The sequence below is a fragment of the Acomys russatus genome, chromosome 27, assembly GCF_903995435.1.
Source record: "Acomys russatus chromosome 27, mAcoRus1.1, whole genome shotgun sequence".
Taxonomy (NCBI): Eukaryota; Metazoa; Chordata; class Mammalia; order Rodentia; family Muridae; genus Acomys; species Acomys russatus.
In genome coordinates this window covers 13,307,922-13,452,100 of record NC_067163.1, presented here as the reverse complement: position 1 = coordinate 13,452,100, position 144,179 = coordinate 13,307,922, and the positions used below count along the sequence as shown (strand labels likewise).

General features: G+C 43.1%; 3 protein-coding genes and 1 long non-coding RNA gene across 4 annotated transcripts in view; 1 reads left to right on the top strand and 3 right to left on the bottom strand.

The window, feature by feature from the left end:
- Window positions 1-16,516: 16,516 nt before the first annotated feature.
- Window positions 16,517-30,029, bottom strand: Mrps31 (mitochondrial ribosomal protein S31). The gene is made up of 6 exons (XM_051169753.1): window positions 29,692-30,029; window positions 28,750-28,908; window positions 26,929-27,072; window positions 22,847-22,926; window positions 18,196-18,339; window positions 16,517-16,800 (listed from the first exon to the last, which is right to left on the bottom strand). Exons 1-6 carry the CDS (start codon window positions 30,012-30,014, stop codon window positions 16,568-16,570), a joined length of 1,083 nt encoding a protein of 360 aa, XP_051025710.1. The 5' UTR covers window positions 30,015-30,029; the 3' UTR covers window positions 16,517-16,567.
- Window positions 30,030-47,871: 17,842 nt separating this feature from the next.
- Window positions 47,872-65,473, top strand: Slc25a15 (solute carrier family 25 member 15). The gene is made up of 6 exons (XM_051169728.1): window positions 47,872-47,996; window positions 53,987-54,245; window positions 58,947-59,084; window positions 61,147-61,316; window positions 63,015-63,173; window positions 65,338-65,473. Exons 1-6 carry the CDS (start codon window positions 47,942-47,944, stop codon window positions 65,460-65,462), a joined length of 906 nt encoding a protein of 301 aa, XP_051025685.1. The 5' UTR covers window positions 47,872-47,941; the 3' UTR covers window positions 65,463-65,473.
- Window positions 65,474-71,239: 5,766 nt separating this feature from the next.
- LOC127210173 (phosphatidylinositol 3,4,5-trisphosphate 3-phosphatase TPTE2-like) lies at window positions 71,240-110,171 on the bottom strand. The gene is made up of 15 exons (XM_051169849.1): window positions 110,040-110,171; window positions 107,945-108,064; window positions 105,872-105,971; window positions 105,690-105,753; window positions 104,860-104,924; window positions 99,676-99,736; window positions 98,822-98,903; window positions 98,610-98,698; window positions 95,407-95,468; window positions 92,982-93,062; window positions 88,535-88,640; window positions 85,983-86,074; window positions 80,721-80,813; window positions 72,945-73,015; window positions 71,240-71,394 (listed from the first exon to the last, which is right to left on the bottom strand). Exons 1-15 carry the CDS (start codon window positions 110,069-110,071, stop codon window positions 71,274-71,276), a joined length of 1,239 nt encoding a protein of 412 aa, XP_051025806.1. The 5' UTR covers window positions 110,072-110,171; the 3' UTR covers window positions 71,240-71,273.
- Window positions 110,172-132,326: 22,155 nt separating this feature from the next.
- The window catches only part of LOC127210248 (uncharacterized), a 14,342-nt gene continuing 2,489 nt past the window's right edge, over window positions 132,327-144,179 (bottom strand). Inside the window, exons 2-5 of the long non-coding RNA XR_007833264.1 lie at window positions 142,470-142,565; window positions 139,686-139,739; window positions 134,491-134,529; window positions 132,327-132,380 (exon numbers count right to left, since the gene is read on the bottom strand). This is a non-coding gene — a long non-coding RNA (uncharacterized LOC127210248). The remainder of the gene's footprint in view (window positions 132,381-134,490; window positions 134,530-139,685; window positions 139,740-142,469; window positions 142,566-144,179) is intronic.

The following is a 144,179-nucleotide window of genomic DNA, read 5'->3' as shown; positions in this document are numbered from 1 at the left end:
ATAGGCAAAATGAGGGGGAAGGTCAGAGGCATAGACCAGATCGTCAACAAGATTGTAGGAGAAATTTCCCCTACACTATAGAAAGACACAGCTGGCCAGGTGTGGTGGCGCACGTCTTTAATCCCAGTACTCTGGAGGCAAAGGTGGGCAGGTTACTGTGAGTTTGAGGTTACAGGTTACAAAGTGAGTCTAGGATAGCCAAGGCTACACAGAGAAACCCTGTCTAGGAAAAAAAAAATCTATCTGCTGCCAACAAGAAACACATCTTAGTTTTAAAGATAGGGCCCTCCTTAGAGTAAAAGAACGGACGAAAGCACGCCAGTCAAACGGGATCATGAGCAAGCAAACAAAATAAACTTCAAACTAAAAATAATCAGAAGCAATAAAGAGGGTCATTTCCTTCTAATGAGTAAGCCACAAAATCTTCACTATCCTAACTACACATGTATCACACCCAGCAGTGTCCAATTTCATTAAAAAATCTACTATTGGAATTAAAGTCTCAGATTATGTGTTTTTTTTAAAGATTTTATTTATTTTATGTATATGAATGCTCTATCTGCATGTACACCTGCAGGCCAGAAGAGGGTATTTGATCACATTACAGATGGTTGTGAGGCACCGTGTGGTTGCTGGGAATTGAACTCAGGACCTCTGGAAGAGCAGACAGCGCTAACTATTGAGCCATCTCCCCAGCTCCTCAGATTATGTATTTTTCAATGTATTTTCTTTGTTTTGTATACTTACTGTTTAAATTATGATATGTCCTCGGGGGTTTTATGTGCTGGTCTTGTATGCTTGGTGTCCTGTATGCTCCCTGTATTTGTGTGAGTGAGCCTTTACTTAATTTGGGGGAAGTTTTCCTCTATGGTGTTAAAGATCTGATCTATGCCACTGACTTCAAATTCTTCTCCCCCATCTATACCCATAATTGTTTGGTCTTTTCATAGTGTCCCACATTCCTACATTCCTTTCCTGTGCTTTTAATTTTTCTGTAGATCCTTTACTTTCTCTTCTAGTCCTGAAATTCTAAATTCTATCTTCTGTTTGATTCATTCTACTTGTAAGGCTTTTTTAAAATTTTTTTTATTTTTTTGGTTGTTCAAGACAAGGTTTCTCTGTGTGTCTTGGCTGTCCTAGACTCACTTTGTAGGCCAGGCTGGCTTTTAATTTATGGGGATACTCCTGCCTCTTCCTCCCCGAGTGCTGGGATTATGGGCGTGTGCCACCACGCCCAGCTTGTAGGGTTTTCTTTTGAGTTTTCCAGGGCTATTGCACTATTCCATCTTCATTTCAGGTTGAGTTCTCTTCGATCTTGTTATCCTTTACTGATTTCTGTTTTTAAGCCCTTGGTGGTATTCACCATTACCATCGGCCTTATGTTTGTGTTTTCTTGGGAATCGCACAGATATCTGTTTTTTTTTTTTTTTTTTTCCTCTCTTTTTCTTTCTTTCTTTTTTTTTTTAATCTGTTTTCTTTAAGGTCCCAGTTTAATTTCATTGAGCTGTTTCTTTGTGTCTTCTTAAAATTCATTGGATAGTTTGATGACATTTATGACATTTAAAAGTTTTCTCTGTCCCTGAATTTACCTAGGTAGTTCTTGTGGGCAAATCTTTCTGCAGGACAGGTAGGTTTTGGAGAAAAGATAGTGGCTTGGTCTTTCATATTGTTTGTATTTTTGAGTAAGATCTGGGCTTGTGGACTGCTTTTGTTAGTTTTGTGTTGCATATGAACAGACCAGGCTGGGTCTAGAGATCGGAAGAGGGGGCTGGGGTGCTATGTAGGATGTGTATGTCCTGGTTCAAATATGTAGTCCAAAAAAACATTATTTAATATTAAAAAAGTAAACTGGTTTTTGTACTTTTTAATTTTGTAACTTTGTACTTAATTAAATTTTTTTTGTCTTTATACTTCATTGTAAAGAATATCATCTGAGAAATGTACTTAGAAAGCCATGTAATCAATCAATCAATCCATCAACCCACCAACTAATCAATCTCTCTCTCTATGCATATATATGGTTATGTATTTATGTACCCATTATAGAGACATACAGGTGTCTCCTTTTCCTCCTTTCTATCTGCTTATACTTAAATTTGACCTGTGTACTATCTCAGTTTTATACTCAATAAACTTTATACTCAATAAAGGTTTGTTTTCTTCTCACTTGTAGTGAAGTTGTTTTCTGTAGCTCAGCCAAGCATCTCGTTTAATGTGAGTGGAAGTTCCTGCTGCGAGACTCCTGTGCCTCCTCTCAGTCACTGCTATAATGCTCACGAGGACAACTTTCCCACTGCTCCTTCCTTCTTTCTCCATCTCTCTTGTGCTATTTTCTCTCCCTTCAATGCTTTCTTTTCTGAATCCCCATTTCTGCTGGTGAGCAGCAGAAATTTGACCAGGCAGTCAAGTTTTTAGCACCCAACATCCATGGATTAATCTGTATTACCAAATTATAGGATGTTAGGCATGAAGCAAGCATGCTTAACCCCACTCATTAAGATAAAGCACCCAAGCCCAGGAAGGGATTTGCGCAGAAAGAGACAGGAAAATCATAAGACTCTTGTCTTCTCAAGTCTTGGCTGAGAAAGTCCTGTCCTTATTGGTCATGAGGGGACTTTGCTGAGCCTTTTGGTTTTCCCATGTGCTCTGGGTATCTGACAGTGGGTCCAAGTTACAGCATGCCTCAGTATCTTTTTTTCCTGTGACTCCCACAGAGGGATGGTTGACAGGACTGGTCTTTCAGATCTGTAGCTTGGGCTCCACACAAGCTGCTGACCTTTCTAAAGCTGTCTGCTGTATGGAAAAATCTCACAAACTCGGCTTCCAAGACTGACTGCTTATCTAGAAACTTCTAGATGTCAGCTGGTAGCAACTTCGTGTTGTTCATCAATCTCCAGACTCACAGTTCTTTTCCTATCAGGTAGCATCTCCTTCAAAGATAAAGATGAACTTGAATAGTTGAGGGCTTTAAAAGGTCAATAATTCAGCCAGGCGCAGTGGCGCATGCGCCTCTAATCCCAGCTCTTGGGAAGGCAGAGGCAGGTGCTTCTCTTTGAAAAGCCAAGTACTTTTTCATATAAAACAATTTGCAATCATACACACACACACACACACACACACACACACACACAATAAGTACAAAGTTCTTTTGTTTTATTCTTGCTTTGTTGTTTTGTTTTGTTTTATTTTTCCAGACAAGTTTTCTCTGTGTAGCTTTGGCTGTCCTGGGCTCACTTTGTAGACCAGGCTAGCCTCGAACTCATAGAGATCCACCTGAGGCTCGAACTCATAGAGATCCGCCTGCCTCTGTCTCCCGAGTGCTGGGATTTTTGTTTTACTCTTAATAACTGAAAACTGGGAAATATTCCAGATGTCAATTGGCCAGTGAGTAGATAATTGTGCAACCCATACAATGGAATACAGCAGAGCAATAGAAAGCAGTGGAAGAGTAAAGTCCTGGCACACGCGCGCCGTTGCTGAATCTTAAACTAGTTACGCTACTAGAGACAAAGGACTGTGAACTGCACAGACCTCCTCATGTGAAAACTGAGAAAAGGTAGCACCAAGACTGACCAATGTCTGTTACAATGTACTTAAGAGAATGGTTTTCTGGCGATGAAGATGACCCTGTGTGTGCACTGCAGGGGTGATCTGAGTCAATTTCAAGTGAAAGAAAGGAGACTAACTCGTGATGTCACTTACCTGAGAGTGACTCTGGTTCTGAAGAGTTCTGATGTCACCTCTTTTGAAAAGCCATCCTCTGTGTGTGTTGATGGGCACTGCAAATATGGCATTGAAAAATAATGAGGAACTTTTAAAAAATGATTTACTTTACATCTCTATCGAAGCCTCTTCCCTTCTCTCCTCTGGGTCCCACCCTGCCACCCTCTACCCTGTTCTCCCTGCTGCCCATCAGAAGAGGGAAGCCCCGCCCACCAACCTGCCTCTGCACATCAAGTCACATCTTTTTTTGTTTTGTTTGTTTGTTTTTCAAGACAGGGTTTCTCTGTGTAGCAGAGCCGTGGCTGGACTCGCTTTGTAGACCAGGCTGGCCTTGGACTCACAGAGATCTGCCTGCCTCTGCCTCCCAAGTGCTTGGGATTGAAGGCGTGCGCCGCCACCACCCTGCCAAGTCACATCTTTTGTCCTAATCAGTCTTTTACAGCAGTCTCGCAAGGGAGGAAATCGTTTTCTGGTCTCAGTGACTTGAAACTGCACATAAAGCCATGTTCAGACGTTATCAATCTATGTCCACTTGTCACTTTCAGCACTTTTGTGTGTGTGTGTGTGTGTGTGTGTGTGTGTGTGTGTGTGTCCACATCTTGTGCACAAATTGATTCTTTGGAAGGCGAAATAAAGAATTGGTAAAAACCAAACTATGCAGTCAGCTCAGCTCATAGGGGTTAATTATATTGGGAGTACAATGCATAGTAAAATTGATTACACTGTTTTTCTTAAAGGTCTTAAAAGCCATACGTATTTTTTCTTAAAAATCTACTTAATTTTAACTAGGCTGAGTGTGCAGAATGAACTATCATAAACAATGTCAACACACACTATTAACTTGGTTACAGGTTGGATCTATGTTTAATTTGTGAAAAGCAAGCTCCAAATAGCATTTCTCAGAAAGCTCATCCCAAAAGTGTTGTATGCATTTGTCACAGCCCATTGAATTGCAACTTTTCTTTCTTAAATTTTATTTTTAAAATTAAAAATATAATTACATTTACCTTCTTCCCTTTTCTCCTTTTAACCCTTCTTGCATTCCCCTCCAACTTACTCCCTCTCAAAATCATGACCTGTTTGTCTCTGTTAAATACATATATAATTCAATCTCATTTTATGCATGCATACACACACATCATGGAGTCCATTTAGTACTGCTTGTCTGTATACGATTTCAGGGCTGAGCATTTGGCATTGGATAACCAATGAGGGGACCCTGCATGGGGGAAGCCAGCTCTCCTTCTCTCAGCAGTCCTCGGCTGCCTGTAGTTTTTGTCTAAGATTTATCCCTCCCACATTATCGTGGCAATTGGTGTTGTCTTTGTTTAGGTCTTGTTAGGGCAGCCGGATGGTTGCAGTATCACGAGGGTAGCTTCCCTCTTGTTTTCTAAGGCGCACAGCCTCACGGCGCGTTTCCTCATCCTCCTGCCCTTGGAATCTTTCCGCCCCATCATGCCAAGTGTCTGTGAGCCTCAGGTGCAGGAATTGTGTTTTAAACTTATCCACTGGGTCTAGGCATCCCATGATCAGTTGTACTCTGGTTGTGGCCAGTTGTGGTTTTCTGTAACGGTCTCTGTCTGTTGCAAAGAAAAGGTTTTCGGTGGACAAGAACCCAGGTTACCTGTAGGCGGAGCGATGAGTATTTTAAATGCAAGTAGGAAGTAGTAACTTCTCCTCGAAAGGCCCTGACCTCGTGAGCTCTCGCGAGATGACTAAGTTTCCAGTACCAGGCAGGATTTCCCTCCTATTGACTGGACCTTCAGTCCAATTAGAGAGCTGCTGGTTACCCCCAAGATGTGAGTGCCACTATTCAACCCTTAGGCATGTCTTTTGGTGTTGGTCATTTCCTAGATCTGTCATGGTTAGGTGTGTCTGTACAGGGCTCAACCACACATGCATATCCTAGAAATCTCAAAGGTGGGACAATCACACACATGTATGTCTGAGTTCTGTAATAGATGTGCGTGTGCAGGATCACACACAATGCATTTCCTAGCTCTGTCATAAGTAGATTCACACAAATGGGTTTCCAAGTTCTCTCATGGGTAGGTGCATATATGCAAGTTAGCAAACATACATCTCCTATCTCTGTCATGGCCAGGCCTATATGTGTGTGTTTATCCTCATGAGTATGTTCTAGCTTCCTTATACCTAGGCCTGTCGGGGGTAGGTCTATCCATGCATTTTCATGGGCAAATGTATGTACTAGCTCTGTCATAGGTAAGACTGCATGTGTAGGATCATCCACTTCCATTTCTAGGTTCTGTATGTTCATGTTCACACGCTCTGTGTTGGTAGGTGCATATGTGCAGTTCCTCAAACATGTGTTTCACATCTCTGCAATAATAGGTATGTATATATGTGCATATGTGTATATATGTGTATATATGTGCATATGTGTATATATGTGCATATGTGTATATATGTGTATATATGTATTCCTTACCTTTCCCATAGGTAGTTACATACATGTGGCATCACACACAGATGACGTAGCTAGGTGTATATGTGAAAGTTCTCTTACATCTGTTTCCTACCCCTGTCATGGCTGCATGTGTACAGATTAACACACTTGGAACTGCAGGAGCTGTCTTAGGTAGGTATCTGTGCGATGTTTGCACACATAATTTCTAGCTCCATCTTAAGTAGGTACAAATATGTGTGTGCACACACATACACACAGTGTGACGGCTGGTGTTGGTTGTTGGCCTTACTATATCTGGAAGCAGCTAAAACTCAAAGACCCACTCTATGTCTGGGTCACACCCTCGGGGACATGACAGGTGTGCAAACAGATGTGCCACATGGGTGTGCTTTGGCACAGGTTGGCGTAAAAGTAAGTGAGTCCTCACCAACAAGTGGTGATAGTGGGGCACGGCTCACATATAAATGGGTAAGTCCAGCATGCCACATGGGGACACTGGGACATGGCATACATGTGAACAGATGAGCCTAGGATGCCATACAGAGGGGTGGGACATGGACTACATGTGAACAGGCATGCCCAAGCCACCATCTAGCATCTCTGGGACATGACATGCATCCAAAAAGACATGTCCAAGCTTGCCCATTGGTGGCACTGGGGCACGACATGGATCCAAATAGGTGGGACCAGGCTGCTGTGTGGTGGTGCTGGGACATGGCACATGTGAGAGTAAGAGAGCTCAGGTGACACATGCTGCCTCTGGGACACAGATGACCTGTGGACTGCTGTGGCCAGGTTACCACTTACAGGTCCTGAGATACGGTAAACATGTGAACAGACAGGCCACCATGTGCCATTGTCCAGACATGGAAAACATGCAAACAATGGCATGCCCAGCCTGCCATGTGGTGGTGCTCGGGCTTGGCAAGTGTGCAAATAGGTGTGCCTGGGCCAGCCAGTGGTGGCACCGGAACATGGCAGGCATGCCAACAGGTGTGAACAGATGTTTCCAGGCAAATAAAGCAAAAAGGTATGCCCAGGCTGATAAGTGTTGGACAGGCTCTCAGGTGAACAGGCAATACTGCGCCCCCATGTGGCAAATATGGGACATGACAGGCATGTAAACTGACAAGTCTGCCACATGGCTGCCCTGAGATGTGATAGGCATGCAAAAAGGAGCATTTGCAGCCCTTGGACATGGAAGGAGTGCTAACAGGCATGGCCAGGTCTCCAAGTAGCAATGCTGGAATGTGATAGGTGGGTGAACAGGAGAACCCAGGCTGTCACATGTTAGTGCGTGGACACAGTATGGCTATACCATGTAGCTGCCTAGAGACAAGGCGAGTATGAAACCAGGTATGCCAGCCTGGACATGGTGGGTGTACAAATGTGTTTGCCCAAGCCACCGCACGACAGTGCTGGGACACAGCAGATGTGAAGGCAGGCATGCTGGCTGGCAGCACTAAAACATAGTAGGTGTGCTAACAGGTGTGCTCAGGTTGGTGATTTGAGGTTCTGGGACAAAATATATGTGCAAAAAGGTTAGCGCAGGCTGGTACTAGAATGTAGCAGGCATGTGAACAGACACGTCCAGGCAGTGCTAGAACATGGCATACACACAAACAGGCGTCCTCAGGTAGCCACATGAAAAGGTGTGCCAAGTCTGCCATACTGAGGCTCTGGAAAATGATAGGTGTGCAAAGAAGTGTGTGAGCAGGTATTCCCAGGCTGCCACATGCTGGTGCTGGGACACAGAAATCATGCAAACTGGTGTGCTTAGGCAGCCATGTGACAGTGCTTGGACACAGTCTGCATGCAAAAAAGGTAAAGCCAGGCTGCAATGGGGTGGTGCTGGGATACGGTGCATACATGAATAAGCATGTCCAGGCTGCCATGTGGTGGCCCTGAGACACAGAAAACAAAAATAAGCATGGCTAAGCCACCATTTGATAACCCTGGGATATGACAGGTATGTAACGGGCATGTCCGGGGTGTCATATAATGGTGGTGTGACCCAACAAGTACAAACAGGTATGCCGAAGCCACCACGTGGTGGCACTAGGACACAGTAAGCAGACAAATAGATGTACCTAGGCCACCATGAGGTGGCGCTTGGATACAGCATGTCTGTGAACAGGCATCTTCAGTGAATGTGTAGGTGCTGGGACAGTGCCACCATGTGGCAACTCTGGGAAATAGCATGTGTGCAAAAAGGCATATTAAGGCTACCAAGTGGCAGTACTGGGTTATAGCATGTATGTGAACAGGTGAGGCCACGCTGCCATAACAGCCATGTCTAGCCTGCCATATGGCATGCCAGGGACAAGGCAGGGCTTCAAACAGGTGTGCCCAGGCACACAAACAAACATGCTCAGACTTCCAAGTTTGTAGTGCCGGGATATGGCAAGCATGCCACCATGTTGCAGTGCTGGCATGCTTATGAAAGGCATAGCCAGGCCACCGAGTGGCAACTCAGCCAGGAATACTTCAGGCATGTGAACAAGCACCCTCAGGTGGCCAAGTGGCTGAGACCTGCAAGTGTGCAAACCTGAAATGTGCAGGTTTCTAGTTGATACGGTTTTGCCTTTGGCAAACAGGACTTGCTGTCTAGGCAGATATTGGCCGTGGTCCCTTCTCAAGGGGGAAGAGCAGATGTTACGCTCTTGGGAAGGGAGAAAGGGAGGAAGGGCAAGCAGGTTTACAGCACAAATGTCAGTAGATCAACGTTAGCTCTGCTGTCTTAGATCAGGACACTTTCTCATTATGTTTTCTTATGCCCATGTAATCTAATATTTCCTACGTCAGCTTGTTAATTAATCATCATTAATGTCAATGTTCAATTTTAATTGAAAACATTTTTTCATACAATATATTCTGATCATGGTTTCCCATCCCCTAACTCCTCTCAGATTCTCCCCACTTCCTCAACAACCAAAATCCACAGCCTTTCTTTCTCTCTCTCAGTAGAAAACAAACAGGTTCCTTTAAAAAACGAAGTAAAATAAAACCAAAAAATAATGGGACAAAACAAACAATCAGGGGTGAGGGAAGACCCGAAGAAAAAACACAAGAAATACACACAGATGCTGAGACAAAAACATTCACTCACAGGGGTGGGGTGGGGTAGGGGTGAGGCTAGAGAGATAGCTCAGAGGTTAAGAGCACTGGCTGTTTTTCCAAAGGTTTTGAGTTCAATTCCCAGCAACCATATGGTGGCTCACAACCATCTATAATGTGATCTAGTGCCCTCTTCAGGCCTGCTGGCACACATACAGGCAGAACACTGTATACATAATAAATAAATCTTTAAAAAAACATTCACTCATATAGAAACATAAAACATGTAATCAGAAAATATAATATATAAGCAAAAGACCTGTAAGGTTAAAAAAGAAATAACCTAGACAAAGCAATATAAGATAAAAAGTTTCAAAAATACCATTGAGTTTGATTTGTGTTGGCCGTTTTCTGCTGGGCATGGGGCCTGCTCTTGAGAGTAGTTTGAATGGCCAGAGAGAGACTACTGGAGAAAACCAACTTTCCCTGTGTGGGTGGTTATCAGTTGGTGACAGCTTTTGGGCTAGGGATGGGGTCATGTGTCTATTTTCCCTCTCAGTGCTGGGACCTCATCTGGCTTAGACTTCTGCGCATGTGCTGCTGCAGTCTTTGAGAGCTCGTGTGAGTATTAGTCCTGTTGTGTTTAGAAGGCCTCATTTGCTTGGTCCTCGATCCCATCTGCCTCTTAGACTTTTTTTTTTTTCTTTCTTTCTCTTCCACAGAGTTCCCTGAATTCCAAGGGGAGGGATTTGATGGAGACATCCCGTTTAGGGCTGAGTGTTCTAAGGTCTCTCTCTCACTTCTGTGAAATGTCTGGCGGTGGGTCCCTGTATTTGTTCCTATCTGCTGCAGGAGGAGGCCTCCAGCGATGGCTGAGTGAGACACTGATCTATGTGTATTAGCAGAATGTTATTAGGAGTCATTTTATTGCTACATTTTAGTTTTTAAAAAGTAGTCTTTGGCCAGGCGTGGTGATGCAACCCTTTAATCCCAGCATTAGGGAGGCAGAGGCAGGTGGATCACTGTGAGTTCAAGGCCAGCCTGGTCTACAAATCGAGTCCAGGACAGCTACACAGAGAAGCCCTGTCTTAAAAAACAAAAACAAAAACAAAAACAAACAAACAAAAAGTAGTATTTGGTTTTATCCTAGGTCTCTGGGTTACCTAGTCTCGGGCTCTTGGCCACCCCAGTAGTGCTGGGTATGGGCTCTATCTCATGGAGTGGGCCCTAAATCCAATCAAATATTGGGTGGATTAGCTTTGTGCCACTATGGCGCTAGCCCGTCTTGCAGCCAGGCCATCGCCATAGACGGAAGGGCTTATAGCTCGGTCAGTGTTTACCTTTCTCCTTCCGTAGCACACAGAGTCACTTCCTGTGCCACACACACTAATCATTAGGGGTGAAGGTTCTAGCTAGGCACCAGCGTGGCTTCTGTGTGTTCAGTGAGCTCTGTAGGTGCTATGGGACCATCAGTCTGTGGAGAAAAATCAACAGCCTTGACAAACAGCCTGAATTGTTTGAAGGCTTCCATGGGGCTACTTTGTCCAATGACTCAATTAAATACACCCAATTACTGGTACTGGAGGTCTCATTTGGTAACAAGAGATGTCACAGGGCTGTAAAAAGAGACCACATGCATGAATGTTCTCACGTCTGCCATGCCCCTGTGCTGCCTTAGGTGATATAGCATGCCCGTTCACATGCCTGCTGTGTCCCAACACAACCACACAGCAATGGAGCCTCGCCTGTTTACACACCTGCCGTGCCTCAGCATCTCCACTTGGTTGTGCAGGCATGTCTGTTTGAACACAGCCATGTGGTAGTGTGCTCATACCTGTTCACACGCCTGTGCTGTCCTAGGGTCTCCACGCTGTGACGCTGCCTCACCTGTTGACGTGCTCTGTGTCAGCCAATGGCCGAGTGAGCACAGCTGTTTGCATGGGTCTGCTTTGGTGTCTAAGAGCCCCCATATGGTGGGCTCCACTTGTCTGTGTGTGCCATGCCCTAAGATACGGCCTCATAGTATGAACTCACCTCTTCATACATAGCCATGCCCGAGGACACAGACTTGCCTGCTCAGGTGCCTGTTGTGTTCCAGTGCCACCACATGCTGGTTCAGGAATGCCTGTTCACATGTGTGCAGTGTCCCAGCACCACAGTGGGGTGGCCTTGGCATACCTCTTTATAAGTGGACTAGGTCCCAGTGCTGCCTTGGCGTGGCATATGATTGTCTGTTTACATGCCAGCCATGCCCCGGTAATGGCACCTGGTGGCATAGGCATGCTTGCTCAAATGTCAGCCATGTCCCAGAACCTCCAGGTAGTGGCACTGTCTTGCCTGTTCACACACATGCCATGGGCACTAGCATGTCATGTGGCACCCTGCACATGCCTGTTTTCATGCCTGCTGTGTCCCTGTACCACCACGAGGCATTGCAGACAAGCATGTGTGCGCTTAAACCTCGACACATCTCCGTCACATGACAGCACAAACATACCTGTTTTTACGCCTGCTGGTTCAACGACCACCATGAAATGGCACAGGTAAGCCCATTCTGACTCCATGAAATAGTGCTGGCACTTTTGTATGCACACCTGCCGTGTCCCAGAACCCATGGGTGGTAGCGTGGGCTTGTGCCAGGCCCCCCACGTGGTATCATGGACTCCCCTGTTTGCATACATGCCATGTTCCACAGCCATGACAAAGACGAATGGACAGAGTTGTTCTTATGCCTGCTGTGTCCCAGCACTGTCACAAGGAGGCCAGGTGACTCTGTTCGAACACCTACCCTGTGTCAGTGGCAGCACATGATGGCGTGTGGCATTGGGCACACTTATTTGCAGGAGTACTTGTCTCTGAGCTGCCATCTGGCTTTGTGAGCGCACCTGTTTGTTTGCATGTCTACAGCCACCATAAGGTGGCACTGCTGTTCCTGATGTGCCCTAGCGCTGCCCTGTGGTGTTCCTGGCATGCCTGTTTGTACAAAGGCCATATCCTAGTGCCACTGCATGGCAGTGACAGCACATGTGTGGGCATGCCTGTTGTGCTCCTTCATCACACCTGTTCACATGTGTGCTGATTCCCAGCACTACCACCTCTGTGATCTCTTTCCTTTTGGATGAGAGCCCTGTCCCTGCTCAGCTACAGGGTGGCTCAAATCCCCTGTTCACTTGCCTACCAAGTCCCAGTGCTGCCTCAGGGTGTTGCTCAAACATCTGTTCACACAAAAGCCATATTTCTAGCATGGCGACATAGCAGCCTGGACTGGGCCTTCACATGGGACTTGTGTCCTAACACCGCTATATATGGTACAGGCACACCTTTTTTGCACAGCCATCCTTCTGTTTTACATCTCTAGGTTAAATCTCTAGCAGTTCGACGGAATACGGGGCTATGAGCCTGACAGAGCCCTGACAGGTAGAATAGGGAAAGAGGCCCTAGAAAGATAAGATGCCAAAAGTCCAGCTTTTCCCACACCCTCCTGACTTGAGACTCCTCCTTCAGCCCCTCCCCCTTGACCAATCCAGACTGCTCAGACATGGTCAAGGTTGGTCCTGAACATGTTTACCTGAGGCTATGGGTGTTAGATCAAACCTGATGGAGGAGCTATGGGAGTAAAAGCAAGCCCAGGCCACAGCTTCTTCAGAAGCAGATTGTTCCTTTAGTTAGAACAACTGAGGACCACCTGTCCCTCCCTGGAAGTGGAGACTGTGCACACGTGGTGCAGGAGGTTTGGCGTTTTATAGGGCAGAAAAGGGGAACTTTGGGAATGGAAGAGTCCATCTTCAGGTCAGTCACCACTGATCGGAAACTTCCAGGATTCTGCCAGCCCACAAGTGTTATCTGTCAAGCTGGCTTTCCTGTCTGGAGTGTCTCAGATCACCTGAGGCCTTCAGAGCACTAACCCTTCACTCCAGACCCCGAGAACAGATAAAATGGAAGGAGTGACTATTCTCACTGATGGCTTCCTGCTGGAGGGGACTGTGGTCTCACTGATGGCTTCCTGCTGGGGCTAGGCTCAGACTCCGTCCCCAGGATCTAAGACGGCATGGGTCAAGTTAACTTCATGCAGGAGGAGGGTTTTGTGGTTGTTGTTTGTTTGACTGTTTTGGTTTTTCAAGACAGGATTTCTGTGTAGGCCTGGCTGTCCTAGAACTCACTCTATAGACCAGGCTGGCCTAGGAGGGGAATTTTAAGTTGATTGTCTGCAGCGGATTGTACGATTACCATCATGAGCTCCTGGAGAAGCTTTTTGAGAGCAATTAATTAGACAGAGGGCTACACTGAATTAGATGAGAGCATGGTTTAGTGGCCCAGCTGGCGACCTAGCCTGGACAGCCATTGTCCTAATGTGGACCTAGTGATGGCAATGATTTGATGCAGGAAGAACTTCTGCAAAACATTCAAAAGACAAGGTAGAAATGTAAATGAGAGGATAATAAGGAGTGATCATGGGGAGGAGCCAGAGTGGGAGGAGCCAAAGCCCAACCTTAGGAGGTGGCTTGTCAGTGAAGTATCTTTGGATTCTACCTTGAGCCATTTTGAATTTGCTATTGCATCCTGCTTGTCCCAGGATGAAGGTACAAATCCCCTCCATATTGGCTGGTTTTATGTCAATTTCCACAACTAAAGTCATCTGAGAGGAGGGAGCCTCAACTGAGAAACAGCCGTAAATAGCTGTACATGCACACTTGTAATTGCCGCACGTGGGGAGGCAGGTGTACGCACACGCCAGCAGGGAGGCAGAGGCAGGCGGATCTCTGTGAGTTCAAGGCTAGCCTGGTCTACAAAGTGAGCTCAGGACAGCCAAGGGTACACAGAGAAATCCTGTCTCAAATCAATCAATCAATCAATCAATCAATCAGCTGTACACAAGCCTGTGGGGCTTGTAATTGATGTGGGAGGGCCCAGCCCATTGTGGGTGGTAGCACACCTGGACTGGTGGTCCTGGGTTCTATAAGAAAGCAGGCTGCTGGGCTGAAGAGATGGCTCAGCCATTAAAGGCTAGGCTCATAACCAAAAGTATAAGGAGGCTGGGCAAGCCACGGGGAGCAAGCAAGTAAGCAGCACCCCTCTGTTGTGGTTAATTTAAAAGTATGGCCTAATAATTGTTTCTTATTAGGCTAAAGTCATTATTACAGCATTATTTTCTAACCCACTATCAAACAATAAAACACAGACACTTGTTATATTTTTAAATGGCCTTGGTTCATCTGGGGCAGGGTAGATATTAATCCTCTAAACTACCTCCCATTTTGGGGCAGGCATCCCATATCCCGACCCAATGCCATCTACTTCTAATAATTTCTATCGAGTTACCTCCCATCCATAATCCAAAATATTTGCTAATGCTCTTCATCTGGGCCAAATCTTCCATCTACGCCAGCTTCTCCTCCACCTCACCCATGGTGCCAGCCTCCTTCCCTCTTCCTCTCTCTCAAGCCTGGGAACCTTAGCCACGCCTTTCCATTTGCCCTGCCCAGGTGTGATGGCTTTTTATTGGTCAAACAGGAATAAGTTCTTAGGCAAGGTTAAAAACAATTGGGTTATGTAAGCCTGCTTATTTGGGCAGCAACCAGAGCAACCCCAACACCCCTCCATGGCCTCTGCATCAGCTCCTGCCTCAAGGTTCCTTTCCCGCTCCAATTCCTGCCCTGACTTCCTTTGATGAGGAAGTTTTGGTGCTTTTTTTTTTTTTTTTTTTTTTGCTTGTTTGTTTTTGTTTTTTGAGACAGGGTTTCTCTGTGTAGCCTTGGCTGTCCTGGACTTGTTTTGTAGACCAGGCTGGCCTCGAACTCACAGCGATCTGCCTGCCTCTGCCTCCTGAGTGCTGGGATTAAAGGCGTGTGCCACCACTGCCCGACTCGAAGAACAGTGATCTGGAAGTGTAAGCCAAACAAACTCTTTCCTCCCCAACTTGCTTTGGTCCGGTGTTTCAGCAATAGAAACCTTCGACTACTTGATACCAGGACGGGGGGGGCGGGGTACTGCCTGACTGTGCTGTTTGGGGAGGACGTAGACAGATTTTGGGGTGTTGAGAGGCCACGAGCTGTTCTGTAGCAGCCTGGAAGAACGCTGAGAGCAGTGAAGAGATGGAGGCCTGGCTTGTGATACTTCAGAGGGAAGCAGAGACTCCCTGGGCCATTTATGAACCTGTGGTTCTGGCTGGGCTTGGTGGCGCACACCTTTAATCCCAGCACTTGGGAGGCAGAGGCAGGCTGATGTCTCTGAGTTTGAGGCCAGCCTGGTCTATGGAGTTCCAGGACAGCCAGGGCTACACAGAGAAATGCTGCCTTGAAAAGACAAAACCAACCAACCAATGAAGAACCTGTGGTTCTGGTTAGTTGGGGCTGAAGAATCCACAGTAATTCACAAGATACCAGGGCCACTATAGTGAAACCTTTGCTTGGCTGGGATAATGGATGCTGGTCAGCTGGGGCTCAAGAATCAGCTCCTTCCTGCATTCCACTGTGCTGGAGGCTTGGTCCTTATTGTAGGAGGCTTCGCTCCTTAACAAGTGGGCTTGTGTTCACCTGCGGCCAGGAGGACTTGAAGGTGGGAAGAGAACACGTTGGGAGGGTCTGGAAGGAGCAGGAGAGAGGGCCAGGGTGGATATGATCAAGATGCACTGCATATATGTGTAAAACTGTCAAGTATTAAAATTTAAATTTCAGTTAAAATGAAAGAAGTAGGGGGCTGGAGAGATGGCTCAGAGGTTAAGAGCACTGACTGCTCTTCCAGAGGTCCTGAGTTCAATTCCCAGCAACCACATGGTAGCTCACAGCCATCTGTAATGTGATCTGATGCCCTCTTCTGGCCTGCAGGTGTACATGCAGGCAGAGCACTCTACATAATAAATAAATCTTTTTAAAAAATGAAAGAAGTGGGGCTTGGTAGAAAGGTCCCGAGTCTCTGGAACTGTGCCCTCAGAAGGGCTGTGGGGCTTCACAGTTCCAAGGTGTGACCTCTTCCTCCAACGTGCCCTCTTGCCTTTGTGATGAAGCTTTACCAAAGTCTGTATTATGTTATATTAAATAAATGTATTTTAAAAAATAACATTAGCCTAAGTTGAGTATTTTGTTATAGTTAAAGTGGACTAATTACACAAGGATTTTGATGTTATCCGCTTTTACAGCTAACAATCGTATACCTCAAAGCAGTAAAGTCATGTAATGAAAGAGTTAGGGAGAATTCTCTTAGCGGCACCACTAATTCTCAGAGACATACAAGAATACATTTCAGGTTAAAATTAACTTTACAGTTACATTACTCAAATCAGGTACAATATCAACACAGGAAATTTTTAATAAAATTTTTATTTAGCTATAATATACATCTTCAACAGCTTAAATAAAAAATTCATGATGTTAAGTGAATGTTATTTTCTTTGAGAATATCCATTTTTTCATTAAAATAATTTCTAAACCACTCTATATGCTCAACTTTCTGTTTAACACTCAGATACGGGTTTTTCGAAAGGCCACAGGTCACCAGCTCCATGAAGAAGCGAATTGGTCCTTGCTTGGGGAAACCCTCCAGGTGCTTATCCAAAAATATATGCTCATGGAATTCTGAGCCGTCATCATCAAAACCTGGGAAATAAAGTAACAGAATTGTGAACATAAAGCCTACATCATAAAATTAACATTAATGATGTACTACAGCATAGTTAGAAGTAAAACAAACAAACAAACAAACCCCGGTAAAAGCAGACCTAGCCTAACCACCAATTTAACACATGTCACTGTGAGCATCAGGTTCTCCAGACCCAGCCTGCCGGCTAAGGGGACACCGTCCCAGGGTGGTTGTAGAGCCTAAACAGAAGCAGCAGGGACTCATGTATGTCAAGTCCTCCACTACAGAAGCAACTGTTGCTCACCAATATTGCTGACATCTGGGGAAACTACTAAGAAAGTATACAGGGTACATTTAAAAGTAAAATAGGATAAAATCATATGGAGGCAGAGGCAGGCCGACCCCTGTGAGTTCCAGGCCAGCTGGTCTACAGAGTGAGTCAGGACAGCTGAGGCTACACAGAGAAACCCTGCCTTGAAAAACAAACAAAAGATCATACAAGATGTTCAAGCAGCCTAAGAGAAGAAAACACGAATGCTAAATACAAAAATGAAAATAAAACAAGGGCACAGTTATGCTCAGGAAACTTTTTGTTTCGTTTTGTTTGTTTTGAGACAGGCTCCCACATAAGCCAGCCTGTTCTGACCTTCTGGCACTCTTGCCTCCTTATCCCAGATGCTAGAACACAGGTGTGCACACCATCCCTGGCTCAACGCTTACTGTAAATGAAATGATCCAAACCCAGCCCAAGCCATGTATTGGCACTGTGGACATAAACTTGTGCGCTTGTTGCCTAAGTCTGATTGCCTGATGTGATCCTCAGAGGCCATGTGAAAGGCCAGCCGCAGTAGGGCAAACCTCTGTAACCATAGTGTGGCCCCTGCTGGGACTCGGGAGTCCAGACGAAGAACTGCTGGACTCCTCTGGGTCAGCCAGCTTGACACACAGCAGCAAACTCAAAGAACCCATCTCACACCATGGTGACAGGTGAAGACAGACACCCACGGTTGTCCTCAGATTCCATATGTGACCCTGACAATGATATCAAGTTCTGATTCTCTGTCTCCACCTCCCAATGTAGGATCAAAGCCACGTGCTACCATGGCCAGTTTATGAGGTCCTGGGGGCCGACCCAAGACTGCGTGCACTCGCTACTGACTGAACTTCATCCCCGGTCCCTATGATGCATTTTTGACATATAATCTTTCTCCTTTATTTTTATCATCAAATATCTAGAACTTAATAAAATTCTGACCATCTTTAAAACAACAGTTTAAAATAACACTGCTAGATTTCTTCTCAGAGACCATGGTGTTCTGAGATTCGTATATGCACCTATTCACACTGACACGGAACAGTTTCCCAAATGATCTCTGGCTGGTAACTGTTAAAAGCATCTACGTCACACCCACCTGCTTCGTTGTTGACTGGGAACTCCCACAGCTTCCCCTCCTTTGTCCACTGTATCATCTCCTCAAATCCATTCCCAGGGGGCTGCTCGCTGACTGCGGCCAGCTGCTTAGCAAACTCTATCTCCCAGAGAGAAGGTGCTGCTTCTGTGTGATTAAAAGACAGATTTTACGTACAGGAAGATGTAAATGTCTTCTTAAAAATGTAATTATTAGCTCAGAGGGGCAAGGCACTGGCCACCAAGCCTGACTGCTCAAGTGTGACTCCCACAGCCATCCATACACAGTAGAGGGAGCGAATAAACTCCTGAAAGGTCTCCTCTGACCTCCACACTCAAACCCATGCTCACACATATAGACACAACACAAAATGAGTAAAAATGTAATGGAAATTAATTTTAAAGCTTATATCAACTCTATATTGATACACATTTTCAGACCTTGACATTCAGAATTAGTTTATAATGAAAGACTACCAGGAGCTAAAATTGCAACAAACATGGAACCCACCGGCTCTAAGAATAGTAACATGGCAAACCCTAGCATTTACTAACACCATGCCAGGTTACAACTGCACCGCTACTGGAAAGGAAAAAGAATTTTCAGTTTAAGCATGGCTTTATAAGTTTGATGTTTTTCTTCAAGACAGAGCTTCCGTCTGTGGACTGGGGGTCCTCTTGCCTTGGTTTCCTGAGGCGGGTCTGCGGTGCGGGATGAATGCGTGTAATATGTGTGATTTTCATGGTCAAGGCTCAGTCTGTCCGGACCAGTCACTAGTGAGACCATGGCAGCATACGGCTGTGACCCTAGCACCCAGAGCCTGAGTCAGGAAACCAGGGTCTAAGGCACCCTAAGCTACAAAGAGAGGATGCGGCCAAACTGGACTACATGAATTCTGTCAAAACCATCCTAAAACTTTTTTTAAAAAGAAAATAATTTGGTAATGATAATGACAAAGATGGCCGTGGTGGCAACAGTTTGTGGTCACAGCACTAAAGAGACAGGTGCTGGGGTCTCTGGCAAACACCACGGCCAGCAGTGTCCATCAGTGGAAGGCAAGACGGAAGTCTGGTGCAATTCAGGAGCTGGTGTTGGTTCACAGTCTGACCTCAGGTAGCTTAGTCCAGGCATGTTGAAGGACAGCACAACCTGGAGAAAAGGTTCCTGGTGAGAATGAATTCAGTCCTGTGTGCACAATAAAGCTTAAGACCTGACTACGTGGAAACTCTTCGTAAAGTACACGTGACATCTTCTGTAAAGATGGGCCCTAGAGACTGACGACATCAGATGCCTTCTGTTAAGTCAGGAACTATAGACTGACTGAGAAAAACAGCTCATGACAGGGCCTGGGGAAGAGCTCATGTGGTCCAGCTATGTAGAGAGTACAACCACCACCAGACTGTTAACCACCTCCACTCCCTTCTTGTGTGCAGAAAAGAGGCCGTACATCTTCCTCTTAGAAGAGACAGCTCAGTGTGTTTAACTTCTGGTTTCTATGGTGCTTATCTGTGAGCACACAGACTTTTGTGCCTCCTACAGAGGCAAGAAGATCAGAGTTCAAAGTCATTCTTGACTACCCGAGCCTGAACTATAGGAGTCCCTAGCAAAAAAGAAAAAAAAAGAAAAAATACTAATGGATACCGAGCATTCAGTCTGTCTGTGAAAACACTTTTTAAAATATATTTTTTAAAATATTTATTTATTATTTATATATATTCTGCCCACATGTGAGCCTGCCCGCCAGAAGAGGGCACCAGATCTCATTGTAGATGGTTGTGAGTCACCATGTTGTTGCTGGGAATTGAATTCAGGACCTTTGGAAGGACAGATAGTGCTCTTAACCTCTGAGCCATCTCTCCAGCCCACATTAATATATTTAATCTTCACCATCAACCCCATGAGTAAGGAGCACCACAGCAGCTGTGTACTGCCATTTCATATCTCTCTCTCTCTCTCTCTCTCTCTCTCTCTCTCTCTCTCTCTCTCTCTCTCTCTCTCTCTCAGGCTTTTGAGACAGGGCTTCTCTATGTAATAATAGCTCTGATTGTCCTGGGCTCATGTTCACTTACAGACATCCACCTGCCTCTGCCTCTGCTTCCTAGGATTAAAGGTGTGCACCACCATACTTTAGTCATTTATTTACTCTTGAAACTTAAGTCATCTTTCAAGAATGGTATAGGCACTTTGACAAAACAATATGAGTTAATTAAAAAGTTAAAAGCAAGACTACCCTCTACCAAGAACTCTCCATGGAGTGGAGACAGAGGAGGGTGGTTACATTTTCCTTCCCAATGACCCTTCATTTCAACCCTGATTGGTTGTGGGCCAGGAACTGCCACTTTCTCCTGGGCCCCTCTATCCTTTGGGACTGTGCTACTTGCCAGGGACTACCACATCCTCCTGGCCTCTCCAACTCTTTGAGTCTCACCAGACCCCAGACTGGTTCTACCTTATTAGGGTTTCTATTGCTGTGATAAAACACCACAACCAAGCCGGGCGTGGTGGCGCACGCCTTTAATCCCAGCACTGGGGAGGCAGAGACAGGTGGATCACTGTGAGTTTGAGGCCAGCCTGGTCTACATAGTGAGTCCAGGACAGCCAAGGCTACATGGAGAAATCCTGTCTTCAAAAACAAACAAATAAAAACACCAGAACCAAAAGCAACTTGGGGTGGAAAGGTTTTCCTCCATCATACAGAGTAATCTAATGCACAGGGAAGTCAGGGCAGGAACTGATGCCATGGCTATTGCTGACTGAGGAACATTGCTGACTGGCTTGCCCCTTGTGGCTTGCTCAGCCTATGTTTTATACACCCATGGACCACCTGCCCAGGAATGGCAGAGTGGGATGGACCCTCCCACATCAATCATTCTTCATCATCATCATCATCATCATCATCATCATCATCATCATCATCCCCCCACAGCTGGCTCACAGGTCAATCTGGTGGGGACATTTTCTCAACTGACATCCTCTCTTTCCAAATTACTTCAGATTGCTATCAAGTTAACAAAAAAACTAACCAGGACAAAGGCCGTCAGGGACCTCCAGAGACCAGTAGGCTATCTGTGTCTCCCAAGCCAGCTCCCTCCATTCTGACAGCCCTACACCAAGACCACACCTCGCCACTACCAGTGGACGCACCTTGGCATAGCGGACTGAAAGAAGCATTCCACGCAAATGAACTAAGAAAAGTCAGGCGTAACTGTTCTAATACTTGACAAAATAGGACATGAAACCAAAATTAGTGAGAACAAACATGTCATACTTACTAAAGGAAAAAACATCTACCAGGAGGTTAATATAATCTTAAACATACACTCACCAGACACAAGAGCACCCAACTTAATAAAAGAAACACTGTGTGTTAGATCTAAAACCACAGACTGATCCCAACACAGCAGTGTTGTGTGACGTCAATACTCTACTGTCACCAACAGATGGTCAGCCAGAGAAAACTAAACAGAGAAGCTCTGGAGTTCAATGACATCAGAAGCCAAACGGGCCTACAGGACACCTACTGAGCATTCCACCCAAACACTGAAGAATACATGTCCTTCTCAGCAGCAATTTCTTCACAGTGCACCATGCTTTTGTCCTAATATGTATTAGGACACAAAACAAATCTCAAAAAGCATAGAAAAGTCTACCTAACCACAATGGGGTAAAGCTGTTTAATCGCAGACATTACATAAACACATGGAGACTACACAACATGGTGCTGAATGATAATCGGGTCACAGAGGAAATCAAAATGAAAGTTTATAAATTCTAGAATTGGCAGGGTGTGGGGGTGCATGCTTTTAATCCCAGTACTGGGGAGACAGAGGCCAGCCTGGTCTACAAAGTGAGTCTAGGATAGCTAAGGCTACCAGGGGAACCCTATCTCGGAAAATCCAAAACAAACCCAAAAACAAAACCCAACCCAAAAATTCCTAGAATTGAACAAATACACATAAAAAATAAGGGACATACTAAAGCCAGTCCTAAGAGAATTATAGAACTAAGTACCTACACGAAAAACTTTGAAGTCTCAAATTAATAATTTAGTGATACACCTGAAGGCACTGAAAAACAGTAACAAAGCCCTAAAAATCATCAGGAAGAGATCATCAAAATCACAGCTGATTTAGTATTTCAGAAACGAACAAACAACAAAATAAAGAATCAATAAAATGAAGAGTTGGTTCTTTGAGAAGACTGACAAGCAGCCAAGTTAACCAATCGAAAAAGAGACTATCCAATTTACCAAGTCTATGTGTGCACTCTGCTCTGGGCTGTGAGCTGCTCAAAAGCAGGCAGCCTGGCTTACTTATCTTCACTAGCAGCAGACAGGCACACTGCAAATGCAGGGCGAAGAGTACTTTCTAACCAAAGTGGCAGCCAAGCCACAGCTCTGGGGTATTCACTGGGAGCGCTGACCTCTCAGGATCCCACAGAATGCTATATTTTAAGGGGGAAGCATGACCCAAATTAGTAGTAGTTTTACTCATAAGCGAGAGCTAGGTCAACGACAGAAGAAATGTAAAAGCAAATGCCCAGCTGTTATATACCCAGCTGTTATATACCCAGCTGTTACAGCCACGCCACCAGGGCCTTCTTTGAAAGACTGAGCACTTCTCCCTGGACAAGTGCTGCTCTCTTCTTAACAAACCTGGTTCATGAGCAGGTGCTTCATCAGCAAACGCCTTAGCATCAAAAATTGAAAGTCTTTTCCCCTTGAATAAAATTTTCCTAAGATAAAAACATTTAAAAAACACATCTTAGTAAGATATATTTGTAAAATGCTAACAAAAACGCTTAAGAAAAAACGCACATGAAACAATCAGTTACAGATAATCACACTGACCAACATCAGACATTTTAGCTAAATTGCCATGATTTTAGGACTCATAAGTAAAAAGGAACACTTGCCCTTAGATTTTTGTTTCATAATACAACAAACCAGCTAAACTTAATTTTCAGAATACTCAACTGAAAGTTCTAGAAAACTCAGTGTTGTGGAAAGCTATAAAATATGCAAAAACAGAAATTGCTAAACTAACCTTTTGTTCTTGAGGACAGAAAACAGTGCAAAATTTAATTGTAACTGTAACTTGGGAGGCTGGAGAGATGGCTCAGCGATTAAGAGCACTGGCTGCTCTTCCAGAGGTCCTGAGTTCAATTCCCAGCATCCACATGATGGCTAATAACCATCTATAATGAGATCTGATTCCTTCTTCTGACATGCATGAAAACAGAGCACTCATATACATAAAATAAATAAATCCTTAACCAGCCCCCACCAAAACAAAAACAAACAAACAAAAACTATAACTCAGGAGGCAGAGGTAGGCAGATCCCTATAAGTTTGAGGTCAGCCTGGTCTACAAAGTGAGTCTAGGACAGCCAAGGCTACACAGAGAAACCCAGTGTCAAAAAAAAAAAAAAAAAAAAAAAAGGTCTTCATGAGTTCTTTACCAGTTTAAAAACATTATTTAATAGGGCAACAACCTGCAATTTCACTCCCGTCATCCACCATCCTGGCACCTTGTTACTTCCCCATTCTCCCCCTTTGTCACCTCTTAACACACTGTGTAGATGAGACTCTCTGTCCCCTGTTTACTTTTTGATGTTTGTTTTGTGCTGTTTTTCTAAATTTGCATTTCTTGAGCTAGGGCACCTGTGGTGGTTTGACTGGGAGTGATCCCATCAGCTCACGTATTTTAACACTTGGTGCCTGGCTGGTGGCACTGCTTGGGAAAGCGGTGTGGCCTAACTGGAGGAAGGACGTCACTGGCAGGTGGCTCTGAGAATTAGTAGCCTAGCCCCACTTCCACTTCCCTCTGTCCACTTTGGGCTTGTGACCCCTTAGCTTCCTGCTCCAGCTGCCATGCCTCTGCCCCGTCACAATGGAACTATAATCCCATTTAAACTCTTGGGCAATGCTGTCTTGGCCATGGTATTTCATCACAACAGGAAAATCACTAATCCAGCTGCACTGTGTACCCCAGACCAGTTTCAAACGGAGCCTCTTCTGTTCTAGACCCCCAAATGCTGGGATTCCAAATGTGCAGCACCATGCCTAGCTGCTCCTAATTTTTACATTCATTCATTCATTCATTTATTTATTACGTTTTGTTTGTTTTGTTTTGTTTTTGTTTTTGAGGCTGGGTGTCTCTGTGTTAGCCTTGGCTGTCCAGGACTCACTTTGTAGACCAGGCTGGCCTCAAATTCAGAGATCCGTCTGCCTCTCTGCCAAATGCTGGGATTAAAGGCATGCGCCACCACCACCAGCTCATTTATTTTTAAATGTGTATGCTAGCGTGCCTCACCTGTGTGTGTGTTTGTGTGCTTGTGCCACTGTCAATGTCCATATGTACGTGCTACTTCATCCAATATGTTAAGAACACTAAATCATTTTAGTAATTCAGACAACCATTTGAAATGTTAACCACCTGTGCTTCCTGTATAAAGGCTGACAGCTTTTCAGGTTCCCTATAAAGCAGTAATGTTAACACCCAGAAAAAGCTAAGTCATTTCCGAGACTCTACTTAAAATCCATGGAATGCACATAATGCTGAGGACCCTCTAACTGTATGTCCTGCACCTGAAGGCAGTTTAATAATCATGGGTCCATGCCAAACACCTGGCTTTTTGAACTTAAAAAGCTATATTTATGTATGTGCATTTTGTATTTTCTTAGAGCCTTATTATATAGACCAGGCTCATGTCAAGCTAAAGAGCCGTTTGCTTACACCTCCCATGTGCTAGGGTTATAGGTGTGCACCGCCATGCCTGGTCTTGTCGTTTTAGGGACAGTCTCACTCTAGCCTAGGCTGAAGTGGAACTCACTATGCGTGAAATTCACAGTGGCCTGAAATTCATGCTGCTCCTCCTGCTGCGACCTCCTCTGGGTTGCATTACGGTTAAGCCACCATGCCTGGCCTTTTACTGATTTCTCTAAGGCATGAAGAAAGGGAACCATAACTCTACATGCAAAGGCACAGGATGCTCAGTGTTAGGAACATTCACAATTAAAGGAAATGCTTCTTTTTTTGTTTGTTTGCTTTTGTTTTTGTTTTTGGAGACAGGGTTTCTCTGTGTAGCCTTGGCCATCCTGGACTCTGTAGACCAGGCTGGCCTCGAACTCACAGGGCTCCACCTGCCTCTGCCTCCCGAGTGCTGGGATTAAAGGCGTGTGCCACCACGCCCAGCTAAGGAAATGCTTCTTAAAGTCACTTGTTCAGAATTTGGTCGCCACCACCTATTCTAAGTGAAAGGCACTATTCAGTGTGGGTGATGTGAGTCAAACTCACTCTGATTTATCATGAGTGACGCATCTGCTTTATACTGTTAAACCCAGGGAATTCCTCCCCAGGAAGTAACACAGTGAGTTCCAGCTCAGCTTGGGCATACCCTTACACTCAGTACTGCAAATTGCATTTGTTGGGGTGGTGGGGGCACAGAGGTCCTCGTACCCACCGAGAAGCACTGAGAGAACCAGGAATGTTAACCACACAGGGGTGTCTCCTCAATGAAGGAGATAAAATCAAATTCCTGCATTCCACCCAGTAAGCTGAGAGTGGGTTTTGTTAACCTGGTGACCTATCTGCTGTCTGTGGAGGCAGACCTCACTCACCTTAGCTACAGAGGCAGACCTCACCCACCTTGGCTGCAGAGGCAGACCTCACTCACCTTAGCTACAGAGGCAGACCTCACCCACCTTGGCTGCAGAGGCAGACCTCACCCACCTTAGCTGCAGAGGCGGACCTCACCCACCTTAGCTGCAGAGGCAGACCTCACCCACCTTAGCTGCAGAGGCAGACCTCACCCACCTTAGCTGCAGAGGCAGACCTCACTCAAATTCCCCAGAATGGTTATTCCAGACTCTTCCCTCTCTAAACCATCACCCATCCTTGGGGAGATGTCATTGTACTTTATGGCCACTGATCCCTATGATGTCTCAGTCAGAGAGCACAGGAGAGCCTAGGCCTTTTAGCTATAGACCCTCCCTGCACCACCTCCCCCATGGTCACATGGTCTTTGTAAAGGAGTTCCTATGTAGTCACACCTTAAGCTTTATTGTGCACCTGGAATTGGGACTGATCTTGCTGGAAACCTTTTCCCAAATTGTCACTGTCTGTAATGACACTCCCTGGGACACCCGCGCCCCCCAGGCACTAACGTGCATATATATAAGACAGCTTCTTAAGAGATGGGTCTCGGTTGGAATTCCAGAGACAGCTGTCCTCCTAGTTTTATGTCAACTTGACCTATACTAGTGTCAGTTGGGAAAATGCCCTAACCAGGCTGGCCTGTGGGCAAACCTGTGGTACATTTTAAAAATTGGTGATTGCTGTGGGAGGGCCCAGTTCACTGTGGGCTGTGCCACCCTTGGGGTCCTGAGTTGAATAACACAGCAAACTGAGCAAGTCAGGGTGAGCAAGCCAGGAAATAGCACTCCTCCAGGGCCTCTGCTTCAGTTCCTGCCTCTGGGCCCTGCTTTGAGTTCTTGCCTTGACTTCTCTCAGTGACTCTGTAACCTGAAGTGTAAGATGAAATAAATCCTTTCCTCCCCAACTTGCTTTTGGTCAGGGCATTTTATCACAGCAGGAGAAACCCTAACTAGGTATCCACAGTGGTCATGGATCCATCAGTAATAACATGCAGAATAAATTAAGACTACAGTTGGCGTAAAAACAACAACAACAAAACTACACAAACACACCCTAGAAGACCACAACACCTGAATACCTTTTTCTGAAATCAGCTGGGTTCTCCTTATTAGGAGAAGAATCCTCCATTCCTTCGTCAAACTGAATCTGGTCCTGTGGTTTTGTGTTAACTCTTGCAGAAGTGGACTTGACAATTTTCATATCTGATATTATGTGACTGAAACTGAAATAAAGAGGTCAAGAGCATTAGGAATCCTACCTGCACTGGAGTAGCAAATTTTTCTTTCATCTTTTTTTTAATATCTTGAGGGTTTATTTAATTTTTTAAAAAAGTACTTATTATGTACACAGTGTTTTTGCCTGCATGTATACCTGCATGCCAGAAGAGGGCACCAGATCTCATTATAGATAGTTGTGGGTGACCACGTGGTTGCTGGGAATTGAACTCAGGACCTTTGGAAGAATAGACAGTGCTCATTATCTCTGAGTCATCTCTCCAGCCACGCAAATTTTTAACAGGAGATATAAGATTTAATTCTTACTTCATTTTTAAAAAATAATTTATTTAATTTTATTTCATGTGCATTGGTATAGGGGCAAGGGTGTCAGGTTGCTTGGAACTGGAGTTACAGACAGTTGTGAGCTGCCATGTGGGTGCTGGGAATTGAACCCAGGTCCTTTGGAAGAGCAGACAGTGCTCTTAACCACTAAGCCATCTCTCCAGCCCCTCTTACTTCATTTTTAATGCCCCAATGAGAGCATGAAGATTTATGATTACATAAAGTCACATGCTTATGCTCATATGACATAAAGATGTGTGTCTCCAATTTTTTAAATATACTCTTGAGAAATCATTACATGAAGGATGAAAATGTCAATGACAAAAATTATTAACATCCAGAGAAACTAATAGGAAAATACAAACAGGTAATTGTACCTGCCACCTCCACTAACAGTTATGTTAAAATTGAAAATGGGCTGTTTGCTGTCATGTGACAGTCGCAGAGGTGCTCTAACGCCCACTGAGAACAGGAGACTCAGATCTCCCTCCAAAGTGAAACATTGCCACTCTTTATGACCTCTGGCAGCAAGCAGTTGAAACATGGCATAAATTAACACAGAGGCAGAAGGACACATTGATAGGACTGGAGAAACGGCTAAGCAGTTAGGAGCACCTGCTGCTCTCCAAGAAAACCCAGGCTCTCCGGTTCCCAGCACCCACAGGGCAGCGCAAACCCCCAGCAACCCCAGCTCTTCTCACTCTGCAGGTTCTAGCACACACATGGTGCAGATAGACACACTTAGACACCTACACAGAAAATAGCCTTTTAAAGGAAAACAGGCACGTTGAAAACCTCAGCTCAAACATCAGAGGGAGGAAACAGGTTGACATCCATATGTGAGCAAACCCAGCAGAGAAAAACTAATTTTCTCAAATTACTTTGTTTTTTTTAAATAACACTACTGATTTAATCATTTCTCTTTCAGGGGCAAAAATCTTTGTAACTTCGTAAAGGAAAAGCTAAGCCATTCAATTAAACCAGGATCTGGAGAGATGGCTCAGCAGTTAAAGGTACTTGCTCTTATGAGGTGAATGTTTTAAATTTTATTGTTATGTGGGGTGTGCATGTGTGTAGGCATGAGCGTGACATAGCACGTTATGAGGAGGTCAGCAGATAGCTCATGGAGTGAGTTCTTGCCTTCGTCATGAGGGCTTGGGGATGGAAGGTGATCAGGCCAGGCAGTAAGCACCTTTACCTACAGTGCCACCTTCTCGGTCCACGAGGTGGGTTTTAGATGGAAAAGAAGTGTGTACCATCACCATGACCATGACCGGCCACATGAAACTTGCCCTTCTGAGACCTCAGCGTCACTGATATGACAACACCCGAACACTGACCTAACCCGGCGCCTCTCTCTCGCCTTCTGAGCCTTCGCCTCCTCCTCATGTTGCTGAAGCTGCCTGAGCAGCTCAGACTTGGTCGAGTGCTTGTCAAAAGGGAGAGAATCTGCAACAGCAGCTGCCGCCGCCACCAACTCAGGAGTCAGGAGCTCATCTCTAAAGGGGGATGAGATGAGGAAGGGAAAACAGAATCGGTTAATACATCGCTAGTTTGTGAAAAGAAAAAAAGTGTGGGGAGGGAAACTCATTCATAAAAGTATTAAATTTCTGACAAAAGCAAGAATTCTTCAATAGTAAACACTGTTTTTCGGGTGGTTTTGTTGTTTTAAGGTGGGATCTCATTAGGCTGGCTGTAACTCACAGTCTCCCACCTCAGCCACAGAATTGCTAGGGTGACATATCTCCATTAGACACACCATGTATATAAAAGATCCTGCTTTACACACCGGCAATATATCAACTTCCAAACAGTAAACTCTAAGTTAATACATACTTGCTGCCACAAACCCATGTACTACATACATTGGTAATCCCAGCATTCCTAGGGCCAGTGACAAGAGACAGGAGAACTGGCCGAAAGCTCCAAGGCCAGCACCCAGAACAGAAGCAGGGTCCAGAAGACCCTACCTCAGAGACACAGTGGGAAGAGAGAACCAACTCCAAACCCAGTTGTACCCTGACCTTCCCATTCTTGGGAAGGCAGTGTGTGTGCGTGTACACGTGTACGCGCACGCATGCACACACACACGCACACACACACACACACACACACACACACACACACACACACTCAAAGTAACTATCAGAGGCCCTGTACTTCTGCTTTTCAGCCTGTCAGTGTTTCTTGAGTATTATAATTTAATACACTGTTTACTATAAGAAAAGGCTTATTGGAACTGTAGATTAGTCTCAGGGAACATTCAACTGGAGTTCAAGTACCTCTTCTTTGGAGGATCTTCTGGAGCTCTCTGGAGCCTGCCAGCTGTAGCCTGCAGACTGGCAGGAGCTTTTCTGCCACGTGGCTTTGCTGTTTGCACATTTACTGTGCTCACTTCAACTTTCATGTCCTTGATAATGTCCAGCAGGTCTTTTTTCGAAGTCTCCTTTCCCTTGTCTTGGCTTTCTGCTGCATTCTGGGAAATTTCATTATCTGGAACAGACTGGTTATCTTTCTTGTTATAGATGGAGCTGCCAGTACCAAAGTGTCTTTGGATATTATTTTCTGTTCTGGAACAACATATTAAAGAATAACAGAAAAGCATAATGCAAAAATAATAAAGCAGTAACTGAAAAACCTGCTTCTACCTTTAAAAGAATTTCAATTTAAGCCCTTTCTATTTTCTTTTGCTTTCCATTATTATTAACAATTATAAGGGAAGCAATTCATCATGTGTTAGCATACACTCTGGGCCTTGCTTGTACAACAAGACTGTGGAAAAGTTTTCACAGCCACATCAACCTCAAAGGTCAGCATTATCCTCTCCTTACAGACAAGGAAACTGAAAATCACCGAAGTAACCATGCAGGGAATTTTAGTTACTCCTGTGGCTGAGAGAAACACCGCGGCTCAGAACAATCAGTGGAGGAAGGAACTTATTTGGGCTACTGGCTCCAGAGGAGAACAGCCCTTCAGATAGAGAAGCAGAAGGGGCAGGCATGCCAGCAGCAGGCCGAAGCAGAGAGCAAACTGCCGGTATCACAGGGCTTTTACTCTCTCAAGGCCCCACCCCCACCTTGACATACTGCTGCCAGCAAGGCCACACCTCCTAAACCTCCCCAAAACAGTGCAGCCATGAGAGGAGAGCATCTTCAAATACCTGAGCCTGTGAGGGAGAGTCTCACAGGCTGCCCACAGGCTCATGGCCATGTCATAACACAAAATATACTTGCTCCAATTTTTGAAGTCCCCTTAGTCCTTTACAGTTTCTGCACCTTTTAAAAGTTTCAAAGTCATAGCCAGGCGTGGTGGCGCACACCTTTAATCCCAGCACTCAGGCAGCAGAGGCAGGTGGGTGGCTGTGAGTTCAAGGCCAGCTTGGTCTACAAAGTGAGTGCAGGACAGTCAAGGCTAACATAAAGAGAATCTGTCTTGAAAAACCAAAACCAAAAAGTCCAAAGCCTCTTTTGAGATTCAAAGTGATCTCTTAATTGTATCTTCCTATTAAACTAAAAGAGCAAATTACATGCTTCCTACATATAATGGCCCAGAAAATACATTACTAGTCCAAAGAAGGAATGGGGCCTAGTTAGGTAATACTGGACTGGAATCCAGCAGGGTAAACACCAAATCCTGTAGCTCCATGTCTGATGTCAAAAGATATGGACGGCTCCCCACTCCCAGCTTTGCTGTCTCCAACATACACCTCTTCTGGGACTGGCTCCACTCTGTTTACAGCTCTCTTTGGCAGCTCCAAACTATTCCACAAAATAGAAACAGAAAGAACATTACCAAACCCATTCTATGAACCCACAGTCACCTTGATACCTAAATCACTCAAAGACTCAACAAAGAAAGAATTTCAGACCAATTTCTTTTATGAACACTAATGCAAAAATAAACAATAAAATACTCGCAAAGGGAGCCCAAAAACATGTCAAAAATATCAGTCATCATGACCAAATAGCGTCATCCTAGACATGCAGGGGTGACTGAATATACAGAAATCCATCAATGTATTCCATCATATAAACAGACTGAAAGAAAAAATAAATCACATGATCATCTCCTTAGGAGCTGAAAAAGCATTTGACAAAATCCAACACCCATTTATGTTGTAAGTCCTGGAGAGATCGAGGAGACAAGACACGTACCTAAACACAGTAAAGGCAATACAGAGCAAGCCTATAGCCAACAGCAAACTAAATGGAGAGAAATTTAAGCCAATTCCACTGAAATCAGGGACATGACAATGCTGTTCTCTCTCTGTCAATCTCTTCAATATAATATTTGAAGTCCTCGCTAGAGAAACATGACAACTAAAGGAGATCAAAGGGATACAAATAGGAATGGAAGAAGTCTAAGTACCATTATTCTCAGATAGCTATGACAGTAAACATAAATGAAACCAACAAGTCTACCAAGGAACTCCTACAACTGACAAAGAAAAGTGGATGGCTACAAAATCAACTCAAAAAATCAGCAGCCCTCCTTTATACAAAAGACAAACAGGCTGAGAAAGATTAGGGAAATAACACCATTCACAATGGTCACAAAAACATAAAAGTATCAGCCATGCGTGGTAGCGCACGCCTTTAATTACAGCAGTTGGGAGACAGAGGCAGGCGGATCACTTTGAGTTCGAGGCCAGCCTGGTCTACAAAGTGAGTCCAGGACAGCCAAGGCTAACAGAGAGACCCTGTCTCGAAAAACCAACCAACCAAACAAACAAACAAACCAACAAACAAAACCATAAAGTATCTTGGTGTAATTCTAACCAAGCAAGTGAAAGACTTGTATGAGAAAAACTTCAAGTCTCTGAAGAAAGAAACTGAAGATTTCAGAAGATGGAAAAATCTCCCATGTTCATGGATTGGTAGGATTAACATAGTAAAAAGGCCATCTTACCAAAGCAATCTACAGATTCAATGCAACTCCCATCAAAATGCTAACACAATTGTTTACAGACCTTGAAAGAACAATTCTCAACTTCATTTGGGAAAAGAAAAAACTCAGACTAGCTAAGACAATCCTATACAGTAAAGCATATTCTGGAGGTATCTCTATCCCTGATCTCAAGCTGTACTAAAGAGCAACAGTAATAAAAACTGCATGGTACTAACATAGAAACAAGACAGGTGGATCAATGGAATAGAATCCAAAGACCCAGAAATAAACCAACACACCTATGGACACTTGATTTTTTACTAACAAGCCAAAACCTAAAATGGAAAAAAGATAACACCTTCAACAAATGGTGCAGGTCTAACTGTATGTCTACTTGTAAAAAATGCAAATAGATCTTTATTTATCACCCTGCATAAGACTAAAGTCCAAGTGGATTAAAGACCTCAACATAAAACCAGACACACTAAATCTGTTAGAAGAAAAGTGGGGGGAAGAGCCTTGAGCTCACTGGCACAGTAGACAACTTCCTGAACAGAACACCAACAGCTCAGGCTCTAAGATCAACAATTAATAAATGGGACCCTGTGAAAGTGAAAAGCTTCTGTAGGGCAAAGGACGCTGTGAACAGAACAAAACAACAACCTAGGGACTGGGAAAAGATCTTCATCAACCTTTCATCTGACAGTGGACTAATATCCAAAATATATAAAGAACTCAAGAAATTAAACACCACCAAACCAAATAACCCAATTCAAAAATAGGGTACAGAGCTAAACAAGAATTCTCAACAAAGGAGTATCAAATGGCAGATAAATACGTAAAGAAATGCTTAACATCCCTAGTCATCAGGGAAATGCAAATCAAAATGACTCTGAGATTCCGTTTTAGACCTATCAGAATGGCTAAGATAAAAAACTCAAGTGACAGCACATGCTAGTGAGGATGTGGAGAAAGAGGAACATTTCTCCATTGCTCGTGGGAACGCAAACTTGTACAACCACTTTGGAAATCAATCTGGTGCTTTCTCAGAAAATTGGGAATAGTTCTACCTCAAAACCCAGCTATACCCTTCCTGGGCATATACCTGAAAGATGCTCCACCATACAACAAGGACATTTGCTCAACTATGTTCATAGCATCTTTATTCATAACCATAATCTGGAAACAACCTAGATGTCCCTCAACTGAAGTATGGATAAAGAAAATGTGGTACATTTACACAATGGAATACTACTCAGCTATTAAAAACAAGGAAATCTTGAAATTTGCAGGCAAATGGATGGAACTAGAAACAATAACACCGAGTGAGGTAACCCAGACCCAGAAAGACAAGCATGGTATATACTCACTAATAAGTGGATATTAGCCATATAATACAGGATAACCACACTACAATACAGACATAAAGAAGCTAAATAACACGGAGGACCCTAGGGATGATGTTTAATTCTCACTCAGAGTGCCAAATACAACAGACACCTGAAGCCGTTGAAGAGAAGGCTACTATAGAGATCCTCTGAAAGACCCCACCCAGTGGAGGATCAAAGCTGATGCTGAGACTCACATCCAAACAGTGTGGAGTGCAGGGAGTCTTATGGAAGAGTTGGGAGACAGAAGAGCCTGGAGAGGACAGGAGCTCCACAAGGAGACCAATGGAGCCAACAAATCCGAGTAGGGGAGGGGGCTGCTGCAGAGACTGATGCACCAACCAAGGACCAAGCATGGTGTGGACATAGACCCTCTGCTCAGATGTAGTAGCTAGGCAGCAGTCTCCTTGTGGGTCCCATAATAAGGGGAGTAGGGACTATTTCTGACATGGACTCTGGGCCCCACACATTGATCACTTCCTCCTGGTAGGGCAGCCTTGCCAGGCCACAGGGGAACAGGATACAAGCAGTCCAGATGAGCCTTGATAGGCTGAGGTCAGATGGTAGGGGAGGAGGGCTCCCCCTTTCTGAGGACTAGGGGAGAGGGAAGGGGGCTGATGGAGAAGGGTGGGACTGGGAGGTGATGAGGGAAGGGCTACAATTGGGATATAAAGTGAACAAAAGAATTTCTTTAATTAAAAAAAGGGATCAAGCTGGGCAGTGGTGGCGCGCGCCTTTAATCCCAGCACTCCGGAGGCAGAGGCAAGTGGATCTCTGTGAGTTCGAGGCCAGCCTGGTCTACAAAGTAAGTACAGGACAGCCAAGGCTACACAGAGAAACCCTGACTCGAAAAACAAAAACAAAAAACAAAACAAAAATAAAAGGGATCAGGTGTGCATTTTTGGTCACAGATCTGTCCTTTGAGAACTCCCACCTGTCTGTAATCATGTAACAGGCACTTAGCAACTGCTTTGCTAAAAGGCTAAGGGACCATAATACAGCTGAAACAATAAACACCCTGCACCGCTCCCACTACCAGAGAATGAGTCTAGAACTCAAGCCCGCTGGCCACATGCTCTGCACTGAGCCACCCCCCCCCCCAGGTCCCTCACAGAAGCTCACTGTCAGTTTTTACAATGTCCTAGTCAGACTCCCACCATTTCTGATCTACACCACACCAAGCTTCTAGGCAAGATAAACTCTGAGGAGTCCTCCATCTTCTTCTGGCTCCTCAACTACAGCTGCTTCAGCACCTTGTCCCATAGCTACATTGGCTCATTGTGATGTGCTTTTTCTTAGTCTTTAGTGTACAAGGAAACTATCTATCCTACTTGCTGAAACATAGATTCTTCAGTCTCAGGATAGAATTCTCATTTAGTGCCTTCAAGGAGAAACTAATGGTTTGTTGTTGTTGTTGTTTTTTTTTTTTTTTTTTTTTTGAGACAGGGTTTCTTTGTGTAGCCTTGGCTGTCCTGGACTCCCTTTGTAGACCAGGCTGGCCTTGAACTCACAACGATCCTCCTGCCTCTGCCTCCCGAGTGCTGGGATTAAAGGCGTGCGCCACCACGTCCGGCTGAGAAACTAATGTTTTTAAATTTTAGACAAGTTTCCAAGCGATGCTGGCATCACTAGTTAGAGGCCGTCACATTATTTAATCCGTACGACCTTACACAATGCGTTCTCTGGCGCTTAAGTGCTACCACGTACAGGAAATGGATCCAGGAGACTCCAGATTTTCACAGTTGGAATGGAACTTGGGAGTTTGCATTTCAATTAACATCTAAGGTAATTCAGCTGTGATTTGTTTTCTGCATTGCACCTTGGGTCAAACAGAAATGGCAGTTTCAGGCTTGGAACACTTCAATGAAAAAAAAAATTCCTAAACTCCAAAACTATATCATTTGCTTATGAAAATGCCCTACGCTACCTCATCAGTCACTTGAGAACTAGAGTGAAAAGTAAGTTACAGAGATGGTATCGTCATGGCCAAAAAACAGAATGCTTGATAATATGAATATGGTGCAAATTAGGAATTTTATATTTCAAAACACTTAAAATTAGTAATGTTCTATTATTATTATTATTATGATGATGATGATGATGATGTTAATGTTGAAGGTTCCTTATCAGACAAGTGAAAATCAGAATGGCAGGACTGTTTGTTTTATTAAGAGCTCAACACCAGTAAGTGATATATCGTAGGCACTTTAAATAATGCAGTAAAGAACGAAGGAGGGGAAGCATTAACGAGGCCGTCAAAAAATGTCGGGAAGCACAGAATGAAAGAAAACGACCTTTCTTTTGGAGTCTGTACAAACAGAAGTAGCAGCAATATGAGGGGCAGGTGTGCTGGCCGAAGGACCACAGGACAAGAGACAAGACAGGCTGTCATGGTGGTTTGCTATAACGACCGTGACCTTGGGCAAGCTGACTTTGCTAGCACTTAAAGCAACCGCGTCTAAGCGCCTCGGCTACAGTATCAGCACTCAGCCCAGGTTACAGTATCAGCTACACGTCGAGGAGTGGGGAGCGGAATCCCGGAAGACCGGCGGGGCCAACCACTCTGAATCGCCTTACCTGACAGCTCCGGACCGAGCCGCGGGCAGCGCACTCAAAGCCACAGAGACCTCCGGGTTTCCAGAGGACAAAGGAAGGCCCAAGAAAGGGCGAGGGCGTATAAACGCCGGGATTCTATGGAGCATCGCGTAAAAACCAACGCCAGCGAGAGCGCAACCGGAAGCACAAACTCAAGCAAGAGCACAACCGAATTAGTGCATCCCTCCTCCAAAAGAGTCCCCCGAGATGTTTTCCGCCTGTGCTGGTCCTTGCCTTTAGGGTTCCGGCTGGCAACATAGACCTGCAATTGTGTTCCTGTGTTTTTGGCTGACTTGATTCTGCAGTTTCTTTCTTCATTGAGTGGAGTCCTTATCAAGATTCTATAAGGGTATTGGAGGGATAGATGAATGGGATAATCAAATGAACCAAAAGTTATTGAGACAATAAAGAACTGACCGCACTTCTTGCCCCTCCCTCCCACGAGAGACGGGATAGTCTGCAGCGCTTGTCTTTTTACAGCAAGCCCTGGCCAAAGTCTGGGCTAGGTGTGTCCAAGTTCTTACCCTCTTTTCCAGTGAATTGAAAGTAAGGAGTCCCACAGATTTGAAAAATAAGCTAGATAATGTTATTAGGAGTCAAGCGAAAATGCAAATTAAAGAGGGAAATACTGTCAAGATCAACAGGGGGAGACATGAGTGAAGACACTAAGGGGCCATGATTGTGGCTGGAGTCTTCTGGGGACTGTGGGCGAGAGCTGGAAAGAAGCTGTGGCTGCAGAAACTGATTGATTAAATAGCACCGTAATACTTTGGAAAAATTGGAATGTTGCAGGTCCAGAAACTAATTTAATTACTTTATTTTGGGCTAGTTCTAGCGCTACTCCCACCTCAAACCATTCCTTCCCTTCTGTGTTGGGACTAACCTTTTGGAATCCTGGGCCTATAGAAAAGCTTCCCTGTCTTGCTGTACTTGCCTCTCTGATGTACCCACCGATGTACTTTAACCTTGTCTTGATTTATAATTTTCCTTGTTCTGAAAAACTATTTTAAAAATTAATGAAATTGCTTCCATGTTTGAACATGGAATTTGGGTTAACCTAGATCTATGTGCCTGAGCCATGGTCACTCAAAGTGCCTCCAGAATGAACTATTTGTTTTGTTTTGTTTTGTTTTTTCTTTTCTTTCTTTTTCTTTTCTTTTCTTTTCTTTCTTTCTTTCTTTCTTTTTTTTTTTTTTTTCCGAGACAGGGTTTCTCTGTGTAGCCTTGGCCATCCTGGACTCACTTTGTAGACCAGGCTGACCTCGAACTCACAGCGATCCGCCTGCCTCTGCCTCCCGAGTGCTGGGATTAAAGGCGTGCGCCACCACGCCCGGCTTCAGAATGAACTATTTCTTATTCCATTTAAGATGAGAGTTGCTCCCAGCACTGGGAGGCTGAGGCAGGTGGATCACTGTGAGTTCGAGGGCACCCTGGTCTACAAAGTGAGTCCAGGACAGCCAAGGCTACACAGAGAAACTCTGTATTGAAAAACAACAAAGATGAGTGTTACAGGGTTTCTTTGTTTGTTTTTAACAGGGACAAGTATTGGCACCCCAATGTGGGGACCCAGGACAGATCCACTTTTTACTGGATGAATCTCCGAATGGAAGCCAAGTTACCTGCTTGGACCCATTGAGTCCAGACCATCTGGTGTTATTTTCTCAGGGATTTTTCTGGGGAACACTTTCATAAAACCTGATGTAACCGGGGCTGGCAGATATTAAAGACATTCTAAAGAGATTCTTGTATCTTTCAACCGGACTATCGGACTGCTGAAAGAATGGACCTTAAGGATATGGGATTTCCCCAGGACTCTCATGATGCGAGATGGAAGGGGCCCCAGACAGATGAGTAACTTGTCGCCCTGAAAGGGAGGTAAGACAGGTCCAACATCTTGTCAATCCACTTTATAGGATGAAGCTAAAGCTCAGATGATGCTGAACCAACGGAGAGCGTGACCGCACCTTGAGGAAGATGTGCTTGGATGTGCACATGTTTGGCCCTGCATTTAAGCTCTGATCTTACGTCAGGACCCTAAAGGTGGACTTGAGAGGTTTCCTAGAGCTCTGTCCTCACTTCCTAGTGTGAGAACCATATATATATATATAGACATAGATATAGATAGATAGATAGGTAGATAGATAGATAGATAGATAGATATTAGTTTTTCACTTTTAGTTTGGATCTTTTAATAGGCTCATTGTGGAAGAGTGACCAGACCTGACTTGTTGCAAATTGTGACACCCAAGTTACCTCTTAGAAAACAGTCTGGGACAATAAATAAATAAATTAATAAATAAATATTTAAATATTTAAAAAGAACAAAGCACTCTTGCCACAGCATTTAGAGAGAAAGGGACAGACAGACATTCCGAGAGACAGACAGGGAAGGGATTTTTTTACCATCTTAAGTTAATATGGTAAATGTCACCTTTTTTTGTTTGTTTTATTTTTTTGTTTTGTTCTATTTTTGTTTTTCGAGGTAGGGTTTCTCTGTGTGTAACAGTTCTAGCTGTCCTGGAACTCTCTCAGTAGACAAGGCTGGCCTCAAACTCACAGAGATCTTCCTGCCTCTGCCTCCCAAGTTCTGGGATTAAAGGTAAAGGTCACCTTTTAACCCTTTGTGTACCAAGTAATCCTCACATCCTAAACAAATAAATACATTTTCTGCTTTTTATTATTTTCTCAACTGGGTACACTTAATTTCATGTAACTGTGTCATGTGTCTATGATAATTGTTTTCTTATTATTTTTTTCTTCTCAAAAGATTTTTTAAAGCAAACTGTAGTCACTTCAGTTCCTTTTTAAAATTCACTTTTGCTATGTGCTAAAAATTGTTTTTTGCATGCTGAATTAAAATGCATATGCAGTTTCAAATATAAATATTGCAATAATATAGTAAGGCCTGGCAAATTCATACTGTTTATTAATTTGAGTACTTTAAACATATTAAAACCTATTATAATGACATCTTTGGGAATTCAACAAACATCCCATTGAACTGGAAGCTCAGCCTTCCTGCGCACCGCCCCCCGTCCCCGGGCCACTTAGGACTTCTGATTTTCTTAAGCCAACAGGCTAAGGAAAAACCGTGTTAGGAGGGGTGATTGATGCAGATCACCAAAGGGAAACTGCGTTGCTTCTCCACAATTGGAGGTAAGAGAGGCTGTGGAGGTAAGAGAGGCTATGCCTGGAATGTGTCTCTCAGTGCCATTGCATTCTAGATTAAAGTCAATGGGAAACCTCCTTCTACAGACATGTCCCGAGTGCCACAATATGCCAGCTACTGCTCTAGATCAGTGATCTTGAATAGACTTTAGGGAGAAGAGGCATTGTCCTGGGTGTCCTGCCCACAAGCCACAAACCACAAGCCACAGCTGCTTCTGAGCTCTGGAAATGTGTCTGGTGCTAAGAGAGTCTGAATAAGAGTTCTTATTTTTGGGGGGGGAGGGGTGTGTTTCAAGACAAGGTTTCTCTGTGTAATAGCCCTGGCTGTTCTGGAACTCTCTTTGTAGACCAGACTGGCCTCAAACTAATAGAGATCTTCCTGCCTCTGCCTCCTGAGTGCTGAGATTAAAGGTATGTGCCACCATGCCTGGTTTAAAGTTCATTTTATCATATGGAAATTAAGCAGCTAACACCTAGTTAAGAGCGACCAAAGAGTAGAGAAACACCAGGTAAAAACATCAACAAATCTTTGCTCTGGTTGATTTACAACTGCAGGTGGGCTGGCAGTGAAGGGGTCCTGCCAACAACAAACAAATGAGGAAATGAATACATATATATCATGTTTAATGCTACAGAAAATATAACCGTGTCACTTTTATAGATAGTGTTGTATCTTTTAAAGAGAAGAAGGAGATGTACAATGCTTTAAACCTTCCAGGCTACAGTGTATCATGCGGAGATGTCACAGAGGCAGGAGCTTGAGATGGTGGGTCACACTACATCTGCAGTCAACAGAATAGAAAAACAAATGTACCCACACTGCCTGCCTGCTTGCTTGTGCTTAGTGTTTGGCTAGCTTCCCCCTGACCCCTTATTCTTTATTGTTGTTGTTTTGTTTTGTTTTTTGCCCCTTTATTCTTTTTTTTTTTTTTTTTTGGTTTTTCGAGACAGGGTTTCTCTGTGTAGCCTTGGCCATCCTGGACTCACTTTGTAGACCAGGCTGTCCTCGAACTCACAGCGATCCGCCTCCCTCTGCCTCCTGAGTGCTGGGATTAAAGGCGTGCACCACCATGCCCGGCTTTTCCTTCGGTTTTTTGAGACAGGGTTTCTCTGTGTAGTCCTGGCTGTCCTGGACTCACTTTGTAGACCAGGCTGGCCTCGATCTCACAGCAATCCTCGTGCCTCTGCCTCCTGAGTGCTGCGATTAAAGATGTGCACCACCATGCCCGGCTTTTTCTTTATCTTTTATAAATGCAAAAATTATATGCACACCAAAGAGTTGTTTTAAAACAAATTTATTTATTTTATTTTTATTTATTTATTTATTTTTGGTTTTTCAAGACAGAGTTTCTCTATGTAGCCTTGGCCATCCTGGACTCACTTTGTAGACCAGGCTGGCCTCGAACTCACAGTGATCCACCTGCCTCTGCCTCCGGAGTGCTGGGATTAAAGGCGTGTGCCACCACACCCGGCCTTAAAACAAATTTATGATTGATTATCAGTAAATGTTTGATGTGTATATCTGTGTTATCTCCCCAAATGCCTGGCTTTACATAAAAATTTTTAAGTGGCTGGGCATGGTTGTGCATGCCTTTAATCCCAGTACTTGGGAGGCAGAGGCAGGCGGATCACTGTAAATTCGAGGCCAGCCTGTCTTAAAAAACAAAAAACAACCCCCTCTTTTTTTTTTTTTTTTTTTTTTTGTGAAAAAGATTGCTAGTAGAAAACTTCTGGAGACCTTGCTTTCTCTTCTCTTTTCAGGAAAGGGGGCTTTTGTCTCAGAGAAAGTGGGCCCCTCCTACAGAGCTAAAGGAATAAAGCACATATACTCTAACCCTGCTTGAGAGGTGAGCCTGCTAGCCAAATCTACTCCACCTGCTGTTCTAAATGCTTTAAAAAAATGTGGCCTTAAGTGGTTGAAGTGTGAGAAGCAGTTAATATAGTGTGAGAAGTAAAAATTGTATGCTGTCACAGTTTTTGTCAAGTTGATACAAACTTAGATGTGGACTCTGATCTATAAACGTAACCAAATTGCTTTAAGTCAACACACACACACACACACACACACACACACACACACACACAACCACACACACCACACACACACAAAAAAAATCTAACACATATGGAGTGAAATTTCCACACAGGAAGGTTAAGTCTTCTGGAACTCAGCTGTGCTTATTCATGTAGTGGCCTGGGCTCTATGGTGGCAAAGAGGAACGCACATAACAGAGACAGGGTGTCCGGAAAAGTCTACAGGGTTTGCTAGCTGGCCCTTTTTGGGAGTTTGCTGGGACCTGTTCTACATGAATTATGGGTAATCCTATTCTCTGCCCACCAGTTGTTATTATTGTTATCACTGTTATTCGTGGAGGTGACCTTCGCTCACATTGTACTAAGATGTGTCTCTGTATATTCCACTGTTACTTGCTGAACCGGCAGTGAGTTAAATGCTAACGGATTCTGGTATTGTCGCTGCTATTGAAGAGTCTCCTGTCTCTATTTTGTGTAAAAATTACTTCCACAACTATCTCTGATTGGTTAGTAAGGAAGCTGAAGAGCCTATGACTGGGTAGAGGAGACAGTAGGGGAGAGTTCCATTCCTAGTCTGGGGGTCCCAGGAAGAGAGAGGGGGAGGAAGAGAGAGGGGGAGAAAGGGAGACGTGAGAAGGAGGTCACCATGGGGGAGTCACACGGGGACAAAGATGGGGCAGGAGCGGCCAGGGCAAGACTAGAGGACAAGTGAAAAAAATTGTGAGCAGTTATGAGCACCGTCCATAATTATTTTGCCATTATATTTTATCCTTTAAAATACATGTTTTTTGCCTCAAACAATACACATGACCTGACTTTCCTTCCCTCAATTTTGCAATACTGTAAACAATTTCCAAAGAACAGGCGCATGGAACAGAACTTGCCTCCCTTTCCAATATTGTTCTAACTACCATTTTTCACTGATGCAAATTCCCCTTTATTTCACACAGTTTCATAGAAATACAAATCTCTGTGTTTTTCAATTTAAAATATTGCTTGTAATGATTTCAAACAAGACTTGAGGACTTCAACAAAAGTTCTATTGGTAGCCAGTGGGTATTGAAGTTGTATAATTAAAGCATTATTTTCATGGGCTACGTGTGGTGGCGCACGCTTTTAATCCCAGCACTCAGGAGGCAGAGGCAGGTGGATCTCTGAGTTCAAGAATAGCCTGGTCTACAAAGCAAGTCTAGGATAGCCAGGGCTATTATACAGAGAAACCCTGTCTCAGAAATAAATAAATAAATAAATAAAAAGGCATTATTTTATTTTTCCTCATTTACCAAATGCACATTTGAATCCAAGATGTGCTGGGTTTCTAATTTGTTTGCAACTCCAGTTACCACACTTTGTTATCCTCCACCCCACCCCCACCCCCCAGTGATGTCATTAACGTGCACATTGTGAAATTCTGGTGCACTGACAAAGGTTTGATTCCTGCCCTCTCACCTGCGTCACACCTGCTTCCATTACAGGGTAGCCACACCGACATCTTTCCCAACCCCAAGAGTAGGCAGCACCTACCTGGAGCAGAGTGGCCAGTGTGTGGCTGTGTTTGCTCATTTGGAAGTCAGCCCTGAGATACGTTTTGTTCTTCAGGCAGAGCAGTCTTCCAGGCCTGTAACACAGCATTTTCAAGAGGACAGAGAGGTGGCTCAGCCATTAAGAGGCTACTCTTCGAGAGGACCCAGCACACACACATGGCAGCAGACCACCTGTAACTAGTTCCAGGGACAACAACTTTCCCTTCCAGCCTCCAAGGCACCAGCACGCAGGTTTTCACATGTACACATAAATTTAAAATTTCAATGAATCTTTAAAAAAAAAAAAAAAAAAGAATTTGGGTGTGGTGGTGCATGCCTTTAACCGAGCAATTGGGAGGCAGAGGCAAGCAGATCGCTGTGAGTTCGAGGCCAGCCTGGTCTACAAAGTGAGTCCAGGACAGCCAAGGCTACACAGAGAGACCCTGTCTTGGGGGGAAAAATAAGAAAAAAGAAAAGAAAACGATTATAGGGAGGCTGAAGCAGAGTGGGTAGGTGGTGGCCAAGTGTCACAGGAAGCCCAAGGATCTTTCAATTCAGTAGGGCTAGAGCTAAAGATAACTAATTCCATCACATCCTGGAACCACAGGTCCCTCAAGTATTTTCAGCTTCATTTGATTTATACTTTTTAGAGATTCACTTTATTATTTTTGTTTATACGCAGTGTGTGTACCCCGACAGGCACAATCAGATACCAGCAGAAGCCAGAGAGGGGAGGTGGATCAAGCCAGAAGGGCCTACTCGAATGTACCAGAGCTGGACTTGAGCTGTGGGATTCTGGGAACTGCACTCCAGTCCTCCGGAAGAGCATTGTTTTAGTTCTGTTCTGTTGTTGCAATAAAACATTCTGAAAAAATAAAAAAATAAAAAATAAAAATAAAAGGCCGGGCGTGGTGGCGTACGTCTTTAATCCCAGCACTCGGGAGGCAGAGGCAGGCGGATCGCTGTGAGTTCAAGGCCAGCCTGGTCTACAAAGTGAGTCCAGGATGGCCAAGGTTACACAGAGAAACCCTGTCTCGAAACACCAAAATAAATAAATTAATTTAAAAAACAAAAAACAAAAAACAAAAACATTCTGACGAGCAGCAACTTGCAGGAAGGAAGGGTTTATCTGGCATACCCTTCCAGGCTGAGGGAAGTCAAGACAGGAGGCCGGCAGGAAGACAGATCACTGCCTCACTCACGAGGCGGCTGATCCCTGGCTCGAGGCTTTGCTAGCTTTTTTTTTTTTTTTTTTTTTTACGCAGTCCAGGAAGACCTGGCTAGGGAATGGAGCCACCCACAGGTGGCTGGGTCCTCCAACATCAGTTAACAGATCACGACACTGCCGCACAGACCCGTCCTCAGAGCGATGCGATCTAGGCAACTCCTTTACTGAGGTTTTCCCTCTCGTGAGTCTAGGCTGAATAGAGTTGACAAGCCTCAAGAGTTCTTTCCCTCTGCGCTATTGCTCCAGTGCCGCTTTCATCTTCTGAGTAAAGCGTCAGAGGAACATATTGCGGGAACAAAAAACACTAGGGAGGCTGCCTTGCAGCAACGGTTTAATTTACATGGGTGTCTTTTCCGCAATGTTCTTGGGGATGGATTATCTTGGGGAAGAAAGACTGAAATCTAAAACAGAACAGACACGCAAATAAAACCTGAGGCAGCGCCGGACGTGGTGATGCACACCTTTATTCCAGCACTTGGGAGGCAGAGGCAGGCGGATCACTGTGAGTTCTAGGCCAGCCTGGTCTACAAAGTGAGTCCAGGACAGCCACGGCTACATAGAGCAACCCTGTCTTGAAAACCCAAAAAACAAACAACAAACTCAAAAACCTGGAGGTACGTACACACCTGTAGTCCCTGCCCTTGGAAGGTGGAGGTAGCAAGATCAGGAAGTTCATGGCCATCTTTAGTCACACGGCAAGTTAAGCCCAGGCTACGGGAGACCCTGTCTCTAAACAAACAAATAGATAACTGAAAAAGTTGGCCATTAAGTGAATTTATATTTCACCACTACCATTCTAGTGCTTTTTATCTACCGGTAAGTTTAAAGCCACAGCCTCCGGGGCTGGATAATGCCGCCGGGAAAGCCCAAGGTGAGTTCTCCAGGAGAGTGCCAGGAGCCCCCAGGGCCTGCCAACCTGGCAGCCAGTGTGCACGGCAGACTTCCGTTTCCTTGGCCCGGCCTCGCGAGGGAGGAGCGGAGGGGCCTCGGGTGGGGAGGGCCGGTGGGTGGGTGGGTGGATGGATGGGTGAGGGCGGAAAGGGGCGGGGCCTCTGGAGGGAGGGGCCGATGGGGGCGGGGCCTCTGGAGGGAGGGGTGTCGGAAGGGAGGGCCAGTAGAGGGGTCTCAGGAGGGAGGGCCCAAGGGCCGGACCCAGACCGCGACCTTAAAAAGTGTCCCGGGCCGCAGCCGCCAGCGGAGCGCAGGCGGTGGAGTGCGAGCGGGACATAGCCAGGCGCGGCGGTGAGGCGTCCGGAGCGGGAGGGAGCGGGCGGCCCCGGGCTCGGGAACGCGGCCTGACAGTCCCCGCCCTGCCGCACACGTGCTGCCGCACCGGCGCGCACCAGGCTGGCGGCAGGGTCTCCGGAGACGCAGGGGTTCGGGGCGGCCTCTCGTCCCCAGCGGTGCCCCGCGGGCTGGAATCCGGGTCGGGCCGGGTGACGCGCACTGCAGCTGCAGCTACAGTAGTTGGCACCCCCGTGCCCGGCGCTCGGCCGAAGGGGTTCGGTGGCGGTGGCATGCGGCCTTCTGCAGCCCAGATGCAGCCCGAGACAAGTCTGTCCTTCCACCGGGGATGTTATTTTCCCCTAGGAACCAGTAGTAGTGTTGGCGTTGTTGTTGAGACTGCTGGGTAGTTGGAAGGAAGAGGGTGGGACGCTGAAAGGGTTCGGGTTTTCTACTCCAATGCGGACCAATCTTGCATTCTCTCCAGCACACACTTTCTACTCAGTTCATCACCCTGCGTACTTTCTGGGTTCATCTGTTAGTAGCATTTCTGTTTTCTGTGTTTTGACAGAGGTCCCTGAGAAGGAGACTAAATGGTAGACTTTTTGGCTAGTATGCTGGAAGTCTTGTTTATTAATCCTAGCACGGGAAAGCATTTTTATGTATAATCGGTTTTTGAAGTTAGAATTGACCTCTCTTTTTGTTTGTTTGAGACAGGGTTTCTCTGTGTAGTCTTGGCTGTCCTGGACTCTTTGTAGACCAGGCTGGCCTCGAATTCACAGAACTCACTGCGGCCCGCCTGCCTCTGCCTCCTGAGTGCTGGGATTAAAGGCGTGCCCCCCATGCCCGGCATAATTGACATTTCTTCTCTTCCTAGTTTTTTTGTTTTTTTTTTATTTCTAACCCTCGCCATGTAACCTTCCCACCCAAATTCATGGCCTCTTCTTAATTGTTATCACACATGCACAAACACACACACATAGTCTTAAATATATAAATACAAACTTCTCCGTCCATGTAATTCGACTTGTATGTGTATGGTGGATAACCGACTGGGAAACTCTTCCCTGAGGAAGACTGTTTCTACCTACCTCCACCATTCCTTAGTTGCCTGTAGTTCTTTGTCCATGGTTGAGACCTCCTGAGATTTCCTCCAGGTCAGCGGGCCTGTTGGTATCTTCTTAATATAAGTCCTGTTTCCAGGTTGATGAGACTTCTTGGTTTAGCCTTTGACATTGCCAGGAGACTCAAGCTCACAGCAAACTTCCTGTTCCTTTGGCTCTTGGGGGAAATTAAAGATTGATTCTGTATATAATATCTCTCTAGAATTTGAAGTGTTTACATTCGGCTTATATGAAGGGATTGGATTTATAGTGACTGCAGAATTAGATACACTTTTCTATGCCTCCCAAGTTAGTAAAGTGTTGTTTATGCGGGAAGAAAACCCCGAACCCATTGAAGTTTATCTGAGGCCAGTTTGAATGTTTCCCCCATGCAGCTTGTCTCTTACTGCACAAATGTAGGCATGGGTTTTGAGACAGGGTTTCTCTGTGTAGCCTTGGCTGTCCTGGACTCACTTTGTAGACCAGGCTGGCCTCGAACTCACAACCTACCTCTGCCTCCTTAGTGCTGGGGTTACAGGCATGCGTCACCACATCCAGCTGGCATGGGTGCTGTAGCTACCAGGCTGTTAGTTTTAGTTTAAAAAGAACCTTTTGTTTTGGTTTGTTTGTTTGTCTTTGTTTTTTGAGATAGAGTTCCTCTGTGTATCCTTGCTGTCCTGGACTTACCTTGTAGACGAGGTTGGTCTCGAACTCATGGAGAGTCTTCTTTCCTAATTACCTGGGAGCTTAGGCTGTGAGAATCTCTGGTCCTATTTGAGGCCTGTTGAGAATCAGGATCTGCTGAATTGTAGGTAAATCTGCACATTTATTGCTGAGATGTCATGACAAGAACAGGGTCAGGGCTCTATTGTGGGCCTTATGGCATTTATGACTGCCCGTGTACAGTAATTCTATAGGAGCTGCTCAGTGGAGTTCCTAGGCTCTGGTACTCAGCAGCACCCCTGTGCCGACTGAACTTACGCCTGAGCTCAGCAGATGGACTTTCACCATAGGCCTCAGAAGCAGAGTCTGGTGTGGTCTGGGCCATTTGTGATTGGTCCCTTATTTGGTGTTTATTGTCGAGGTTTTCATCAAGGTTGGCTGAAGTGCAGTAGGGGCTATAACACTGATAGTCAGGGAAGGCTTTTTGGTGTGTCAGTTGTTTTAAGAAGAATTCGATCACTTAGCTGTCTTGATACAGTAAGCCTCGTTAGGAACCTGTTTTCCCACTCCTGGAGGTTTAAGGTTCAGTAACATAGCAGGCTTAGAGGATAGGGGACCGCAGAGGCTGGGCTAACTGCATCTTCCCCCCCTCTTTTCAGGGATTTGTGGTACATGTCCTTCGCTCTAGAGAATCACCTTCCACAGAACCCAGTCACAGCATGAAGTCCAATCCCGCCATCCAAGCTGCTATTGACCTCACGGCAGGGGCCGCAGGTAATCCTGGTGTGGGGGGAACCTTCCTGCATTCCTGAACTAGGTCCTTAGAGCGGCTTGGAAATACAGCCGTGGTTACCCCAGAGGTAATATACTTTAACCTCAGAATGAGTCAATTTGATGGAAATGTGCGACTGTTCAGAGTGTGGCAGCAAGTACAGTACAGTAGTGTTTAATTCTACTAAAGCTTCATCAGTCAGAGCAAAGGATGGAAATGTCCCTGTCACTGCTAGGGACATCTCAGCTCCAAAATGAACTCACTTGTCACATGCTAGGATATGCAGGTGGCAGCAGTGCCCCAAGCTGCACAGTCTTTTGTAGTACAAGATGCCAGTTACTGGTTTTGGGTTTTAAGATTTGTATGTGTATAACCTAGGCCTAGAATGTTTTCAGCCTCTGAGACGTACTGCTGAATACACTCACCTATTTTTTGTGTTTTGTTTTTTTTCTTACTGAGCTCTGGGCTGGCTGGTTCAACTCACCTCTTCTGGCTCAAACTCCTCTCCAAGCTGATTGGTTCAAACTGGCTTCTCTCAGCTTCTGACTGAATAGCTCTGCTTCGCCTTATGCTAACTTTGGCAGTTTGCACTAGTCTTCTGGCTTGTTTTCTCTCATTCTGTCTTCACCTGTGTCTAACTTGTTCTTTCTATGCAACCTGTCTCTGTAAAACTAACTCCCTCCCTCCCCCGCACCCTTGCACTGTTCTCCTAACTCCTCTTTTTCCTCTCTCTTCTTGTGAGAGTTGGGTGTCTCCTATCCTAACTTATTCTGTCCACTCTGTCAAAACTTTCACTTTGTCTGCTTCTCAGTTAGATGACTCTTTCTTTTTTTGAGACAGGGTTTCTCCTGTAGTCCTTTTGTAGACCAGAGAGCCACCTGCTTCTGCCTCCTAAGTGCTGGGATAATAGGCATGCCACCATGCCTGGCCCTAGATGACACTTTGAAACATGAGTGCTTCCTCCTACAAACTAACTTTACCCTCATTGTTTGGGATTAAAGGTGTGTGGCACATCTGCATTCCAGCCAGGACACATAGACCTAGTCCTCAGATGAGATCTCTTGCCACAGACAGCAGCCATGCTTTTTCTAGTTTAAAATTGCTCAGCCAGGCATGGTGGCGCATGCCAGAGGTAGAGGTAGAGCCAGGGGCAAGTGTACCGCTGTGAGTTCGTGGCCAGCCTGGTCTACAAAGTGAGTCTAGGCCAGCCAGAGCTACACAGAGAAACCCTGTCTTGAAAAACAAACAAACAAGCCAAAAAACCAAAATTGCTCTACGGCTCCCTACAGCAATGAGATTGATATTCCACAGTGTCTCCCTGTGTGCTGGGAAGAAGGGAAATGGACAGTTGAGGCTGATAATCCTCAGCTCTTGAGCCTAAGGGCAGACTGCAGCCAGGCATGGTGACCCACAGCCACAGTAGAAAGACCACCTTTAACATGTACGCATAGGGAGAAGCTTAGCCTAGGGCAAAAGGAGCTGGGTTCCCCCCTGATAGTCATTTTTTTTTTCTTCAGAGTTCTATGTCACTTTAGGGACAAAGGCACACTTGAAGATTTCCCAAATGAACCTTTGGTCGGCCCTAGCCCTGCCCCCACTATCAATTCCTGTAAGCGAGGGAGGCAGAGCAACACATTGCTTCATGTTCTCTTACCCAGTATGACCTCTTCGGTCAACAGATCAGGTAGGGTCAGGGGACTACCACCTCTCACTCTGTCCTTTGTCCGGTTGTAAAAAAAAAAAAAAAAAAAAAAAAAAAAAAAAATCCCTGTACAGACAACAACCACCTCTCTTATCCCTCCCCTGACTCTTCTACCCGCCTCCACGAAGCAAAGGTCAGCTGAAGTTGGCTCCACAGGAAGGCTGATAAGGATCCCTGGGCAAGAGCATCTCTTCAGTTAGAGCCAAGGAGTGCTCCCGTCTGATGAGCAGGCCCAACAGCTAGCAAGATTGTATCCCAATGTGTGACTAACTCTACTCTGTGGAGTAGAGGATGGGACAACTGCTTGGACCCCATTCCTTCCCTTTGGTCCTTATGCCATGCTGTGGAGGATGCTGACTGTAAATGAGAAAACATCCACTAGCTCTGGAGAGTAAAGACTGTGGGTACGGATAGGTCTTGCTTATGCAGTAGGAAGGTGTCTAGTGTCTTTAGAGATTTACAACTGTAGGCTCTGTATGCTCTTGTCAGGAAGAACAGAGCTTTACAGTAGTAATTTCTAAAAAGCTCAACCTCTTTCTCTGTGCATTCAGACATTTGAGCAGTCCAGCTTAGTTTTTATGTAAATTGTAACAATATTGTTGGAAGCCTTTTATAGAAGACAGCTGCTGGTGGGCTTTTCTTTTTTAAATGATGCCAAGGTATCTAACATTAAATGGTCGGCTGCTTCCTGTGCTTCCGGGTCTCTCTCTGGGCTTGGAAACACGAGGCTGCCCCCTAAGCTGTTAGGTTTTGTGATTTTTTGAGCCCAACAAGTTTCTTGGCAGGGGTAGGAGCTTTGTTGTGGGGGCCAGTCAGAGGAGATGCTCATTAGGGACATGAGACTCCCTGTTCTTTTATGAGGGACCTGCAATGCAGTCAGGAAGGAGCAATCTCACTTTAAGGGTCTCAGAGCAGTTGATATAGCAGTCCTACATACCTATGGCTAGCAGCGCTATCTAGGAAAAACCTCAGATTTTGGCTCCGTGTTTGATTGTCATCTTTGTTGTAGTGTGCCCAGTAGGGCAGCAGCCTTCTGAGGTAAGAGGTGGTTTGAACTCTTTGCTACCCTGACTCTCTGGACTGACAAATTCCTAGGGTTTGGGATTTTCCCCCCTTGTACAGAGAAGCCCTAGTGTTCCATGTCCATGCTCATTCGTGTAAGCATAGAGTCAGCTGTGGTCCAGGCTTGTGGTGAGGTGTAAAAGTAAATATAAATAAAGTCAGCAAAGCTGCTCCCCTGCCAGGCAAGCTTCCCAGCCAGCTCATTTCTGTTAAAGTGCCAAGAAGTCTTCTTTGGTCTGGCCTGCACTTGCTGGAGGAGAGGTTCCAGGGAAGGACTCTGGGCAGCTGGGAGGAGTTGTGAAGCAGAGTTAGGCTATGGGTTAGGTACCCAAACAAGGCCATGAGCATCACAGAAGTTGAATTTTGGAAATCGGGGCGGAGCTTTGAGTTTAGTATCTCCCTCACATAAAGGAAAAGCAGTCTCCAGCAGTTCTTGTAGTGTGCCTCACTAGCTGAGAAAGGAGGAAGGTTACTGCCTTGAAGTCTATCTTCTCGGTGTCAAAATGACAAACACCTCAAAAACCAACCCTCCCAACCGTCCCCCAACACCCCCCTCCCCCCGGCCTCCAGACAGGGTTTCTCTGGCTGTCCTGGACCAGGCTGTGTAGACCAGGCTGGCCTTGAACTCAGAGATCCACCTGCCTCTGCCTCCCGAGTGCTAGAATTAAAGGCGTGCGCCACCACATCGGAACATCTTACACATCTTAGCATCTACAGAAGTCAACCTAAGTGAGGGAGGATTTATTTTATTTTGGCCCACAGTTTCAGAGGTTTTATTCCATCATGGTGGGAGGGGGTGGCAGAGCAGAGCAGAGCAGTTCACATCATGGCAGCCAGAAAGCACACATGTCTATACATATACACATACATACATACATGCATGCATGCATGCATACATACATACATACATACGTACATACAGAGGGGTGAGGGGAGAGAGAGAGAGACCCAGCCCCAGCCCCAGCCCCAGCCCCAGCCCCAGCCTTGCTCTTGTCCTTTTTCTTTCCTTTTAGCATTGTATTATATCTCGGCTCCAGCCTGTAGAGCTTCAGAGTGGGTCTTCCTGCCCTACCAAGTGCTCCCTGGGACTCCAGTCATACCCAGAGCTCTGCTTTGTTAGTCTTGCAGATGCTTCTCAAGGCAAGCAAGCTGACAGAATTATCGACCACAGTGACTGTTAGTTAAATGTTGAGCATGATCTGGTCTCAGTACCTTCTCCTAAAGAGTGAATGGAGGGAGTGGGCTGTGATATCCCCTAAGGAAGACAGACGCTCTTTCTCCTTCAAGGAGTATGATCAGAAATCATATGACTTCCATGCAAGCAGAGGCACGTCTGGTGCGCTTTACTCACATGGTTTGGCCCTGTGCTTGCTGGCTAAGGCTGGGGGAGGCGCTGGATGGAGTCCTGTGGTGAACATTGTTAGCTCCACTTTCCTGAGGGGATGACACAGTTTCATTCTATTCATAGCATTCCTTAGCCTTTTACCTTCCAGAACGGACACGGAGCCATCATGGATACGGAGCAAGCGTGTGTCATAGTAACTGTTGTCTGTGTATTCAGGTTAGGTTGGTTATCATGCAAGTTAAGGCATTAATGTGCTGAGCCGCCGGCTTTGTTCAGCTTACCAAAAATATACACTCTACACATCCTGACAGTCTTGTAGTCTTTTGGAATATTTACATTATTTTGCTATATTTGGGACCACATAACCTAGCCCAGCAGTGTGCAGGAGAGAACAGTTCTGATTGTAGGAGGAATCATCTTACTCTGTTGTTTTTGCTCTATTCTCACTAAGTAGCCCAGGCTAGCCTGGAACTAGTCCTCCTGCCTCTACCTCCTGGGTATGATATTACCGGCGTGCACCACCCACTCTGCTGTAGCATCTCGTGAATTGCATCCCAGTGACTCACAAGTGCGGATAATCAGGTCACACTGTATTGTTACTTTTCTGGAAGAAGCAAACAATAGGAAGAAAGTCACAGGAATCATTTTGATTGTTCAGTAGGCCCAGTCAGAGCCTTTGGAAGCAACGCCTTGCCTAACAGTCCTCGGAGCCCTCCATCTCCGCCTCCCACAACACAGGTGGGATAACTACCTATAGCATCAGAGGTGGGGAGTTGCACTCCTTAAATACTTTGTGTAAGCCTTCCTTTTTGATAGCATTTTAGTGGCCTCATCACATAGCTGCTGTGTTTCCTGGCCTAAGCAGGGGTGTCTGACATGTGGGGCCTCTGAGGCCTCAGGAGGGAGGTAAATATTAACCAGCAGCATGTCCCAAAACTTTGGTCCTAGTCCAGGGTCTACAGATTATTATGGGGTAATCACAGTTTGCTCTTATCCTTACGTTCAGAAATCTTTCTGAAGTAATCTAATGCAACTTAGACCTGGTACATTTGGTATTCTTACAGTGTGAAAACAAATGCGAGGCAGATTTCAATCCATTTATACTAAGCAAAGGTAATTGTAGTCTATTCCCTAGCTAAGTACAAATCATTAATTGATAGAGTTAAAATTGAAGCGATTTTTTTTTTCACGGTCAAAAGTTTTGCGCTCAAGAGGTTAATTAGCTCCTGTTGTCCTTATCTGGCACCTGACTCTGTTTTTCTAATAGTCGCCACACACTGGGGCATTAGACAAGAAGAAATGCCACTGTACACACCGTCCCTTCTGCATGGCTTCTCTCTCATGTGTCCAGTGGCTGCTGTTTAGTAACCACTTGTGTGCCAGGTTTGTGCCAAGCCCAATTTGTGTTAACTTAGTGGTAACCCTGAGTCGGCATGAAGAGCTGAGGTGTATCCCCTGTCTGGCCTGGTGCATTCAACCCAGGTTCCAGCCCACCCCTCTCCACTGCATGGCTGAGCCCCAAACCTAGGGTGTGTATCTTTGTATGGGGCTTGGAATGTAGAAACCAAACATCTCTTGGTGAGCACAAATCTCTTTAGGTGGTGCTGGCTGGCATGGGCACCTCTAGAAGTTGTTTGCTGAACTTGGTGTTCAGTGTGTGCCTGTTTGTGTGTGTGCATGCGTGTAGGGGCAGGTGTGCATTCTGTTTTTTGAGGAAGGATCTCTCACTGGAACCTGGGGCCAAAAGTGCTCTTTTTATCTCTGGGATTTTGGGGGGAAGGCAGTCATTAGGAACTAAAGTACTGGTAAACCATGGACAGCCAACCGCTGTCCTTGCTTCCGTGGCTACAGACTCATTCTAAAGACTCATGTCCTACCTCTAGGGGGCACAGCATGTGTACTGACGGGGCAGCCCTTCGACACGATGAAGGTGAAGATGCAGACGTTCCCAGACCTCTACCGGGGCCTCACCGACTGCTGCCTGAAGACCTACTCCCAGGTGGGCTTCCGTGGCTTCTACAAGGGCACCAGCCCCGCGCTGATTGCCAATATCGCAGAGAACTCGGTGCTCTTCATGTGTTATGGCTTCTGCCAGCAGGTGGTCCGCAGAGTGGTTGGATTGGACAGGCAGGCAAAACTGAGGTGAGTCAGGACACTGGCACTCCGTCGTTTTAATGACATTTATAGGAAAGAGGTTTCCGTTTTAAAAAATGGATCTGATGTCCTATACTGTCGTGGTGTGAACCAGGGAAGGCCAAGTGTGTTACGTCCTGTGTGCGCTTTGGACTCTGTGAGAAGATGCTTTTCTCATGGACAGAAGTGCTGGGCTAAGACTGTGGAACATGAGACTTAAACTATAGCTTCACTTCCATGCACAGAGAGCGATGGTAGACAAGTAATTTGGAATTTAGGATGCTATAGATGGACCCAGATGTCTTTGGTTGACCCTTCCCTATAGATCCGGCTTCCGTCTGTGCTTGACCATTTTGGTTCCGTTGGTGCTATGGTGTCTGTTGTTTAGAGACCAGACAGGACACAAACCACTAGGTCATCCTTCCTTCAAATGTTGATGTATGTGAAATGGAGTACAGTTATACTGGGGGAGGGGCTGGGGAGAGTTAATTACTAAAGTGCGTGCAAGGCTCTGAGTTAAATCCCCATCACCCAGGTACAAAGCTGTACGTGGTATGTGCTTATACCGAGTACAGGGAAAGCAGAGATAAAAAGAGCGCTAGGCCCCATGTTCCAGTGAGAGATCCTTCCCCAAAAAACAGATGTGTAGTGTGTAGACACACACACACACACACACACACACACACACACACACACTCCCTTCATTCTTGCACAGGGCAGGCTTGTTGGCTCTGTCAGTAGGTATCAGAACCTCTATTGCACCCGCAGGTTGCACACAGCTGAAGTAGACTCCTTGTACATGGGCATGTGCTCTACAAGATTCAGATGTGGGTTTTTTTTTCAGATGTGTTATTTTATAGGCTTGAATTTGGTCATGATGGGTAGACCTTGTGTTTAAAAACTGGGGCCTGGGTAAGATAGCCCAAGGAGACAGTGTAGGACAGAGGAAGGCTGAACGTGATGCTCTTGCCCTCCAGCTAAGAGGGAGCAGGAAACAGAGTCTAAGGAGATAAAGGCAGAGGGCCAAGAGATCAGCATCCCATGGGGGAGATCAGGCAGGAGCAAAGTAGCAGGCAACTGGCTCTCTCTAGCTGAAGCAGACGCATTCTACTTCAGGACATCGGGGGTCATCTCCCTCGGCTTCTTTAGGGAAGAACGACATGGGCGAGGAGCCAAAGGGGCAGTGGGTACCCAAGAAAGGTTCTGGTGGAAGACTCTTTGCTCTTTTCTGGGCAAAGTAACCGTCTCTGGCTGTAGCACGGAGCTGGTGGCAGGAGCAAACTGTTGAGGTTCCAGCCCTACGTGTCCCTCCTCCCTCCGGCCCTACATGTCCCTCCTCACTCTCCCTGCTTTTTTGCCTATGAACAGAGACGGGTTTGAGCACTTTGCTTTTTCTCCTTTGTGTTTTATTTGAGACATGGTCCCACCGTGTAGCCTGGACTGGTCTGAAACTCACTGTTACGGTCTTCTTGCCTCAGCCTCCCGCACAGGGATGGTGTGTGTGTGTATGTGTATGTGTGTGTGTGTGTGTGTGTGTGTGTGTGTGTGTGTGTGTGTGTGTGTGTGTTACGATGTCCTCTGGGTGCTTTTCTGATCGTGAGCTTAGGACACTTTAGAGTTGTCTATCTCCGCACCCTCTCCAGAAACAAGAGTTGATGTCACTGAGAAAGGGTTGGAAAATGCCTACTGTGTTCCTTGTATGTATCTTTCAGTACATTTATGTCATGTGATGCCCATAGCATGTTGCTTTTTACCATACGCGTTCTCAGTAAGGAAACCAGCTTGGTTATTGTGCTAAAACAGCACTAGAACCTTTTCTGAGCTTAGACTCTTTTTCCTTTTCACTCTTAGAAGTTTTTTGTTTTACCTGTTGGGAGAACACTGCCTGCAGCCTGTTATCCTCTCGCATGTAGGCTGTGTCTTTATGGCCCCTGTATGGCCATGTGGAGGTGCTGTTGTCTCTGAAATAGTTGCTGGATCAAGGACAGTGTCATGTGAGCCCACTCTCCCCTTCAGCCCCACAGCCCCATCCTCTTTCTGTTAGCCCAGCAAGGGTCAAGATCTAGAGGGAACATTTATCAAGAGGAGCAAAGGGAAGCAGTTACAGCAAGCATTTGCCGCGGATTTCTGCAACCTCTTCACAAATATTTGTGTGTCCTGCCTTGAACCTAATGCAGCGTCTGCTTTGACCTTTGGCTGACTGAGATCTTACACAGCGCAGGCGGTTAAGTCGTGACTCTTATTCACTAGACATTTGACAAACAGTAGGTTCAGTCTCTCTCTCTCTCTCTCTCAGGTTTCATACAATATGTTTTGATCATATTTTCTCCTCCCTACCAAGCAAAACAAGAAAACAAGAAGCACAGATACACACAAAAACATGAAAACAGAAATCAAAACAAACAGACTAATAAGGCAAAAAAAAAAAAAAAAAAAAAAAAAAAAAAAAAAAAAATCCAAAGGGACTAAAACGTCTACAGTAGATTCTTAGGAGACCTCATCCCACACTGACTGCTCTTCTGGTCTGTGTGCCTCGTTTTGTGCCCTGGAAGATGAAGGCATTTGTGAGAAAGCCAAAGTCTATAGAAACGCTGATTTGGCCTCCCCTTTGGGTTCTGTGTTCATCCAGATTCTGGAACCTTGAGGTTGAACTGGCCTCCGTGTTTATTGGCTGATACCTTTGTTCTAGCAAACTTGGCACAGTCTAAGTAATGACCCTAATTGAGAGTTGCCTGTCAGCAGGTTGATAGAGAGTCCCTGAGGAAGGCCAAATATGGTTTGTAGGCTGGCCAAAAGATGGTTTGAAGCTTTAGCTTTTAACAGATGAGCTAAGGAGTGCATTAAATAGCACGAGACATGTGTCCTACATCATCAGAGAAGGCTATGTACAAGGATGTTGGTGTGCTTGCTTGGCTCTTTGTGGTTCGTAGTGGTGGGCTTGATTCTGCCCAGCCCCCAGCCCTGCTTCTGACAGCACCATGGTAAGCCTGCTCTTCTGAGCCCAGCTCAGCCTATGGACAGCAGCTGCCGTCTTGCCACACAGAGGTGAGACTACCAGAAAAATCAAAGCCAAAATTGGAAGCAAGAAAAGTAGCTTATAAAAAAAAAAAGTAGCTTATTTAGTTCACAGTAACAGGGGTACAAGAGCTTGGGGTGGCCTCTGCTTGGTCCTTCTAGGGCGTCTTCTGGCTATGTGACAGCATTGCAGATAGCATCATGAGGGGTGAGGGTTTGATGAGGACATTTCATGTAGGACTAAGCACTTCAAGTCTCACTTTCTGCACATTGCCCATTTGTGGGTCTTTGTGTTAGTTTCTATCTGCTTCAAGAAGCTTCTGTGATGAAGGTTGAGCGGGGCACTGATGTATGGGCAGTGTGTTATTAGGAATCGTTTATTACTATGTAATAGAAAAATAGGGTTAGGTTCTTCCCTAGGCCACTGCCCTGTCTACGCTCAGATTCTTAGCCTTGTCAGGGGTGGGTCCTAACTCATGGGTTAGGCCTTGGAAAGTGGTTGGTTATTTCTTTCCATACCGTTTGTGCCACCATTGCACGGGTATATCTTTGCAGGCAGGCCACTGTTGTAGGTTGCAGGGTTTGTAGCTGGGAGACGTTGATGATTGTGTTTCTCCTCTACTGGTGTGCACAGTGCCTTCCAGTACCGTGAATGCTAGTCAATAGAGCTGAAGCATCCACGTCTCTGCATTTGATGACACGTGTAAGTGTTGTCTTCCGCAATAAGGCTTTACCATCACGTTGTGGAGAGTGACCAAATAGCATTGGCAATGGTGTGTGATGTTTGGGGTTCCCGTGGGTGGGCCCCACCTCTTAAAGGTTCAATCAGCTCAACAGCAAGATGCAAGGATCTGAGCTTCTATCACACAAATGGTTGGGTAACAGATGCAAACCATATCAGATCCTATCAGCGGTCATAGCTCAATTGGGAAATCTTTTTCTGACCACAGAAATCTAGGCCATTTTTATCTGAGGTACTTACATTACATTACATGTCTGGTTATTCCAGGTTGGATTTCGGGCCAAAAGGAATATTGTCACAAATATACTAAGGTATTAATAGAATATATTTGGAGTGGTAGAACTGTAGGTAATTCCCCCTTCTCTCCTATGGTGTGCCCCCCCCCCCCCCCCCCCCCCCGCTTTTTATGTGCCTTAGCTTGGCTACTAAACAAAATACCATCCATCAGGAAGCTTAAACATTTCTTACTATTCTGGAGGCTGCAAAGTTAAAGATCAAGGTGCCAGTAGGCTCAGTTCCTGTTTTAGACATGACTTGTCACTGTGTCCTCACCCGGCAGAGAGAGCAAGATGACCCCATGATGAAGGTCCCCAGGAACTCATATATTCCTGGTTGCCTCTTAAGAACCCTTGCTTTAAACATTGTCACACACTGGGAGTCAGGTACTCAACTAGTGGATTGAAGATGGGGACATAGGCACTGATGGGACAATCAGGCAGACCTGGATTTGATTCCTAGCATGCTGCTTTCTGCGTGTATGGCTTTGGGGACATACATTACTGCTAAGTGCCATCCCTCCTATGGAGCTGGAGTGATGCTGTCTGGTACAGGGTCTTGGGATCCTTAGAGGGGACAGGACAGCTCACGTAGATTTCTTCTCCCATCCCTGTGCTCACTCTGGTGTGGTGAGAGCTGAAGGGACAATGAAGCTGACAGTAACTCTTTTCTTTCAGTGACCTCCAGAATGCAGCCGCTGGGTCCTTTGCCTCCGCCTTCGCTGCACTGGTTCTCTGCCCCACAGAGCTCGTGAAGTGCCGGCTGCAGACCATGTATGAAATGGAGATGTCAGGAAAGATAGCTGCAAGCCAGAAGTAAGCACTGTCCATTCATAGATGTTGGGTATTTCGTCTTGGTGTACGGTGGGTTTCTTTTATATTGTTAAAGTTTTAAATGGCAAGTGGAGAAATGGCTTTCCTTATTCTAAAAGGATGTGGCAGGGGCCAACCTTCGAAAAAACTTACTGTGCTTGGACTCACTGCTTGCCATAGAGGGTGTCCTTCCCCCCCCCCCCCCCCGAGACAGGGTCTCTCTGTGTAGCCTTGGCTGTCCTGGACTCACTTTGTAGACTAGGCTGGCCTCGAACTCACAGCGATCCGCCTGCCTCTGCCTCCCGAGTGCTGGGATTACAGGCGTGCGCCACCACGTCCGGCTCCATAGAGGGTGTCTTAGGCAGTTATTTAGTAGTGCAGAAGTAGAGACACCAAGAAGCCAAACATTTTGCCATCCTAGGTGCTTAAGGCATGATCCTCATCCATATTTGGAAGACAGCTTTGAACTGGGTCTGAGAGCTGAGCTAAGTGTGGACTTAAGATTCTGGAGTGAGGGTTTGATGCCCTTCCTCAAATTTCACATGGGTGTTTACCACAATCTGGCAGCAACTCCCACCCTTCCCAGGCACGCTCCACATGTGTGTGTTAAGGGTCAAGTTCTGAAGACATTCATCCGAAGTCTCGTTAAGTAACTTAGAGCTGCTCTCTCCGGTCAAAGCATTGCTTTGCAAGCACGGCCTGCTACAGTGAGGCTATAGATGCCACACGGTGTGTCTCGAATTGAAAAACTGTCTAAGGCTGGGCGTGGTGGCGCACGCCTGTAATCCCAGCACTCGGGAGGCAGAGGCAGGCAGATCGCTGTGAGTTCGAGGCCAGCCTGGTCTACAAAATGAGTCCAGGATGGCCAAGGCTACACAGAGAAACCCTGTCCTGAAAAACCAAAAAAAAAAAAAAAAAAAAAAAAAAAAAAAAAAAAAAAAAAAAAGAAAGAAAAACTGTCTATTGTCCTTATTAATGACAAAACTTGCCTATTTATCTTGACATATCTGGCTGAAGGTCTGGTCAAGGGTGTTGCTATCACCCAGGGTCTGTAGATCTTGTGAGGAGCCAGTCAACAAATTGACCACTGTCATCAGTTTCTTCCTGGCTGTTCACAGCCGAGGGGTCTACTGGTGTAATGCTTTAAAGGGTTATTTCTCAACTAGAACCTACTTACAGTACTGCGAATACATACAGCTTGTAAGCATGTGGTTCTGAAAACTCGTGAGATGAAGAGGCCTTTGTAGCCAAACAGTGAGAAATGGAGTGAGAACTAGGACGTTACCAGCACCACCCCACGGGCTCGGATGCAAGCTCAGTATTGATTTGGGCGTCACCTTGACAGAATCTAGACTCACCTAGGAGGCATGTATCTGGGCACACCTGTGCAGGGGCCCTCTTTTATTCAGTCAACTGTGGTAGGAAGACCCACCTAAAATGGAGGTTGCACCATTACCTGAGCCTGAGTCCTCAACTGCATTGAAGAAGACGGGCTGAGCAGCGCAGTTATTGGTCCCTGCTTCCTGACCGCAGATGCAATGTGACCAGCTGCTCCAGGCTCCTGTTGCCACTACTTTGCCCCCACCATGGACGCTGAGCTCCAAATAAGCCCATTCTCCCTTAACTTCGCATCTTGTCAGGTATTTTATTACAAGTAACTAACACAGCACTGACACTTGAGGGGCTGGGGCTCCAGGGGATAAGACACTGGGCAAATCTCCTGTTGTTCATTCACTGCCAGGTTTGGATGACTCCTTAGTGTAGTTTACTTTTACTTAATCACTGTTGAGAAGCAGGCAGTGATCCTTTTACATGTCGGGGCGATGTGACTTACAGAAATGTATACTCAGTCAGCAGGCCTGGCTAGGCATAAGGAAGGAAGCAGCTGGTTTGGTGAACTTTTCTAAAAATACCAGGTGTCCTTTGAAGGGAAGGGCAGGTCACAGGAAGGCATAGACAGTTACAGCAGCGTTGGTCGCATGTCATCCTTGGTCCAAAAATTCCCACTGCACGCGCACACTCTGGCCACTTGCACTGACTGTGCCTCCTGCTTTGTCTCCCCCAGTACAGTCTGGTCAGTTGTGAAAGAGATCTTTCGGAAGGACGGTCCCTTGGGCTTCTACCATGGACTCTCAAGCACCTTACTTCGAGAGGTGCCAGGCTACTTCTTCTTCTTTGGTGGCTATGAACTGAGCAGATCATTTTTCGCATCAGGAAGATCTAAGGATGAACTAGGTAAGTGGATCCAGATCGGCAACACCAGGTAGACTGTTCCTCCTGGGTTTGCGGGTTCCCACAGGGTTTGGGTTCAGTGTGTACCTCTCTGGGAGTTCACCCAGCACTGGGGAGCTTCTGGGTGCCAGAGGGTAAAGTGGGACCAGGGGTTGGCTAGTACCCTCTCCCGAAGAAAATTTCCTACAGACAAACCCTAAAGCCTTACACCCCAATGGTCTTCACTGGCATTGACGTTGTTATAGTCACTCACCCCTCTGGGTGTTGGTAACTGTCCTGGGTCCATTTTAGAGGAAGAAATAAAATTATTTTCCTCATGGAGAAGTCAGCTTATCAATAATCTCACCATAAGTTTTAAAAACTTGTTTTCTTCTCTTTTTAGTTGATTAATTGCCTGTCATTGCAATTACATCTCAATAAGATTGTCTACTAAGCCTGGCAGCTGACATCAAAGCACAAATCAGTTGTGCTCCCCAAACTTTTTTTTTTTAAGTTTATTATCCATTAAGTAAGTACCTACTGGTACATTTAGGCACTTAATGAGCAGGATTTCTCAGGCTGTTCAATAGCATCCCTGGCCACTTCCTCACTACAGGCAGCAACTTCTCTCCAAGGAGAAAAAAAAAAACAAAGAAAGATTCAAGAATTGTCAAGAGTTCCCTGGGGAACCAAAGTCAGCCTTATTTAAGAACCACTACATTAGATATTAAGGACATTCGAGACTAACAAAACAAACCACCCCCCAAACCAACCAAACAAACGGAGGCATGTACCACTGGTAAGATTAGCCTCATTAAAAAAAAAAAATTAAATGCACTAAAAAATACAAGATTTATTTACTTACTTTGTATACAGTGCTCTGTAAACCTGCATGCCAGAAGAGGGCACCAGCTCTCATTCTATTTGTTTTGTTTTGTTGGTTTATTTTGAGACAGGGTTTCTCAGTGTGACTTTGGCTGTCCTAGACTCGCTTTGTAGACCAGGCTGGCCTTGAACTCACAGTGATCCACCTGCCTCTGCCTCCTGAGTGCTGGGATTAAAGGCATGTGCCACCACGCCCAGCTTGTAAAACACACTTCTGTTGTTAAATTGTATAACTAAACATTAAATCATCACTTGAAGTTCTATCTCTATCTTAAAAACCTTAGCTCCAAGGGTAAGGCAGGCAGGTAATGAAGCTGGTCAGTGCTTATCCGTGTCATAAGCAGAAACAGTCCCAGTTGCACTTGTTTAATGTAATACATTTTAAAAACACAGTAACAAATCATGATGTTCAGAGATCAACGAAGAGTTTTTGTTGTTGTCTTTTTGTTTTTCGAGACAGGGTTTCTCTGTGTAGCCTTGGCTGTCCAGGTCTCGTTTTGTAGACCAGGCTGGCCTCAAACTCACAGCAATCCACCTGTTTTGTTGTCTTTTTTGTCTTGTCACAGTAGAGGAAGATTTGGGGCTGTTGGGAGTTAAAATTTGAGAAAGGCATGGACTGTACTTCAGTGGCTTGTTTTCTCCAGCAAGTGAGAGCTGTTGGTTGTAGGTGGGCCAGAGTGGGGACCCAATACACGAGTGACCAGCTGGTCTTGTGAGACTAGGGGAGACTCCGCTTTCTTAGAAACTGTAACGTGTTTCAAGGACCTGTGCTCCTTGTAACTGACCTGTGCTTCTGGAAATGCCATCTAAGACAAAGTACGGCTGCTTCCTCCCTAGGTCCTGTCCCGTTGATGCTCAGTGGTGGGTTTGGTGGCATTTGCCTTTGGCTTGCTGTATATCCAGTGGATTGTATCAAATCTAGAATTCAAGTTCTCTCTATGACTGGAAAACAGACAGGTTTCCTCAGAACCTTCCTGAGCATCGTGAAGAATGAAGGTGAGTGTGCCCTCTGTGGAAATGGAGTGTGTTCACCGTGACTAGTCTCCAGGATGCCTTCATCCATGGCTAGTCAGGTCTGCACCTGTCTTTCTGCCTCATGCCCTTTCCTCAGCACTGTGTTCAAATGTGTGCATTTCTATCTCCAAAATGTTTAAAGTTCTTTTCCTTAACTTCTGGGCCAGGTATCTGGCAGAATTCCTTGTGTGTGTGTCGGGGGGGGGGGGGGTACGGTTAATATACAGAATTTTGTGTACAGGGAAGATTGCTTTAAAGGTAGTAGCATCACCTCATCTCATTTACACAATCAGATTTGAAAAGATTCTTAATAGGATCACTAAGGCTTTAAATGAATATATATATATATACACACACACAAATGCACATATATATATAAATATATACACACAGATGCACATATATGTATGTATATATACACATATAATGTGCATGTGTGCATATATATGCACACCCATAATTATATATATAATATATATATTTACACATTGATTTATTGCTTAAAATGATATATAAAATGTGAGGGTCCTTTGAAAATATCCCCCCTCCATTTATTTATTTAACCACTTTACATCTCGATCAGCCCCCTCCCTCCTCTCCTCACAGTCCCACCCCACACTCCCTTCCTCTCATTATCCTCCTTCCTCTTAGAGAAGGGGAAGCCCCCATTTGGTAACTATTCACCCTGGTATCTCAAGTCACTGCAGGACTAAGCACATCCTTGCCCACTGGTGAGTGACAAGGCAGCCAGCTAGGAGAGAGTGACCCAGGGTCAGGTAACAGAGTCAGAGACAGCCACTACTCCTATTGTTAGAGGCCTACGTGATAACCAAGCTGCACATTTCCTGTGTGTGTGCAGGGAGCTAGGTTCTGTCCACACAAGCTCTTTGGCTGGTGGTTCAGTTACTGTGAGCCCCACTGGGCCCAGGTTATATTATTACGTTATATGTAAAAGAATGTAAAACAATGTGTTTGTCAAGATGATTTCTGGGATGAGAAATGATCAGAGCAGTTTTTAAAGATGATTTGCTCTCAGTTTTTAAGAGTTATTCAGGAGGATGTAGAGTTGTTAAGTCACGTCTGTGTGACATCAACTTCATTCAACCCAAAGACCTGTCTTTCTGGCACCCACCATAGATAGACATCTTTTTATTTTCTTCTTTGGTTTTTTGAAACAGGGTTTCTCTGTGTATCCTTGGCTGTCTGGCTTCACTTTGTAGACCAGGCTGGCCTCAAACTCACAGCGATCCAACATCTTAAAACTAGGGTTAAGGGAAGGTTTGAGCAGAAGAAAGGGTGGAGGTAAATGATAAAGTTATATTGTAATCTAAAAAAAAAAAGAAAAAACAAAAAACAAAAAAAGAATTTATTTATTTATTTTTTATTTTTGGTTTTTCGAGACAAGGTCTCTCTGTGTTAGCCTTGGCTGTCCTGGACTCACTTTGTAGACCAGGCTGGCCTCGAACTCACAGCGACCCGCCTGCCTCTGCCTCCCAAGTGCTGGGATTACAGGCGTGCACCACCACACTCAGTGAAAAAAAGAATTTAAATAGCAAAGTAGATGAAGTCTATGGTCAAGAATATCATTGTCTGAAAAACAAAACAACAACAAAAACCACCTTGGATTGTGAACTTGTGCACTGGGTCTAAACAGAGGAAGCACAGTGACACAGACATGTCATGTCCTAATGGGATGTGGGTATCCTGCACATCACCACGAGGCTCGAGGGCTTCCTCCAGTTTTGCCTGCTACACCCTAGTTCAGTCCCTCATCTGGGTCTCCCCTAGTGACCACACCGAGTAGGCTAACACTAGAAACACATCTCCGGGTTCTCTTGCTGGCCCCTTGGCTCTTCAGTTGCTTCCATGTGGCCACGCTAGGCTTTATCCCTGCCATGTCTGTTCTGCAGGAGTCACCGGGCATAGAAATCTGTTTGTTATATGAGCATCAACCAGATTTGCCAGAGAACTTGCACTTACCTTATTTCTGTAGTCTGTTGACGGAACCTGAGAACACGCGCCTTTGCCTCATGGCTTTTAGTACTGTTGTCTGACTTTGTTGGCACGGATCACCTCTCCTGCGCATTTGCCTGTGTGTCCTCAATGAAGTGCTGTCACGATCCTTGGTTGCGTTTTTGTCTTCCAGGAATAACAGCCTTGTATTCTGGACTGAAACCAACTATGATCCGAGCATTCCCTGCCAACGGGGCGTTATTCTTGGCCTACGAGTATAGCAGGAAGTTGATGATGAGCCAGGTGGAAGCATGCTGACGTGTCCTGGTGGGCCTGGCTTCATTGCAGGTGTCAGAGCCTGCTGTCAACTCAGGGTCTCACAGAGTGCGAGAACAATGGAATTATTTGATTAACTGGGACTTTTGTCCTTGTCTTCCCTTCTTCTATTCTAAGTCTTAGATTTTGTGGAAGGCCCTCGGTTCTACACAGTATAATTTCTGCTTATTATTGTACCAAAAGAGAAAAGTCTGTTCTTGCCCTTGGTGGAATGTACAGGGCAGCTGGGGGCCTTACGCACCACTGGCCTTATGCAGACTGTGTCTTCCCAGGACAGAACTTCTGCGGAAGTCAGAGGTACATGTGCACTTTAGATGGTTCTGTGTTGAGGAAAACACAATTTTGTCCCATGTTTAATTGTAAATGGAGACCAATTTTTATGCAGATGGCTGTAAATGATGGCTCAACTCATCCTAGACACAGGGCCACAGAGATAAATTAGATAAAGGCTGCTGAGCCTCGCATTAAGAGGCTAAAAGTTTTAACTTTTTGTGGTACATTAAAGCTAAAACACCGATCTATATTTTTAGATAAACTTATGCATACTTGTGTGGCTTCTGTATTCTTGATGAAATTTCAGGGCGGGCTTCCTGGCTTTGTTTCATGATGCGGTACGGCTCAGTTTCAGGGTGGGCTCATTTTGCACTCTGGTATTGGTAGGCGTGGCCCAGAGCATTAGTGCTCTGGAGAGCAGCAGAGCATTCACCACCTTTCCTTCTCACTGCAAGAGCTTCCTCCCTCTGTAGTAGACTCCTGATAGACAAGGACTGCCCTGCTGTGCTCTCTAGAAAGCCAATAGCAGGAATCCAGGGTACTCTTGATCGTGGACTCAGCAGGAATCCAGGGTACTCTTGATCGTGGCTCAGAAGCCACTGTCTCCCTGCCCCCATCAGTCCGAGGCCCTTTCAGAAAGGAAGCAGAGAGAGAGCCTGGGATCCCCGCTTTCATCACGGGGTCCCTACTCCTGAGGAAGTCCAAAGGTGCCAAAGCACAACTAGATCAAAGCTCATCCTCCTGAGGCTTAACCTTGGGTCCATAACTCCTTAATTTGCCTCTATATTTGGAGCTGGCAGTCTATGAATTTTAACAACTGCAGATGATATGTAACTTTGGAAAGCATTGTGACATAATAAAAACATTTTTATTAAACTAAGCAGCATATGTATATAGTATACAAAAACTCAGCCCCACATTTCTTCTCACCCCAGACACATGGGATGGATAATTCCTTGGCCACAGGGTCTAAGAGGGTCTTATCACTGCAGAGGTAAACTCAATGTCTGTGCTACTCTAAGACCAGAGGGGTGACAGCAGGATTTGTTCTTACCCTGCCTAGAAAGCTGAGGAAGTAGGCTGGCTGGGTAATGCACCTTTGCCACACTTGCCAGGAGCACAAGGGTCAGGAAAGCAAAGCATTCCCAAAACGGGATGGACGCCTGCCAGCATCCCTGGATTGTCACTTCATGAGAAATGTCTTTTACGTTAGTTTTCTCTGTTCTTTGGTCAGTGGCTACTGAGTGATGCTTCATCTGATCAGGTCTGGATCGAAGCAAAAGAGGCCTGGCCAAAGCCATGGTGTCCCTGTTTGGTGCCTGGGCCCAGTCCATATCAGCCCTGTTGGTAGTGTGTCTTTCCGCAGTCTGTCTGTTATGGTCTCTTTTATAGAAATAGTTGGAAACAAGGGGAAGTGAAAAACAGAGGCCTGAAGAGAATTTTTTTTTTTTTAATTATTATTCTGTTGGTTGATTTGGGTACAGTTGTATTTCAGACAAAACCAGAACTTTGAGATGTTTTGTTTAAAGAAATAAGTGCTCTGTCATTATTGACTAAACCTAACGTGAGTCTGATGGGTTTCATTTAAATACATCATGTTTATATTATATTAAATACATTTCATTTAAATACATTATACTTACGTTAAGGACCAGTAGGGGTATAAAGGTGGTGGCTACATTGGAACAAGTATTCTTTTGTCAGCAGAGTCCTGATTTAAAATAATTTTACTGTAGGCAAGTTGACAGAACATTACTTGTGTACTCTACAGCTATGAGACAGCCCATTAGAATTGCTCTTTCCCTCTGCCTGTGTGGCGGTTTCAGTGAGAATGGCCCCCATAGGCTCCCAGGGAGTGGACCAGTTTGATAGGATCAGGAGGCGTGGCCTTGTTGGAGAGAGCTTGTCACTGTGAGTGGTCTTTGAGGTTTCAGAATCCCATTCCAGGCTCAGTCTCTCTCCTTGCCACCTGTGGCTCAGTCTATAAAGCATTTGGCTCCAGAGTCATGTGTCTGAGTTCTCCTTGCTAGGATGATAAAGGACTAACCCTCTGACGTTGTAAGCCAGCTCCTGATGAGATACTTTACTCTCTTAAAAGATGCTGTGGCCATAGCATCTGTACACAGCAAAAGAACAGCTACTATTTATTCATTCATTTATTTATTGTATGTGTGTGTTTACTCACCCATGCATGAGCGTGTGGCTGCCAGAGGTTAATAGTGACTGTTTTCCTCTTCCTGTTCTCCGCCTTACTTTTTTTTTTTTATAATTAAAAAAAAAAATTCTTTTTGAGATCAAGTAATTACATCATCTTTCCCTTTCCTCCCTCCAATCATGTGCCCCCCACTTTGCCCTCTCATTCACATTCGTGGCCTCTTTCTCTTCAGCTGTTGTGATGCATACATACACATATTCACAGGCGTCACACACATGGAATCTTGCTGCTCCTCAGCCTGTAGAGTGTGGCTTGTGGATGTTTTTAGAGCTGGCTGTTTGGTGTGGGGTAACCTATTGGTGTGCTCTTCCCTGCGGAGGACTGTCTCCTGCTCTCAGCATTCCTTAGCTGCCTGCAGTTCTTTTGTCTAGCCTGGTGAGCTCTCTAACTTCCGTGGTACCACCCACGTCTATTAGTGTTCTTTTTGTTCAGGTCTTCTTCAGGCAGCCACGTGGATGAGGCTTCATGTGTTGTAGCCTCTGTGACTTTTCTAGGAACCCCTGTTCCTCTGGCCCTTACATTGCACCTCTTCTGCAATGACCTCTGAGCCTCAGAAGCAAGAGTTGTGTTGTGGGTGGATCTGCTGATCTACTGGGCTCCACAACTCTGCATTGTGATCATCAGCTAATGGTTCTCTGTTGCAAAGGCAAGTTTAATTGGACTTAATGCCCACTTGACAAGAGGGATGCTATGCCTGGTGCTGGAAACCTGGCCCAACTGCATGGGCTACTGTCATGCCTGTCTTAGGTTTTTTTTTTGTGTGTGTGTGTGTGTGTGACAGGGAGTGGGTCTCACTGGGCCTGGAGCTGGCTAGCTGAGTAGACTGAGTGAAGCCTTGAGATTTGCCTGTCTTTGGTCCCGCGGTGCTGGGGTGACAGGTGTGTGCTTTTACACTGGTGCTGAGATCTGAACTCAAGTCTCCATGCCTGTTCAGCAGGCCCCTGTGCAGCCCCTCACTGTATATGCCTACTTCCTAGAAATAAGTAAAGTACTTGCTATTAAATTTCAGAAGATTGTTTTTCTTGACGGGTCTTACTCTGTAGCTCAGGCTGCTCTGGCCTTTGCTATGAAGCACACAATGGCTTTGAATGGAAAGGTGGCCTTTTCTCCCCAACCTCCCAAATGATAATTGCAAGTGTGCAACACCATGCCCCAAAAGTGTTCTGCCACAGATACTTTGCATTCTGGGATAGTTCTGTGTCAAGTTGGTAAGTTCTATTTAGGACAACTAGTATCATTCATCTATGAGATAAGTTTCTCAGTTTGTTCTAAGAATTACTCACTTGGTTATCTGAGACAGCAAGAGGCCTAAACAAGCTTCTGTATGTGAACAAAACCAGAATAGCATGGCAATTTGTAACTGCCAGAAATTCTGATGAGTCTTCAATGATGGGAAAAACTCAACATTAAGCTCTTTTCAGAGAGCACTTTTTTGTTTGTTCATATTCAGACAGGGTCTCTCTGTGTAGCCTTGGCTGTCCTGGAACTCACTATGTAGATCAGGCTGGCCTCGAACTCAGAGATCGTCTTGCCTCTGCTGCCTCAGTGCTGAGTGCCAGCTAAAACCACTTTTTAAAAATTGAAGTTTACTTCTCTCCTCATTGCCAGTGTGACAAGCTAAAAGGCTAACCTGCCATGGACTCTGCCTCTGGGTCAGGGCTCCTTTTGTTCTCACAAGCTGTTGGCTTTAGAGAGGCTTCTACACAACGTGGGCTTTTCCAGGAGTTCACAGCCATGCCCTGCACAGTGATGTTCCTGCCAACAAGGGCCGTGTATGTGATGTGGCCCTGTAAGATGACACTGCTCAGCAGCTGCTTTTACTTAGTGCAGTCACTCTATGGTCTTCCCATCATGATGGAGTTATCTATTGCTCTTTCTTCAAAGCTGTCGCTGCTGTGAGAGCAGACAGAGTTTTACAAGTTGCTACCTTTCATTTCAGATGAATTCACCTTTGCCTGAATTGTTGACATCCTTGCTAATAAAGAAGGAAATCCAAATAAAGTTTATTTTGGTGAAGCCAAGAAGGCATTCTTTTCAAGGACCATCATGGCTTTGAGATACTGTGGCCATAAAAGGACTTAGATGAAGTTGCATTTGATTTCAAACAGAGTCCCATGTGGACACAAGACTAGCCAATGCTTAAAGGTAACACTGTTCAGGGTTACGTGGTTTAGGGGAGCAGGGGCAATGGACTTTATCCATCTAGATGGCTCGCTTTCCTTTACCTTCACACAGTGTAACAAACAGGTCGCTAAGGGCTTTGCTTTTCATGTTTGCTCGCATCTTCCTTCATATGTGTGTGGTTAAAGGGAGTTTGTCACGGAAACTGCCTGTGTGTTGCTTAGAAAAATAAAAAGGAAAGTGAGTTGGTGGTGAGGGCTTACTTGTTTGTTTTCTTCCCCTGGATTTAAAACTGGTTTTGCTGGGCTGGGGAGGTGGCTCAGTGTGTAAAGGGCCTTCCTGCCAAGCCTGAGAGCCTCAGTCTGGTCTCAGAGCCCATATGATGGAAGAAGAGAACAGTCTCCCACAAGTTATTCTCTGAAGGCTACATGTGCACCGTGGCACATGCACAGACAGGTACAAGTGTGCAGGCCAAATAAATACCAAAACAATTAAAAAAACTTTGGCATTGCTGCCAATGTGAGATAGCTGACCAATCTGTAAATCAAGTAGAGGCAAGTTACAAAGATGAAACAGAGGATTAAACACTTGTTCAGAAATATGTAAGTACATGTGTGTTTCGGGAACACAATTTTTGTATAGCTCCATTCTGACAGGAAAGGTCTGTTATTTAAAAGTTCTTCAAAATGATACCTCATGTTTCTAATATTGACATGAAAGACTGGTTGCTTCAGAGTTCTTTAAAAGGATACCCAGTGCTCCCATGTACTCTGTGTTCCAAATAGTACAAAGAGAGGTAGGCATGGTGGTACACACCTTTAATCCCAGCACTCATGAGACAGAAGCAGGGGGAACTCTGTGAGTTCACATCCAGCCTACACAGTAAATCCCAGGCCAGCAAGGGCTACGTAGTGAGGCTTTCTCCCAAAAAGAGAAAGACGGTACTGTATATGCCTTCAGAAGAAAAAAAAATAGTTACCATCGACATACATTTCCTGAATACATTTAATATATTTCTCAGAAACACGTGTACACACACACACACACACACACACACAGGTGTATGTGCATATATATATGATACAGACATGCATCAAAGATACAGGTTAGGAGACATAAATGTGTGGCCTGGATAGAGAAGAGCATGATTCTATCCAAGAAGGGGACTGACACTTATTCAGCATCTACTCCATAGTCTGCTCTTGGGTCTCAGCGAAACACACCTCTACTGCAAATTGTGGACCATAAATCTTCCATGTTTTTTGTTTATGGGGATTATCCAATTCATTTCTTCGTAGATAAAGCCTAAGAATAGGGGGAAAATTATTACATTCTCTTCGAGGGCCAACAGGAGACTATACAGTAGATTACCTTGTTGGCTCACCAGAAAAGGGCCTCACTAGTGGTCAGAGCCTCAGCCTTGTGTGTTGTTGGCTCCTTCCAACTCTTCAAGATACAAGATGCCTTAATAAGGACATTGTTGCTGATTCTTCCAACACTGGTTTTTATTATCTTAATGCTATTTCTGTAGGTGAGAAATATTCCAGGGATGTGTAATAAAACCCTGTAATAAAATACTGTTTCTCCTCTAAGTGAAAAAGTTGATGTTTTGGCTAAATAGCCACCTCCTGACAGTATAAACAGCCTATCTTATCCATATGCAAATTAAGTGTTACAAACATTTTTAGAACCTCATAAAAATGAGCATAAAAAATATTAACATTGACTATAAAGAACAAAACTTCTTTAGCAAAAAATCACTCTTGAGAAATAGCAACAAAGTCCTAGCTGGCTTTCAAAGAGACTCTCGTGAATCAAAAGGTTTTGCACATTCACAAGCAAATGGTAAAAATCTCCACCAAATCCAAAGTCTTTTACACATCTAAATTTGTGTGCATTGCAAGTCTGGGCCACCAGTGTACTGCTGTTGTGTTACAAGGCTAGACCTGTTATCGGGTCTTGGTCAGGTCTTGATGAGAAGGTTAGAACTTAGTGGATTCTCATTGGCTGGCTGGCTGGCTGGCTCAGTCTCTCCCTTGCTCTGATCACCACAATAAAAGTCTTTGAAATAATATTCAAATCCAATTGCTTTTTAAATAAAGATTTCCAATTCAATTTCTAACAAATAGCTTTTCTAATCATGCGTAAGCTATCACAGGGATGATTTTGGGTGACTTCACTAATTCTGTCGTAGATGTAGGTATACCAACCAGCTTCTAAACTGGATGCCTGGATCACAAGTGGAATTAGGTGGCTGGGTACCAGTTAGCCAACGCTTACTCCTCTACGCCTTGCCAAACTCAAGGAATTGAGCAGATGCACATTAAACTTCCATGGAAGGAATTTACTAGCACACTAGCCAGGCGTGGTGGCACATGCCTTTAATCCCCGTACTCGGCAAGCAGATCTGATTACTGTGAGTTCAAGGCCAGCCTGGTCTACAGAGTGAGTCCTGGTCAGCCAAGGCTACACAGAGAGACTCTGTCTCAAAAAGCCAAATAAATAAATAAATAAATAAAAATACCCTTTACCAAGTCACACAATGTCTCAAGTAAAGAGAGTAGAGTGGTGGTGGGAGCAGCTAATGGGACCAAGTTCCATTAAAAAAAAGACAAAAGGAAGCACAAATGTAAATGTATATTATGTTATATGTATATTTCATATTAATAATAAATGTAAAACCTCTCTAAGGATGTTTCTATCGATTTTAAAACCACATTAAGAGGACTAATGCATTGAAGTGCTCCCTTGAGGATGTTGTTTTGTTTTTATAAGTTGAGCTTGTGACAGTGGCCTATACCTTGTCATACTACATGGAACATTGAGCTGTTGCTGTTGATTACAGTGTATCCTACCTGTTGTTTTGTATAAAAGCTGTATGAAACCAGAAGAAAAAAGAGCAGTCATCATAGTAGTTAGGAAGATTCTAAAAAAGACATGGTTAAAGGAAAAGGTTAGTTTCATAATGAAATTGATACGAAGAACTAATGATTCTAATGAGTTTAAATGTTCTTCTCCTATTCCTGTAAGTACATTGTCAAGCAGTCATACCCATTAAATATGCAGCACTTTACAGCTTAGAGTGATACATTCAACACACAAAGAAGGCCTTGGAGAATGTTGCTTTCTCTTGGTGTTAAAAATGTTAAGGAAAGGTATTTATATGTTATTTAAGCTGGGGGTGGTGGTGCATGACTAATCCCAGCAGAGGTAGGCAGATCTCTGTGAGTTCGAAGCCAGCTTGGTCTATAAGGCAAGTCCAGGATAGGCAAGGCTACACAGAGAAACCTTGCCGTGAAATTTTAAAAAAATGTGTTATTTAGCTGGTATTTTCATTTAAAATATAAATCTTAAATATAGTGCAATGAAGTAGAAGAAAACAGATAAATTGAACTTCATTAAAATCTAACTTTTATGTACTAAAGTGACAGTGTTTGAAAAAGCCACAAGGAATAATTTTTATTAGTCTAAACTTACATGTGCTACATGTAAGAGTGTATGTATACTTATACATAAGTAGTTTAAATGAAGTTATGCTGACAGTGGTTCTGCCCCAGAGTAATAGACTAAAAAAATCTAGGCAGTTCCAGGTATGAGAAACTTCCATTCCAAAGTATTGGTCAGGGAAGACCCAGAGACTCCCCTAACAATATAGGTTCTTGCTGTTGCTCTTTGTTGCCTCCCAACTAAAATCCCCATCCCATTCTTCAAAGAAATAGAAAAAAGAACCCTAAAATTCATTTAGAATCACAAAAACTGGATAGCCAAAACCATCCCAAGGGAAGATAACAATGCTGGAGCGACTCCCATCTCAGATTTTAGATATATCACAGAGCCATAGTAATTTTAAAATATATGGTATGGACATGTAGACAAATAGAACAAAATCAGAGGCTCAAACCTGAGTGCATGTAACTTCAGCCACTTATTATTTGGCAGAGATGCCAGGAACAAACGCTGGAGAAAAGTTTGCATCTTCAACAAATGGTGCTAGGTAAACTGTATGTCCACATACAGAAGAATAAATGAGAGTTGGGCGTGGTGGTACACACCTTTAATCCCAGCACTTGGGAGGCAGAGGCAGGTGAATCACTGTGAGTTCGAGGCCATCCTGGTCTACAAAGTGAGTCTAGGACAGCCAAGGCTACACAGAGAAACCCTGTCTCGGAAAACAAAACAAAACAAAAAGAATGAATTAGAATGGTATCTGTTATCTTGCACAAAAACTGACTCCAAATGGATCAAAGACTTAAACATGAAATGCTGAAAGTGCTAGAAGAAAACATAAGTGGCACCCCACATTATACAGGTGTAAGAAAGGACTTTCTGAAAGGGCTGTTTGCCCAAGGAATTAAGACCAACAACTGTCAAGCGGGATTTCATAAAACTAAAAGCTTCCACATGGTTAAAGAAACAATCGACTATGTGAAGAGGAAGCTCACAGAATAGGAGTGAATCTTTGCCAGCTTTGTATCTGTTGATTATATCCAGAATATATAAAGAACCCCCCCCCAAAAAACAAAAACAAAAACAAGGAATAACACTAACAAAAAGACTAATTTGAAAAATGGATCTGGACCCGAACAGTGCTCTTAAGAGAGGGAGGAAATGGGTAAGAAATGTCCCCCCAAAAATTTATCATCCCTAGCAACTAGGGAAATGCACACTTGAGATTTCGTTTCCCTGGTAAGAATGGGAAAGATCAACAAAATGAGCTGTGGAGAAAAAGCAGCTTTAGTTCTCTGTTGGTGGAACTGCAAACTGCTGCGGGTACTGTGGAAACTAGTGTGGAGAATTCTCAAAAAGCTAAAATCCACTATGTGACCCAGCTATCCTTCTGACTATGCCCAAAGGACTCACCCTCCTACTCCACAGACACTCACTCAGCCATGTCCGTCGCTGCTCTAGTCACAATAGCTAGGAAACGGAAATGCCCTAAATGTCCTGCAGCTGATGAACGGGTGATGAAAAATTGGCACCTATGTACTCTGGAATTCAACTGTTAAGAAAAATGAAATTGAAGCGGGGCGTGGTGGCGCACGCCTTTAATCCCAGCACTGGGGAGGCAGAGGCAGGCGGATTGCTGTGCGTTCCAGACCAGGCTGGTCTACAAAGCGAGTCTAGGACAGCCAAGGCTACACAGAGAAACTCTGCCTCAAAAAAACAAAAAAGAGGGAAAAGAAAAGAAAAAAAAAAAGAAAAAAAAAAAAAAAAAAAAAACCAGTGAAATCAGGGAACTGGATGGAGCTAGAGGAGGGCATGTTGAGTGAAGTGACCTAGACTCAGAAAGAAACATCACGTGTTCTCCTTGGAGACTCCGAGCTCCAGACCTTCAGATGTGAGTATGTATCCCGGAGCGACTGCAGAAACCAGGAAAGTAAGGGTCATTATCTGGGCAGAGAGGTTGAGAAGCTATAGACAGGGGGATATCAGGGTTCAAGTGGCCTGGAAGGAGACATGGGAGGGAAAGGAGGGATCCAGTCAGGGCAGTGCAGGGAGATAAATACAGAATCAGGAAGAAAGGAAGGTAAAAACAGTAGGGGTGTCTGAAAAAGTCACAAGGAACCATACCACTAACTATTAACCTGTAAAAACCTGTAGTACACATAATTCTGTGCATAAAACATATATAGTATAAATAAAAATTTATCATTTGGGCTGACAAAGTTCCCTCCAAAGGCCAAAGGTCATCTACCAAAACCCTAACACAGGGCCTAAGAAGCCCTCTTTTGAGTTGTTCATCAGGCCTGTCCAAGAGACCCCCAAGAACATCACAGGCCAGTGCTATTGCCCTTTGTTGTTACCCCAGGGGTGGAGGGTAAGTTGTTGAAGATGCCATGGACTCCCCACACAGGCCCAGAGGGCACTGGAGCTGGGACTGTTCTGACTATCCCCTCCTTAGGAACTAGCTTTCATGGTATGGGCTTCTAAAGGAGGGAAGCAATCAGCAGTTCTACCCAGCGGTGATGCCAATAAACCCAATAAACAGCCAATAATGCCAATAAACCCAAAAGCAACAAGCATGGCCAGATAATACTAAGGGTGCAGTCATAGCTGGTAACCAACGGCTCTCCAATTGGACTTGAGAGCCACGCATCAAGAGGGAACTCATGACTGATGCTGGGAACCTAGCCAACTGAATGGGGCTAGCAAAGTCATGGAACATACAACCCACTGCATCACTAAATCAGCACAGTCCCTAACTACACCTTAATTGTTCATCCTTACACCCACAGGTAAGCACAGTTCTCACTCTCGGGGAGGAAATTTCTCTTTGTAACATACAGAGACCATTACAGAAAACTACAACCAACCAAAAGGCAGAGTTGTAGAGCCCAGTCCCAGCAGATACATCCAGAAAAGAACTCTCACATCTAAGGCTCAGAGAATATAGCAGAAGAGGAGGATGGAAGGTTGCTAAGAGCCAAAGGACCGGGGAGTTTTCTGTAAGAATATTCCCCTACCACACCCATAAATTCTCACCAGCATGACTGCCTAAACATGAGCTGCCAATGTGGGGGAGGGGGAGAACAGGAGACCTCAGCCTTACGCCAGGACCTATGGGCAACCAAGGAATGTGGAGATGGGAGAAACTGTCTTCTCCAGGGAAGAGCCTCTACTTGGTTACCCAGTACCAAATGGTCAGCCCTGAAGACACGACTACAACTAAAACTACATAGACTGAGAAGGCTTGATTAGGAATTTATATGTATATAAGTATTCATATGTGCATGTGATAATAATTAATTAAAAAAGACCCAATGAATTTGAAGGAGAGCAAGGAAAGCAATATAGAAATGTTTGGAGGGAGGATAGGGAAGGGAGAAATGATGCGACTATAATCTCAGAGGGAAAAAATAAAAGGGCATCCCATTCATATTGAAATGATAACCTCAGAATGGGACGAAATGGTCACAGCTCATGTTCTGATGAAGGCCTTGCATAAGGCACTTCTACAGCTCAGTGGCAAAAGAGATCCCATAAAAACCCAGTGGCTTAGACAGACGTGTGTGGTGAAGGTAAGGACAGAGAACTTGCACAGCTCAATGACCAGAGATAGCCCAGGAAAAATTCCAGGGACCCGGGGTTGAAGACCAGATAGTTTAATCTCACAACTAAGCTTAGTTGGTTAGGGGTTAAGATGTTTTTAGATCTGGACAGATGTTTTAAGTTAATATAGATGAGATGTTCTGATTTTCATTCAGAATTTTAGACCCAACATGAAAGGAAAGGTGTTTACTTCAAGTTTCCCAAATACAAATAGCCAAATCACCATGAATGTAACATTTATATAATTCCTGATTGCTTTGTGGTTCTTCCTGCTCTATGTAGTTTAGTTTATTTATGTATAATAATGTAAATGTATGTGTTAAAAAAGAAATATAATAATAAAAATCCTATTTAAGAAAACACTAAGAAAACAAGCCTTTCTGCAAAAAATGTTTAAAATTTTTTAGATTGATGATTAAAATTTTGTGCCCCCCCCCAAAAAAAAACCCTCAAGGGACTTGCACAGGCATTTCCCCTGTGATGTCTGGCAAGCACACGAAAGGACTCTCAGTCACAGAGCCAACAAAAACTCCAAATGCTTTAGTGTCACCAACTTAAAATGACAGACGGCACTGTCAGTGAAGATGCAGAGGACTGCTATCCCTCAGGCATTGCTGGTGGGAATGCTCAGCCTGCAGCACTGTGGGAAACTGTTGAGTGTTTCCTCAATAAGCGAGGTTGAGGCTATCAATGCTACTTCTAGGCAATGCATTTTTCATGACATTTACTAATTAGACACCATTTTCCCTCCTCTTTCTCTTTCTCTCTCCTCTCTCTGTCTCTCTCTGTCTCTCTCTCTCTCTCTCTCTCTGTCTCTCTCTCTCTCTCTCTCTCTTCCCTCTCCCCTGTATGTGCGTGTGTGTGTGTGTGTGTGTGTGTGTGTGTGAAGTCAGCAGAGGAACTGTCTACATTGATTTTATTTGCTTTCTGTTTTTATTCAAGTATCTTTAACATTTTATTTTATTGTGTATGCGCAAGCTACTAACTATCCATGTGACTATAGAGCTTGTCTGTTTGCCTTATAGCCATCCGGTAGATGGCCTGTGGTACATCCTGGACCCCAGTAAGGCTTTGATCCTTAGGCCCCTCTGTTTTGCTTTTAGATAGCTTCCTTTTTCCTTCCCATGAGGCATGCTGCTCTCTCCTTTCTCAGCTCCTCAAGTAATAAAACGCTGCTCCTATTGTTCCCTTTTGTGTCCTGTGCTCATCTCCATCTTACCTACCTAGCACACCCGAACCCAATGCTCCTCCTTCCAGGCCTATTCTAGAAAGTGGCCATCTTTATAGGAATAAACTGGACAGGGCAGGCAGGAGGCACAGGTTGTTTGTAAATATAAATGGGTTTCCCAGAAGAGGGAAGCCCGGTCACTGATCAGACACTAATTAGGCTGTCTACCAGGACAAAGAAATGGTGTGTGAAAGACAAATAAGTGTATATATGACCACTCCACCAGGAGCTCTGCTAGAAGAAGGCTAAACGTTATAGCCACTCTCCAGAGAGCTCTCAAGAACAAACTAAAGGAAAAGAAACATTTCTTACTGATTTCATCGGTAAGAGGAAGCAACACTGAGTAATTAATCATCAACAAAGGTGATGGTAGAGAGCCTGTATTTGGGGATGTACTTTCATGTGCTGCCTCCGATGATCACAAAGGCCATATATTACCAAAGTCCTTGGGCCGACTGTCCTTATGGGGCCAGAAAGAAAGACGGGGAAACTCTGAGGACACCTGAGGACACGAGAAGGGAAAGGAGACCCTTCATCCTGGTTGACGCCTCTTGCCAGCTGGGGAGCAAGAATTCGAGCGCAGGTTGACATTTGTCATACAGGTTGTTGACAGAAGTTCTGTTCCTTCCATATGTAGATATTTATGTTAAAATAGCATCAAACCAGGCTTAAGGTCTGACCGTATATGACCTTGAGAAGGGCGTCATTCCTCACACTGGTTCTTTCTGAACTGTTGATACCCTACCTTCTTTTAGCCCCAGGAGCCACCCTATTATTGCCCTTGGCTTCCAAGCAACCCTTTTATAATGTCTTCAAAAGCCACCAAACAGGATGGCTAAAATGACATTGAGTGCCCATGCTTTGCTTCTGGATGCTTGTCTTTCTCCTAATCCTTTTTAAAATTTTTATTATTATTATTTTTTCTGAGACAGGGTTTCTCTGTGTAGCCTTGGCTATCCTGGACTCACTTTGTAAACCAGGCTGTCTGGCCTCGAACTCACAGTGATCCTCTTGCCTCTGCCTCCTGAGTGCTGGGATTAAAGGCGTGAACCACCACTGCCCGGCCTTAATCCTTATTTTTAACATGTATATCACAGGGTCTTCATTTACACCAGTTCTGGTTCATACTTGTCAGCCCCGAAATTCCTTTCTGCCTCAAAGTCCTGGCTTGGCTCTGGTCAGCAGCTCTCAAAATCTAGGCTCAGGCTAACCTTTTAAGGGGCCTCAGGCTGCCACTGTAAGTGCCCCTCACAGATGGCACTTGCATTACTGCCTTTGGTTAGAGACTGCTGTTTGAATGGCCATTCAGAGTGGATCTATCATCCAGTGGCAGTCAGCCTATATGGAACTACTCATGTCAACTGCTTCAACGTATTTATAACTCAAGTAGCTAACAGAGAATAGGCAGAGAATTTTTTTAAAAAGGCAAGAGAAATTTAAGGTTGACTAGCATGGTTGTTTGTAGTGCAGATGAGCAGTTTTATAAAAAGAAAATGAAACTACTTTGCTACAAGCAGTAAATACCCAGACACAGCATTTATAACTGATGAAATAAATTACATAGTTCTGAACAATGACCATGGAAGATGGTCCCATTTTCCGTAATAAAATAATAAAACTGTAACATTGTCTACTGATCCAAAAGTAAGTTTACAAACCTTTATTTTTAAAGTATGTTAGAAATTATTGGCAACCATGTGGTGTTTTGTTTGTTTGCTTGTTATTTTTTGTTTTGGGGAAGCAGAATCTCACTATGTAGCCCAGGTGGTCTGGAACTCACAGTGTAGACCAGGCTGGCCTCAGACTCACAGATTCACCTGCTTCTGTCTCCTGAGTGCTGAGATTAAAGACATGTGCCTGAGCTTCCCGTGGCTACAATTTGTTTTAAAGACACAAAACAAAAATGTAACCACGACTCTGTAGTACTTCTGTTTTTAAAAATGAAAATGCTTTCATTTTATTTGAAAACTAACATATGTTTATTATATGGAATTCATAAAAATTAATAAAAACATTACATATGTTCTTTTAGGAAAAAAGTTAAAGTTTTCATCTGTTGCTTTCTTCCAGTTTACTGGCCATGGGCTGATGTCTGGCATTTTCCTTATTGGGAATTATAGCAAAGGAAATCCCAAACCAAAATCATTCAAAAGACTAGACAAAGAAGAGTTGTGCTTGGGGACACAAGCCCTTAACTCCAATACTTGGGAGGCTGAGGCAGAGGAGCATATGCTAAAGGCTAGCCTGAGCTACCTGATATGCTTCAGGCCAGCCCGACTGTGCAACTCTGTCTCAAAAAACTAAAGCAAAAGAAAAAGATTAGACAAGAACAAGGCATATATTGATTACTCACCGGACAGAGAAATTTCACTTTCACATCATTGTATAGAGCTGGGCAGTTGAACACATTAATTATTACTCTGTCTGATTCAACATCATGAAATATCTGTGAATAAATATGAAATTCTGAAGTATGTGCCCAGAAAATAAATATAAGAGTAAAGCCCACTTTTACACCCAAAATTATCAAGTATCCTTGCAGCCCAGTCATTTCATACACACACACACACACACACACACACACACGCAGATGTTAATCCTATGAAATTGTAACTTGGTTGTTTAAATGAACTCTACTTCTGTTGAAGGCTATGATGGAACACTGTTTGAAAACACAGTATTAAATATATACAGTTTACCAAAGGACACATTATTGTTGAATATGCATCATCTGCTTTTTCTATGTTGAAGCCTTTTTTTTTTTTTTTAATGTACTTTGAATGCCATCCCCAAACCCATGCCTAGTGCTGGTCATGCAGCCATTGTGTCCACCCATCCTGTTGAGTTCCTTGCAACCTCAATCCCCTACACCATCCCCAACACTCAGGCCTAGCTCCGTTCACTTAGCTGTGTGCTGGCCTAGTCTGGTTAAGTTGTCACAGAACATCACACTAGCTATGCCATTCCTAAACACAAGGCCTAATCTTGCTGTCAGAGCCTGTGCACCAGCCTAGCTTGGTGAGAACCCTAGATTACAGCTTACCTGTACAACCTTCATATTTCTATGCATAGCTTGAGGGGTGTAGCTTATACACAAGCTCAGCAGGCCCAGCCATTAGTCCCATTCATACATTTCCTTGGTTACCACTGAATTGAATTACCCATCCACCTCTAGTCAAAAATCAACATTAAAGGGTTAAAGAGATGGCTTAGCAGTTACAAGTACTAGCCCATTCTTCCAGAGATCCTCCTGCCTCTGCCGCCCAAGTACTGGGATTAAAAGTGTGAGCTACCACATCTGGCTCTTTCTATGGCTCTTTTTCTTCTGTGTGATTGTTTGTCCTATTCTGGCTTATTTGTGTCTGTTTTATCTTATTTCATTATTATTCCTTAGATGTCTGTTCATTTTTATTTATTTATTAAATTTTTTTGAGACAGGGTCTCTCTGTGTAGCCTTGGTTGTCCTGTCCTTACTTTGTAGGCCAGGCTGGCCTCGAACCCATAGTGATCCACCTGCCTCTGCCTCCTTAGTGCTGGGATGCCTGTTCATTTTTAAAGGAAAGACAGAAAGGGTGTGGATCTGCATGGGAGGGGAGGCAAGAAGAATCTTGGAGGAGTTGGGGAAGGGGAAACTGTAATCTGAATGTTATATAAAGAATCTGTTTTCAATATAAGAGCCTTTTAATTAAACTAAAATTAACTTAAAATGTATGTTCAGAAATGGAGGGCACACCTGAAAAATGGCTACAGAAGGAAAACAGATGAATCTATAATTAATGGAGTACAAAATAGAAACAATAATAGAAATTGCAAAAAAAAAAGTGACAGCACTGAACATATTTATTTCAACAGTAGCTTTAAATATAAATGGCCTTGACTCCCCAATAAAAAGATGTAGGCTAACTGAATGAAGAAACAAAACGTATCTTGGAGTTGTTTACAAGAAGCCCCATTCATCTGCAAGGACAGGTACCAGTTTAGTGAAAGGATAGAAAAAAAATAACACAAGCAAGTAGGACTAGGGAATCAGCAAGTGTTGCTGTTCTAACATCCTACGAGTAGACAGCAACCTAATACTATCCAGAAGATATAAATAAAGGTTATTTGCTCAAAAGAACAATTATCCAAGAAGACATTGATACATATTAAATTCCTAGACACTCAATTGTGTGTGTGTGTGTGTGTGTGTGTGTCTATTGAACATTAAAACACATAAAAAGCCACATATTAACCCCAACTCTGTAATGATAGGTGACTGATTTCAGTAACTCACTTTCTCCAATATAAAGATAATTTGGACAAAAAATATATAGAGAAACATTGGAAGTTTATGTATGACATCAGACCTAACAGGCATCTATCAAGTATCCTACCCAAATACTGAAGGTTTTTTTTTTTTTTTTTTTTTTTTTTTTTTTTTGGTTTTTCGAGACAGGGTTTCTCTGTGTAACCTTGGTCATCTTGGACTCACTTTGTAGACCAGCTGGCCTTGAACTCACATCAATCCACTTGCCTCTGCCTCCCGAGTGCTGGGATTAAAGGCGTGCGCCACCACGCCCGGCTTCCAAAGGTATTTTTGATTCAGCAGCCCACAGAACTTTCTCTAAAATAGACCATATACTGGGTGGGATGCAAAACAAATCTCGGCAAATACAAAAACAATGGAAATAACGTCCATCCTATGTGGCCACAATGGGATAAGGCTTAAAATCAACAACAAAAGAATCTCTAATGAAACTTGGGGCATGATGGTGCATGTCTTTAATTCCAGCACTCGGGAGGCAGAGGCAGGCAGATCTCTGTGAGTTCGAGGACAGCCTGGTCTACAAAGTGAGTCCAGGACAGCCAGGGCTACACAGAGAAATCCTGTCTTGAAAAACAAAACCAACCAACAAAAAGAATCTCTAATGGAAAAATAATCTCAGAAATCAACACATTACTAATTGATCACTGGGTCAAAGAAGACATCAAGAAAGAAGTTTTTTTAGTACCTGGAACTAAATGAAAATGAAACCACAGCACAACAAAACTCTGAGGTATATTAAAAGCAGTACTGAGAGAGAGAGAGATTGACTCATGCAGGCACACACATGTACACAAAACAAACAAACAACCAAATAAATGGAACCAAAGAGTGCTTCCTGGCTTTGACCACAGGCACATTGCAAACTTTTTTCCCCTACTTATATCTTTTCACAGTGAGACAGAATAGGACTTTATATGCTATATCAGGAGGATTGTGAGGAGATTCTTGTAGAAACTTAGATGTGGGCAAACAGGGGTCTGAGGAAATAGTAGCAGAGAGGCATACAGGAGCGGAACAAGAAGAAGGATTTCAAAGGTATAACCAAGAAGAATTATCAATTGATTGGACTTAGGGTACATATCAATGAATCAAGGACAGTATCACATCTTAATATTCAAGTGGGCAAATACTGGTGTCACAGAGCTAGGCAGGGAAATGCTTCCCTGATAGATGTATTTTAATTACTGGGGTGAAGAGTATTCACAGTACAGATTTTGCAGCTACCCCACAGAGAGTGCTCACAAACATCCATAAAGTAAATGAAAGCACAAATTATAATTTAAAGAAAGGGAATGTATCTAGCCAATGGACAGAACATTCTCCACAGTTGAGTGGAGAGTGGGATATGACTTTCTCACGTACTCTGGTGCTTCATATTTGTCCATGTCCCCTGGAGGGGGAGACCTGGTGGCACTCAGAGGAAGGACAGCAGGTTACCAAGAAGAGACTTGATACCCTATGAGCATATACAGGGGGAGGTAATCCCCCTCAGGAACAGTCATAGGGGAGGGGAATAAGGGGAAAATGGGAGGGAGAAAAGAATGGGAGGCTAGAAGGCATGGGATGACCATTGAGATGTAACAAGAATAAATTAATAAAAAATTTAAAAAAGAGAGAAGAAAGAAAGGGAATGAAGCTGGGTGTTGGTGGCGCACGCCTTTAATCCCAGCACTTGGGCGGCAGAGGCAAGTGGATACCTGTGAATGCAAGGCCAGCCTGGTCTACAAAGAGAGCAAGGACAGCCAAAGTCACACAGAGAAACCGTGTCTCGGAAAAAAAAAAGAAAAGAAAAGAAAAGAAAGAAAGAAAGGGAACGCAGAGCACCACCAAGAGCAGAGTGTCTGCAAAGATAAGAGCCAAACACTTGGAATCAGGTGTGAGCAGATGGTGTGAGCAGATGGTGTGAGCAGATGGTGTGAGCAGATGGCCTCTGCCAGAGGAGGCCAATAACAACTGAGAACTGTATGTGGCAGGGAATCATGTCAGTAATACAAGAACTTGAAGCAAAACCTGGGGTGAAATTCTGTACATTTACTTTCTTAGATACACGAAAGAACCATTCTTACTGCTGGTCTTAGTCACTGTTTTATTGCTATGAAGAGACGCATGGCTAAGGCAACTCGTAAGAAAAAAAATAATTTCATTTGGGGCTTGCTTATAGTTTCAGAAGGTCTACGATCATTCTCCATGATCAGTCTAATGGAGAGCATGGTATTGGAACAGTAGCTCAGAGTCCTACATCCTAATCATGAGGAAGAAAGTAGAGAGCGCGAGACTTAGTCTGGTATGGGCTTTTAACATCTGAAAGTCCACCTCTACCTCCTCCAACAATGCCACACCTCCTAATCCTTCCAGAATAGTTGCACCGACTGGGTGGGCTATGAGTCTACATCATCCTCATCTCAGGCATTTCTCAGGGTTATCTAAACATTGCCTCTCGGCTCCCACTGCTTGAGGGAAAGAGGTTTCTTTCTAGTTCATAAACTTCCTGTTTCTCAGGATGCTAGTCTACAGAATATCCAAGTAACAAAGTCACTAAGGGCACAGCCAAATCTACAGATTTCTAGGCCTCATTTCAGATTTCCTGACTCAAACTCAGAGAACAAGCTAGGAATATGTCTCTAGAAGCTCCTGGGTAATTTTTCTTTATTTTAAAAAATGACTGGAAACAAGATAAAATGGCCAATGGTAACAAGAGTTTGAACACGACTATACATTTAAACCTTTAATGGATTACTGGGAATGCACTTATTCATTGTGGGAAAGTGAGAGGCAAAAATGCCTTGCAAAATCCATTTTGAGCAATGAGGGGAAGAAAGCTCTGCTTTGCAGCTAAACCAAGTATCACTAAATTTCCTGGTAACCAGTGAGCAATCAGCATCTCTTTGTGGCTTGGGGGATGAACATGCTATTTTAATGCTGAGTTTTCAATTAAACTCCAGGGCTAGGAAATTTGGTTGATTGATAAAGTGCCTGTTGTGTGAACACGGGGACCTAAGTTGGATCCCCTCAGCATCTATATTGGATGTGGTGCTGGGTCCCTGCCATCCTAGCACTGAGGATGCGGAGACAGGAAGATCCCTGGCTTTCCTGATTTAGTGAGCACCAGGTTCAGTGAAAGACCAAGTCTCAAAAAAGAAGGCAGATAGCCATTGAAGAAGGCACCTATTTTTGCCCCCTGGATTCCACGCGTACACAGACACACTTCCATCCATACCCGAACATATGCCTATACCTCTACGCATATAGGCACACAAACAAAAGCAAAAATAAGCCACCAGAAAATTCAGTTCATATATTTTCTCTTACCATACAATTTTTGGAAGAAAAACAGGAAAAAATAATCTCCTGCCACATTACTATTTGTATTTTTAGATCACTTCCATTGCCCTTTCCAACACCTGAGTAAAAGTGAAAAACACACACTTGTTAAAGTCAAAACATCTCGCCAATCGACACTGCAATTTGAGATTAATGACCTCATTTCATAATGTAGACATATTTTATCATTTGACATTGTATAGATTCTGTTTTTGAAAAGCAAGACTTCAGAAGCCCAATTTTGTCTCCTAAAGCAGAATTTATGAGACTAGAGAGGAAAAGAGAGAATAAAACATGTAATTTAGTTTCCAAGAGTTAGAATTCCATTGCTTTGTCTTTTCAGGAAAAAAAAAAAAAAAAAAGCTGGGCATGGTGGCACGTGCCCTTAATTCCAGCATTCAGGAGGCTGGCAGATCACTGTAGGAATTCCTTAAAATTTCCAAGGTAAACAAACACATATAAATAATCTTGGTAGTTTTAATTTGTATCTTCTGTTTTTTTCTTGAATAACTGAGAAAATGTTAAAGGCTGTACATCTAGATCTTGTTCTGTGCTGCTCAGAAAGCTGGATATCCTAGGTCTTCTGGAAGATGCTAGTGTCTGGTAACGATTCCCATGGCAGCCAGCACATAGGACTCTGTTCGGTCCATGACTTAGCTGACACAAGACTCTTACAGTTCAGAAGCAATGTCTTTAGCTGCTTTTCTAGCAATGGAAATGGCACAGCCCGGTCCCTTCTAGGTGAGCCATTCGCGCTTTCCCACTCTGTCTGAGAGCAAGGTGTGTGTGTGTGTGCGCACGTGTGCACGCGCTTGTGTCACAGAGTGATGGAGAATTAGGCACAGATGCTTCCATTTCTTCTCATATCTCAGGAAAAGTTAACTAGGTTTCCTTCCTTCCATGGGTGATGGTGGATCTTAGTCACAGCATCTCTCCTCTGACATTCCAGACACACCACGAGCTACATGGACGATGATAAGAACTTTTGCTAGTGGGAATTCTTTGTAGCAGCTAAGAGGATATGGGACAGCGTGACAGAGATGTTTTCTCCTAACCCTCCCATCTTCATGTAGATCCAGGTAGAGATGAAGCAAGGGCCCTTAGGAGCCTTTCTTCACTCCCAACCCTGTGTGCTCCAGCACCCTGGCTAGGCCATTATCTATGCACTATTTCCCTCCATTGCCAACTACATAGGAACTTCCTTTTAAAAAATATTTGTATTACCATATTTTTTCGGACCACAAGATGCACTTCCCCCCAAAAGTGGGGGGGATTAGGGTGCGCCTTATGGTCTGATTGCTGTTTTTACTGTTTTTCTTGTTTTACTGCTCTAAAAACCGGGTGCGCCTTATGGTCAGGTGCATCATATAGTCTGAAAATATGGTAGTTCTTTGAGAGTTCTGTATAACTTGTGATCATATTGATCTCGTATGACCAACTCTCTCAGATCCACCCCTCCTATATCCTACTTTATATATTAAAAAAATTAAATCCATCAAAGCTAGTTTGTACTTCCCAAATATTCTTGATGTGTGGTCTTCCACTGGAGTGTGGCTGGCTTACCAGAGGCAGCATGCTCAGAGAAGCTGACTCTTCTCTTCCCAACAGTTATCAGTTGTTTAAAGCTCCTCAGCTAAACGAGAGGATTTCAGGCCCCACTTCCCTCTTCATGCTGGGGTTTGGTCTGGCTTGGGCTTGCACAAGTCTTGTGCATGCTGCCATATGTGTAGCTTCCCCGTATGTTCAGATGAAACTGTCTCCTTGCAGTCATCCACCGCCTCTGGCTCTTACACTCTTTCCCATGATCTTTGAGCCTCGGCATGGTAGAGGAGTGGGGTGTGTGTGTGTGTGTGTGTGTGTGTGTGTGTGTGTGTGTGTAATGGAATGTATATGATGTTCTATTACACATACTGTATTATATATTCCATTATATGTGTGTGTGTGTGTGTGTGTGTGTGTGTTCCATTATTTTGCAGTTGGCAGTTAGGATAGAGAGCCACAGCTGCAGAGAATAAGAGACTGTAGAATCTACCCAAGAGCTTCTAAGGGGAAGGAGACACTGGACTAAGCCTAGTTAAATGTAAGTTTTTAGTTTAGTAGTTATATGACAATAAATAAAAACATTTTCTGACTGGATATTTAAGGCATCATAGGAGAAGTGCCAGTGAAGATTGCAGTAGGAGAAAGGGGTAAATGAGGAGACCAGGTGACAATAAAAAGCATCTCTAAGAGGGCAGGTGAGAAAACTATATGGGGATGCCTCTGACGAGGTGAGCATGAGAAAGAAAGAAGCAGTCTCAAGCACTCTCCACGGAGGTCAGAGAGGCAGTGAGAAGGGACAGGGATGCCTTCCTAAACTCCAGCACCAGCTGATGGAGGAAGGAAACACTTAGTAGCTGTCAACACGCTCTCACACAGCCAGTGGCAACTACAGAGGTAGGGATTCATGTGCGAGTCGTTGTAAATAGGCAGCTACTCCTCTAAACATGGAAAACACTGGCCCTTCTGCCCAACCCTTCCATTCTAAATAAAGCACTTACCATGAATAGAATAAATGATGAATTTTTTTATCACAAGTATTTTGCTTGGAGGGAGAGTGCATCGGTAGCTACATTTCAGTTTTTCAAAATATTTAACATATCTGTTCTGCAAAGCAACAGAAGCCTTGATTAAAATGGGGATATCAGCCATTACTAACCGTGACCCTTCCTTGCCCCCCCCCCCATCTCTCTCCCTCTTATGAAGTGTTTGTCAGGTACAGTTAAGGTAAAGAAACAACTCTAGAATGCTATTACATAGCTGGGCATATTTCATATATGTTGCCTCATGACTGAATATCTACCAAGAAAAAAAAAATCTGAATTTGGTACTGTGATGAATGAACTAACATGAAAGGAGCCAATTCTTGCCCATGTTTTTGGTTTTGTACATGTGAGATATATATATATTTATATATGTTATACATACACATATATTTATATACATATAAAATATATATGTAGCAAAGTATGCATGCATGTGGGTATGTGGGTACTCATGTGGAGGCCAGAGGTTGGTGCTGGCTATTTTGGATCACCACCACCACCACCATCATCATCATCGTCATCATCATCAAGATAAGGGCTCAGTGTGTAGCTCAGGCTGACCTAGAATTTACTATATAGACTAAACTGGCTTAGAACTTCTAGAGATTTATCCTTTTTTTTATGCAAGGACTTTCAGTAAACTTGGAGTTTATCCATTTAGCTAGATTGGCTGGCCAATGAGCTCTGTGGATTTACCAGTCTCTGCCAGCCCCTCATCCCTCCCCAAGTGCTGAGGTTTCAGACTTGGAGCACCAGGCCTTCATGTGGGTGCTGGAGATCCCCAATTTAGATCCTCAAGCTTGACTGGTGAATGAACCACCTCTCAGCTCCCGGCTTGTGCGTGCTCAGGAAAAAAACAAAACAAAGCATCAAAACAGCCTCAACATTCCAATAGAGTGGTTGAAACTTAGTGATGATGACGACCTTAGAGGAAAAATGTGGTCTGGAGAGGAGAGGCCCTGCTTTAGCAGAACCACGTATCTGAAGATTCTAGAAAAACGAGATCTATATCCCAGTAGGTCACGTGCCATTCTTCTCTGTCTGTCCAGTCTGAGCATCTTCACTCTCCATTTGTCTTTATTGCCTTTGGGAGGAATCCTGGAGGATCGCCGAGCCTCACATCGTCCCTGTGCAATGTTGCTCACAGGCCTTCCTTGACTCTTTCTTCAGGAAGTGTTGAAAGTGCTACTGACCTAGCAGTCATGCTTCCTATTAGAAATGGGAGTCTGAGGCCAGCAAGATGCCTCAGTGGCTCTCACTTGTCATACATGCCTGGGAACTGGCTTCAAATCTCAAAAACCATGTGAAAAATCCAGGCATGACTGTGTATTCCTGTAACCCAGCACTGTAGTGTAGAGGCGCAAGGACCCTGAAGCTCACTTGCTAGCTAACCTAGCCCTAACAGCAAACTTCTGGTTCACTGGGAAGCCCCATCTCAAGATCAGGTGAGAGCCATAGAGGAAGATGCCTGATACCTTTTTCTGCTCTCTATATGCATACACACAGCAATGCATCTGCACATTCACATGCATGACCACACGCACAGGCACACGCATGAGCGCGTGCACACATGGGAGGGGAAATGGAAGTCATGTGTCTTTTTGAGTTTGTCATTTTTTATGCAGAACCTAAATTAAAAATTACATGTGATTTGTATGTACATGTGTGTATTTATATGTTTGTATGTGTATTATATAGCTCATGAAGCTAGAAAGGGCATAATAGGAGAGAAGGAAAAGATCTTAAAGGAATGGGGACACAGAGAATAGTGGAACACATACAATAAATAGTACAGGAGAAGGAGGTGCTAGCTGAGGGAATAAAGGAAATGAGCCAGGGGATGGGTGAAGACAGTGGGCACAGGAGGGAGGGGGTGAATGAGGACACATGTATGACACATGTGACACATATGACAAATGCATGAAGATATCATGCTGCAAGCAATTACTTTGTATGCTAACCTAAAACATTAATTTAAAAATTTACAGTTATACGAAAGGTTTCAGAGGGGTGGGGGGAGGGAGAGAGAGGTTTCTACAAGTTCTTGACTTGGAAGTGGTTGCAGTATGGCTGGTAGAGTGGTCCACAAGTGACTGTGGTGGTGTGTGAGCACCACCACCCAACATAGGGCACCCTGTTCCATGGTCTTCCCAACACCTCTCAAGCCTGTAGTTGAGTCCTTGCATTGATAGCCTTTGATAACCAGTGTTAAAGAGGTTTTGTTTTGAGGCAGGTTCCCTCTGTGTAGTCCTGACTATTCTGGAACTCTCTAAGTAGACTGGGCTGGCCCCCTTGAACTCACAGAGATCCACTTACTTCTGTCTTCTGAGCACTGGGGTGACACGCATACACTACTAGGATGAGTATTAAGGAATTTTAAAGAGTCCTTATGTCAGATGTCATAGTGAAATACTTGTGGGATAAAATAGTTTGTTGGCTGGAATTTCCTTAAAAATAATCCAGATTTAAGGGAAAGAAAGTGTGGAGAGGGATGTTCAGGGGTTTGAGGAAGAACAGGTAGAGAATGGACACAGCGCAGCTGATGGGGAGCTGAGATGACGGTTGACGTGGACACAGTGCAGTTGATGGGGAGCTGAGATGACGGTTGATGTGGACACAGTGCAGTTGATGGGGAGCTGAGATGACGGTTGATGTGGACACAGCGCAGCTGATGGGGAGCTGAGATGACGGTTGACATGGACACAGTGCAGCTGATGGGGAGCTGAGATAGTTGACGTGGACACAGTGCACCTGATGGGGAGCTGAGATGACGGTTGACATGGACACAGTGCAGCTGATGGGGAGCTGAGATAGTTGACGTGGACACAGTGCACCTGATGGGGAGCTGAGATGACGGTTGACGTGGACACAGTGCAGCTGATGGGGAGCTGAGATGACGGTTGACGTGGACACAGTGCAGCTGATGGGGAGCTGAGATGACGGTTGACGTGGACACAGTGCAGGTGGTGGGGAGCTGAGATGATGGTTGATGTGGACACAGCGCAGCTGATGGGGAGCTGAGATGACGGTTGACGTGGGCACAGCGCAGCTGATGGGGAGCTGAGATGATGGTTGACGTGGACACAGTGCAGGTGGTGGGGAGCTGAGATGACGGTTGACGTGGACACAGTGCAGGTGGTGGGGAGCTGAGATGATGGTTGACGTGGGCACAGCGCAGCTGATGGGGAGCTGAGATGATGGTTGACGTGGACACAGTGCAGGTGGTGGGGAGCTGAGATGACGGTTGACGTGGACACAGTGCAGGTGGTGGGGAGCTGAGATGACGGTTGACATGGTATGGCGAGCATAAAGCAGTCGACTCTGTTTTTGTGTGTGTGTTGGTTTGAGGTAGCTCCCTCAGGCCAGGGAGGTGCACGCTAATGGCCATGAAGCCGACACTGAACCAGGCAGAACTTCCCCACCTCTAACTGCTTCATCACATATTTGCCATAGCAGCACCAATCCTCACTAGCACACTGCGGTTGGAAAAGTACATGATAAACTGTGTTTGAGAGGCCAAAAGGCAATAATATATATTTTACAACAGTCAGTATGTAGAACTGAGTGTGGTGTATAGATACACACACATATATGAAATACAATCTTATCTCATATGCAATATTTTTTTGAAATGAGGTCTTTCCTAGGCTAGCCTCAAAACTGAGATCCTCTTGCCCCATTATAGGATTATAGGTGTGAGCCATCATGCCTGACTCAATAGTATTTTCCAAACTACTTATCTTTCATGTATGTATGTATGTACGTATGTATATTATGTATGTATGTATGTATGTATGTGTTTTTGAATTTGTGAGACAGGGTCTCTCTGCATAGTTCTGGTTGTCCTGGATTTCACTCACTAGACTAGGCCTTGAACTCAGAGATCTGCCTGTCTCTGCCTCCTAAGTGTCCAAGCTTCTTTAAAATACAATTTCTCCCCCACCTCTCTCTCTGTCCCTTCACCCCCTTACACACACACACACACACACACACACACACACACACACTCACTCACTCATGTACACAGGGGAATCATCCAGAAACTGTTCTTCAGGCACTGAACTGTGGGTGTGTCTGTGAAAGGCTCTGTTCCTCCCCGGGAACTGAGTGGTAAACTTCATACGATAGCTATAGGTCAGAACCCTCCTACCTTGGGAGGGCAAATCAATTTCTGAACTCTAGGAACAATGACAAACACAAAATGTAGAGTAGACCGTTCTGGGAAGATCACAGAGCTTGGCATCTGAGGTGGGGTTCTCAGGCTCAGGGCGGGAGCAAGGCCTGTCCCAGGGCACCTCAGTGCTGTCACCTGATCATCAGCCTGGAAGGGTGGGATGTGAAACTAATGACAAATGTTGATGCCTCCTGCCGGCCCACAGAACCCTCAAGGCAGAGATCTTACCTGAGAAGGAGTCTCTATTCCTTGAAACTTAGAGCTGCTGCTTTTATCTGTCCGCCGCTCCCCAAAAAAGTAAAGACTTTCCTAGGGGAAAAGGGGCAACACAGCCACAGTTCAGCTGCGCTCTTCTTTCCCCTACGCCAGGCATTCTTGAAGTCTGGCTTCCTAAAGCTGGCAGTCCCTGGGTAGAGGCTACCCCAAATACATGGACTGCTAGACCAGGAAAGGCCAGGAAGCACCTCAGGGCTGACCTCCGGGCCTCACAGAACCCTGAGCTCACTGATTCAGCTAGCTTGACCAGCAAGCCTTGGGAACTGGCTTGACCTCATTCCCCTGGACCTGTGCCCCCCTTGTTGGGGTTACAGGGGCGCACCACTGTGTGTAGCTTTTTTCTTTCTTTCTTTCTTTCTTTCTTTCTTTCTTTCTTTCTTTCTTTCTTTCTTCCTTCTTCTTGTTGTTCTTGTTCTTGTTGTTCTTCCTCTTCTCTTCCTTTTCCTCTTCCTCTTCTTCTTCTTCTTCTTCTTCCTCTTCCTCTTCTTCTTCTTCTTCTTCTTCTTCTTCTTCTTCTTCTTCTCCTCTTTTTACATAGGTGCCGGGAGATCTGAACTCAGGTCCTCTTGCTCCAGCCACAGGATCTTTACCCACAAAGCCATCTCTGCACTCCCTGCAATTCACTCTCTGAGGCTCACTGACTTGTTCAGACCAGCAAGCTGCAGGATCCACCTGTCTCTAGTGTCCTACCCAGCCCTCCCGGAGTGACGGACAGGCACATGCGGTCACTCTCTTACATGGTACCAGGGCTCTGAACACAGGGCAGGTTCTTGTGCTTGTCCAATAGGCCTTTTCCTGACTGAGCCATCTCACCAGCCCCTCACTAAGTTTATTTTTATCACTCTCTAATTATTGATCTATAATTTAAAGAAGAATCACTGCCCTGGGATACTTTTTTTCTTTCACCCGTGCCTTTGACCCCCAGGCACTGGATGAACTGGCCCAGTCCTAAGGCAGGCATGGCACCACCTATAGCCCCCAGAGACTATATAGTAAACCAGGAAAAAAGACTTTGGTTTTTGTTGTTGTTTGTTTGTTTTTGTTTTTTGAGACAAGGTTTCTTTGTGTAATCTGTCTGTCTGTCCTGGAGCTCATTCTGTAGACCAGGCTGGCCTTGTACTCAGAGATCCACCTGCCTCTGCCTCCCACCCAACAGCTGGGATTAAAGGCGTGTGCCACCACCACTCCACTAAAATACCCATTTTTCAAAGCCCATGTATCAAGTTATAGAAACAGAGAGAGTGCTGGGTTGTGAGAAGTGCACATGTTTGGAAGTCAAAGCGTCTCTTCTACACATTGTAGGAGAGATGAGCAGGGCGTTTGGAAGTGCTGAGCTCTCAGCTTCAGGCAGGCAAAGGAGTGAGAGTTCTGTTTCAAAGGGTGGAAACAGGACAAGCACAATGTCTCAGTGGGCAAAGTAGCTTGCCACCAAACCCGATGACTGGAATTTGATGCCCAGAACCCACAGAGTGGAAAGAGTGAACTAACTCCTGCACGTGAGCATGCACATACGCACATGTACACACGAGTGCTAAATAAATGTTAAAAAAAAAGATGTTTAAGGAATTGGAAACAGCCCACCTTGTCTCCTCAGAAATTTCTGGAAGGTCACATATCTCCCACACATTGACTTTCACTCAACAGAGATAAAACATAATAATATGCTGCTGTAAGTTGGAAAGTGATAACTTTTAATGATTTACCAATTGTAAAAGGCAAATCTTTGGGGGCACTTATCTAATTAATCTTGATACTATTCTTGCAACAAAGGAAGAAGCCATGCGATTGTGGCGGGAAGTGTAGGGAAAGGGGGGTGTTTTGACCACTGAAGACTTTTCCTTTCCTTTCCTTTCCTTTTCTTCTTTCTTTCTTTCTTTTTTTCTTTTCTTTGTCCTCCTATGGCCCAGGCTGGCCCTGACAGTAAGTTCCTCCTGCTTCAGTGTGAAATGCTGGGGTCAGGGGTAGGTACCTACAAACCTGACCCAGCCTTTTTACATTTGCATGACTGGTTTAACTTATCTTACCTTAGTCCTGCAGTTACCATGCTCCACCTCTATGAAAATGTTGATATTGTATATATCATCATCTTTGTACTAATTTTTAAAAAAATATTACACTAACATGTGACAAATCTTAATTACTGGGGTATTTTGCATTCCCTTAAACTTTGTGTCTCTCTGACCTCAGCCGAGTCCTGGCCCAGGACAAGAGTTACCAATCTCACATTAAACAAGGGAAAAATAGGGTTCTAAAAAACCACCTCTCCAGTTTAAATTATATGAGTCATGACTCACATAGGCATCATGGCATTTTACAGTGACGCTTCAGAATAAGTAAGTTCCGTCTACACGAGGGACTACAGTGACGTCGTTCATACCTTCGCATTTAAAACTACTTGGCCAGCAATGAGGCAGGCACAGATCATGGTTCCAGTTCTCCCTGGAAAGAAAAGCCCATTTAAAGAGTGATCGTTTCTCATGGTGCTCAGTATGAAAACTCACTCAGAGGACTTGGGGCAATGGCTCATTTTCTTGATGTGCAGAAAGCACCAGGACATGAATGTAGATCCTAGAAGCCATGTGAAAAGCTGCTGTGACAGGATTTACCTTGACCTCAGTACTGGGGCATGGAACCAGGATCCAGAGGCTTGTTAGCCAAAACAGCTCTCTCTGGGCTCAGCGAGAGAACCGCTCAAAAAAAAAGGCGCAAGGCTCAGGGGTAAACGGCACGTTGAGAGCCGAAACCGGCAGCGAACAGTCAAAGGACACACAGGAAGCCGCAACACCGAACACACACCACCCACAACACATCGCACATACAACAGTCCTACACAGCATGCACACACACACACTCCCTAGAACACACACACTCACTCACACACATACATTCACACACATATCCACATCCTCATACACTCAGACACACACACTCACCCACAAGCACACTCACATACACAGTCATAAACACACATGCACACACACACACTCCCTAGAACACACACACTCACTCACACACATACATTCACACACATATCCACATCCCCATACACTCACTCATACTTAGACACACACACTCACCCACAAGCACACTCACATACACAGTCATAAACACACATGCACACACACACTCACACATGCATGCACACACACGCATGCACATACAACACATGCACTCTCACACACATTCGCATACACGTACCATACACACTCATACATACACATGCACCCACACTTAAACATATATATGTGCACACACACTTCATGCATGCACATACACATGTACTCTCACACACACTCATGCATGCATGCAGACTCACACACACTCACACATACACTCATACACACACACGCACACACACACACACCATATAAATTAACACAATAATTTTTTAAAGGTTAAAGCAATTAAGAAATCCCAAGGTCAACCTCTGGCAACACAGCAGAAATACCCAAAATGCATTTTGTATAAGTAAATGTCCCAAATATTTTAACTCAGAAATAGCCCAAGTCACTGCTCTGTGGCAACACCTGGAATTCAGCGTCCTCCTGTGGGAATGATGCACAAGTGTTGCTGTGGGCTTTTCATCTGTCTCTAATGTTGACATTGTGGTAAAGGCGAAGACAGTCATCTCTGCCAGGACTCTAACACTAAACCACTACTTATATACCTGTTTTTAAAATCAATTAATTAAATTTCTTTACAGCCTGATCCCAGACCCCTCCTTCCTCTCCTCCAAGTCCTACCCCCATACCCGCCCCCCTCCTTCTTCTTAGAGAAGAGGAGTCCCCAAGGGGTATCAACTCAAACTGGCACCTCAAGTCACAGCAGGACTAAGCACGTCTTCTCTCACAAAGGCCAGTCAAGGCAGCCTGGCTAGGGGAAAAAGACCCAAAGGCAGGCAACTGAGTCAGAGACAGCCCCTGCTCCCATTGTTAGGAGACCCACATGATGACCAAGATGCACATCTGCTACACGTGTGTAGGAGGCCTAGGACCAGCCCATGCATGCTCTTTGGTTGGTGGTTCAGTCTCTGTGAGCCCCCATGGGCCCAGGTTAGTTATATCTGGTTTTTATAACTAATATAAACACTCATAACATGATGTAGCCTTTGCAGTGCCCATCATTCCTTCCATTTAAGAGTTCTTAGCTAGTTAAATAAACAAACAAACAAACAAACAAACAAAAAACTACTCACAGTCCCATGCAGTCCATACTGCCTCAAAGTCTCTACATACCCAAGGGTGCCCTTGGATTTCTGATCTTCTTGCCTCTAACTGGTCTTTTCTTTGTTATGGTTTCTAATTTTGTGTGGGCTTTGTTTGTGTGTGTTTCTTGTTATTTAAATTGCTTTCAAATTTCTGATTTTAAATATTGCCCCCCCTCCCATTTTTTAAAGAGAGAAAGAAGGCATAGAGTAGGATGGGTGGAGAGGATCTGAGAGGAGATGTGGCAGGGGAGCCATTATTAGGATATGTTGTGCAGGATTTCAATAAGAAGAGTAGCTCTTTTCTAAAACTAAGCCAGTGCCAGATAGAGTACTCACACCTGTGATGGCAGTATTTGGATGGAGAAAGGAGGATGGTGAGTTGTAAGCTTGCCTGAGACACGTAGGTAATTCAAGGACCAGCTGTGCTACTTATTGAAACTTTGTCTCAAGGGAAAAAAAAACTCTCTCCAAATAAGAGCAATAACAATAAAAACACCAAAAAAGAAGACTGGAAAGATATTTCCAAAGGAAGACATGCACATGGCCAAAAGGTATATAAAAATGTTCAGTGTCACGGGAAAGCATATTAACCACAATAAAATAAGAATGATAAAATGATACATATGTTAATTACTTGGATTCAGCTACTGCACAATAAATATAACTACAAAAATATAATGCATATCATAAACACATATAATTTCTATCAATTAAAAAATAGCCTTAAAATAAAAAGGTGTTATACTATCCCAAAGATAAATACCATTGATATTTTAACACACTTACATTAGCAAGCCAAAAGTAAAATAGCCCAACTATGTAGTAAGCAAGGGGAAAACCCTCCCAGCCTTCCTCTGCTTTCTCCTTCTTCTCATCTCAGCCTTTTTCTCCCCTCTGCAGTTCCTCCCCTCTGCTGTTCCTCCCCTCTGCTGTTCCTCCCCTCTGCTGTTCCTCCCTCTGCTGTTCCTCCCCTCTGCTGTTCCTCCCTCTGCTGTTCCTCCCCTCTGCTGTTCCTCCCTCTGCTGTTCCTCCCTCTGCTGTTCCTCCCCTCTGCTGTTCCTCCCTCTGCTGTTCCTCCCCTCTGCTGTTCCTCCCTCTGCTGTTCCTCCCCTCTGCTGTTCCTCCCCTCTGCTGTTCCTCCCTCTGCTGTTCCTCCCTCTGCTGTTCCTCCCCTCTGCTGTTCCTCCCTCTGCTGTTCCTCCCTCTGCTGTTCCTCCCCTCTGCTGTTCCTCCCCTCTGCTGTTCCCTTTCCCTCTCCTCACCGTCTTGAAGCCAATAGTTTAAAATGTTAATCACTGACGCTGCCTAAATTGCTTTTGTTCTCATACATCAGTATTTCTTTAAAGAAGGGGAAATGTAAAAGGCGCTCTCACCTTTTCCTCCCTTACAGTGAACTGCCACAACATTTTCAGGGTCTTGGACCATCCAGTCATTTACTTCCTTGGTGAACAACAACATTTCCCTGATTTCAAATAGAAGATTTTTTTTTCATTCAATTAAAAATTTTCCAAAATATTAATTTTCTAAGACACCAAGCCCAAGGTTTTTAGCCCCTTTTCAGACGTCCGATGTGGCAGAGACTTACTCGAGAGTAGGGACGTTATGGTCATCAATCATGATTCTGCGGACCCTGTAGTGAAAGTGCTTAGGGTCATACGCTCTCTCACCTATGGCGAACAACACACATGTCATGTATCTATGCCTGATAACATAGCAAAAGTTATAAACAGACATACATTTCAATGAGAAAATTCCTTATCTATCTTCAAGTATAGCTCTCTGTTTACTCTAAAAACAACCTTTCAGAGTTGCAAAAAATAAAACAAATAAATAAAGTTTGGTGATTATTCACCTCAGGCAAACTAAGCTCATTTTTTAAAAGAGGTGTCACCAGTCGCCTGCTAATGACGTCTCAGTACATCACCATGGGTGTTAGAAACCACAGAGCAGAGACAAATGTGTCTGGCAGAGAGGCTGGCTCCTCAAGCGGTTCATTTAATACAAGGCACTGACCAAGTCCCGGGAGACAGGGTGGTAAGCTGAGCTCCAGTCTATTTCCTACAGAATTGCATCTTTGTTTTTGTTCTAATTCTGCGCCCTCTACTCATAACACCTACTCCAGGTGGGTTAGAAAGCGGGCTTGTTAACTTTTACATCTCGGCATCATCTAGAAGGAAAGTAAAGCTTAGGTTTATTATCGTAGAATCACTAGAACAGACGTCCCCTCACATGGGTCACCTCTGCTCTGCCTGTTTGGTCCTTCCAGGCCCCCCTCGGCCTCCCTCCTGGGTACTTTGTGCGGATGAGCTAACTTTCCTATCACGCGAGGGCAACACTCTCCACCGCTAAATACACGTGACGAAATGAAATGCGAGGGAGGGGTCCGCGAGCAAACTGCTCTCTATCTATAGTAGCTAAGCAGTGAGTCCATGTACTTACTGCACAGATTGTAGACTTGATAGTGGTTTGGGTGCTTGGTGTCGAGAAACCGCACAACTTCCTAAAAACAGACAGACACAGATGTTACCTAGCCCGTGTCATCCAGAGGTAAGCCTGGAGCGAAGAGGAACGTCGGACGAGGAGTCACTAACAATGGTTACTTGCTTCACCTGCTTCTCACTGGCATCTTCTAGGGAAAATTCCCCAAATATGAGGACATGCAGATTTTACACCCTTGTAGCCTGCTAATAAAGAAGGCCGGGCATGGTGGCACAGGCCTGTAATCACAGCACCCTGGGAGGCAAATGCGGGCTTATCTCTGTGAGTTCGAGGCCAGCCTGGTCTACAAAGATAGCCAACCCTCACAGAGAAGTCCTGTCTAGAAAAACCAAAGAAAAAGGAGAGAGGGGGAGGGGAGGGGGAGGGAAGAGGGAAGGCTGCTGAGGTACTCATACCAGCCTTTGCTGTACTTTGAATTGGTTGCGCCCTATAAACTCACATGTTTAAACACTTGGCCCGATGGCTGGTGGTAGATGCGGGGAAGTTGTGGGACCTTTGGAAGCTGAGTCTTGCTGGAGGAAGGCTACTAGGGGGATGTACAGAGCCTTCACATCCTATTTTCACTTCTTGTTCACATTCTGCTTCCTGAGAGTAGATACCAGGTGACCGCAAGAGAAATTCCCACGGCACATAATAATCAAAACACTAGTCGGGTTGTGGTGGTGCAGGCCTTTGATCATGGTACTCAGGAGGCAGAGGCAGGTGGATCTCCGTGACGTCAAGGCCAGCCTGGTCAACAGAGGGAGTTGTGGAACATCCAGGGCTACACAGAGAAACCCTATCTCAAAAAACCAACCAACCAACCAATCAAACAAGCAAAACCCAAAACACTAAATGTACAGAACAAGGAAAGAAATGAAAAGCTGCAAGGGGAAAAGATCAAGTAACGTATAAAGTCAGGCCTAGAAGAACAACACCTGCCCTTTCAATGAAGACTCAAAGAGCCAGAAGGGCCAAGACGCCAGAGACGCCAGCTCAGATTACTATACCCAGCAAAACTTTCCATCGCAGTAGACATTCCATGACAAAGCCAAATTTAATTTGTGTCTACCTACAAATTCAGCTCTATAGACGATGCTAGAAGGAAAACTTCAACCTGAAGAGGTTAATTCTGTCAAACTCTTCCACAGAACAAGTCTGGGGTTATCTTACCTGTGTTTATACATTGGTCCTCCATGGAACTTTTACTTAAAAACGTGGTAATGAGGCATAATGTTAGATTCCACTCTCATTGGCATCACACACAAATAACTGGATTTCATCATGCTTTTGAAATGCTTCGATGCCTCTCAAATACGTTAAACTATTTTACTGTCTTGTGTTTTTTGCATTGTTATAATATTCCAAGTTTTGGGATTTTGCTGTTGTTTTGTTGGTCATCATTACTACACAACACAAACAAAATTCTCTTAATCTATAAGAAAATAGTAGGATATAAATTTTAAAATGGTTGTAATGAGCCATGAAGTTCTATCCTCATCATGTAAGCACTGCTCTTACATGAACTGGTCCAGCCTATATGACTTCTAATTGTGTTGAGATGGTTTAACTGCTAAATCACTGTGTTGCCAACTCTTTACTTCATGAGCAGAGAGCTTCAAACAAGGGGCACTGGGACAAGGGATAAAATGAGCACGGGTGGGGATAGGGGGCGAAGGGGGCGAGAGAGTAAAGATTAGGCATAGAGGGGCCGGTGGGGGCAGATAGAAAGTGCTCAAGAAGGGACGAGCCGTAGAGTAGCGAGACTAGAGCGTAGAGGAGGGAGAGAGAGAGAGAGGGCGAGAAGAAGAGGAAGAGCAGAGAGAGAAGGAGAGAGAGATGAAGAACAGCAGAGAGTAATAGAGTAGGAAGAGTGCGATGGAAGAGCTGACGAGAGGAAGAGAGATGGCGAGACGCGCGGAAAAGACGAGAAATGAGAGCGAGTACTAGATGAGAGGCGAGCCTGCTGAGAGCAGCTGTAGAGATAGAGATAGAGGATGCGATATCTCTCTCTTAGATCGCTTCCTATTAGAGAGTCTCTCTCTTCGCTCTCTCTCTATCTCTCTCTCTCTCTCTCTCTCTCTCTCTCTCTCTCTCTCTCTCTCTCTCTCCCTGAGGTTCGCTTCCCTGCCTGGATACCCAATGGGACCCCTCTCAGTGCACCACCACATCCTTAACATCCTTTCTTTTTAAGGATTAAGAAGCCACAGGACTGCTGTATCATGATTTTCATGATGTACCCTGGTACCTTTGGAGGCCACACAAGCTTCAAAAGGAGAAAATCAACTGACGGCTGTACCCATCTGTGACACATATGAGCCACAGCAGTGACCAACAAGGTACAATAACCTTAACAACAAGGTAAGGCAACCCACATCCTGATGGTATCCAGCAGCTCTCTAATTAGACTTAAGACCCTCTCAACAAGATGAAAGCCAACTTGACACTGGAAACATAGGCAAGGAGCCAGGGCTAATGAAGTCACGGATCTTGGAGGAGAACCTATCACTGCCACTTTACTGAACTAGCCTAATCTCTGAGTACAATCTAAACAGTTGTTCTCATGCCCAGAGATAACTGTGGTCCTCAGCTCTCATCAAGAAAACTGCTTTTTGCAACAGATGGAGACAACTACAGAAAACCACAATAAATAAAAGTGTAGAGCTGTGGTGCGCAGTCCCAACTGATATGTCTACAACACAGTTCCTGTACCTAAGCTTCAGGGACCATTGCAGAAAAGTGGGTAGAAAGACTGCAGGGCGTTTGCTGTGAAAGCGTGCCGCAACACGGCAGCCTAAGTATGAGCTATCACGGCTGGGGTTTTCTCAAGGAACAATGGAAACCTCGCAGAGAGGAGCTTATCTGTGACTCAAATGAGAATATCTCACCCAGGAGCATTTTACCAGATGTCTTCTCAGAAAGCCTTTAAAGAAAGATATTTTGTTTCTATTTCTATTGAAAGGAATTTTATTTGTTGTGTGAATGGTTTTTGTGTGTGTGAATTTGGGAGATTTTTTTCATCTTTTGATAAGTAGTTTATAATAAGGAGATCTCAACAAAAATGACTTTAATAGCTTGTGGGGAAAAAAAAACCAAAACGGGGGATTCAGTTTGTGTGGCTTTCTTCACTTACATTTGTTGATAGTCATAATTTTGAAAACTTTATAATATGGCTTTTTGGAGACTATACTGTATTTGCTGACTTTATGAAGTAGTATATAAGTGTATCATTTCTTTATATAAGTAGTTGTAATTTTTTAATATAGTGATAACTAGTGTTGTAATTTTTAAAAAAGAACTGCCATTATACATAACTATTGGGTGGATCTGAATAATTTACTTTGAAGATAAAAGTGCAGTCACAAAAGGTGAAATTGAAGAATGAGTGGTGACAGAATGAAAAATAATGATTACATCTAGTATGTTAGGATGATGACCAAGAAAAGGTAAGATGCTTAATTCCTTGGTAAGGTGTACACAATTTCATTAAGATACACATTTAAGATCAATTCAAGTTAACATACACCTTGCTCTAATACTTATACAAGAAGGTATAAATATGAATATAACCATGGGCCACCTAATGAATTTTTATTTATTCTTTCATAATTTCATACATATATATTTTATTGCATTATTTTCCATGTCCAACTCCTCCTAGATATTCTCCCTTATCTACCCCCCCCCCCCCCGCAACTTCATGTTCTATCTCTTTTTTAAAAAATTAAAGACAAAGAAAAAGCTACTAGAAAACATGGAGTCTGATTTGTGTTGACCAACTGCTCTTGAGTTTGAGGGCCGCCCTGGGGTGTGGTCAGTGTACCCAGTGTCATTTGAAGAAAGCTGACTTTCCCCTTCCCAGAAGCTATAATTCACATGCACACCCCCTTCTCTCTCTCCTCTCTCTCTTCTCTGTCTCTCCTCTCCCCCCCACACACACATGCACACGTGAGCATGTACGCACACGCATGTGCACACACACACAGCTCAGGGAACATGATGGAAGGGAGGACAGAAAGAAAGAGTTGGAGGATAGGGAGAGTGCTATGAAGTACTTGTCTTTTGGAACTGATATCATGGTTGCACTCACGAGTTCACACTAACTGTGGCTGTCTGCACAGAATTAAGCCAGTCAACGCCAGTTTGGATAGAGGAGGGGCAGACACAGGGGGCTCCGCTGAGGAGCTACCGGCAGTTGATGACTGCTTAGGGAGGGTTTTTTCCTTTGAGAATGGCTTCTGATAGTTTGCACATGCTCCAGTGAATGGCCACACACGAAGTGTACGTAAGTAGCACTAGCTGGCTGCAATGGGTTAGTAAAACAGAAAGGAAGAGGACATGAAGATGGGAGAAGAATTTGTTGGGGGCCATCCTGAGGGACTCAGAGGGGAGAATGGGGTTAGATATGATCAACAGTCATTGTATAGATGAGTGACATTCTCAAAGGGTAAATTAGCTACCATACATCATATATATTTATGTATTTTAAAGAATACATATTTTACTTATGACATAGCGTTTTCTCCTTTCTGACAAGGTAACAGAAACATAACCACAATACCTTACACCTTACAGACCCTCCCATTGAGAGATAGAGTCTGTTTTCTATCCCTGCCATCAAGCCTGGCTCTTTCATTTGTTTGGCTCACTAGAAGGGCAGAGGTAAGCACAGCATACTAGGGTTGAGCATGATTTGCAGTCTCTTGTCACTGCTGCTTTCTAACCCTTGTCAATGCATTATGTAAAAAGGACTGCATGTTGGCCTTCTCGGGCTGGACAGAAAAGTCTCACTTTAAAAGAGATGTCATATAGAGACACCTGGCCAAGCTCCTGAGGACTGCCAAACCTTCAAGTGACTCAATAACTGCTCACAGATTCACAAGAGTGCCCAACTGAGACAGCCAGTCCCCTCCTGGCTCACTAGACCCACTCCGATAAGCCACAGTTGAAAAGAATGGTTATGAGCCAGTAAAATGTTAGAGTAGTTTATACATAGAAGAAGCAAACTGATGGCAGCCCATCATGAGTTTCGGCTGAAAGAAAAGCGTTTGTCAACTTTAAGTATACTAACATCATCAACAGCAAGTGTGACTCCAGTGCACACTCGCTGGAGCAGTGAGCAGGAGCTATGCAAACAGCCCTTACCTTAATCGGATTTCTATAGAAAGACTGCCTTCCGGATGATGGAAAGGACATGGCAATAATACGTTCTGGAAGTCAAAGTGATTGTAATTATGAGAGATATCATAATAGAGATGATGAAACATATAAAACTCCATTTACATATAATGAAACTCTTTCCTAAATAAAAAATAACCTTTGGGATGAGAGAGAGAGAGAGAGAGAGAGAGAGAGAGAGAGAGAGAGAGAGAGAGAGAGAGAGAGAGAGAGAGAGAGAGAGAGAGAGAGAACACAGTCTCTGAATAATCAAAATGATCTAAAATATTAAATTATCCGATAGACACAATGAGCCTAAGACTCAGTTGGTTCATCCCTAGGCCAGAGACTGTCAGCCTAAGTCTGCAGCTCCCTCAATGGGAGTAAAATTTCTTTTCTTTAGCAAACAGAGAAACAAACAAAAAAAGCCCGAGGCTCCAGTAAAGGCAGGAACTGCCACGGTACTTCCTAGTCCATGTGACTCAGGAAATCTGAGATGAACAGAGTAAAAATCTCAGTTTCTGGAGTTGTAAGAAGATTAAGAAATCTCTTAGGACCAAGGTCAACCACCAGAACTGAATAAATGAAAGTCCAACTAAGAATATGTCAGCCAATAATCCATTCCCCTCCTGTACTACAAAGTAGCTCTAGTTTGAAATGACATGAGCAGACACTTCCATTGTTGCTGTCACACTGCCACAGTGACTTATGTACTCAGAGATAAAGAGTGTTTGAAATAACATAGCAGAAATAAAAGAGAACGCAGTATCTACCACCCACGCGCAAAATGACAATGCCAACAGGTAAGTGTCACTGACCAGTAACGTAAGTGAGGTCTAGGTCAAAGCCATCCTTTCTGTATCGCCTTTTGTTCCCTGAAACCTGAATCGGAAATTGAAAGGTTGTGGAAGATAAGCCTACAGGAAAACAAGCATGATACACACACCTAAAACCCCCGTAGGTATTTCCCGAGACAGAACAAACGTGGTCTGGTACTCACCAGCCGCCTTGTCAGCTTTTCAAGTTGTCTTTTCTGATGAGCCAGTTGCAAAATTCTTACCAGAATGAGAAGTCGTAGAGGCCGAAGTAAAACTGCTAATCTAAAAAAGTATAGATAAAAATGTAAATCTGCTATAAAAATATGGATTAAGTTTTACAATTTTATAACTAATCACTTTTTTTTTTTTTTTTTTTTTTTTGGTGGTGCTTGGATCAAGTCCAAGGCCCTGAGCATGCTGGGCAGGTTGCTCTGCACTGAGCTATGCTTCCAGTTTTGTTTTCAGTTTGGAAAAGTGGTTCTTGGGAAGACAATGTCATTTCCCCCTATGTAAAAGATAATTGGTAATGTCTAGAGACACTTTTGATTGCCATACTATTATGTTGGTGTGCTGCCACGATATCAAGTGGATACAGGCAGGAGTGTTGTGGTAAACACCTCACCATGAATAGCATCCTCTCTCAGAATTATCTGACCTAAGATGTCAATAACTATGGGAAAGACATGCTCAGAATTTATAGTTTAATATCAGTAGTATCCTTTGTCATTTTCTTTTCTTTCCTTTGTGTGGTGTGTGTGATGTGGGGTGTGTGTGTGTGGTGTGGTGTGTGGTATGTTCATCAAAACATTGCCTGTGTTATTTATGTCACTAAACAGGAAAGATATACATCAGAAAACACGCTGGTGTACCAACTATGTACGCTGGTTGGCATCTCTCCCATCAAAATCACCAAGGCAGAGAACCCCTGTTCTGACATACTGGATCTTTAACTTGAGGCCACATGAACAAGCCTCCTGGAAAGCTCTTCAAAGTTCTTTAAGGCATTGGTGGTGGACTGAAGCAATGGCTCAGCAGTGAAGAACACTTACTGCCCTTTCAGAGGACCTGGGTCTGGTTCCCTGCACCCACGTGGCAGCTCACAAGCATCCGCAGTTCCAGTTCCAGGATAACCAGTGCTCTTTCCTAGTCTCTGCAGGCACTGCTCACATGTGGTGCACATACATACATGTAGGCAAAACAGTCATATATATATAAAATAAAAATAAATAAGTCTTTTTTTTTTTCATTTTTCTGAGACAGGGTTTCTCTGTGTAGCCTTGGCTGTTCTAGACTTGCTGTGTAGACCAGGCTGGCCTCGAACTCACAGTGATCCACCTGCCTCTGCCTCCCAAGTGCTGGGATTACAGGTGTACGCCACCACCACCCCCTGGAAAAATAAATAAGGCTTTAAAAATGATAACAATAAAGCATGAGGTAATAGGCCCCAGAGCCACTAATTCAGGGCCTCTAAGGTGGCACTTGAGAGATTGCTCCAGTTCCAACACATTTAGTTGAATCCTGGATTGAAGTCTCAGGACGTTAGAGTACAGGAAAAAATCAGCTATTTGACCAATGATAAATGCACTTCTCAATCTTCACTTCAATATACACATTTTTCTTTCTACAGTGCCACAGTAAAGAGGCAGGGGCAGTGGAAGAGAAAGAGGGAAGGGCAAAGAAAAGAGAAATCTTCTAATGGGTCTTAACAGTTTGGACTCAGCCAGAATTTTCTCATGTCTACTACAACTATTCTGTAACATTCTTCATTGCTGTTGCTGTCCATGTCACCTTCTGGTTTCTTGCTGTTTCCTGATCTCTTAGGACCTTAATTGGAGTCAATTAAATTATATGCTTAATATTCTCTTGGTTACAGGGAAATTCAAAGACTATAGAACTTTACATATAAGTTATTTGTGGTTGAAGCACATATGGGGATTTATAGACAATTTCATAATGTGGCAAAATTAAAGTTAATATAAGAGGAGTTAAGTCTAGTTTTTTCTTCTGCATGTTTTCTTTTATTCTGCTGATGACTCTTAGTATGTACACCCTCAACTGGCCCCTGAATGTCAACATCTTTTAGTCTCAAAGCACATGGAAATTTATATAAACATTTCACTTTTAAATCACTTACCAGGTACATAACCAGAGGGTTCAAAGTTAAAATATTAAATAAAACCAGGAAGATGCAACAAAACAAAGGAAAGACACAGCCCAGCAGAGCAGCAGAGGAGTTTTGAGGGTAAGTTTCCTACCTTGGGATATCTCTAAGAATCTTCTTGTCATAAAATATGTGACTCATGGCAATGAGCAGGGTCACACCAATAACGACGGCATCTAGGGTGTTCAGTAGGTCAGAAAAATAACGCTGTCTCCTGGAGCAGGGGATGGGCAAGGTGCAGAGCAGAAGTTACTCAGGAAGGAGTCTAACTTCAGCCATCCTGGTGTCCCAGGGAGAATTAGGCAGGTTATCCTACCCTCACCTGACACCCCCACTCCATCACCTGCATGTAATTCTGTCCCAGGCACATATACTTTGTCGGTTGTGAAGGTAGCCATGCAGCTTTTGAGAGTCATCACCTATGTTAACGTACTCAAGCTGCTCATGCTTCTGTAAGTAATCTCAACAAAGTCACCAGTTCACCAAAACAAGAAGAGAATGCTATCTAAATGTTTAAAATGCATGGCTAAGACTACTGGACCAAGGGGAAAGTAGAACATCAATATAAAGTTTTCAAGTAGTAAATTTATATTCATGCATCTTTATTACCTAGCCATCATCTGTCTATCATCTATCTATGTATCTACTCATCTACATCATCTACGTACCTATTAACTATCAACTATCAATCAATCTATCTACCATCTATCATCTATATCTATCTATCTAATCTACCTATTATATTTTATATATATATCTACCTATCATCTACCTATTTATCTATCGTCTATCTACCTACCTATCTATCATTCATCTATCTAAAGGTGTCAAGATGGCAATTCATACTTGATAAGTAAGAAGTAGGACTTAGCCATCCGGCAGGAGGCAAACAGTGCCTTCTCCTCTGTAGGTGGGGAAGTGAGATGCTGCGCGTTGCTGGTAAGCGAGTGAAGCTGAGCATGGAGCTGTGATTGTGAGCGTGTATACACGGGCCCCACAGGTGGAGAGAGCTCCGCTGCTTTGGACTCAGGGTCTGGCTTTGTATGCGTAGTGGGGTTTCAATGCCCTCTGATACTGTCTGCAGAGGGCAAAAGCAGACTTCTTTTCTTTAGACATGAGCATTGGTCTCCTAGAGAAAGTTTCTTCTGATTCTGAGATAGCATCTAGTTTCACATTGATATTTTCCAATATCTTAATGATTTCTTTATGCCTTTATTAGCATATGTAAATTGTACAAATAATAGGTTTCATTTTGACTTCTAACACATGTGAATAAAATATTTTGACCATATTCACTGCCATGCCCTCTCTTGCTTCCCACTCCTTCTCCTCCCGACCAGCCTTCCTCTGCTTTTGTGTCTGCTTTGTGGTCTGAATGATTATATCGGTGAAGAATTATTTATAGGAGTGCGGCTACCTTGCCATGGGTACCTTGTCAATGGCTACACCACTAAAGGAAATATTGAGAAAGCCCTTTTTAGACTCCGAGAAACTGGGCCATGGACAATTGTCCTTAGCTCCAAAAAGGGCACGAGGAAAAGAGAAAAGAAGAAATCTTAGGAAATAGGAGAAATTGCGCTCTGAGGTGCTCTGAGAATAAAACAAAGCTGGAGAACTTAGTCTCTGACTCCCAGAGGAATCCAACCTCAAGGCATGGCCCTCCCACCCACCCTTGGAAAAACAGGAAGCAGAGATCAGTGTCTGTTTTACTGTGGATACTGTTATTGTGAGGAACATGACTCTGGACTCTCTTGCACTACAGTTAAAGCGTTTATATTTACGGAAATATAAATTTTTGTGATGTATTCTTTTAGTCTGTCATCAACTCCTACTTGGAATTCAAGTCAAGCAGACAGTAACATTTGTACATCACATTCAGGCTCCTTCTAGTCACGTACATGTGGACACAATGGCTGCCTGCCTCATCCCTGAAGCCCTTTTGTGTTTTTAGCAACTGTAGAATCATCTACACTATTGTACAACAGTAACACTGGTAAAGCCACTCAACATAAAACTGGCTTTAGACTGTTGCTTTTTCTGTGGAACATACCTACAATGAGAATTATCTTAATGAAGAAGGTCCCAATTGGGTGAGCTGACCTGACAACTCTCATAGGATCCGTCTTCTATCGCTACAAAAGTGACTTTATGCTTACAACAACAACAACAACAAAAAGAAGCTTACTTACCCTTCTACATACACTCGAAGGAGAACATCCATGAGGAAAAATAAAGCAATAGCTAAAGAAACTGAATGATATTCCACAGGAATATAAAATTTTCTTTCAGTGATATGTAGATCTATAGCCACAAGAAATATGTCCACAAAGATCAGCAAAACTCCGAACATTCTAAAATAAATAAACAAATACACTGGAGGTGTTGCCACCATGGCTACACAATATTAAAACCAATGATCGGATGCCCCCAAAGGCAGATGCTCCCATACAGCTAACCTGCTGTATGGGAGAAAGAATAATGTTGCTTTAGAATCTGAAGAAAAATGCTGAGTTTTCACCCAACACAAGTAGTGCTTGGTAGATCAACCTGCACCAAGCCCTCCACACTGCCTAGGGCAGCGGTGTCACTTTAGTGCTCCAAGCTAGAGCAGTGAATGCAAGTTAAAGTCACAAGCTTCTTGGTATAAACTCTTCAAATGCTCAGAAGTCATAAGGGGTTCTTACAAATTTCTCATAATAAATCATGAAGTCACAGTAACCCAAATATGCTTAAGACTTTAGCAACAAAAAGTGAGAGCACGAGTGACATATCCCTTTAACTAGGAAGAAGTTCTTCTCAGTGAAAATTTATAAAAAAAAAAATACATGATTATATATTTATGGGTGCACACATGGGTCCTACACACGGGACAGACCCATGAGAAAGAACTAAATTCCATGAGTTATTTGAATTCGTAAGGCCCCTAAGCCTCTTCTTGCCTAGTCTCAAAAAAGTCCTTAAATTATTTATTTTATTAAGCTACGAAGATGAATCACCCCAACTTTAAAATGCCTTCTCTTTAACAACTAAAGAGTCAATTAACATGTTATTAGTCTGGTAGTTAGCAAGATAGCTCAGTAGAAAAGCACTTGCTACTCAAGTCTGGGGACCTGAGCTCCAGCCCCAGCACACTGGCAGAAGCCAGGGGCAGTGCAGTGCTGTGAGCCCCGCTCTAGGGAGGCGAAGTGTAAGGGTTCCTGGAGCTCGTGGGCCCATAAGCCTAATCAGCGAGCACTACAGTGATAGATCCTGCCAAAAAAGATTAAGATGACAAGAGAGCGAAGACACCCAACATTGATTTGTGTCCTTACACACACACACACACACACACACAGAGACGCAGGCACACACAGAGACACACAGACACATACAGACACAGACATATTCACACACACAGATACACACAGATAGACATAGACACATATACAAACACAGATACACACAGACACACAGAGACATACATAAATACATACAAACATACATAGATACAAGCATACATACAGAATACATGCACACATGCACATACACACAGACACACACACATATACACACAGATATATACACACTTGCAAATACATGTGCACATACCTGTACAAATAGGTAAAACTCCATGCACACATACAATATTAAATTTAAAGGAAGTAATTACATTTGTAAATCTGAGTCATTATGTAGAAATCTAAAATTATTCTAGAATTCAGTAATTTTGGGTATATAGGACATTTAGCCTATAATTACAGAATCTTAAAGTGCATGCTCTCTCATTTATGAGTAGAAAAATATTAATATACCACTACTTAGATTTGAGCAAATGTTATTTCTTTGTATGTCTTTCAGTTTTAACCAAACTTCCAAGATAGATTAGATCACAGTAAACGTGGATATATGAACTAATTGCCATAAATATGTTACTTCCATTTCTAGATCCTCACATACCTGAAGGCAACTGATGATACAAGGCGATGCACCATTTTCTTAATTTGGTTGCTATGAAAATTAGCAAAATTAAATAAATCACATATCCCCCTAATATATAAATTTAACAAAACAAAAGCCCTTTATAAGTATGATTTATTTTGGAGACAGGGTTTCTCTGTGTGTAGCCTTGACTGTCCTGGACTCGCTCTGTAGCCCAGGCTGGCCTTGAACTCACAGCAATCTGCCTGCCTCTGCTCCCCCAAGTGCTGGGATTAAAGGCGTGCGCCACCACTGCCTGGCTATAAGTATAAATTTTAAATAAAAGTCTTCATCAATTGCATACCAAAATGTCATGTGATAGTAACTAAAACGTTTACATTTTTACTTTTTTTGTTGTTGTTCCTATCTAGAATACATGTGAAGGAAACACCATGTTTTGGGCATTTAGTAACATGCCTTTTGCATGTAAAGCTCCAACTCCAGCTTTAAGGGAACACTGAGCTTGAGACTAATCAAATGAAGCATCATGTCATGGAGATGGAAGAGTGGCTTAAAAAAAAAAAGGTCCAGGGGTCCCGCTCAAAATAAGGCACCAGCCAAGGACAATACAGGCAGTAAACTTTAACCCCCTACCCAGATCCAGCCAATGGACAGAACATTCTCCACAGTTGAGTGGAGAGTGGGATATGACTTTCACACGAACTCTGGTGCCTCATATTTGACCATGTCCCCTGGAGGGGGAGACCTGGTGACACTCAGAGGAAGGACAGCAGGTTACCAAGAAGAGACTTGATACCCTATGAGCATATACAGGGGGAGGAAATCCCCCTCAGGAACAGTCATAGGGGAGGGGAATAAGGGGAAAATGGGAGGGAGGGAAGAATGGGAGGATACAAGGGATGGGATAACCATTGAGATGTAACAAGAATAAATTAATAAAAAATAAAAAAAAAAGTTTTCCAATGTCAGCTCTTCCATTAGCAATGTCCTAACAACAAAATAATGTGTTCTTTAAAAACAAAGTGAGTTAAAGGAGCCTCCCACACTCATTCTGTAAAGCCAGAATTTTCTAATACCCAAAACTAGTTAAAATAACAATAAACCTACAGCCAGACATTCCTGATAAACACAGACACAAAATCCTCAGTAAAATACTAGCACACTGAATAAAAACATATATTTAGAAACACATATTTATCCTCCATGATAAAGTTGTCTTGATCTTGAAAATGCAGTGTTGGTTAAACATACATAAGTCAATAAATCATACAGTTAACTTGTATGAGAAAAAAAAACATATGATTGTTTCCAGAAACGTAAAAACAGCCTTTGGCAAAAATCCAACATGCTTCATGATAAAAAGCCCTAGAGAAAGGAGAGCTGGCGGGGGGCATTGCTGCACCTCAACATAATAAAGGCAATATGTGACAAACCCATTGCCACTTTGTCCTAAATGTAGAAAAACCCAAAGCAATCCCATTACAATCACGATGGGCCAGGACTGCCAATTATCCCCTATGATATAGTGCTGGAAGCACTAGCCAGAACAATAAGGCAAGAGAAGAAAATGACAGGTCTACAAACAAGAAAAGAAGTCAAATTATCCTTATTTGCAGATGATAAGATATTGTACATAAGCGATTTAAAAAATTCTATAAATAACAGTTTCACCAAAGTGGCATGGCACACAGCTCACAAACAGCTTTTCGATACACCACAGCAAACATGCCGAGAAAGAAAGCATGGACATGATCTGATTTACAACAGCGCTAAAGACAATAAAATATCTTGGAATAAACCTAACCAAGGAGGTGAAAGGCCTCTACAATAAAACTTAAAATCTCTGAAGAAAGTGATTGAGGAAGGTATCAGAAAATGGGAAGACATCCCCTGTTCATGGGTTGGTAGCAGGGCACTGTAAACTGACTGTCCTCCCAAAAGCAATGTAAAGAATTCAGTTCACTCTCAATCAAAATCCCCATCTCATTCTTCACAGAAGTAGAAAAAAAATTCCTAAAATTCATGTGGAATCAGAAAAGACCCTGGATTTCCATGTAATAGCGGAACACCAGCAAATTACAATAGTGGCAGGCTAATTTAATTTCTATAGCACGAATGGGAGCAGACGAATGATTATCCAAGAGATCAGAGTTCTCAATATATCTGTAACCAGACACAGTGATTTTAAGAACATATTACTTTGTTATGGAGAATACATATAAATGCTATTGGCTATATGCAAGAGGAAGTATCCCAGGTAAGATTATTCAGAAATAAATTTAAAACTAATAAAATCACACTGAGTGCGGAGAGGTCTTTTATCACCAAAACATACTCCTTTTCACTACCATTTCTCATAGACAACATCTATAAACTGGGAATCAGAAGATACCCAGGAAAAATAGAAAGAACCAATGTTAAAGAATAAATAGAATTCTACAATTCTCTTTAAAGATATGCTGTAATAAAATCACTACTAAGCCAGGAGTGGTGGCGCACGCCTTTAATCCCAGCACTCAGGAGGCAGAGGCAGGTGGATCTCTGTGAGTTCGAGGCCAGCCTGGTCTACAAAGTGAGTCCAGGACAGCCAAGGTTACACAGAGAAACCCTGTCTCAAAAAAAAAAAAAAAAATCAAAGTAAAATAAAATAAGGAACAATAATTATCAAATTTTAAACTAGAAAAACAATTATTTGTGAGTAAACAAAATGTTTTTTCAAACATGGTACTTGTCTGCAAATTCAACTGGTTATTTTGAGTAATTTTCCACACTTTTCTTTTATCATTTTGCCTCAGTACAATCTCTGTTTTCCTAAAGACAAAAGATCCACCAATGGCTGTTTCTTTCCCTTCAAATACCAAAGTCACTTACTGGTATGCCTTGCGAATGTCAACATATTCATCATCGTCATCATCCAACCTGGACATCTGATTTAACTTGCTTTAGCACCAACAAATGCAAAGACATATTATTAGATATTGCTATATTTCACAGTAATACGACAAAATAATTGAACTAGCACCCCTTTGAATATAAGAAATACAACTTTGTAGAAGTTGTAAATATTCTAAAATATTTAGAATCATTGTTCAGAAAACTTTCTTCCATGGACAATTCCAAGTCTTAATTTTACAAATGTCTCTCTTCTCTCATGATCTGTGTCTCACTTTGTCTCTGTCCATATGTGTGTGTGTGTGTGTGTGTGTGTGTGTGTGCGTGTGTGCATGTGTGTGTACAATCTTTGATGACACCACCATTGCAACGTGAAATATATCCATCTTTTAACAAAGTAATCTAAGACTACTGATGTCACTGTATTCAAGTCAGTACTAAAGATTAAACATAATTATGTAAGAATTAAGTGGATTCAAGGACTTCTGGGGTGTTGAAATACACACTATTGCCCTAAGTTTATAATGTTATTAAACATCTAAAACTTATTTGCCAATTAGTTGTCTGAGACCTTGCATACTATAAAGAGAACTTGTAACCTCATAAAGCAACTCAACGAATCAAGACTGAAGTGCAATTTTTAAAATTATTACATCCAAACCAATCTCTAGCACCATTTTTGAGGCTACATTTATTTCAAAATTCAACTTGCAAGTGTAGGTAGTCAAGGATGTCGCCCTTTCTAACTTCATGACTTGCAAGTTCTTTTACCACCCTGGACTTTTTATAAATCATGGGAAGTTTTTCTTGCCCTCGGATAGTATTAAAATAACTAAATGCCGGAGAGAAGAACTCCACAGTGATCACGGCCATGGGGTTGAGACATCAGTGTTATACAGAGGCAAAGCTCTGGAGCGTGAGAGATGGGCTTAAGGCCTATAAATTTGATTCTTTTCTTCTTGCTTACTGTTACCTCCCTTCTTGCTCCATGTAGGATTTTTTCCCTCTGTTGTTCATTCTAAGCAAAATGTTCCTCTAAGCATTTCCTCTTATTTTCAACTAAGACAGAAAGGTACCTACAGATGCTATGACAAGAAGGCTTTTAAAAATAATATCACAATCTATATCATCACTGATACTCCCACAGAACTCCCCAAATCTTAGTATCTTTCTTTCCTGTGCATCCAAACACACTGAGATGTTTACATCTCTCTGTATGTATATATGTGTATGTATACATAAATATATATTTTTAGACCTCACCATTGATTGATCTTATCTTCCCGGATTTCCGATGATAAATCAGATAAGGTAGTGCTAAAGTAGTTTAAAAAAAACATGTAGTCAGGTACCACATGAGTTCCCAGAACTGATATTTTTATTCAAATTAGCTATATATGACTGTTTGACATTCATAAACTTTTTAACTTTTAACAATTTAATAGAAAAGGTCAAAATTTAATATACCAAAAATGACAAAGCTCTAAGAGCTGTTCCTTCATACTGAAAGTAACCCCAATGTAAAATAGTATTTCATAGTTTTGAACTTAGTTTAGGGTTCAATTTTTATATCCATTTTTATAAAACTTATATGACTATGGTATTTCCACACAGAGCTACAGAATGTATTCCGCAGATACCTCCACCCTCTGTTCACCCATTTCCCAGGGGCCTTCTTGGTCCCTGGTAACCACTACCCTGCTTTCAAATCAACTCTTGCTTTTCCTCATATATAAGCAAAATTATGTGACACTTGTCTTTCAGTATCTACCTCACTTTCCTTAACAACGGTATCATCCAGTTCCATTCGTTTGCTTCAGATGAAAGAGCTTTATTCTTTTGGGCTTAACAATATTCCACTCCATCCATATATCACATTTTCTTGGTAAACATCTAGGCTCAATATATCTCTTAACTATTGAGAGCAGTAAGTGATACATATGCAAATATCTTCATTATGTATAGGCTTTATTTTCTCTGAGTCTGTGCCAAGGCATGGCACATCTCTTCAGATTGCTTGCCATTTTTATTGAACCCACCCCTGCACGCCTGGAATGAAGCCTCGTTGGTCATGGGGAATGATATTTTTGATGTGTTCTTGGATTTGGGTTGTGAGTATTCTATTGAGTATTTTTGTGTCAATGTTCACAAGAGAAATTGGTCTGAAATTCTCTTTCTTTGTAGTCTTTTTGTGGTTTAGGTATCAAGGTAACTGGTGTCATAGAATGAGTTTGGTTGTTCCTTCTGTTTTTATTTTATGGAATAGTGTAAAGAGACTTGATATCAGCTCTTCTTTGAAGGTCTGGTAGAATTCTGTGCTGAATCCATCAGGTACTGGGCTTTTTTTGGTTGGGAGACTTTTAATGACTACCTCAATTAGAAGATATAGAATTACTTAATTTGTTTACCTGATCTTGATTCAATTTTTGTAGTTGTTATCTATCAAGAAAATTGTCCACTTCGTTTAGGTTTTCAATTTTTGTGGCATATAGGCTTTTGAAGTATGACCTAATGATTCTTTGGATGACCTCAATGTATGTTGTTATGTCTCCCTTTTCATTTCTCATTTTGTCGATTTGATTCCTTTCACTTTGCCTTTTAGTTAGTTTGGCTAAGTGTTTGTCTATCTTGTTGATTTTCTCAAAGAACCAGCTCTTGGTTTTGTTCATTCTTTGAATTGTTCTCTTTGTTTCTAATTTACTGATTTCAGACCTGAGTTTGATGATTTCCAACAGTCTATTCCTCTTTTGTAAGTCTGCTTCTTTTTGTTCTAGAGTTTTCAGGTGTGTTGTTAAGTTGCTAGTATGGGATCTCTCCAATTTCTTTATAAAGACACTTAGTGCTATGAACTTCCCTCTTAGCACTGCTTTCATTGTGTTCCTTAAGTTTGGTTATGTTGTGCCTTAGGATTTATTGAATTCTGGGAAGTTTTTAATTTCTTTTTTTTTTTTTTTAATTTCGTTTCTTATCCATATATCATTGAGTAGGGAGTTGTTCAGTTTCCATGAGTTTGTAGGCTTTCCGTTGTTATTGAGTTCCAGCTTTAATCCATGGTGATCTGATAAGATGCAAGGGATTATTTCAATCTTTTTGTATCTGTTGATGTTTGCTTTGTGACCAAGTATATGGTCAGTTTTGGAGAAGGTTCCATGAGGTGCTGAGAAGAAGGTGAATTCTTTCATGTTTGGGTGAAAAGTTCTGTATGTATCAGTTAGGTCCATTTGATTCATGATGCCTATTAGTTTTGTTGTTTCTCCATTTAGTTTCCACTGCAGTGATCTATTGGAGAGAGTAGGGTGTTGAAGTCTCCCACTATTAAAGTGTGGGGTTCAATGTGTGATTTAAGTCTTAGTGATGTTTCTTTTATGAATGTGGGTGTTCCTGTATTTGGGGCATAGATGTTCAGAATTGAGACATCATCTTGATGTATTTTTCCTTTGATGAGTATAAAGTGTTTGATTAGTTTTGGTTGAAAGTCTATCTTATTAGATACTAGAATGGCTACTCCAGCTTATTTCTTGGATCCATTTGCTTGAAATACCCTTTTCCAGACATTTCCTCTAATGTTTATCTTTATTGCTGAGGTGTGTTCTTGTATGCAGCAGATTGATGGGTCCTGTTTTCAAATCCATTCTGTTAGCCTGTGTCTCTTCATTGGGGAGCTGAGGCTGTTGATGTTGAGTGATATTAATGACCAATGGTTATTGGTTCCTATTACTTTGATGTTGGTAGTGGGAGAGAGAGAGAGAGAGAGAGAGAGAGAGAGAGAGAGAGAGAGAGAGAGAGAGAGAGAGAGAGAGAGAGAGAGAGAGAATGTGTGCGTGTGTGCTTACTTTCTTTTGTTTTTGTGGATGTGGGGATATTCATTTCCTTTGTTTTCCTGTGTAAAGTTACCCTTCTTGGGTTGGAGTTTTCCTTCTAGTATCTTCTGTAGAGCTGGATTTGTGGTTAGGTACTCTTTAAACTTGGTTTTGTCATAGAATCTCTTGTTTTCTCCATCTATGGTGATTGAAAGTTTTGCTGGCTATAGTAGTATAGTAGTCTAGGTTGGCATCTGTGGTCTCTTAAGTGTCTATATGACATCCATCCAGGCCCTTCTGGCTTTTGTTGTCTTCATCGAGAAGTCAGGTGTAATTCTAATAGGTTTGCCTTTATATGTGACTTGGCCTTTTTCTCTTGCAACTTTTAACATTCTTTCTTTGTTCTGTACATTCAGTGTTTTGATTATTATGTGGTGGGAGGATTTTCTTTTCTGCTCCAATCTATTTGGAGTTCTGTAGGCTTCTTGTATACTTATGGATATTTCTTTCTTTAGGTTAGGTAAGTTTTCTTCCATGATTTTGCTGAAAATATTTTCTGGGCCATGCAGTTGGGAGTCTTCTTTTCTGTCTATCCTTGATTCTTAGGTTTGGTCTTTTTATAATGTCACAGATTTCTTGGATAGTCTATGTCAGGAGCTTTTTAGATTTAACATTTTTCTTTGACTGCTATTTCCATTTCTTCAGTCATGTCTTCTATCTCTGATATTATTTCTTCCATATCTTGAATTCTGTTGGTAACGTTTGTATCTGTAGAGCCTGTCCTCTTCTCTAGGGTTTCCATATCCATGATTATCTCAGATTGTGTTTTCTTCATAGCTTCTATCTCCATTTTTGAGTCTTTTTATTCATTTTCTTCTCTTGTTTGATTGTAGTTTCTTTAAGTTATTTGCTCAATTCTTTCACCTCTTTCTTTGTGTATCCTTGTTCTAGTTTGGGGGGGTTTCTTTTTCTTTAAGGCCTCTATCATTTTTGTAACCTCAGATTTGAAATCCTTCTCTTGTGCATCAGCTGTGATAGTATCTCCAGAGCCTGTTGTTGTGGTGGGGCTGCTGGTTTCTGGTGATATCAAATGGTCCTGGGGATTGTTGCCTGTGTTCTTACACTGACCTCTTCCCATTGTGATGCCTCTGGCTAGAGTGTGTGCCCAGTGCCTGCTTAGGTCTTGGATCTTTCTGTGGATTTTCTGGGTGACCTGAGGTCAGATCCAGTAGTGTTTCTGACTGTGGTGTCTCCTAGGTGCTAGAACCCATCAATGCTGGTGTTTTTGCAATCCCCAGATAGCTCTGTGCCCCAGGGAGTTCAAGAGCTGCCCACCAGCCAGGCATGTAGCATAGCCTTCTGAGGCTGTGCACCCATTTCTGTGAGGACCAGGGGCTTTGCTGTGTGGCTAGAGGCCGGACCTAATCATGCTCCACACAATTTGGACCCCTCTCACCTGTGGGTCACCCATGCTAGTATTTTGTGGTTCTCATATTGGTTCTTATGTTGATGAATAGTCACTGCTGTCCTGCTGATCAAACAAGGTGTGTGTCAGATGCCACCATCTTGGATCTCCTCTGTTTGCCATTTTTAAGCTGATTGGTTTTTGCTATTTCTTGAGTCTTTAACATAGTCTCAGTATTGATATCTGCTGTGAATGGTTGAGAAACATTTTCTACCATTCTGCACACTGTCTCTTCACTGTATTATTTCCATTACTCTTGATAAGCTTTTAAAATTTTTAAATTATATTTATTTGTATGTGTGTGTGCATGTGCTTGTGCACGCATGCACATGCCACAGCCCAAGTGGAGATCAGAAAACAACTTGCATAAAGCAGTTATTTTATTTAGCCATGGGGGCATCAAGTTTGGCAACAGTGCCTTTACCTGCTGGCAATCTTGCCCATTCATGTTTGTTTACTGTGCTTTTTTAGGGTCTTATACAGATAAACATCACCTGTATCAATATCTTAAAATGTTTTCCCCTAGTAGTTTTTCAGTTTCTGGCCTTAAATTAAAGTCTTTGCTACATTTTGAGCTGATTTTTGTGCAGGGTGAGAGATAAGAATCTAGTCTTAATTTTTCTGCATGTGGATTTCCAATGTCCCCAGCACTATTTGTTGGAAAGTTTGGTTTCTGGCACCTCTGTTGAGAATCAGTTAGTTGCAGCCATGTGAATTTGTTACTGGGTTTTTATTCTGTTACATTTGTCTATGTGTTATTTTATGCCAACACCATGTGGCTTTACTGTGAGCATGTGCTATGGCTTTGCCATGTCTTGGACTCCAGTGCTATAGAACACCTCTAGCTTTGTTCTTTGTGCCTAGTACTGCTTTATCTCTTTAGAATCTTTTGCGCTTTCAAACTTATTTCAGGCTCACCTTTCTAATTTTGCAAAGAATGCCATTAGCATTTTATAAAGGTTACACTGATCAAGAACCTACTTTAGTGCTTAGGAACCCACCTGTCTTTGAATACCTTCTTTTATGATTCTCAGATGCATCCACCATTGTTGGCTCTTTCACGAATTGTGATTGTTCCCCTGTGTCCCTCAGATGTGGCAGTATCTACAAACCTGAGGCAGAAGGCCCTTTCAAGCTGTGGACTGTGGCAACAGCCTCACGTGGGAGGAGCTCAGGAGGGTGAAAGATACAGCTATGGTTTATGATCTCCTCTTTTTATTGTTTGAGAGCACCTCTGTTCCCTGCCCACTGCTACCTCCTTTTTACTTCTAAATGGATATTTCGTTACTCTTGGCCTACACTATTCTGTCACACACAGACTTTCTAATATTGTTCTCAGGATTTTGGCTGCTAAAACTAAGCGTGAAGGCAAAGAATAAAAAGGTTTATTCTTTGGTACAGTCCCCACAAAGAATGTTGCCTACGGAAGCTCACCATAATAGGACAGGAGACTACAAAAAGAGCTGTGTCCCCTGGCATGGTCCTGACAGTAAATGCCCCAGTCTTAAACTCTGTATGTTATGCAGGAAAGAATCCACAGAAAGGAAAGTGGCAGAGAAAGTGGTATTAATTTATTTATAACTTACAGCATATTGGTGGACGCAGTTGAGTCTACGATTTTCAATGTACTTGAGACTATGCTGAAGGATTAAAAAAAAAATCATAAGATACTGTGTGATTCAAATGAGTTCAAGTTAGTTACAATCTAATGATTATAATTGTCATTCAATCTGTAAAGTATTTGAACCTTAAGATTTTTCACCTCTAGGGCTGGTGCTGTAGTCCAATGGTTAACACACCTGCCCAGTATGTGCAAAGGCCCTAGCAAAAAAACCAAACTTCACATGTAAATCACCTGTCGGCAGCCTAATAAGTCATCGTCCCTACAAATGATGTTTCATAGAATAATATCCACTGTGGCCTTGTTTAAGGAGATACGTGGCTGGATGCTGTGGCGTGCCATTCTAACTCCAGTTTTTTAGAAGCTGAGGCAAGACAATCACAAGTTCAGATTTAGCCTGGGCTACACAGTAAGACCTTGCCTCAAAACAAACAAACAAACAAACAAAAACCCAAACAAACAGCAAAGAAAAGTTTTAAAAAGAATGTAAAGTTCTTGCTACTGAACCTGAGCCAATATGTAAGTATTATGGTGGAATTTATTTCACATCCAATTCGGTGTATCGTAGCAAATCCAGCTTATCACAGCTAAATCTTGCTCCCTAAGTATCTCTTTTACCTTTCCATGTCCACCAGTTGTTTTTACTATACCAGAAAGGGTCTCATAGGCCTGAGTCAAAGCCCTTCAATATATGATGTTTTTGGTTTGGGGTTACTCACTTCATTAAGTAGCTGAGGTCTGGAGAGTAAGGGCCACCTCAGGGGTTCACTGTTTATGTTTTTTTCCTACCACGTGTCCCCTGCTATCTCATTGCTCCCAACGGGAACCTCTTCTTTGTTTATGCAATGTAATAAAATCTAAATTGGAAGATATTCCTAATCATTTTAGCTGGTGTAATCAGAGTGTTAAACATGCCAGGAGGCAGGGAAAGCATTGCTCTGTGAGGTGTACCTATCCAAATTGTCCAAAATGATAGAAAGGTTCATGCTAGAGGGACCACTCCTGTGATTCTCCGAATCTTAGTCTCTGTTTCTGTGGATATGTATAGGGTGCATCAGTTTTATGTGTGTGAAACTACAAATAGCACATATTTACATCCATATATTTTACATTATCCATTACTGATCATTTTGTTAACATATTAGCATAAATCTCACAGTTTGCTGGAACCATGTAGAGAAGTGGTCTGGGAAAGGCTAGAAGACTTAAAAAAAATACATAGAGCCAGATGTCATGTGGCTTCCAAGGCTTAAATTTCTGGCTCAAATTCACTTGAATTATTCTACAAACTGGCTAACATTTATCCACATGGAAGTTTTTTTTTTTTAAAGGTTTATTTATGTATATGAGAACACTGCCTTCATGCACACCAGAAGAGGGCACCAGATCATATTACAGATGGCTGTGAGCCACCATGTGGTTGCTGAGACTTTAACTCAGGACCTCCGGAAGAACAGTCAGTACTCTTGACCACTGAGCCATCTCTCCAACCAGAAGCTTTTTATTTAAAAACTTTTATATACTTTTCCTAAAAACCACAAAATTACGGCAAGACTCTGTTGCTGAACACAACACATACACAACTCATTGAGCGTAGAAAAGTCAAGCTGGCGGCTACACAGACCACCCAACCTATGTGCTAATGCTAGCATCTTTGGTACAGGGAGGTACCTGTACTCTTCACTCTACCACAGGAGAAATGTGAACACTAACCCAATGGCAAGCGCTTTGATTTACAATGGTGTCCTGTCTGTAAGATATGTTAGGGCACTGATGGCACACATCTTGTAGGAGTAAACAACCAATATCTGATTTGACTTAAGGCCCACTCCATCAGATGGAACCTATACCCAAAAGTGCTTGGATGACCAAGAACAAGATAGCTCAGGGATGAAGGGGAAAACCAGATACAACATCACCAAGGAAACTATATTTCCAAGGATTCTTCGGAGAGTGAACATCTGAATCTAAATTTTACCATGTTTGCATGGTAGTATAAGATATATATATGTATAAATATGTATCTAGTTTATATTTCACAATACATTGAAGAGTCTACTCTAGGATACTGAATTCAATTCATAGTGGGTAGTTTTAAAGGATCAAAAGCAGCATAGTGTCTCCTAGTGTTGGGGGCTATGCAGGAGTAACTGTAAAACCACGCTAGAACTTATGCCTGCCAGTCAGCACGACCCACGGTGGGTGGGCCTCAAGAGGCAGAGGCCCAAGGACTACGCGACCTGAGGACTTCATGCTGTCATGGAGCCTCACTCTGCTTGTTGCTTTCCCTGTCACCACGTCCCTCATAACATATGAGTTTTATGAAAACTCTAAGGGGGTTTCCAGCCCCTCACTGGCAGAATCATTGGCACAAATAATAGTGGTTGATTTTTTTTTCAAGCATTGCTGCTGGAGAAGATTAACGCTCCAATCACCCCCCCCCCCCAAAAAGAACGTGGAGACGTAGATTATTAGCAATGACCACCACCCTTAGGAAGAATTTGGAGAAGTAGGTTGTTAATAAATCAGGTTAATATGTTTTTGTTAGTGGCTCTGATGTAGAAAATCTTAGGGATAGAACTGAAGTTTAGAAAGGCACAGTCTTTGCTGCTTTTTTTCTGGGGTGGAGTCAAGACAGGGTTTCTCTGTGTAGCCTTCGGTGTCCTGGACTCACTTTGTAGTTCAGGCTTGCCTCGAATTCACAGAGATCCATCTGCCTCTGGCCTTGAACTCACAGCGACCCGCCTGCCTCTGCCTCCCGAGTGCTGGAATTAAAGGCGTGTGCCACCAGGCCCGGCTGAAGGGCACACTCCTAATAGTTGAGCTAGTGATTTTTTTAGGTCAAGGAACAAGAACAACGCAGCCAACGGGCGCTGACTAGCATGACTCTCTTGCTAAAGCCGGGCTGGCAGTCAAAGCAATTATTAATTTCTTATGTGCATTTTTTGCCCTCAGTTTCCTGATATGACTTAATAAGGAACTGTTAATGTGCACCTTGAGGATTTAAAGTAAAAATTACTGATTGTTTCTTTATTTGAAAGTTTAGATTTGTGATTCTTTTAAGATTTTTATAAGATTACTTTTTAAGATAAATAATAAAATAATTGATTCGTTCTTTGTAACCACAAATTGCAGCCTGCCAGTAAGAGACACTGGCTGATAAAATTACCTTGCTTGCTTACATTTTGTTAATCTACAACAATTTGCTTAGTGACAAATATATGTGGAATCTTGGGAATAATTTGTTTTTAGGCCATAATACATAAAGCATTTGATCATATGAACATATTGGGAACAGTGTTTTAAAAAAATCATTCATTAGAAGAAAAATAGAATAATCACCTTGTAATTTTTATACTGCTTGAAGGATTTTTTTCTGGGATATATAAGCCATAGGAGAAAAAGTTGTTGTAACTTTGCTCTATCCACCAAATATATATGTATATATGTAAAGTTGTTGGAACTTTGTTCTATTCACCAAATGTTTGTTTGTATGTTTGTATGTATGTATGTATTATGTATGTATGTATGTGTGACGTTGTTGGAGTTTGCTCATTGGAGCCTGCTTCATTCACCAAGTATGTGAGTGGGTACCTGCTTGACATCATCGCCAACCCCACATCCCCTCCTGGATTGCTGAGCACACTGTCAGAGCTGGCCTTCAGCATCCTAGAAATGTCAAAAACCTACACCCGTGGATGTCTCATCAACATGGCTGCCTAAGCATGACCTGACAAGGTTGACACCAATAGACATGCTAACATGGAAGGGGAAGAACCCAACCCTAGCCAAAGAATTACAGGCAACTAAGGAATGCTTGAAAGTGGGAGAAACAGTCTTCCTCAGGAAAGGCCACACCTATTGGTTATCCACTACCAAGGGTCAGCCCTGAAAACATACATGCAGGTAATATACAGATTGAACAGGTTGATTGGTGTTATTTATGAACATATAGATAACTTTAAAAAAAGAGTTATTTATTTATCATATATACATAGACTTTGCCTGTATGTACACCAGAAGAGGGTACCAGATCTCATTACAGATGGTTGTGAGCCACCATGTGGTTGCTGGGAATTGAACTCAGGACCTTTGGAAGAGCAGCCAGTGCTTTTAACCTCTGAGCCATCTCTCCAGCCCCCAGAATATATAGATAACTTATTCCTCCTTTTGTCACCTTTCCTCAAAAGGCAAAGTAAATTGAGAAAAGTTTACATGAGAAGTCAGAGTGAAAAAGAGACTTGCTATTCCGTAAATGTTCCTGAGAGAAAAATCTCAAATCTCTCTCAGAGGGTGGTGTTTGTGTACAAAGTTTTGTGTGTAGGTAAATACACATGTACACATAAACATATATGATGAATTTCCTTATATCCTACATTGTATTGGTACTAATGATAGCCTTTTCGACTCAGGTAGAGCACTACTAATGTATTAAAAGGCACTGCATGATTTCTTTAGTGAAAACTAGTTAAAATATTTAATTTGTAAGTAAATAGAGCTCTAGAAAATGCTGTTATCTGAACGTAAATATGCCATTTTCTCTGGAAATTATATATACGCGCGTGTGTGTGTGTGCGCGCGCATGTGTGAAAACTTACACCCATGAAGACTCATCTACATGGCTGCCTAAGCATGACCTGACAACTACACACATACACACACATTTTTGTTATAACAAATTTCTTAGTCCTAAATATAGTATGAGCCATGTAAATATGTGATAATATATTTATTTTTTGTAATTCTAGGGATGAGACACAGGCCTTGCACGTACTGAGCAAGTTCTGAGGCAAAGTTTCCATCCAAGGTAGCTACATTTTCAGAGCCCTGGAACCACAGGTGGGAGAGCTCTGGAGCTGAGGGAAAGATTCTGGATTTTTAAGCTGATTCTAACATGCTTTGGTAGCCTCTGCTCCCAGCCCACTGCTGCCTGCTCCTGGCTGCAAAGAGGATTTCTTTGAATTGTGAATATTAGAACATTTTACATAGGGGTTAAAAGGGACAAACAACAAAAGTAACAAGACTATGATTTTTTCTCTTTTTCTACATGATTCAAAAGACAAAGAATATTCATGAGAAGACTTTAGAAACAGTTAAAAGGGAACTTGTAGTGGTGCGGACAATGGCGTACCATGTCGCTCTTGACAACGAATAACATGGATATCAATCGCTGTGTGTACCTGTGTATGTGAGCACATATGTACACACTCACACACAAACACACACATATATATACTTTCACATATACATAGACACATATATCATTTACTCACTTATAACTTACTTTTCTTTCATTAATTCACTCAAGGAATTGAGTTCGTATGTGGATGTGCTAAGGGATTAAAAACAGACATAGTAAGTCAAGATGTAACTGTTTGGAATGTCATATGACACTTTCCATAGAAATGATGCTTTTCGTGATTATAGTGAATAATCCTACAAAAGTAACTCAAGATTGAAATACAGTTTCATTTTACTGTTAAACCTGACACAATAGCTGGGTGGTGGTAGCGCACGCCTTTAATCCCAGCACTTGGGAAGCAGAGGCAGGAGGATCTCTATGAGTTTGAAGCCAGCCTGATCTATAGAGAGAGTTCCAGGACAACCAAGGCTGCACAGAGAAAGCCTGTCTCAAAAAAAACCAAACCTAACCACACCAAACCTAACTAAGCCAACAAAAATCCTGACATAATACTAGCTGCTATTAGCCTTTTCGGTGCAACTTCTTTGAAACTCCACTTGATTTTGTAGACACTCAGATCTTCAATCTCACTGAATGTCCTACTTCGCAAGTTCCTCTATTATCTCCTTATTTTCAGTCACCTTTGCTGCATTATCTGACCATGAGCTACGACCAGGTCCTGAGACCTAAGGCAGTGTGTCCATCCCACACAACGGTGGTCTGAGGTCTGGTGCACTCGTCCAGACAGCGAGGGACATTAAGCGTTTACCACTCCATTTCTTCACACTGAGAGCTACACTGCTCCCTATCCACTGCTAATCTCTTCTCGTTATAAAGAGGGGGTTCCCTTGTTCTTGCTCCACGTAGAACACCAATCCCTCATTTTTTATGTTTCATGAATATATGTGTTTGCTGCATGTGTATTTTCTTTATTAACATAACATACACATTTTCTTGGTGATCCCATCATAGATAAATAATATCATAGATAAATAATATGAGAGTTGAAATTAAGTTATATATAATGAGAAACTATTTAAATTCATAGACCCTTTTAAATCCATGTGCAGGCATACATGCAGGTGGAACACTGTATACATAACAAACAAACAGGCTGTTTTCTACAAATGCACCAGGATGAAGGTTTAGAAACACTTCAAAGACACTCTGTTTTGCCATGGATGCTTCTCAGACTGCAGCGCCCAGATTCCATCCTTTCATCACCAGTTTTAGTGCTCGGGTTTGAATGTGCACAAGTATACTGTAGAAGTGTGAATGTATGGATACATTTCTATATGTCTGTCTTTACATTTTATAACTCATGCTATTGGTGATTCCATCAAATATTGAATATCAAAGTATATAATGTAGCCTAAAGAAATATGAAAATACATGATCATTACAGAAGTCTTTCTTTCACATTACATTTTTACATATAACTCTAAAACTACATTTTATATAGTAACAAATGCTGCATAACTTAATAACCAATATTGAAATATTCATGTAGATGTCATGAATTTGAACATGGGATTTATTTTTACTAAACATGAAACTTTATATGACAGCACTAAACACCTCAAATCTGTAAACTGTTACTTTAATCTTTCTTAGCTGTACTTATCTCAGATTTCACCTGCATATTATGTGGAAACCTCCTTCTTGTCTCAACTTATTATTCTCAAGAGCTGTTTATTACATCATTACTTCCATCAATCATGCTGCCTCTCCGGTACGAGATATGGCCAAGTACCTGCTGTTCTGACAGAGGGTTCCCTGATGGGGGAGGTCGATAACGAGCACCGTGGTGGCAGAGCTCTGCAGGGTGGGGGGACTGCTCCTGCTCTCCATCCCTTGTGACTCTCATGCTGAAAGTCCCACTTTTAAGTCTCTGTCTCTCTCTGTCTCTGTGTCTCTGTCTCTGCCTGTCTCTGTCTCTCTCTCCCTCTCCTCTCTCTCCTCACTTCCCTCCCTCCCTCCCCCACCCTTCTGTTCCTTCTTTCTCCTTCCTCCCAGTTGCATCCTCTCCTTTCCTGGCTCACACTAGTCTAGTCCCCTACAGGAACTCTGCATGCTCCTAAGGCACTGGCCAGTATTTAAAGTGACAGATTAGCTGGATCCTCTCTTCCTCAGATTGGTTTAAAATAAATGCTGTTAACTACAAGTCCTACAATGAGACTAGTTACATACAGTTTAAAAGGCATTCTGATGTCAAAGATATTCTTGAAATAGTTTTGTCAAATCTCAACCTCTTCTCATATTTTTATGGGGTTTGTGTGTATTTTTCATATATATATATATCATATGAAAACACAACACACATATTTGAAAACATATATAGATGAAACATAAATATGTTAATAGAAGTTTGTAGATCTGTGTGTGAGCATAGTGTGTGTGTGTGTGTGTGTGTGTGTGTGTGTGTGTGTGTGTATAAGTATACATGTGAGCGTATGTTTTTAATTCAGTTCACTTACCTGCCACTCACAGTTCTGTCACGGACGTATGATGACGACTCGTTCGTATATATTCTAAATTATTGAAAAGCACATAGTCAGTAAAAAGTGCATCTGTATAAAATATAATTACTTTATGGGGATCAAATAAATACTTTTACTGTACTTAGTATAGGGTAGTTGAGTTTTGAGTATTCATATGAAAACCACTAATTTCTATCTCACAGGCAACTGAGGCGGGCTGGGGGAGGGCGAGGAAGAGGAAGGCCTCCCCATGGAAGAACACAGTCGGTTGTCTGGTGCCAAACGGTCATCCTTGGAAACATACAGACAAGTAACATTATCGGGACTGAGCAGGGCATATTCAGAAATATATGTGCATATACATACACACATATGCATGCTATAATAATTAATGGAAAAAGAAGCAATGAATTTGAAGGAGAGTAGGGAGGGTATAGGGGAGGGCTTAGAGGAGGGAAAGAGAAGGGAGAAATGTAATTATAATATAATCTCAAAAATTAAAAAATGCAATGCATCCTGATTAATTCCCAAGAATAACAGTTTTTGGTGCACTTATTTCAAATTCTACTGCAGTTTATAGGTTCATGGCTTTCTTACTGCATCTAAGTTCCTGACTCATAACTCTCTTCTGCCTTCTTACTTTCACCCACGGTGGTTCTCTCCTCCCCATGAGATAGGATGAAGTAGCTGCAGATGGGAGGCCATACATAGCTCCATCTAACTTACACCCCCACCAAAGCATCTCATTGAGAGAGATTTACACAGGCACAATGACAAAGGACTTTGTTTTTGCCATAGGTACATCTGGGAGTAGATTGTTATAGACTTCAGTTTCCTCTTATTCTCTTTTTATTAAGTTTTTATCATTGACTATGCCATGTATGTTTAGAGTGCATTCTGACCACTCTCATCTTTTATCTCTTATCCTCTTCCCACGCCTCCCAGTCCTCCTCCAAATAAGCCCTTTAACCTCTTCGATGTCTATCTGTTGTTGTTCTGTGACACAGGGAGTTTGCCCATGGCCACCCACATGGGCATAGGTATGGAAGGAGCCACTGGAGCATGGCTGTCTTCAGGCCATGCCACTGAAGACAACGACTCCCCTTCTCTAGCCAAGAGTTTGTGGGGAGAGAGAAGCAGGACCTCGTAGCCCTTCCTCAAGCCATGAATAACCAATCTCAGGCCCAGTCTCATGCAGACCGCCATGAGAACCGTGGCATGCCCTGAAGATGGCGCTCCACGGCACATGTGCCGTCATCCAGCTCTCATGTCCTCTCTACCCAGTCTTCTGCGGTGCTCCTTATGCTTCAGCGGGTGAGAAACAGTCTCCTTTAGGGCTAGGGATTCAACTGTCACTCCAAGTCGGCTTCTTCTGTCCTTTATTGCTCAATGCATGTGTATGTGTGCATGTCATTATAGAAATGTGTATATGCATATATACTCACATATATGTACATATTTTTGTTTTTTTTAACTCACCTGTCCCTGCTGGACTCGAGATAATTTGACGATGATACTCCCTCTGGATATAAACTAAGGGATTATAAACGTACAATGTCACACACACATTTTTACTGGCTTCTTAGTTAAAAGAGAAAAAAAACTATAGTTCTGTAAACATTAGCTGGTTAACCTTTAAATATCAATATACAGATCATTATTTGAACTTATATTACATTTTTATGACTTTATATGTTAATGGCATCTTGCCAGATCTGATACCTTAAGTGTATAATCTCAGCAATAAGGAGGCTGAGGTAGGAAGACTGCTAAGGGTTCAAGGCCAGCCTACATAGCAAGCACAGGCTAGCCCTACATAGCAAGCACAGGCTATCCCAATATAGTGAGCACAGGCTAGCCCTACATAGTGAGCATAGGCGAGCTATAGCTATAGAGTAAGATTGTTAAAAGCAAAACAGAAGTGACCAAAAAGGAATATCTTAGGCCTATGAAAATAGTAATATCCATAGATTTACTTCTTACCTTAGTATCAATGTGTAAGAGGCTTTTGCAGTAATATTAGTTCAGACTCAACTTCAGTTTGTAGTAGGGACGCATCACCATGATTTCACTTGGTTCCTGACTCTGAACTCTCTTCATCACCTGCCTATTTTCACAGTCTATGTGTGTCTTTTCGGCCTATCAGATAGGGTTCGATAACTCACTCCAAAATGATGGTGACTTTGCGTTGGGGGCATCAGCCCAGCCCAATTCCAGAATTTTTTGAGGATTAGAGACAATTGGGCATTTATGTGTTCCTTTTCTCTGTTGGAGCTCCACAGCCCCATGTTTGATTATTGCCTTTGTCCCAAGTAGGATTTCTCCTCATTTTGAATGTTGTCCCCCAAGTTAACTTGTTGATGTCCCAATCACTGTCATTGCAAGCATAAGCAATTATGAGGTGCGATCTCATAGTCTCACTCTTTTTTAAATTAATTAATTAATTAATTCATTCATTCATTCATTCATATTACATCTCAATTGTTATCCCATCCCTTCTATCCTCCCATTCCTCCCTCCCTCCCACTTTCACCCTATTCCCTCCCCTATGACTGTGACTGAGGGCGACCTCCTCCCCCTGTATATGATCATAGGGTATCAAGTCTCTTCTTGGTAGCCTGCTATCCTTCCCCTGAGTGCCCACAGTCTCACTCTTATATGAGTGGTCTTGAGATGAAACTTTTGCAGTAAGGCACACATGGGAAGAATGCTAAGTAGAAACGGAGGCAGACACACAGAGAGAGAATGTGCATGCCAAGGAATGCTGGAGATTTCGCACAGCCAGTGGCGAGGCGAAAGAGGCCCACAACGTACTGCTCTTCACAGCCCTCAAAAAGAGCAAGCCTTGCAGTCACTTTGTATCAGACTTCTACTGCTGAGGGTTACAGGATTAATGGCTGCCGTTCAAGCTACCTAGTTTGGAATGCTTTATCACTGAAGCGACAGCTTCCAGTGAGGCCTCACATACAGGCAGTTTCTCCTGATTACGTTTCTCATTTTCTCAACTAGATCCAAACAAGAAGAAATGTGATATACAGGAGCTGGTATTTTAGAAATACCATCCCAAACACTCTGCTTCGTGCCTAGGTATCTTTATACATACGCACATGTAACTGACCTTTCACTGTTGCTTCTGGCATTAGTCACTGTTGTCTCTTCATTTGTGTCGTAACTAAAGAATCAAAATTGTACATGATCAAATACCATTTACATCACAGATTTACCTTTTGCTAAATCTGCCTATAACTTATGAATTGATTTAACAAAAAAATTTTTTTGACACGATAGGGGAGAAAAGGAGGTAGGAGGTGGGTTAACTAATACTAAGGCTGTGTGAAAACTCTTATGGAAACGTAATACTTTGTAAGCTAATGTCTAAAAAATGGAGGTACCCTGCATGAGTGGACAATGCTGCTTCTAGAACTCATGGGTTATGAAACAAAAATCTCAACACTGGGTATAGATGGAATGCTTCGGAAGGTCCCACAACACCCAAAGCAACACAGGTATTGCTTTTGCTTTGGATTGCCCACCAGATGTAGATAGTAGGACTCTAGTGCTGAAGACATTACACACTCTGGCTAGAGGACATGGGAAGATTGATCTGGAACTGACTGGAAAGCCTCCTGTCTGTGAGTTAGTTTTCATAAGTAAGGAAGGTCCCGTGCAGGTTACGTGCAGAAGAACATACACCAGTGGTCTCACTCAGTGCTAGCTGCAGCACGTTACAGCATGATTTGCAGGCACAGCAACAGGGGCATAAATGTTATTGGGGGTAACCATTTGTTTTCTGGCTGGGTTTGAGGCCAATTCAACAGGGGAGAATTCATGCTGTAGAGACCGTAGGCTCTAGAGGCAGACCTATTACTTTTATTTTGCTAAATGGTCATGTTGTTAAACTGCCTTCTAAATACTTATATGCTTATACCCAATAGATCTGTCTTAGTCTCATCCTTGGTCAAAAAAGCTTCTTCTTCTTCTTTTTTTTTTTTTTTTTTTTTTTTTTTTTCAGTAAGCTGTGGTTAATGAAGGGACATAATTGGTCACAGCGATGATATTAAGTCACTATGAAGGCTCAGTCTGTAAATGGGACATCTATAAACTCCCTGTTCTCAAGGTTCAAGGAACATCATGGAAGAAGGGACAAAAAGAATGTGAGAGCTGGAGGCCAGGAGGAGTGCTGTGAAGTGCTGTCTTTTAGATAGGGCATGGCCACTGCGTAATTCACAGCAGCTGTGGCTACCTGCACAAGGCCTATACAAGATCAAGCCAGGCTGCACTATGGCATGGGCTGAGGAGGGGTTCACGAGGCTCCAACCCTGGCTGAGGAGCGATTGGTCATTGCTGAGTATTTGGCCAGGGAGAGTCTTATTTCTTTGGGTATGTGACTGCAGGCAAAACACTCATGTTCCAGTGACTGGCTCCATGCAGGGAGTTATTTCAAAATAAAAAAGGAGGGAAATAAAGCTTGGAGGGGGGAATGTATTGGTGGGGAACGGTGAATTGGGGTGGAAACGCACAAAACCCACGTGCATGTATGCAATTCTAAAAAGAAAGATTACATAAAATCTGATATGCATTTAGGCATTGCAGCAGAAGCGATTCCCTTTGTCCCTGGACATGTAGGTTTATGTGAACTAAGTACACAGGCTTGAAAAAGAAACTTTAATATATCAAGATTCAAGAACTTTAAGTCAAAACCTAATGTGATGTGGGACAGTCTTCTTTGCTGGTGTGATTTATTTTAAACTCAAACTTTTATGGGAACTTGCCCTTCTTATCCCTCCCTTCCAATTTTCCGTTCCCTAAGTCCCTGCGTTTCCCCACCTAGCTTCACCTATTAAGGTTGTCTTTCTCAGTAGATGCATGAAGTCAGGTACCGAAGGTGGAAACCGGAAGCGCTGCTGGTATGCGAGTGGGTGTGGGTTGGGGGACCTGGCTTACATGGAAGCAAAGCCTTGGAGCAAGTTTCTTTGCTGGGAGCTCTTCCACTGCCCACTAATCCTACCTCTCTGCTTCTGAATAAGGCGTTTTCTTCCTGGGTCTCTGTGAATAGCACACTCGGGAGTTTTAACAGTTTAACTAGGAGTTTGGATTGCTCGACTGTAAGGTTCCCAGCAGACTATGGTCAAGTGTCTTTTGCTCAGGCCCATCATTGTGTATCTAGTCCTCAGGCGAACACACTGCACACAGACGCCCGATGGTTGCTGCTGCGCGTGCCTTGCACTGTCATGACTACTTTAAAATGGTTTTCCATTGGGGGGAGGGGGAGGTCAACTCACAGAAAGCTGTCACTTTGCTTCGTTGCCACCTTTTTATTTCTGCAAACAAACAAAAAACACATACAAAGAATAAAGTCAGACAATTTCAAAGAATTTGTGATTTTTCCCTATAGGGCACAAAAATAAGTAACAGATGACAAATTGTGAGTCACATGGCAAAACCATGGCTTCAGGTTGCCAGAGTGGAAATATGAGCCATTCTCAGGAATGTATGTGTGCATGTAAGTGTGTGTGTGCACACATGCATGTGCATTACTAGTGATTTAATATTAGCACTTTGACCAGTTATGCCTCTTCATTAACCACAGTTTACTGCAAAAATAAGCTTCTCTAACCAAGACACATGCACTTTTACTGGAAACAGAAGGACATTAACAATAAAGAATCAGCAATAATGATTAATTATTTTTTCATTTTGGTCAGCAGGCTGCTTGCAGGACTCAGAGTAGTGTGGTGAGACCGGAATAGGGAACTGGAAGGACACTGCCACCTTCACCTCTGCCCAGTGTGGCCGCTGGGAGTCACTGGTGGAAATTGCTTCTTCAGGCCAGTGGCTGACACAAAATAATGGATATGTGCTAGGAGGGAGCGCTGAGGGGTTCCACGGGAAAGATCTAGGGGGACCACTCTATATGCAATTCTTGAGCAATAAAAAATAAAAAATAAATAAAATATAGCATTTAAAAGTTTCAAAAATGCTATTAATATTATAATTATACACATGTATACTACGATTAACAATACTAAAAATGTTAAATACTATTAAATGAATAAATTAGTAATAATTTAAAAATTGCTATGCAGCAACCATGCAAACAGACTTACATTTAAATTTTTGTAATATACATATATCTTAGTAAATTAACACAACTCCTATGGAACATTTTATCATTACTCATTCCTAGCAAAGCGAGAAGTAGAAGTACGTGCAGCATTCTCCGTTCCAAATCACAGAAACAATGGAATGGTTGGTTTCAAGAAATGACAATAAAGTGTTACTATCGCCATGCTTTGGGAGGAAAGCACCACACTGTGCTTCCTTTGATCCACAAATCAAAACTCTACACTCGCAAACAGGTTGGGGGGACTCCTCTCAGAATGAGCAGGTACAGTCATCAGCCTTAGGTGCTGTACGCTGGTTTCTTTTAAAGAGTTTTATCTCATTCATGTGTATGTATGCATGCTCGTGCCGCAGCATGCATGTAGAGATGAGAGGACAGCTTGTGAGAGTTCACTCTCTCTCCCATCCCGTGGGTCTTGGGAACAAACTCAAGTCATCATGCTGGGGGACAAAAGCACACTAACCACTGGTCCATCCTGCTGGCTCTATGTGTTATTCCTTTTGGTTTTTTACATTCTTGCTTGTATGAACTAGTTACTGTTTACTTATTCTACATTATTTTGCCACTCTCTTTCCTGCTGATATTGATGTAATGGTATCAGTTACTTCGTTTGTACGTTTATATCTCATTGTTCATGTGTTATGGTTGCTTCTGCCATTTGTTTTCTTCTTTCTGGGAGGTGCTGGGGACAGACCCCAGTGCCCTGAGCATGTGCGTTCATATTCCCATCCCTGTTTGGAGAAACCATACCTCAATCCAGCTCTGATTCAGCACTCACTGAACTTGGAAAAATACTTCAAACGTCAGAGAATAAAACAGATAAAACATCCAGTTACGAACTCTGCCCCAGATAGGCACAAACAGGGGCGACCTGAAGAGCCAGGCTCCATCTTACCTGCACTGCAGCAGCAGGGAGCACTCAGTCTCTATGTAAACCACCTCAATAGGTGCCTTAAGCATTGATTGCGCCCATAACTTTCCAGACTGCATGCTGCTGAAAGTGCAGAGAAGTAAACAGAATTCATACCCTACATGCACAGCTGTCTGCTAACACCTGCCTCAACTCCCAGAGACTCTCCACTCTTGATATAAGCCACAGAGAAGATGGGTCACATAGGCTCTAGTGTCAAAGCCACCAATCATTGCCAAAGAAGCTATGGAGAAACCACACCAAGAGTTCATTTGGAACTAAACACAACACCACACACACATTGATTTCCCTGATTACTTCCTAAGAAGGATCTTACGATGTACAAAACTCAAAATAGAAACACAAGGAGTTTCAAAAGCCAGGTAACACAGCTTCTCCAAAGGCTAAAAGTGCTCTAGAAACAAACTCCAAAGACATAAAATTAGATAATATAATAGAATAGAATACATAGCCAGATAAATAATTCAAAAGAATATTTAAATTATCAATAATTAAAAACAATATAAATAAGCATTCAATTGAATTAGGGAAGACAATGAAGAATATAAAAGGTAAATTCAGTAAGGAGATGAAGATTCTGAGGGAAAAACCAGAAATCTTCTAAATGAAAAAAGATCAGTGAGTGAGATGTTAAAGTACTCAGTATAGTCTCACAAGAAAAAGGGGTAAAAGGAAAGCAGGACTTGGGGCTGGAGAGATGGCTCAGAGGTTAAGAGCACTGTCTGCTCTTCCAGAGGTCCTGAGCTCAATTCCCAGCAACCATATGGGGGTTCACAACTATCTATAATGTGATTTAATATCCTCTTCTGTCATGCAGGTATACATGCAGGCAGACAGAGCACTATATGCATAATAATAAATAAATATGAATAAAAAAGACCAGGACAGTCAAGGCTAACACAAAGAGACCCTGTCTAAAAAAAGAAAAGAAAGAAAGAAAGAAAAGCAGAACTTGAAAACAATATGGACAAATTAGAAAACTCAAACAGTAAGAAATAAATACAGTATTTTAAAAGGAGTAAACAGGAAAATTCAAGATCCCTGAGACATCATTAAAAGACAAAATGAACATTAGGCACAGGTAAGGGTTGGAATGGAAGTGCTGGCTAGCAGCACAAAAAAAAAAAGTGTTCAGTGAAACGACAGAGAATTTCTCAAACCATGGCAAAGATACAGACAGCTAAGCACAGAGATAGTTAGAACCAAAAGGAGGCATGACCAGAAAATAACCTTTCTACATTTAAAAGAGAACACAGAGAGATGAAGATAGTGGTGGAGGTGCATAACATTAGGGAGTTTGAGGCAGGAGGATTGTAAGTTTGAGGTAAGCGCAACGGGCAACACAACGAAGTCCAGGTAAACCTGAGCTGTATAGTAAAACTCTGTGTCAAACAAATTAAGACCAGGAACATACCAAATAAACTAATGAGATATCTCATTACCTTAGGAAAGAAATACGCCAGAACTGGTAGAAGGAAAGAAATAACAAAGGTCAAAGCAGAAATAAGTGAAACCAAAGTTAAAGTAATAATAAAGGATCAATAATACAAAAAGGTGGTAACTCAGGAAGGTTAAAAAATCCTATGAGGTATTTGACTCCTATCTTTTCTCTCTCCTACCAGACCCCATTTCTTTACTCAATCAACTTCATATTCTCTCTCTCTGTCTCTTAAGAAACAAAACCATGGCAGCTAGAGAGATGGCTCAGTGGTTAAGCGCACTGACTGCTCTTCCAGAGGGCCCAGGTTCAAATCCCAGCACCCTCATGGCAGCTCACAACTGTCTGTACTCCAAGATCTGACAGCCTCACAGGCATACATGTAGGCAAAACACCAATGCATAGGAAATAAAATAAGCAAAAACAAAGGCATACACAAAACTCCCAAATTTTTAAAAAGAAAAACTTTAATATTAAAAAAGAACAAAAACTACCTCATTAACATCTGCATATTAAACCAGAAGTTGTGCTGTACTCCTTGGCAGGTGGAGGCAGCAGCTTGTAAGCCTGAGACCAGCCTGAGCTACATAGTCCTGCCTCCCAACTTCATAAAATATTGTCTACATGTTGAAATATTATTTAAAATATACTGTGTTAATTATAATATATGGTTAATTTTAAAAACATTAAAAGACACAAAAATCCAAACCAAACTAGCTAAAAGAGAAATTAAAAGACCCAAATAAATAAAATCAGGCAAAAATGGGCATTAAAAAAGATACCAATGAAATCTAGAGGATCACAAGGAAAGAGTTTGAAAAATATATGACAATAGGAAAATATAGAACACGTGGAATTTTTCCCTTCATAGGACCTTACAAAACCAAACTAAGAGGGAATGTAAAAAAAAAACAAACAAACAAACAAACAAACAAAGGAGATTAACAACAATGAGATAGAAGCAGCAAGAAAAGGCTGAGATCAAGATAGGCTCTTTCCTGAATTCTATCAGACATAAAGAAACATTAACGGGTTCCTGTGACATCTCCAAACATGTATACACCCTGCCTTGACTACATCTATTCTTGTAAGCCCTCTTACTCTCCATTTTGCTGTTCAATCCCTTCCCATTCCCTGGGGTCCCCCTTATGTCTTCAGATCATCTTTTTTTTTTTTTCATGCTAGCATCCACTTGTTGGAGAAACCATGTGATGCTTGGGTTTTTGTGCCTGGTTGATTTCACTTAAAATGACATTGACCAGTTCATCCATGCTCCTACGTGTGTGTGTGTGTGTGTGTGTGTGTGTGTGTGTGTGTGTGTGTACATATATAAATCAGTTATTTGAAATTTAATGTCATAGTCTCTCGAAATTATGCCTTATATGATTGTTATATTAGAGTCATATTAAAATATAGGGATTGGTGCAGCTTTGGCTTGTTAGCACCCCGCTAGTCCCATCTAAGGTCTTGTAATAGTTCTTCTATCCCCCCCTCCTTACTTTTACACACCATGTCTGCTTTTCCTGCCCTTCAGATGAGTAAGGGATAGCAGCTACAGGCCTGAGCTTGGGTTCAGCTCAATTTGATGTTTTGAGTTTGGGGTATCCCTAGTGGCAGAGCTCTGGAAGGCGAGGCACACTTTCAGATCCCATTATGCCCGCTTCCCTTCTCTGTTGGGGGGCTCTTCTTCTATTTTCACACCCCCCATCTCTTCCAGGTCCCAAGCAGGGTTCTAGGCTACACTCAGAAAGGGTCATATGCAGAGATTCTGATAGAATCCTAAGAATTCTGACTGCTATGTGTTGAGGGTTATAAACAAATTATCACAAATTTCTCCCTGGTGATCAGCTTTTTTTTTTTTTCCCCCACTTCGCTCCTAAAAGAAAGAAAGTTCATATAGACACTTTTCATCTTTAAGAAAATTGATTAGTGCTATTTGTGCTCCCAATATACACTATAGCTCAGATCAGTCGAGACAACTCACGCGCTGCCAGTGGTTTCGTAGGACGTAGAATACGCTGTGAAAGTATCCACAATTCTGCCAAAAAGTAAGAGGATGCAAATGAAAAAGGTAATCTTGAGGGGTAAGTAGAGAAGAAAATTTCAAGTTCACACCTGGTTGAAGACCATTAAAGCTTTTTCTCAGAAACCAGCAGTGACTGCTCAGGTAGAAATTAGGGTAGAGCAGACAAGCCTACAGGTCAGGGAAGGGCCCAAACAAGTCACTGGGTCTTGATTCTCTCAGTCCCTCCATCCCCAAAGGCCAAGTGACACCTTGGAGACTGCCTCCTCCAGGGCTGCCTTTCTCAGGAGCTTGAAGGAGACGTAGCCTACTTACAGTGTTTCCCAGGATCTGAAACTCTGCCCCAGGTCTCTCTATCTCTCCTAACCCAAACTAAAGAAAGGCACGACTTCAGTCTTGGCTTTCAATAAGGGTGACTTTGTAATTCCTCATATTACTCAAGAAATTCTCATATTATTCTGAGACAAAAGGTGTAGATTGAGGGCATCCTAGGCAGGCCTTCAGCTCTTTCCCAAGATAAGTCACCAGACAGATCAGCCAACAGTTCAAAGGAATATGAACTTACAACTCAACAAAATTAGGTACAAGAAAAGTATAACTACTGAGAAAAAAAACAGCATTTGAAACAGCATATAAAGGAAGAAATTGAAATTTTTTAAACAAATATGAAAAATACACTTAAGGATAAGCAAATAGAAAGGTGATGAGGAACAGCAGATGGGTCTGTGGCTACAGGCACATGCCTTGTAAGCATGGCAACCTAAGTTCAGTCTTCGTGTAAGGTGCAAAAGAAGAACTGATGCTACCAAGCTGTCTTCTGATCGTCACACATATTTTGAGACATATGCACACACGATGAATAATCTTTCAAAGATGTTGGAATAAGTCTTACATAGCTGTGAACCCTGAGAGCTATTATAACAACTAGCCTGGCAAGATATGCCCATGAGGACAATACTGGCATGGATGCTATGGAAGTAACCAACTTATTACTGATTGCATTTAGGCCTGCTCCACAGGAAGAAATCGTGGAACTGTAATTCTGAATGAGAACCTGTGGATTGGGAGCTTATAGATTCTAGGGGTAAACTTACTGTCATAATTTTGCTAAATGTATAAAGTTTCATAGTATCATTGTATCAAGCTGCCTTCTAAGTATATTTCGCTGTATCCATAGATTATAGCAACAGTCAGTCCTCATTAGAGAAACTTCTTTGTGCATGGATGGTGGTCAATATAGAGACTCAAAACTAGTCAGAATTCAAATCAGATTTTTTTAGGTTGTAAAAATACTAATGTGCATCTTCACCAGCAATATCAGTATCACTCTGAAAGTGAGTCTAGTCTTTTCAAGTTTGTGCTTTGGTTGTTTTTCATGAGTCATGACAATAACTAAGAAAGTGAGCGTAGGGCTGGAGAGATGGCTCAGAGGTTAAGAGCACTGGCTGCTCTTCCAGAGGTTCTGAGTTCAATTCCCAGCAACCACATGGTGGCTCACAACCATCTATAATGAGATCTGGTGCCCTCTTCTGGCCTGCAGGTGTACATGTAGGCAGAGCACTGTATACATAATAAATAAATAAATAGATCTTAAAGAAAGAAAGAAAGGAAGAAAGAAAGAAAATGAGCACTGATAATTTGAAGCAGATATAGACATTTTAATGTCTTAATTTAATTCTTATTTATCACACACTTCAAGAATATCTAGAAGTAGACTTTAGGCATTCTATCTGGTCTCTCTGTATCAAATGAAAATTTCAGAGTTTCCAATTTCTATTATTTTCACATCTGTCCTTTCAACACACTTTTCATTAATTCTTTTTCTTTACATCAACTTCTAGATACCACACATGGCAGTGAACTTCAAGTTTTCAACTGACAAACAGTTCAACTTTACAAGAACATTTTCTCCCAGGCATATTTCAAATGAACATCCTAACATGTTCATACGGTATGTTTCAGTCATATCGAAGGAAAGTATTTATTGACGTGTTTAAAAGGGAACAATTATTTGGGGAAATATTACCAGGAAATAAGAAGGAGCAAGTACAGATGCCCATTGAGCAAAACACATCTGGCAGCTGAGAAGAACAAATAGTCCCCATAAGCTCTGAAGTACATATGGTGTTTGGACATTACTATACATCAAAGATGTGTTTCAACGGATTGCCAGTATTACAGAGGCCAAACTCTTTACATGCCATGGCTGAAGACAAGACCACATGGGGACCAATTCTCACATGTCACGCCCACAGGTGTACAACAGAAGCCTCATAGGAATCTCATCTTGTGTTCTCATGTGGGGAAATTGTTTAAAGTATTGTAGCTTTTCATATGACTTCAACATCCATTCATCTAAGTAATAAAAACCCACTTTTGACCCTTCCAGGGATGACAAACATCATTTGAGGAATGGAGTTGGGTCAACTGAAGTGTTAGTAGTGGCCGTTTCTGTGGAATGACTCTCCTGAGTCACATGCTAGCTTACTGCCCCTATGCACAATGCCCACATCACATCAAACAGCTGTCCCTACAGGCGAAGCTTAAAGTGATTGGAATATGCTTGTCATGCTGCCTAAATTGTAGTATTTTAAAGGAAAAGTATGAGCATAGATTTCTTTAACCTGTGAATTTGTCAAGTGCCACTTGTATTCAGTTTACCTCTATTAGGAAGGTGCACATATGTTCCTGATTCTGCTAACCCAGAGCGAGAGCTGTGCTTGACATTTGGGTCATGTCACTCACCTGTTATATCCATACTGTTCCAACCAGAAATACAAAGGCGTTTTCTTGAAACTCTGCATGGTATTATCTTGTGACTAAAGTTAATTCACAATTAGTCTAAAAAAAAAAAAAAAAGAAAGAGAAAAAGAAATGGCACGTATGAATTTAACATTCAATGTGTTAAAAGTGCATGTTATATTATTGAAATCAGGATCGAATTCATACATAGAATTTCTGAAGTCTTGAATCTTTACTATTCTTAAATCTACAATATGTACAAGCTTGTCATATATATGAAACATAAATTCTGTTTACTTTTGCTATTTCAATCCCAGAAATACAAGAGCAGACTTGTTGAATGTTCAACAAATTTTAAGCTTAGTTTAAATACAAGACACTTCAGAGATTATACACTGGCTACAAGGGGCAAAAAGTTCAATAAAACCTTTTTTGTTTTCTTTGTTATTTCTGTTGTGGTTTTGACAAGGTGGTGTTTTGTAGTCAAAGCCAGGCTAGAAGTCCAGATCTTCCTGCCTCCTTCTGCCCCCTGAGTGTTAGGTTTGTGGCAGCATGCCTGGCTGCAAACCAATTTAGATCAACACAGTAATTTACAATACTTCTATCCTGTAACAGTCTGGTCAAAGAATATTCAAGGTCAAAAGAAAGAGAGAGGAGAGTCAATCTCAAGAGTTTACAAGTGGATTTATGTTAATTTGAAAAAATTGCAAGTCATTAAGGAAGAAATATTGTCCAACAATAGGCCAAGTTAATGACATCACAGTGTCTGAGGAGGAGGCCATTTTTTTTTTTTTTTTTTTTTTTTTTTTTTTGGTGAAACAAAAACAAACCAGCCGGGCGTGGCGATGCTCGCCTTTAATCCCAGCACTCAGGAGGCAGAGACAGGTGGATCTCTGTGTTCGAGGCCAGCCTGGTCTACAGAGTGAGAGAAGCCCTGTCTCAAAAAACAAAACAAAACCCAAACCAAAACAATAAAAGACCAGTTTAGACAAAGATGGAGGTTTTTTTAATTTGGGGATTGCCACACAGCCACCTGTAAATTCTATGCCTTCCCACAGTGGCGGCTGTGCACAGTGGAAGCCGAATCTACCACCGCTCAGGTACTGCCCGGAGCTGCACAGGTGTGAACTACGACAAACCAGGCAGAGGCAGATTTCTAGGGGTCCCACCCCCCAGCAAGTCCTGGACCCATTACTTGTGGGCAGGGCACTGCTTTTTCTGCGCTGCTGGGGTTCGAAAGGCGCTAGAGCTGCCCTGGAACCCTGCAGCAGGGCTCGGAGAGAGACCCTCAAGGCCGAGTGTCCTAGCTTAGCCACCCCTCAACTGAAGGGGGAGCTGACTTCACCCCAGTTCCTGACACCAGTCTTCTTGCCTGCTGCCCTTTAGGATAACAGCTTTTCTTTTCTTTTTTTCCTCCATTTTTTTTTCTTCTTAATTTTCCCCCAAATTAAGTTTGGTATGTTAATGAAACCAGTCAATTCATAGAACAAGGCCAGGACTACATCTGCCAACTTAAAAGTTCTTGTGTCCAGGGTCGAGGCTCTGGGCGTTCCTCAGGGAAGGAAGAGGCAATGTCTATTTTCTCATCAGCTGAGACAAAGCCAACCTTCTTGTTTAAGTGCCCCTAACAACCCACAGTACACTCTCTCTGCTCCCCAATCCCAACCGCCAGGCCTTCCCCCTAAAACTTTTACTTAAAATCCTCCTAGTGAG

What these genes read in the sequence shown, in the direction of transcription:
- Mrps31 (XM_051169753.1), bottom strand. Translation starts at nt 30,014, where the DNA reads ATGCTTTTCTGTTATTCTTTAATATGTTGTTCCAGAACAGAAAATAAT. An exon ending in AGAGAGAGGCGCCGGGTTAG is followed by an intron (nt 27,073 to 28,749) that starts GTCAGTGTTCGG and finishes TCTTTATTTCAG; the next exon opens with TTTCAGTCACATAATATCAG. An exon ending in AGCACCTGCTCATGAACCAG is followed by an intron (nt 18,340 to 22,846) that starts GTTTGTTAAGAA and finishes TTAATCACACAG; the next exon opens with AAGCAGCACCTTCTCTCTGG.
- Slc25a15 (XM_051169728.1), top strand. Translation starts at nt 47,942, where the DNA reads ATGAAGTCCAATCCCGCCATCCAAGCTGCTATTGACCTCACGGCAGGG. An exon ending in CCTCACGGCAGGGGCCGCAG is followed by an intron (nt 47,997 to 53,986) that starts GTAATCCTGGTG and finishes TCCTACCTCTAG; the next exon opens with GGGGCACAGCATGTGTACTG. An exon ending in GAGCATCGTGAAGAATGAAG is followed by an intron (nt 63,174 to 65,337) that starts GTGAGTGTGCCC and finishes TTTGTCTTCCAG; the next exon opens with GAATAACAGCCTTGTATTCT.
- LOC127210173 (XM_051169849.1), bottom strand. Translation starts at nt 110,071, where the DNA reads ATGGATGTTCTCCTTCGAGTGTATGTAGAAGG. An exon ending in ATTCTTAGAGATATCCCAAG is followed by an intron (nt 105,972 to 107,944) that starts GTAGGAAACTTA and finishes ATACTTTTTTAG; the next exon opens with ATTAGCAGTTTTACTTCGGC. An exon ending in CATCATTTATTCTATTCATG is followed by an intron (nt 86,075 to 88,534) that starts GTAAGTGCTTTA and finishes ACTTTTACTCAG; the next exon opens with GTGTTGGAAAGGGCAATGGA.